The sequence below is a fragment of the Melanotaenia boesemani genome, chromosome 19 (genome assembly GCF_017639745.1).
Source record: "Melanotaenia boesemani isolate fMelBoe1 chromosome 19, fMelBoe1.pri, whole genome shotgun sequence".
Lineage (NCBI taxonomy): Eukaryota > Metazoa > Chordata > Actinopteri > Atheriniformes > Melanotaeniidae > Melanotaenia > Melanotaenia boesemani.
The window spans coordinates 4,232,339-4,359,431 of NC_055700.1; the positions used below are offsets into that span (position 1 = coordinate 4,232,339).

Here is a 127,093-nt window from a genome sequence, read left to right on the forward strand (position 1 = left end):
ATGAACATATTCCTGCAGTGAAGCTTACATGTAAAGTCAGCTGCTTTCCATTCATTAGCTGGAAACCTGCAGCATGAAGCCGGTGTCATAGATTCCTCCAAGAACCACTAAACCTCAGAGAAAAATATAATGTTGCCCATGAAGCAACTAAAATGTTGCTGGACCTGAAAGAGGACCCCAAAACAAAGTTCAAGTTCTACTGTAATGGTTGTTGCAAAGGATGCAATAAGCTGAGTCCAGTGAAAAATCTGGTGGCATTTGAAGAGGGCAGCTGCTACGCAAAAAAAAGAATATCGGAGAGAAGTGAGGAGAGCACTACTGACCATCATGTTTGCAGCAGGTCATTTCTATAAAGAGCAGGTCTACAATGTATTAGAGAAGCTACACATGAAAGGGCTGAATAGCTCTTTTCCAGAAGAAACCAACATTAACCATCATTTTTAGATAAAAAAAAGCAATATCTGATTTATTGAATAATTTGCACTACAATTTTTCTATTATTATTATTATTATTATTATTATTATTATTATTATTATTATTATTATCAATAAAATAGAAGTGGGCAGAAGTAGGCATGAACATCTTGTATTGTTTGATGTGCTGGTGTCTCTAAGTTCTGTTTCTATAAACTTCAGTCAAACTCATTTTCCACTGTCCTTCAGGTTTTAGACGTTTCTCTGCTTAAGGTCACTGTACAGAACTGGACAACAAGCTATTGGAGCTATTTAATTTGAATCAGATCTGTTGGAGCAGGGAAACATAAAACCTGCAGTACAGTGATCCTTAAGTATATGTCTGCTTCTTCGTTGTTCCTCTCGCTGTTTGTACTTAAACTATACTGCTCAACACTGCCCTTAAGCTTTACAGTGATACTTTTACATTTTACACATGATAACATTTACTGTGTTGGAGGACACAAGAACCATGGAAATGGCACAAATTACCCACCAAAAGGATGAAGGAGACATTTCCATCTTTCTTCGGCCTGGCAACATCTGGATAATATAAAGAGATCTTAATTTTTGCTTGATTTCTTCTTCTTTCCATAAAAGGACCTTGATCTGATTGACAGCAATGGGATGAGCAGGAATTCTTCACAAACAAGGAGGAGAAGCTTTTGTTGCATACCAGTTTGTAATTCTAATATCCTTCCACAACATAATTTGGCATCCAGAAGCTGATCTAAGTAAGATATTTTTGTGAGACAGGGCTGCTTCTTTACGTACTCTTGGTATGTTTTTAACAGGTGTCTGACTGCTTGATTATGTGGAGAGTGCAGCTCTCAGTGCTTTTTATTTTATATATATGCTTCTGTGTTTTGCTTCTGTCTACATATAACATTCCAGACAGTAATGCCGCCCATAGGCAAAGCATAGTACATATGTTAAACTTTTGAAAATGCAAGCAGAGGTTAAAGTGAAACTTTTGGGAAAAATAAAAGATTAAACTACTGGATGGAAGAATGCTACTTGAACATAACCAAATACATCTATTAGTGAAACATCACAAGAAGTTAAATGTTTTTTGTTTTCTTTTAGTGAAAGACAGTACTATTCAAGCCTTAAATGCTTATATTTGAGTAAAACTTCACATATGTTGCTTCAGTGTAACACACCAGTTATATCCATTTCAGGAAGGTATTTCTGGTGCTCTCTCGTGGGCTGAATGCATGGCAGCTCATGTAATTCAATGGAAACCTACAGCACACATCCTTATGGGAGCTGCCTCCCATTATAGTCTGTCATACAGTCCAGCTCCAGCTGAAATTGGCTTTCTGAGACTGTTTTTCTGGGTTTTTGTGTTCAGAGACACACTGAGCTGCCTTCCTCCTCTAAACGATCAATTTATAGAGAGTAAAGTGTCTCTCATAAAAATCCACAGTGAGTTGCTTCCATTCGCAGGGGAGGATGAGGATGTCATTAAAGACAGAAAGTGGTGGTTGAAATGTGCTTTCTTATAGCATGCTGCTGCAACCGTGTAATATTAATCAAAGTGTGAACACTGAGAAGCCACTTGAGATCCTCTCTTTCATGAAGGATAAGGACATGGAAAATCTGACTGATTTGAAACTTGATTCAATTACTGATGGAGCTATCAAGCTTCTTTATTCACTCATTTTTGACCATTTGAATAAAGCAGGTTTTAATTTGACAAAATATTAAAATTTGTTTTCCCTGTTAGTGTTTAGCTTAAATGTTTTCCTACATCTTAGTAAGGCATATCTGTTGTTACATAGTGAGCAGTCCGTTGTGTTTCAGTACCATCTCAAAATCATGGAATGCTCATCATTGACATAAATCAGTTTTGGATTTAAATTAGCTGATTTTTAATCCTAAAGAGAAGATTACTTTAATCAGTCAAATGTTTTTGCAGGATGTGGTGGTAAGCTGTATATGATAGTGCCCTTGTTAAAGAAAATTATTGCTTGTTTTTAACCATGAGTCTAACTTAACCCTCAAAGTAAGTGTTCTGATTGTTTGTCTCATCTGGCTGTGCTGGTCCTGTGATGGATTAACAACCGGTCTTCTTGACTAGTGGCAAGAAAAAAAGAAAGGTTTTCTTTTTTTCTGAATGATAAATTAATCTGTGGAAGCTGGAGCTTATCTCAGCAATTAGCAGGCAAGAGGCAGGGCCACCACAGAGAGACAAACCTTACATTCATTCCTTGGGAGAATTTAGAGTTAACAATTGACCTAACATGTGTGTTACCTCAGTCCTGCGATGTATAAGGTTAAGTAAAGCCAGGTACTGCTTTGTGCTGGATTTTATGTCTTTCAATAATTCTTGTGGATAAAGGGTATTGCATAGTTTGATCTTAACCAGTTTCTGGAAAGTGACGTTTTTGGTCTGCTGGAACGATGCGTCCACTTCTAAATCTCTAACAGTAAGCAACTTGTAAAAAGGGAGCTTAAAGAGCAAGAGTTTAAGGAGTTTCACTGTACGCACTGTTACACTCTCACACTCCAACGAGCAGTTATCAACACACTGGCAGTTTTAAATCAAAGTGGCTGATTCAGTAATGAAATGTAAGATGACATTATTGGAGGAAGAGAGGAAAAGAAAGAGAGAGACAAAGCAAGAGATAAGAACAGAGTCAACACAGGGCTGACTTTTACTGGCTGGAGAAAGCTCACACTCCAGGTCAGATGCAAGATGGATGCTGAATTAGCCGCCGTTAGGGGGTTCATCACTGAGAAAACAGGTCCACAGTTGTAGATGTAGCAAAGATCCAGCGCTGAATGAAGGTCAGCCTGGGGTTTCTAAGCAGGCACGGTGCGATGAGCCTGATTCCTCTCAGCTTTGCCGGCCAACCACAGGACATGCCTCCTGTACACACCAGGGGAAGACAGCATAATCCACACAAGAGAAAGGGGAAGGAGGAACACAAGGGAAGAAAACACACCAGATATTGAGGATAAAGGCAGTTTCCAAAAGAACAAAAGCAAGACCCACAGTTAAAATAGCTTGTATGATCCAAAAACAGTATGTAGGCACTGATACTTACAAAGAGCTGTCTGTTTAGGTCAACAGTTGATAAAAGCTCTGCAATTACTTCCCCCATCATCCCCCACTCTCAGTCTTATTATCACCTATCTCACAGGACGCCTTTTACCTGCGACATCTATGACATTATCAGAGATGGACCTTTTCAAATTGTCTGACATTATCAAAAATGGCCCCTTTTTGGGGCCATTTTTATGTCTTTTTGATCTCAGAGTTTCAATTTGCCATCAGTCTGAGGTTGAGGAAAGAGCAAAGCTTTGTTATTGTGACTGCTGGCAATGTGAAAGTGACTGCGAGTCATTCATCAGTGTGGAGACACGCCACGGCGATCTGTGTGAGAGTGTAAAGTACTTAGGGCTCTTCAGTGGAACACCAAAGGCTGCCATTGATTGGCCGTGACATTTTCTGTAATGGTGATGACATTCTGTTTGTCTCAGCGCGTATGTAGCCGCAGGTGGCTGTCACTGAGTGGAGGTGTGTGAAAGTAAAGCCACAAGGAAAAGAAAGAAAAAAAGTAATCCACTTCCTGATCGTTGACATGTCTAACTTGGTGTCTCCAGTCACAGCAGAGTCAAAAATATGAAACAGGAGTCCATGATGCTTTCCGTATGATTGTCTATAAAACAAAAATATGAGCTGTGGTTTAACTTTATGAAAAAATAGTCTATGTTTGTTTTGTTTTTCTGCTTTGTGTTTTTTTCCCCCTCTCACATATTCTGGTAGCTTTTTTTTTATCTCATCTGTGGTTTCTCCTCATGTCCTTATCTAACCTCCTTTCTCTTCTTCCCATCTCAGACAGCACTGAATTTTGTTGCTCCCTTTGAAAAGCAACTTTGTTTTCAGCTCCACTTGAAAGTTTTCTGTCCTCATTACCCTTCCTTGTGTTCTTTCTTCTGTTTCTTTTGAAATTCGAAAGTCTAAATTTCTCCTCTGTCTCCTCCTTTCTACCACAAAGCTTCTTCAATCTGTCCACCTTAATGATTGAGGATCAAGTGAGTGATTGTCTGGCTCCTGCTGGAGGATAGATGGGTCAGGACGGGCTGAGTTGAATTGGCTACACAGAAAACCATTAGAGGTCAGAGTGAGGATTGATCTGCTAAGAGTTGTCATTCTGTTGCTTGCACAGGTAACCTTGTAACCTGGTTGTTTGTACAGAAAGGCTTGGTGCATGCTTGTGGAAGAAAAACAGCCCAGCACTCTAGGGTCACATTGGGTGAAGATACACATTAAATATCAATACAAAACATAACAAACTTTCATGTATCAACAGCTGTCTAGGTACCAGACTTCTTAACGTAGCTCTCTGCATCTCTTCATATGCTGCTGTCATGGCAACCAGGGAGACAGTCAGGAGAGGTTAACTGAGGTGGAAGAAGTAAAGATTGGCCTGTAATTATGTATTGAAACAGTTTCCAAGATGAAAAGGTTGGGGATATTTTGTTTACTTATTCATAACACATCCCATCTCTGAATCCTCCATCCTCCTTGAAAATTCTTGTGCCTCCTTGACCTGAACTTGGGACTCCATCTTGTCTCGACTTGGGACTTGCTAGTAAGACTTGGCCAGACTTGGTTTTGAAACTCCAAGAGTTTGGACATCCCCATTTGGACTTGGGACTGAGCTTCGACTAGTAGAACTCAGGTCTCTCAGCTGGGGACTTGGCCATCAGCTGGGACTCAGCTTTGACAAGGAGTTCATGGTCTAAAGCAGGGATCACCAACTCCGGACCTCTTGAGCCAGTGTCCTGCAGGTTTTCAATATCTCCATACTGCAGCACACCTGACTCAAATAATGGGTCGTTAAGAGGCTGGTGTAGACCTTGACTATTGACTATTTAATTTGAACCAGGTGTGTTGCAGCAGGGATGCAGTGAAAACCTGCAGGACACTGACTCAAGAGGTCCAGAGTTGGTGATCCCTGGTCTAAAGTATGAACTGTCCTTTATTGACTCAGGTGCTGGTCTTGACCTGAACTCAGCCGGTCAGTTGGAACATCTTTGTTGCGGCTTGAGACTTGATTTCATTGTTGTTTTTGGTCTGACTTTGAATAACCACACCTGAGGTCTAGTTGAATTTTCATGCTTTTTTTTTTTGCTAAGGAAGGTTCCAAACTGAACAAAATGACCCCTCAATCCCCCTACACCCCTGAACAGAATGAATCAGATGTTAAAGATGGGTGGATGAATAAATAGGTGGATGGACATAGCCGGACAGTGTCTTTACTTCTGGGGCAGCAGTGGCTCAGGTTATAGAGCAGGTGGTTGTCCAATGAAATGGTTTGAATCCTGTTGCTCCAATCAGTCTGTGGGTGTGTCCTTGGGCAAGTCTTCCTTGGCTCCAGTGTCGATATTGCTGGTGTTTGAATGTGTATGAATGTTTGGTGGTGGTCAAAGAGCCCATTGGTGGGGAAGAGCTGCCATGTTTCTGTCAGTCTGCCCAGGCTAGCTGTAGCTATACATGTAGCTTACTATCACCAAGTATGAATGTGGAGTGAATGAATAATGGATTCACTGTTGAGCACTTTGGGTGTCGTGAAAAGCACAATGTAATCCATTGTTATTATTAATTTACTTTGATAAGTCTTTAAACTTACTGATAAATTACTGATTAACATCCAATTAAATTATGGAAGCACCTTAAAAGCTAGCAAAATGCCAAAGAGTTTTGCCTTAAAACCTTTGAAAAGACATGCTGCGTTTGTGTCATGATCCTTAATTATCACAAATGTGCTCACAGTGTTTCAGGGTATGTGATACACTGGTATGCTGTCTTAAATAATCCCTTAAAAGCTTTAGTTATCCACACCTGAAACTAGTCCAAGAAATATGCTACTTACTTCTAGTTCTTTGATTAAAAGTTTCCTTGGTAGAAACCACTGAGATTAGAGCCACAGAGCAGTTGACTGTTTAGGAAGAAGTGGTTTTGGAAAATGATGAAATTAAGACACAAAAAAAACAAACAACCAAAAAAAAAAAAAAAAAAAAACAAACAAAGAAAACACAATGCACACAATAAAATGAGACCACCTTTACATTAGAAGCTCACAAACAACACATCAGAAGAGTTTCATACAAACTCTCTTAATTCAATGAGCACCTGTTATATGCATCAGTATTAATGCAGATCACCTGAAACTGCAACACAAAAGGCTGTTTAGAGATGTAGTTACAGACCTAAATGTAAAGAGCTGAGTGGATTTGATGAGTGCTTTCTGCAACCCCTTCATCTGTACTTGTTTTATTCTGATGAAACTATACATATATATATATATATATATATATATATATATATATATATATATATATATATATATAAGATATTCAAACAATGTGACTTCAATGTCAAAAAGTGGTTTTACTACAGTAATAGAATCATACCCAATGCCACAAGATCAACTAGGCAAGCAAATTCTGTCCAGTTCCAGGAATAGTTGTGCAAACTCAGCAGGGTAAACAGGCAGAGTGGCCTAGAACACATTGGAGGAGAGGCTTGTGTCAATGTTTATGTTGATGGGGGCTCACAGAAAGGGATTCGCAGTAGTGCTGTTGACTGTGTATAAGAGGGTGGAGGGATTTGAAGGATCAGCAGGGGGGAGGTTGTGTCTGTTGCCTTGTTTTTAAAAGGAACCAACAGCCTGGTGTGTTTGGTTCCCTCCAGTGCTGCTGGCTCGTATTTTCAGTTGACTGGCACATACAGTTGGCATGTCAGCTTTTGTAACTCTCGGTGCTGTTCCCACTGGGCCATTGTAGGGTGACCCTAATTACCAAAAAGTGGGATATTTGTACAGTGTAATTAAAAAAAAACAAACAACAAAAAAAAGAATCATTCTCAAATCTTATAAACTAAGATTTAATTAACATTAAAACATTGAAAACAGATGTTGAAAATGAGACATTTTAACTATCAGATGAAAGATATTAGTTTATCTTTTTTCTGTTTTTTGATTGTCTCACAGTTGGGACAGATGAAAGAAAAGGGTGAAAAAGGAACTAACTACTAAGTGGTGCAACTAAACAGGTTAATTAGAAACAGGTCAGAAACATGTCTGGATATGAAAAGAACGCTTTAGAGACTCTTAGAAGTCAAAATTGGACAGAGGTTCAATGATCAACATTAAACTGTATGTTCATATTCTGGATAAATGTCTAAAAAATGTTCCTCAACATAAAACTCTGAGACTTTACATGAGCCATCATCTACAGCAGTGGTTCCCAACCTGGGGTCTGGAACCTCCAAGGAGGTCCCCCAAAGAGCACAGGGGGTCCCCGAGGCTTTGAAAATTAGAACCATTGTGATTAATGTCCACAAATTGTCCCTATTTTAAGGAAAAAAAGTAAGGGTGTATGTTGTTTATTTAACTTTGGCTTTATCAAAGGACAGGACTCAACCAGAATGCATTATTTATGGTGAGAATCTCACTTTTGAAAGCCTAAAACCAGCATGGTTTCATCCCCGGGTTGAGCAGGGGGTCCACAGCATTTTAGTATGCATGAAGGGGGCCCCCGAGGAAAAAAGGTTGGGAACCGCTGATCTACAAAACATAACCCAATTAAAAGATTTAGAATCTGTAAAGAAATCTCTGTGCACATGGGACACATATTACAATAAGTATTGGATCATAATGACCTCATGGTTTTCAGGTGGCACTGCAGTTAAAACAGGGATGATTCTGTCATAGACATCAGTGCAGGGGCTCAGAAACATGTACATGCCACCTAAAAATGCAGGTTAAAGCTCTATAATACAAAGGTGATGATTTATGTGAAGATCCAGTAACTCTTCAAAGCTCAATTAAAATTGGATGGAGGGAAAGTGAAAACAGACTAATAAGAATTTAGAGTAATTTTTGAAAATCATGGACAGCATCCTGTGGATTTAATAAACGAGCAGTCATCCAGCATATTGTCAACCCTCAGTTCAAAAGCCTGCATCTCTGATGACTTGGGGGTGTGTTAGTACCTATGGAGCTGGTAAATGTGCAAGCTCAGTGATGAAAGATATACAGATTTTCGAGCAACTTGTGCTCCTATCCTGATTATATTTATCAGGGTCTTCTATATTTCAACAAGACAATGCTAAACCACATACTCCATCTATCACAGTAACAATGATAATCACGGTGCGCTGTTATGAATAAAACATTGGTTTATAAGAGTTTTAAATCACTGCATTCTGTTTGTATTCATGTTGTCTGCTGTTGTGTGTAGCTGAAGTACTTGACACCTGCACAGTAAGAGAGGAAACTTTGTGTTGCTGCAGAATAAATTTATAATGGCTGCAGTAAAGCAACACACAACCACTGAAGATCATTTGTAATTTAGACTCACACCATTAAATTTTCACATTTTCATACTTCTTTCCTTGTTCTTCGTTTGATGGATCAGATTTCCGTCTGAAGACCACCACTCCCTGCTGGGTGCAGCTGTGATGGTTTCAATTAACAGACTGAATCTAAATACACAACAGTGCATTTAATTCAAGCATGCAAATCTTTATTACAAGTTAGAATTAAACCCTCAGACGCAGGCAAAGAGGCAAACAATGTAGATCAACATCATGAGACTGTGAAAAGATAGGCAAACAAGGAACAGGTGAGTATTAAACACCAAATGCTGCAATGTCTGGAAAACGAGACTGTAGACATAACTGAGACAATCTGGGGACAGTAAGCTGCACCATGTTGTGTAAATGTATTTATGTTAGACGTGGCTGATTGAAGGCAGATGTGTGGGGAAGTGGTGAGAAAAAACAGACAAAGGGTTGAAGGAAGGCTTACACTGTAGGTATGTTGTAAACTGAGAATCATTTTGATGTTATTACTTTAGGATGAGCTGTTTATATTCAAAGATACAGTAAAATGCTTTCAATCATGTTGCTAGTGTAGACCAGAGAAGGCAAACCAAACACTGGCTTCAAAGCAGGAATTTTATGTGGGTGGGATGACATCAAGAAATATTAGATGTCACCAAAGTTATATTTCAACAGTGGACTGCATATTTAAGTCTGCATGTCATGTGTGACGGTTGTGTTAAAAAGTATTATGTCTCAAGAAATAAGCTTTCTTAAAATGAGTAAGTACTATCTAGCTAACTAAACTAGCTAGCATTACACTCTGTACTGAGTTTGTTCTTGTCTTTGCTGACTATTGTGTGAACGACAATGAGTTTATCATTTATCATCAAATTTCCCTATTTTATATGCATGTGTGCATTTATAGCTACACATTGATCAGTAGGTTTGCTTGTCATTCAAAGCATTCTCTTCTGTTTCCTCGGTCAAGGTGTCCTGACTGCTAGATACACATCAAATCAATAGGGTGCAAACATTTAATTTATCAATTTAATTCATATTGTTGGACCAATAGGAAGGTGTGTGGTTACAAAAGCCATAACTCAGTCACAAGAAAGAAGCTGACAACCAAGGAAAAGGGTGTCAACTCTGTCGAGGTGACAAAGATGCTAAAGTCAACAGTGTGTGTGCACGCACAGACATACATGCACGCAAGCACACACACAAAGAAGGGATGTTGTTCTCTTGTAATTGTGTTATTTTTGTTTAGAAATTACAAAATGTTTCAAAACAATTAAAAATGTTACATGCAAACATGTACACTCATAAAAAAATGGATGCTTACATTATTCTATTGCTATTGCATTTTCTTTTCCAGTTTTTGAAAATGTGTTAATTTTTTTCTAAAAAGTGAAAAAAAGAAGTATTTGAATTGTTAAATCATTTTTGTGAGGACCAAAATAGAATACAGAATATAAGACAAATGATTAATCTCAATAAAAAGGAGTGAAATGGCATGAAAACACATTGATTCTAACATGGGTCATTTTTGACCCACTTATGAAAGAGAGTTGGGTCATGTCACTTGTTCATCTAAGGGAAACAGAACTACCACTTTCACTTTTAATTGTACTAATTTAAAGTAAAATTAAATTATTTTATAACTCAGCGTTGTGGCAGATGGCAACAATTCAGTATAAATTATGATTAAAAAAGAAAATTTCTTAGATTCAGATGCTGACATACAAAGTTTAATGACGTCTCTATAATGTCTTTGTGTAAATCTAAATGAAAACTGAGCAAAACTTGAAATTATATTGAGATGTAAACTCTCTTTATCCCTTAAAGAAAAAGCCTGAATTGCAACACTGAGCAGTGGACAGATGGAAGTAAATCTCCACAGCAGGTTGCATTACAGGATAATTGGCACCGGTTGGAGTGAGATGGGAATTTTTTCAGTTGGTGTATTTTAACATGAAGCCTGCCTTGCCAAACATCTGCCAGTTTTAATGAATATCCACAGTGAAATTGTGTGCATGCAGCTTGTAATAATGAGAGCAGCTACAGCTCAATGCCAGTCCATGACTGTCTGATAATAACTTTGGCCTTCCACTGATGGGAAGCAAGCAGAGCAAGCGGCTATGACAATCCTAATTATCTGCATCTGTAAGGTGCACTGCAGTGATTCTTCCTTTCCACCTGGAGCCAGCTCACTTTAAAGTGTGTTGCTTTCTTATGGGCAGCAGACAAACAGATCCATCCAGCTGATGTCTAATGAAATCATGATATTTGAGGAATATATTGTTTATTACTTTAGATACGTTAGACATGAAATGAATGTTTTTATCCCTGCAACTGGGAATCTGGATGTGAGCTGTGTCTTAAACCTTAACCACCAGTTCTACCAATAAATACAGTGATTTCATTCACTCTGACAAAAGTTCAGCTCTGATTACAAGATTTAAATGATCAGATTGTGTGGTTGTGTTTGCATTAATTCATTAAATGTTTCTTCACTTGTTCTTGTTACATAATTTAAACGCAAACAAACAAAAGATTAAGCATTAAAACAAGAGGAGTTAATAATAGGGCTGAAGATTTAATGGGAAGTAGTGGAGTTAGGTGTCTCCTCTGGTGCTACTGTGGTAAATTATTGCTTCCAAAGGTTTCTCATCTTGCAATATTTAATGGTCACAAAGTGGTAGTGGACACCATGTACTTGTGTTTAGGTAAGGAAAATAACATGATAGGAGTACTGTTAACTCAAAATGAACAAATGTATTCATAAAGAAAATTTATCATGTACAAGAAGATGAGGACATTTTGCTCTAATACTTCATAAGCTGTTTGTTAACTGTATCATCTCTCGCTACATGTTGTGTTTATAACCCTGTAACTGGAAACACACAGCAGTTGTGCTTAAATTAAACTCCAGTTTCTGCTGTAATTTCACAAAAACTTTTATACAAATGACTTTTTTTAATATACAAATTAAAACTTGCCTGCATTAACATGCGCAATACGTTCTCCTCCCTTCAGACAACAAAAAGCCCAAATACATTTCTTTACAAATGACTTCTGTAAGATTTTTTTGTGCATATATTATAAATTCAAGGGCACCAGCTTGTTTTTTTTTTTTTTTTTTCTATTACGCCTGCTGTTATTTACAGCCAGTGAAATTTCAGCATTATAGGATCAAACAGGAAGAAAACATTCACATAAATCTGTGTCATTGATTTTTGTCGTACTTCCCCAGGAGGATGATATAAAGACATATGGACAACTATATTAAAAAAAAATGTCCATTTATATAATCTCTTTTTTTCTATTTGAGTCACATACCCTTCTCTCTAGATCCTCTCTAGCTAAATATGTGTTTTGCATCGCAGCAGGATTGCTGAATTGTTCCACCAAGAAATAACTACAAGGACACTTAAAAGGAAAAGGCAATAAGATAGAAAACATTCAGACACAGACAGAAATCACTTATAAGAGGCTCAAAATATACTTTAAATAATCACTGCATACCAGTGCAAGGCCAAGGTATAACTACATGAAGACTGTTCCTGCCAAGACTGGTAAACAACTGCGAGGAGACTTACAATGATGGGAAGTTTGCAAAAGCAAGAAAAAGATACGGAGAAAAACCCTGTAACTAGATAGCAGAGACAAAAACACTGACAATAATTAATTAAATTTCAAAACTGCTTATCCTCATCACTGTTCCTGTTGTTTTAGAAATTATAACAGAACCGGTTCTGCATTGATGGAACAGCTCCCTTTGAGGGGTGGAGGTGGTGCAGTGGTGGTTTGACAGAAACGTGGGTTTTATTTGACCTAATGATGGGATGTACTGCGCAGTCTTTAGGGCTCAGATCTCACTGCGAGCCTCATTTGTGTCATGCATATCTTCAAAGATTGGAGAAGTTGTTTCCAAATAAAAGAAACTAACCCCTAACACAGTTAAAAATTGTAGTTGTGTAGCTGTAGGTGTAGCCATCACACCCCAAAAAAATGACTTTGAAGGAAAATGAATAAAGCATTTTCTTTGGTGCAGTACTGGATTGGTTTTGGCTCAATAGATATGCACAGTGACAAAGAAGGTATTTAAAACTTATTTACTATTCCTTCCTGTCTCTTTTGGGTGAAGCTGAAAAATCTGCACCCATAGTCTGATGCAGAGCCTGCATACTTCATGCTTTTTAATTTAGCGATATGACGGCATAGCGTTGTCGTGTTTTAGCGACGTACACTTTTGAGTTTGCTTTTGTGCTGACAACTTTATCTTGATAGCTGATGACTTTTGTCCTGACATCTGACACTTGACTCTGAAAACGAGGATGTCCTAAAATAAACTCCATGCATTTAGCTAAAATAAATGTTTTAATTCTCTTAACATGAGCCATTTATATCTATTTATTTTAAATTACAGTACAGTGTTTGTTTGATAGGTGCTAGAGCATTAGTCAGCACTAAAGGCATTGGGACAACTAACGCCTTAGAAGGCACATAGAAGAAGACAGTATATATGTACATATTTGTTGTAGTTATCTGTAGTGCAGTCATTGCTGCACCTGAAGCCACTAGATTAACTTGCAGATGAAAACCAGTTTATGTCTGGAAGGAGTTTGGCCACTGACAGCCACCGTCCATTCACAACTGTGCTTAGTATTTGAAATAATTTCTATACCGTCTCTAGTACTACATATCAGTAATTTTCACACATTGTACTATTAAGCTGATGTCCATATGACCTCAGATAAGTATTGGTGGAAGGATGGATGGAAGGACGGATGGATGGATGGATGGACGGATGGACGGATGGATGGATGGATGGAAGGACGGATGGATGGATGGACGGATGGACGGAGGGATGGACGGATGGACGGATGGATGGATAATCCAAACTACAAAGGTATTTGTGAAAACTTTATTTTGTTTTGCTAAACTCTTGTTTGATGGGGAGTGATAGTGTTGTGGAGCACCACTCTTTAAGGCCTATCTGTAATGTGCTGTTTTATGGTTGCGACCTTCCACACTGATGGCAAATAACACTAATAAGCTCTTAGAACCTTTTCAGAATTCTTCTATAAAACCATTTTAAGACTTTTGTACCAAAACAATGTTTCCATAAAAAGACAATTATGATCAAGAGGGCTAAACAACATCCATTCCTTCAGGCCACCTGCAAATTGTTGATACTTGGTTTGAAAAATAATCCACCTGGAATAACACCTGCTTCACTACTGGGAAATACCAGGTCCCTCTTTGCAGAATGGGCCATTACATAAAAGTCACACAGCGTCACTCAACATTTAAAGAGCAATACTTTGGAGGATTGTTGCAATATGCCACTGTCAAGATAAACTGCTTCAGTGTAAATGTCATTCTTATTTGTGCTGATCCACCATGCACTACTTGAAAAAGGACAGTTTAAACGTGGAGCCATTTTAAGATGAAATGCTCAACAACCAAATACATGTGCAAAGGTATGGAGATGTCACGGTTTCGAATGGACCGCAGGGTCAGAGCTGTTTTTTTATTTTTTTTTATAAAGACCAATACAAAATATAACCTTTCTTCTTATTTATCTACAGTTTATAAGATACACATCAATTATTGTTTCCTGAACATCCATAGAGCTGTCAGGTCTCATCTTGCCTTTGGGGGCATGAAGCAATTCCCCTGAGGTAAATCGTTAAATGTTACTTTGAGTTAAGATTGGGGTAAGTCTCCTGGAAATGAATATGTCTCATTGAAAAACGGTTGTGTGTTTAAGAAATGTAGGTTATAGAGGTGGGGTGACGACATGTGCTGTGCCAGAGGGTGCCTCGCTGATGCACCTTCCAAAGGGCAGCGGGTTCAACTGTCAGCTGTACAGATGCAAAGACCTGTGGAGAGCTTCTTTTCATACTTCCCTCTTTCTTTTGGCTTTATGTGAAAAAACACCTCTCAGAATTTTACGTGTTTATCACAATCTGTAAGGGTAAACTTAAGCTCTTAGTACTCATGAGCCAAGCTCTCTTTTTTACCATGTACTCACTTGTATTCAGTTTCCCTCTCCTTTCCTCTCTACTGTCTTGTGCTTCTGAAAGAAACCAGAGAGAATCATGTTTGTTTAAAGTACTTTACTCTAGATTTAAAAACAGAACCAGCACTGGAGAAAATAACTAATGGTCTTCTCATGGCCTCAAATAAAGACTTGTGTCTTTACTTGTCTTGTTGGATCTCAGTATTACATTTGGTACTATTGATTACCACATTCTGTACAGAGGTTTAAACATGTTATTGGGTTTTAAAGAATCACATAAGGCTGGGTTAAGATAAACAATGAGTTTTTCTCCCACAACAAAGTGAGTCACAGGGTTCCTCAGGGGTCTGTGCTTGGACCACTTCCAAAAGGTAGGATTGTTAGGCAGCATAACATCAATGGCATTAAGACATTTTTATAGGAAACTATATCAAACCAATCAAGCTACTTGTACATTTCAAACTGGATTAATTTTCTTTTTTTTTTTTTTTTTTTTGCTTTAACTTATCACAAAGCATTTAGTGACCAAGCTCGGTTATTTCTTAAAGATCTCATAGTTTACTTGTGGTGCCTAGAGTTTCTAATGGGACAAAACCCTTGAGCTATCAGGCCCCTCTATGTGGAACAATCCTTCATTTTGAGTTTGGGAAACAAACACCCTCTCTACCTTTAAGATTTACAATACTTTAGACTAACAACTTTTTTACTTGATGTCTGCAAAAGTCACATGTTCTTGTGCTCAATAATGAGATGCTTCAAGACTCCTGTGATGGAGCCTCTCAATTATACTTGAGAGACTTTTTTTTTAATCCCTTTTGAGGCTGCTGCAGATGGTTTCTGGGACTGCAGAATTATTACTGATTACCCTGGGGGGATGGATGTGTGGGTTATGGTCAAATTAAATCTATTTCTCCATAATTTTCTTGGCTGAACAATGCTTTTGCCAAGCCAGCAGACTTACCACATCGCAGCAGAAGAACTCATCTTTCTGATGTCATTTGTCAATGTGAGCAGCTCTAAAGTAGTGACAAAATATTTATTATGATGTCGGAGTTACTGGTGATTATTTGACTTTTTATGAAGCCCTGATCCTCTAATGGCTCCAGTGTTTTGTTATTTGTGAAGCCACACTCTCACTTTTTACAGCACAGCAACAAAGAAACTATATTTTTGGAAGTTGAGTCCTTGTATGTGTGGCCTTCAAAGGATTCAACTAAATAAAGTAGCTGATTAAATGACTTAAAAGCTGCTTGTGGCCTCAATAATATCATCCATACATAAAGACCTGAGGAGTGGGAGAGTGTGTTAGCGAGGGTATGAATGTGAATGAAGTGGCTGAGGGTAGATTGATTTTATTCCTTTTTTTCTAGAGGTCACTGTGGTGAATCAGTTTTAAAGGGCACAGGGAGGAAGAAACCACAGCAGAAAAGGAAGAGCTAATATTGGATAAGACAGCCAATGAGAAGTGTTCTCCTCTTTTCAGGATTTTATCTCATCCCTCTCAGAATGAAATCATTCTCACTGAGTCTTTTAAACATCACCTCCTCCTATTTCAATCTTCAGGTAATAACACTGCAGCACCTTACATTTGGTCATATTGTAAGGTGCTGCACTGCAGGTTGTGTTTGCCTTTATGTGTGATTTAGATGCAGGAATTTGTGTCCTTTCACAGAAATGCAGCTCATGCAATTTTTTTTAGGGTTTTAGTTGCAAACCCCAAACATAAACGGTAGTGATGGCTAATGCAGCACAGCGTCTTACTCTATAAAATTAAAAGTAAAATATTTAATGTTTCTCTATTTATCAATTTCTTAAGACTACTTTTAAATAAAAGTATTAACTGTTTTCCAGTAACGGTGAAATAAACTGTTCTGACATCTTTCTTGCTGGACGTTACAACTGTTAATCACATAAAATGGATTTATCTGGCCACTGGGTAGATTTAGGACTCACTGCCAAATCTTAAAGGTCCCATAATATGCAAAAGTCACTTCCTAAAGGTTTTCTAACAGTCATATGTGTCCTCACAGCCTGTGTATGAGGCCCACAAATTACACAAAGGGAATAAACCACTGCCCCCGGTAGTGGATACTACCATTGACCCACCCTCCGGTAAACTGAGCCTGCCCTTTAAAATCACCGAGCGACGCGAGCGAAAACCAGATCCTGTCCCAGAGAGGGGCATGCACAGGCACCACTCATGAACATTTAAAGGTTCAGACACAGAAACAGCTCGTTCTCCGTAGAGCACACTAGAGCTACTTTTGTAATGGCTGAAATTAATTACCAAGGCTGAATTTGGGGTAATACACTTTGAAAACAATGTTGTTGGACCTCTGAAACCCATATGAAATTGTTGAAAAATGTATAATATGGGATCTTTAAACAAAATGCTTGTCCTTGAAGATGAACTAGATGGAAAAACAGCATTTGTTAGCAGATTTTAAACTACAACAACAGATTAATTTTGGTGGTGAGCAGGTGATGAGGACAGTAGTTAATGGGCAGAAACATCGAAGAGGAGGGAGCAGGAAGCTGCTGCTTTGTCAGCTGCCGACATGCTTGCGCTGTGACCTTATTAAACTGTTCTGAAAAACAAAATGCTCTTGTACACTTGAGGGTTTTAATGCAGAAGCCCCACTGCAGACTTGAACATTTAATTTAATAACTGGAATCCAACAGAAGCCAGTGCAGACATGACTTAATGGCCTTAAAAAGCCAGTCAAAGTCTGTTCTTTGTCAAGGCAACAATTAGAGCTACAAGTGTCTCACATATAGCCACTGGGAATTTTGTCAATTCTTTACAGTAAAGCCTCCCCATCTTCAGATCAGATGGGTTCTGCTGGTGTACGGCGCACTTTAAGTCATGTCACAGATTTTCAGATGGATGGAGGATGGATGGATGCTTAACCCATTCCATCATATTTTAATATTTTTTAGAATAAAGCAGACTGAATACAAAATGAAAATTTTAGTTGATGAACTTACATTTATAATTTATTAAAATGTGTATTTCATGATTATCATGAATTTTACATGTATGTTGTTTTTGCTTTCACTCCCTTACCCACTGGAGTGTCTCTATACCCCACGCCATATGTGCTTTTGAGTAACAGTGCACTAGATTTCAGTAAATCTTATCTACTGTACCTTTAACTCATTCGCTCATATTCTGCTACAATTCTGAGGTACTTGAGTATATAATGTCATTTTTTCACCAAACCTCCAGTAGCCTGTCCACACACGATATTTTAAAACATGGATATGTCCTCTGAAACAGGCTGATTAAATCCTGTCTTACCCTCTGTACTCTGGGGGCTGCAGAGTAGCCAGAACCGGTCCAGTAACTACAACAATCTGATGGTGATGAGCCATGAACTAAGTCATTTCACTTTCTTCTTCAGGCTATGTTGAACAGTTTCTGAAAGTCACAACTTTCTGAGATAATTTGACCAGGTATTTTTTTTTATTTTTGCGTGGACTGACAGCAGAATACAGCAGGACTGAGAGTGAGCTACTAGCTGTCTTATACACAACTGTGAATTTAGGAAATGTTGGAGGCTGCTGAGTTTTTCTTTTTTTTTAATGATGCAAAAATGTTCATTTTACCTTTCCCATTTCTATTTATGGATTTTGAGACAGTTCTGTTGACTTCACATCTTCATTTTCACAACCATCAGCTCTCAAACCTCATTGTGTTTGCTGTATTGATCATGTCAGGTGAATTCAGTTAAGCACAGGTGGACCACTGATAAATCCACCAGAGCTCAGAGGTGGCATAACAAAGAGTCTGAATTCTTATGTTAATGTGGTATTTCAGTGAAAAGACAAACAAAACACACAAAAAAACCCCTTTTGCTCCTGTATGACAGAGATATTCATGTAGACATAGGAGAGAAAAATAAAATGTGAAGGTTAGCGGATAACTTGAAAGGGGTGGAAAATGATCTGTCAGCACTGCAGATTTTTATAAAAGCAAGAAATAAACTAAGTTTGTTGTTATTAATAATTAACTGACGTAAATCCCTTCGCTATGCCTTACCTCAGACCTATTCACATATGCTTGACCCTATGACCAGAAGAATGTAGAGGAAAAAAAGATCTCTTAGTCCCTCAGAATCACTTGAAAGAAGAAAACAGCCAGTGTGCTTTGTGATCTGTTCTTTCAAAGGCTACTCACTAAGCTGCTTCACGTCTCAGTACAGGCAGCAGTAAATGATATAAGTCAGTAAAAGTCCCTTTTTCTTCTGAAAAACCTAAATCTAAACCTTCATTACATCAAATAACTATTTAAAGAAGTCAAATCCAACTCACCTTTGTGCCTGGTGATGCAGAAATGTCCCATTTAAAATCTAAACTTAGTCAAATGTTATGTTTAGTCTAGACACTACATGAAATTGATTATTCTTCATCAGGTCTCAAGCAGATACAGACATGAAGAATTCAACAGCTACAAGCTTTAAAATCATGAGGAGCTGGAAAGAGTTTACTGGCTAAGGCCAAAATAAACTAAAGAGAACTACAAGAAAAAGAGAAAACCTACGTCAAACAAAAGAAAATACAATTAGCTTACCTCCCTGGAGTTGTTACTAGATGAGAGGGACAGATCACCAGTCCATCACTGAGAGAGATAAACAATAACTCATGCACACACTCCCTCCTAGAGGGAATTTAGAAACACCAATCAACCTACATGTGTGTTCTTGAACTGAGGAAAGAAGTCAGAGTACCAATGCATAAGGCCGTAGCTGTGGTTTAAAATAGGAACCTTCTTGCTGTAAGGCCATGGTGTTAACCACCACACCACAGTGCAGATGCAGATTGTATTTTTAGATGTTTCCCTCCTGCAACACATCTGATTCAAATGTAATGCTTTTCCAACAGCTTTTTGTCAAGTTCTGCATAAGCTACAGAATAATTCCATTGATCTGAGTTAGGTGTGTTGCTGCAAGGAACCATCTAAAATCAGAAGGATGGCAGCCCTTGAGGACGAGAGTTGGTCGCCCCTGGTATAGAAGGATCATCAGCCATTTTCGTGTTGCACCATCTTGCAGAGCTGCCATTACTCCAGAGACGACAACTGTCAGACAACTCTCAAGCTGATGGATGGTGTCTGACTGACAACTGTTCACCCAAATTTACTGTCTGTTGTTGTTGGGAATAAAATCCAGTGTATTCCTGTTTGGGTGGCGTTCCACCCTGATGTGCACATTGTGCCACCAGTGGAAGAGAGCATCAACTATCAACCCTCATCGATGTTGAAAAAGGGCAACCTTAATGAAGTCTTTGTTCTTTGCATTCAGTTTTTTCCTCAGTTAAAGTTTTCTACTACTGTTCAAACACCAAAAGCTGCACAAGTCCTTCCAGATTTCCTTGACATTGTTAAAATAGTATGATTCTCTTCTTCTCTGATGTGCACATAGATGTCCATCATCCATTACAGTAGTGGTGGAGGGTCTGCTTCCAGATTTTTCTACAACGACAGAATAATGAAACCATGCAAATAATTTTTTTTTTCTTTTTTAAGAAACAACCTCAATGCAAGACTTAGAGCTAAGAGGCTCCAGTTTAACTGAACAGTAAAACCATTGCATCATTTTCTCTTTTTCTAATCTTTAAAGCCTAACCCAAGAAATAATTGGCAGCAGAAAAGTCTAATCTTTTTAATTAGAAGTTTTTATTTGGGCCTTTAACAAAATTACAAAAAAGAAAAAAAAAAAAAAAATTGGCATTTTTGTTAACGTGCATGTCCTGCATCCTAGTGAAGAACTGCATCACTTTGTAGAATGAAGATTATGTACCTTTGGTAGATTTTTTTTAGCAAGATCAACAATGATTTTACTTATTTTAAATATAAATGGTAAAGCTTGACCGATACAGTATTACAAGACTGTATCATTAAATCGCTGGTTGTGCTTGGAACAAAGTCCAGAACTGTTTTTGGTCCAAATTACATGCTTCCATAATGCACACTAAGAATTCATAATTTTATATTTTAGTTTGAGACAAGGCTGACTCAACACCTGCCTGTTTGACTGTAAGAAGAAGCTTCAGCTGTCTGTGTTGCGTAAAAGCAATTACTGTGTGCAGACTGAACTATGTCTCACTCATCTGTCCTTGTGTTTGGCTCAAGGCTTAGACACATATTGATGTTTTGCTCCTGAGAGTCAGATCTCTAAAAACATTTCATTACGGTACAGATGAGAAGCCGAGGACAACTCAGCGTGCAATCTTTCTGTCCTATAATTCAGCCTGGCCAATTGTCTCAGCCGTGTATTACTTGTTTTCCTCCTCCGACTCTTTCCCTCCGTTCCTACACAGTCAGTCTCAGAGATTTGGAAACTCATTATCACAGCAAATTGCTCCGAGTCAGTCACAAGTAACACGGCTTTGCAATCTTACGTCGTTTTATGTTGCAAACAGTTGAGCCTCTGATGCAGTTATTTCATCTAATTTGTGGAGCTGATTGGAAACACAGAATGGCTGCTTTACATTAAACTGGGACAACTGGCGTTTTCCAGATGGAAAGCAGCTTCACAGAAGAGCATTAAGAGTAAACACACACAGCCCCTGCAGAGACTGAGGGGTGAACAGAGTAATCAAGCATGGACTAAAAATCCACTCAGAGCTGCCTCAATGATGATGAGAAAAACCTGCATTTTAATTGTATGTAATGAGCTCTAAAGCTGGGTAGCTGAAGGTCGATCCTTCATTCAACAGGTGCCAACAGAGGGAGGGCAAAAGAAAAGGAAGAAAGATGAGGAGGAAATAAAGGAAATGAAAATGAGAGATAGAAAGGAGATAAAAAAAATGTTGAAAAAGGAAAAAGATGCATAAATCGAGAGAAAATGAACAAATGTGCACTGAAACTGCAATTAAAAGACATGGATTATACATGCATATGGTAGAAAAAAAAAAAAAAAAAGAGAAAATAAGAAAAGAAAAAAACAGAAAAAATGAGAGAAGGATGTACAGGAGAAAAACTACACAAATCAATGAAAAACAGGGATAAAAGAAGAAAGGCATATACAGTAACAGAGGAAAATTAAAGAAGAGGAGAAGTAAAGAAAAATAGAGAGAGAACTAAAAAGATAAAAATCAAATCAGACAAGATTAAAAATTAAACAAAGAGAAAAAACATTAGCTGAAATGAAAACAAGAAGAAAAGGGAAATAAAACAGGAAGGGAAGTAGGTAAAAGAGAAAGAGAGGAGAAGAGAAAAAGGAAATTAAAATAGCAGGAAGGAAAAAAAGGGTTCAGGATGGAGATGAATGGAAGGAGGAAAAATGAAAAAGATGACTCAACAGCAGAGCAAAGCATAACAAAAAGAGACATAAAAGAAGGGAAGGGGAGGAAGGAGGGGCAGGGAAGAGAGGAAAATATGGAACAAAATGACAAGAATCCTCCTTCTGTATTCAGGTTTAGATTAATGAAGAAGAGAAACGAGAGGAAACAATGGAGCAGGAACAGAGAAGAAAACAGGAGCCTAAAAAAGACTAAAAAAACATAGAAAAAAAGCTAAGAGAAAAAAGGAAAAATATGATCAGATGCACCTGGATACAGGTGTGCCTCATGTTGTGTCAGGATGCAGAGCACCTGTAGCCTGCAGACAGCTCATGACAAAAGCTAAAGGGCAGCTCATCTGTCAGACAGCAGTTTACAGGCTGACTGGGTAGGGAAGAGGCAGGTGGCTGTTCAGCAGGGACCCGACCCTCATCAACAACTTGGGACCAGAAAAAAATGGCCGAGAAGAACAAAGAGGATCACTGACAGCTTTAAAGTGCAGGAAGCCAAAGAAAATGGAAGAAAATATTCCAGTTATATCCAAATAACTTCTATAATCTGAAATATATTTGATACACAGACAATTAAATTTGCTAAAGTCCTGTTTGCTATTTGCTGGCATGATTCGACCCTTTCTGGGTTCAACATGATCAAATGATAAAAGTCAACCCCTACCTGCTCTCATTTCTGAATTTTAGCATTCTTTGAGCTTTTTTAATATCTTGTCATCAAGTAACAGCCATACAGCATCCAATGTGTACATGACACCAATGATTTGATGGCATTTCCTGAAACAACCTGGTTCAGTCATCCCTGACCTTCGTTTGACCATCAGTGTCGTCACAAGCAGCCATCTGTCAGCGACACAGCAGACGTGGGTCATGTTCGGCCTCTGGTTCAGAAAGTCAAAGCACCATTAATGAAATATTATGTGACTCACAGCACTTCAGGGCTTGTAGAAGACTTTTATGGTTTCCTTACTTAACTTCAGGTGAAAAACTGAAAAAAGGAGAATTTATTCAATTTTTGATCAAAGGCAAAGCTCCCTGTGGATATAGAGTCTGAATAAAATGTGTTGATGCTGCAGGAACAGCAAGAAATTTCAGTTAGTCTACAGTTTTATGACTGTGGCACTTGATTTTCCGCTCCTTGAGGGACATTTTCCTGCAGGTTTTAGATGCTTCCCTATTGCAACACACCTGGTTCAAATTAATGGACCATTGTGCAGAAACAAGGTGTTTAATTTGAATCAGGCATGTTGTAGCAGAGAAACATCTAAAAGCTGCAAGATAATGGCTTTCAAAGACCAGAGTTTCATATCCCTGATGCAACATGATACAAAAAGTATGATTTAACTCAGGTTCAAGAGCTAGACCACACCTCAGACCCTCATATTTCTAAACACCCACTAGGCCTGCACACCTGTTTTTTCTCCTACCATCATCCTTTTTCTCTTCTTCTCATATTTGGTCTGGGAGCCTGGGAGCTTATCCCAAACAAATCTTCCTGCACTTTACTTTTCTTCTCATCAGCATGTTCACCTATGTCTGGTTGTGTTATTTTCCCTTTAGTTCTGTAGAGATTTGAATGAAAAGACACTAAAATCATTTGGCCGGGAAGATTGAGTCACCTGACAGTTCTGCCGACACTCTTGGCCCTTTTACTCCATGTTGACATGATTCTGCTGTGTAGTGTCTGCGAGGGACTCCCCCCCCCCCACAGCTCTTTTAAGCTGGATAAGCAAATAAATGCAGTTTTCAAACTGTGCTTCTTCCAACTTTATGTGATTGCTGAGGTGAAGTCTTATCTATCCCTCAAAGACCTGCAAAATTTTACTCATGCTTTGCTCACTTTTTAACCATATTTATTTATTTATTTCAAACAAAAAACAAAATTTATAAAAGAAAAACAAAATTAAATGTTATATAAACCATGAATATAATAATACCAAAAGAACAAAATGTAAGATTGTCACTCACGATTGTTTGAAAATGAGTACGATGAAGCTAAAGCTTTAAAAGTCTGATCCCTTATTGCTATATTTCAGGGATTAATAATACACTTGATTCAAATGAAATGGTCCCCTAGTTCTGCACAAGCCCCTTAATGACTCATTGATTTAAGACAGGTATGTTGCAGCAGAAAAACATCTGAAACCTGTAGGACTCTGGTCTAAGAGGTCCTGAGTTGGTGATCCCTGCTCCTGCATTGCATAGTATGTCGGCCCAGATAAGAAGTCCAAGCATCGTCCACATTGTCCTTTTTTTTTCTTTTTTTCTTTTTAAGATTTTACTGCTGACATTTAAAGTTTTTAATAAAGTGGTTTCATCTTATTTAACAGATCTTATCAGCATCCCGATCCCCTGAAGGTCGCTGTGGTCACCAGCCTTTGAATAAACCAGATTTTGTCTTATGCATGGACATAGAAGAGCAGGGATGGCAGAGACGTGTCTCAAATATCCAACATCTACAAAAGGTCATTACATACTCCATGAAAAACAAGAACTTTGTTCTTGTTCTTTAAAGAAGGTTGGGACATCTTGCAGGTTGTTCTCGATGCATCAGCAGAGAAGACTTTCTTCTCGTGTGGCTCCATTAAATATGGCGTGATTGGTCGGACATTTGAGGTGGCCGTTGTTAACGCGGAAAAGAATGAAGCGGAAAGTTGTTGTGGCTCCCACATTTCCCCTGATGTGAGGTTCAACAGATAGTTTTAATGGACAGCTGATTGAGGTGGTAAGAAAGTAGGAAAATGTATACAAAACATGAGGCATTTGAAGACCTGGACACGCTGCATGCTCAACCCCGCCCTGTCACAGACGAAGTTTCTCATTAAATATGAAATAACCTGGTCAGTTGTTCATTGCACATTAAAACACAGACTATATTACTGACAACCCAAAAAACTGAGCAATATAGGCACACAAACATTGCCTGTATTAGTTCTACAATATCTTTCATTCTAAACATCTGCATTTCATATGTCCAATTCACTCAATTAGTCTTCATGATACTAAAAATAAATGTCTGTCATGAGTGCAACAAAACACTGTCTTCCAGGAGCCACTAAGGGCCAGTTTTTTTGTGAAAAAATCAAACCTACACCCTTGGTCTCATGTGTATCCTTCTATACAGTGTCATATTTTTGGAGGGGGGGGGGGGCACTTTCTCTTGTCACCTCGATATTTCTAAAATCCTGGTACCGTCTCTGTAACCTGCACGAGCGCGTGTGTTGCCTCTGAGGTGCGCAGACCCTCTCCTGCACTATTTAACCTTTCTGAGTGATGGACGATTAACTCCTCTGCTTCCTCCAGAGCGCATTTGTCCCTCCGTGACTCCAATCCGTACGGTCCTCCGGCGCTGCGCTGGTGACTGTGCACAGTTGCTTTTCTCACACTCACGCACGCAGTATATGCTTCCTCGTGCAGAGCGGTGAACATTATCAGCAGACATAAGCACGGTCTCCGGACGCAGGCTGACACACGGCGGACTGACAGCTCGGACCGGTGAGTGCAGGTCCTTCTTTTTATCTCAGATGAGCTGCATATTGGTGGATTTTTTTTCACGGCTGTTTGCAGACATGACATGTACCAGATGCGCCACTATTTAGACCCAGCAATCTAACGGGTGACAGCTGACTGCTGACGATGCTCGCAGCTAGTTAGTGAAGGAAGGGGAAGTTCTGACCCAGAATGAGCAGAATTAAAACTTAAAGATTCACATTGAGGCAAACTTCAGATGCAGCTCTGAGACCAGAGGATTTGATAGTTTATTGTAACTGATCGTATTTACTGTAGGTGCATTTTATTTATTTATTTATTTACAGAAAACTGGGTTTTAATGGACATTCTCTTTTTCTTAATTTGATCCTAAGAGTTATCTTTCATGTCTTCAGTATTCAGGCTTTAGAACACAGACGTTGGTCAGTGCATAGATCATAAAAGTTATTGCAACTACTCATGATCCACTCACAAAAGAAAACTGATTAGATTATCAACTCTTATAAGAATAGTTTTTTGGTTGATTGGTTGGTTATTAAATAAAAGACAAACCTTCAATGTCCTTCTGTGCCTTTTTACATTCCTCAAGTGGAGGCTCATTTGTGAGGCATCATCAGTATGGTGGAGCATTTATGTGCTGCAAAAAAACAAACAAAAAAAAAAAACATAAAAAACAAACAAACAAACAAAAAAAACATAAAAAACAAACAAACAAACAAAAAAACAGACATCTGAGATTTGAATGTGCACAAGTGGAAGACAAATTCCCTTCAGACGAAACATACATGAACAAAATATACAGCATGGTGCAGAAGTCTTAGGCCAGCCCTAATGTCTCTATAATTCCATATTTCCAAGAAAATAAGAAATATTTACAGTGAATCACTAAAAGATGTCCAAGTTAGTGGAAAAGGGGCATGTAAGGCAAAAACAAGTTATTTTAAATCTTTATTTAACTCCTTAGACAAGCTTTCTTGTAGCAGGGGATAGTTCTCCAGGCTTTCCTGGAGACATTACAAAGCTCTTCTTTGGATGTTTCTGCCTTTTGTTCTGCTTTCTGTCAAGATGAGTTCCGTGCTCTAGGGAGGATTTATTACTCCATTAGACCTGTTCCCACTGATGTTCAGTCCAGTTCTTATGTCATTTTCTTCCTGTTTTCCTTCCTTAATAATGGTTTCCTGACAGTTATCCTCCCGTGAGAACCACTGATGGTCCTGGGGCATTTCTCATGTCTTTCTTGGATTTGTTCCTATTTCTTAAGGACATCACTTTCAGATACTGTTCATCTAATCTGGAGTTTTTAGGCCTGATACATGTTTTCGGCTAATAGCTTTTTTGGAATCACCTTGCTGCTGCAAAAATTATATATTTTTTTATGTCAAATATTGTTATATTATATGTTATATTAATATCATGGATATTTTTGACAGGTGCCACAACAAAAAGTAACAAAGAATGTGTCTTTATGACAGGCTGCAATTAATAAAGAGACTAAAGATCCAATTTAAAAAAGATTTTTTGCTAAGTTTTCTGTTATGTGTCAACACAACACTGGTACATCCTTTGTGTTCAGACCATTCTCATTTTAATCATACTGATGCCTAGATGTGTCAGTTTTCACTGCAGTGTACAACGAAAATATGAGCCTTCATTGCATCATTTCATGCTGCAGATAACTGACAATCTGCAGCTATAGGGCAGTCCCTGTGTGTTGGAAAGTGGCAGTACAAGCAGCAGTGTGTGATGAGATGGGACTTAGAAAAAGCATATTCCTCTGAAAATGGGAGCGTACAAAGATTGAACTGAAAATGAATAAAAAAAAGGGAGCTAATATCCAAAGAAAAACTCTGAAAGAGCTTCACAAAGTATGGAGAACGACTGCAAAGAAAGAAAGAAAGAAAGAAAGAAAGGAAGGAAGAAAGAAAGAAAGAAAGAAAGAAAGGAAGAAAAGAAAGAAGTAGTCTTCTGTAATTTAGTATCATTACATTAACATATAGGTCTTGTTGTGCTGATGGACATAAATTGCACATTTTTCTCATTCTTCTCATTCTGGCTTTCCAATCATATATTTCAGTGGATTTTTTTTCTTTCTTTTTACGTCTGCAGCACATTTTGTGTCTTTGGCGAACTGACTTTACCAGAAGCCAGAAAATAGATTTTGCAGCAGGTGGTGCCCAATGTTCGAGGGTCTATTTCACAGCAATTCATGCTGCTTTTTGGTTTGTTTTTAAACTAACTGAACAGTCATTGAAAAATGAAGTGAAATTTGAACAAAGTGTTAAAGGCGCAGACCTCAATTTTCTGCCTGCTGAAATGGATCAACAGTCTTGTTTATGGTCATTTTGTCTATGAAAGATGTGCCGCAGGACAGAAAGCATGCATTATGTTTCTTCTTTGTAATATTCAAGACTTATTCCACGTTGAACCAAAATAGAAAAAGTATTTCACAACTTTTATGTCGTGCCTCACATTAAAGAAGAAATACACAGATTCATCAATAATCCCACATTAGAAGAATGTTTGAACAGTTTATTTGTAGCACTAAAATAATAAAGTCCAAGTTCAATTTTTCAGTTCATGACACCAAAACCAACTTAATTATCTTATCTATTCAGTGTGCAGCAGGGATTAAATGTTTTGAATCTGATAGCTGGAGAAACAAGAATTCAGATTTATTTTATTCAGTTTTCAGTAACCAGCTGATAAAACAGTTTTAATTTCACGCCTGTTTTCCTTCCTTTAATGTTTTACATCTCTGATTTAATGGGTGCACTTTAGTTTAGTTGATTTCAACTTGACCCAATAATAATTAGTCTGTTTTGACACGTTTAACTTGCACACAGGCAAGTTATCCGTCCTAAAATGAGCTTTGCTGAATCATGTAACCATGTAACAGGTAACCTCCCCACCACTGTGTGAATATGACATGTGATGATTAAATCATTTAAATATCATGTGACACGCTAAACTCAGCTGTGAAGTCACGTTGCATTTCCAGAATTACATCACAGATCAATTTTACATAAATGAGCAAAAAAAAAGAAAAAAAAGAAAGACTTTTTAAATTTCTTGATGAATCTTGTTTAACTGAATGCTAAACTGCTCTAAATAGTTTTAAAGTCCAGATCCCAGATAACGTGTTGACGTCAATAAAACCTGCAAAGAATATTGGATGCATGTTAAGCTGTAATACGACTCAGAAATGACTACAGTGATGGTAGACTCAGCTTGTTCAGCCTCGCGTTCCCATGATGGACATGAAGTTCTCGGCCAAAGATCGGAGCAGGAGAAAAATACTCCAGTTTCTCCTCACTGGAGCACAAATGTTTCCATGTACAACTCCCTGGAAGACTTTAAAGACTCTCATATTTTTGTCCTATTTTCAGCTGGTTGACGAGTTTTCAGACATGCACACAGCAGTGTGCTCACCTGTGTGTGTGTGTGTGTGTGTGGCATCAGAGCGGAAGTCTGACATGAGAGAGAGCAGCTATGACATGCTGTCATGTAAATCAGATAAATAACATCAGACTGTTTAGCTTTTAATAAAAGAACTCAGTGTAAACGTGTTCTAGAGGAAATTGGACTTCTGCTATGTCTTGGCTCTGTATAGAAAATCTGATCAAAATAAATTAAGGTGACCTTCTAGTGGGGGTGGTGGGTGTCTTTGGTGCCCCGAAACACTGGAAAGGATGCATCATTCCCTTCAGTTGCTATTTACACACACACTGATGACTTAGATGTATGTGTATCTGGTAAAAAGCAAGACTGATGCTGACTGACAGAAAAATGCAGATATTTCTTTTCTAGCTTAAATGAGCTTCAGTGTTTTATCAAACTGAATATTTTTCTGGCAGCTTCTGTGAACAGATCAATAACAGACAGCTTGTGTGAGTGTTAACACTGGTGTGTGAATAAGCACTTGTCTTATGCATGTTGTGGGGACATAAGTCTGTGCAGTTGCAGTGTGTGGAACTACCCTCCAGGTAGGGGAAAAAAAATCCCCATGAGGTAAAAGATAAATATCAAGGTCGCATTTTTTTCAGTGTCAGGCTAAGGCTATGTCCACATGGCACCAAAGCCGGTTCAGGTATGAAAATGGTGTTGAAAACTAGGAGAAAGGCTTCACCATCCCCATGAAACCGCTGTAGTACATACTACAAGCCCCTGTGGGGGGGCGCTATGATGATTAAAGAGCAACACTCCAAAGCTAGAACAAGACTTAGTGTGTGCGCAGATAAAGGCGCTCTGCATGTTGCATGAAGTTTACATTGGAAGAAGAGAAGATGGCTGAGGATTCAGTGCGGAAGAGAAACATTTGTTTGGACTGATGAAGGAGTCGAGCCAGGACTGTCTGGAGCAGCACCAAAACACAGTGGGTCACCAGTGCCATTAATGTTGTTGTGTTTGTGTTCGTCCCATTGACATCATATCCTCCAGTTGTGCGGCTATGCTGTCCTGATGGAACACAGACGGTAGAGGTCTCAAACCTATCCACCTAGGTACCTGGTCTCAGACATGATTGGTTTCATGGGGGCTAATCCCTGGTTTCGTGTGGATAAAAAGAGGAATTGCTAAAATACTTTTGTGGTTTTACTGCAATTCGGCACCGTGGGAATGGCCCCAAAGACTTTAGGTCTTGTATGTAAAATTTTAATTGGTGTAAAATTGTTAGGGGGGGTGGACATAAAGCAGTTTTAGTCTTGGTCTTGGTCCAGTATGACTTAACTTGTTTAGTGCAGTGAGACTGCAAAGTCTTGATGAGTTGGTTTGTTTGAGTCCAATTTGGCCACTTATTTTTTATTGTCTAGGCCCGTTATTCAAAAGGTCCAGTTCATATGTGTAGCTGCAGTGTGAAAACAAACTGTAACCAGAAGAATGTTTCAACCCCCAACTGAAATGAGTCCCCAATCAGACGGAATCTAATGGACTATTAGGTGCACCCTTTGGGTCATATTTTTTTCAAACAAAATGCATTGTGGGTTCAGTGCATGGCATTGCAAGTAAATGCAACTTAAACTTACAAGGGTATGGGGTGTTAGGCGGCTTTGAATGGGAGAAACAGCTCACAGTCAGATGTGGAAGAATTCTGTAAAAGTTTTGATAGAAATCTAATCATGTCAAGACCGTTAAGATCTGATGCAGCTTCACATTTAGCTGTTATGGAAATCGAAGTTGTTATGCATTAAGCAATAGATGAACGAGTTTTCTTCTTCATTGTGTGTTTTCTCTTCCCCCTTGAGTAAATCTTGATGCAGGGTCACCTCTAGCGGAGAGTGAAACACGTTATTTAAAAGGTTCGCTTTTTTTTCTTTAGAAGTGTAGCATTAATGGGATCTTGGTCCGGACGGCTGTTGTCCCCCCAACTGAACCGAGTCCCCAATCAAACTGAGTCTAGTGGACTATCCTGGTGTGAATGCACTCTGTGTTTGTTCCTGTGTTGGTCAGTTGGCATGGTACCATCTGGAACCAGTTTTAGTCTACTTCCTGGGTTTGGCGTGACTGTCATGTACCATCATGGTCTGTATCTACACCAAGTTGGCTGGTCTATTCCAGGGTAAGACCAGTCTTGGCCAGTTGATTCAGTTCAGGTTGAGTTAGCTAGTCTACTTCAGTGTTATTCCAATCAGGGATGATTTGGTCTAAGTCCAATCTAGATTATCTGGTCTACTGCAGTCTGGATCCAGTTGTGCTCATTATGTCTAGGTTCAGTGTGATGCATGGAGTTTCAGTAGGGATATGGATCCAGTCTCAATCAGCTGTTTTGTTTCAGTCTGATATATGTATCTGAACTATTCCCTTTATTTTTCTGTTCTGAAGGTGCTGCATGAACAACATTAGGTACTTGCTGGTGTCCCTGTTTGTTCCAGTGGAAGAACATGTGGGTGATTGCAAGATCAGTACCTTCCAGAAGTCCAGTGGCCACTTAGCAGCAGTTGTAAAGGTTAATGCTCAGACATCCAGTCTTTTTACCTGTCCAAGTCTTTCAAACTCTTTGTAAAAAATGACAAGCAGGTAACTCCATGGGTTTCATAAGACAGAGCTCTTTCTGTTTCAAAGCATTGCATGTTTATGATTAATCAGTTTCACTTCTTGAAGAGCAAGAGTTCAGTATTTTTCTTTGTGTTTTGCAGAACCCATTTTGGTCTGAAGTCCAGTTTTGAGTGGTCTGATAGCAAATCAATTGGATTCTTGAGCTGTCAAGACTGAATGCAGCCGGGCACTAGCTAATTCATCATTATGTCAACCCATGATGCAGGTTACTGCCTTGTTTTTTTTTTTTGTTTCTATGGAAACCCAATGGAGAAAACAAACATTTAACCTCTAATGCCAATTTTGACTTCACAAGTTGTACAAACTACTTGTGTTTGACTTGATATTAGATTTTTATATGCTTATTTTATAACTACTGGAAGAGTACATTCACTAATTCATTCTGTTTCCTTTTCTCCATAACACACCCCCAACTATTGCTGGAAAAGACATCAGTGAGCATTGACCAGCAGGAAGTGCTAAACGCATCATTACCCAAAAGCCATTTGTTTAACTAGTCAGTGGATCTTCAATATTGAAGTCAGTTTGTTATTAACAATATGAGTTATATCAACATGCTTTTGATTATTTTCAGCTGCTGCATCTTAAAATTTATCTACATTTTCAGAAAATTATTAAAATAAAATGTAACTACTCCTGGTGTAATGCCATTAATTTTGAGAAAAGTGAGAGTCTCGCTAACTAAATCTGTGTTTATTGTCAGTATTGTTGTATGTAGAATGAGTGTCAATTATATTTACACGCAGACTCCAAAGTTTTTGTATGTCATATCCAGTGTGTGTATAAATATATATATATATATGTGTGTGTGTGTGTGTGTGTGTGTGTGTGTTTTCTACTGTTGTCCTCTCTGTTCTGACGATTTTCTTTTTTTTTGTACTGTGTCCACAATGTATAGATGAATTAAACTCAATGGACTCAGTATGAAAGGTCTCTGGGTCTATCAGCTATTAACATATTCTACATCTTATTGAACTTAATGCTTTTTAATCTCCTGATAAGACTATAGGAAAACTGGATTCAATGAAAAAAGCACCAGTCAGACCAAATAAATGAACATGAGACCTTTGAAGAACAGTTTTACAATGCCTTGCTGAGGGAGGAGATCTGCATACACCTATAAGTCAGATGATTTCTGCATTTCTTCAGAAATCCAGCTACTTCACGAGATAATTAGTAAACTGAATCAGATAATTGGATCAGCCCCTTATACTGTATATTGTTTATATTTAACTCTACAGAGCCAAGCCAAGCCAACTTTATTTTTAAAGCACTTGACAACAACAGCTGCTGAAACAAAGTGCTGAACTAAAGATAACTAATACATACAGAGACATGAAGAGGCCTCAAATCAGATGTATCATAGCAGTAAAACATCTAAACACCAGAGTGGGGATGCTGGTAATTAATTTAAAACTTAATTAATTTTCTTGGGCTTTCTCTCAATTTGTGCTATGATTTATCATCAGGAACCATTAATCAGGAGGCTGAATATGCATCAACATTCATGTGCTGCTGTAGATTGACCATCTATGGTTAAATATGCAGAGGATGGGAAATAAGGCTTAACCACACATTAACACATGTCCAGATGGACTGAGATCTATAATTTACAACTTAAAAATCTGATTTTTTTTCAGCTGCTACAGAAATGAGGCACCAGAATTGTGAAAAACTGCCCTCAAAGTGTTCACACCATGAGGGAGATTTATAATTAATGTATGTTTTGCCCCTTTTTACGAAACATGTATCTAAAAAAATTCTATTTATGTTTAATATTATAAGGGTACTTTAATAACACATTGGTTTGATTATGTGTGTGATTACAAAAACATTATTTAAGTGTAAAAAGCCTCAGTTTTCTGTTCTTAGCTGACAGAAGTGACACCAGGTGTGACTTCTACACGGACATATTCTGTATACTTTGGTTGCAGAGGTATAGGTTTGGTTTTGACACTGGTAAGGACATAAAAGTAGCCCACATTGGTTTTTTTCTTCTTATGATAGTTATTTATATGCAATATCATATCAAAAGTTTATAATCCAAAATATTAATTTAATAGATTGACACCAAGTATTTGTGTCCATACTGAACACAAGATTATTTATAATTAATGATTTTTGTAATGGTATGGGTTAAAGACCAAACAAACTGAGACGTCTACTCTGAAGCTTCGCCTGTGACCCTACATTACCACTTTCCTCAGCTCCTCTCTCTGCACTGCCTTGTAGCTTCACTTTTATCACCAGACAAAATAACATATTGATGCCTCTTTGGCCAAAATATGCTCATTAAAAGAAATAATTGCAGCATCAGTGACAAACCACTCTCACAAATTGCACTGTTGTCTTTATAGATGTAATAATTTGGAAAGAAAACAAAAAAACAAGCAAACAATAAACACTATGTGATCATTTTGGCTCATTGCATTCATGTGCAGTCTGTGATATTAGAGGGAATTACAATTTTTACATACTTTCTATTGTAATTTTAATTGAAAAACTTGCATTTCCCCAATTCTGTTTCACATTTTGGCTCAAAAGTCTGAACCAATTTTACAGATTAATTCCAACAATTGAACAGTTTCAGAAGCGCATGTTCTTTTTTCAGTTCCTCCACTTCTTTTCTCAGTGAGAGAAATAAGCTGCAACTCATCCTGCCAGCATTTTAAACCTGGACTTTTGGATTCAGGACTGTTCTCATACACAGCGCCTCATTAGTGAAACTGGAACCATATTCATTTTTTTGTTTTCCCTCCAGTAGCGTTTCGGCTGCTGTTCTCATGCTTTCTTTGACAACTCCTCCATCAGTAAATCATTTTGTGTTGAGCCAACATCACATTGCTGGGCAGTGAATGTGTTGCTCAGGACGCTGGCGGACTGGTTATACTCAGCTCTGAGACTATTTATATTTTCTGATCTCACTTCATTTTCCAGTATGTTTGCTTTCGTATCAGATCTTGTGTGTTTTGTTTTATTAAGATGTTTCACATTTTAATAAGTGCCACAGTTTCTGAACATACGTGACACACTGCAGAGCTCCCGGGTGAAAGTATGAAGACAAATGAGTCTGTCTGTTAATCTATTTATGACTTTACTGCTGCTGAAAAAATCATTTCTTTGCTATGTAAATATTGATGTTGACTCCCTTTAAAACAACTCCTGATGTCCACCTTTTTTTTTCTGTGATTCTTACATTTTGACTGAAGATACAACCACCATTAGAGCCCTTTTCAGGTACTAGCTAGCGCCACCAGCTCATGTTTGCAAGAAGCACAAGAGCAGAGCCAATCATATACTGTATGTAAGTTGAATTGGGTTATAAGGTGGGAGCTCTAGCAGCGATCACTTGTTAACAGGGTACAGAGAAGACTGATGGACTTGTTGGACATAGATAGATCTATGTCCTTATTGTCTCTAACCAATTCTGTACCCATGTTAGGTTGTAACCAGTAGTTTATTGAGTTACTGTTTCATTCTCAAACTTGCCATCTAGTTAATACTACTACTACTACTACTACTACTACTACTACTACTGCTTCTTTTTCTTCTTCTTCTTCTTTTCCCCTTGGCGGTGGGCACACAGGAGTGTCAGGTAGTTTTTGGTAGATCCTGTTTACCGCTGTGACAGGGTATCTACATGTCCAAAATCAGCTTCTCCTACCAAGATAATGGCAAGTTTGAATTTCTTAATATGCTGTGAGTAATAAAATTTGGTTTAAAACCTTGTTGTACACAATGTGATGGTAATACAATAGAGCACTAGAATGATTTCGACATATCCCACAGTAATAAAAGTTAAATATACAAAAATAATTTTTGTTCTTAAATTATTTTTGTATTTTTTGTTAAAGGGCCAAATAAAGACTTCAAATGGAAAATAATAGACCTAAAGGGTTAATATAGCATGAGTAACAATATTAAAAATGTTATTAAAAAACATTAACAGATTGATGCTTTTGTGTTAACACCTTGATTTTGGTAGTCCTAAATCATCATCATCATCATCATCATCATCATCATCATCATACAGCCTAGCTCTGTAGAGAATAAAAAGGGCTACACGGGTTAATCTGGAAACATTGAGCAGTGCAGCTTTAAACTAATACCGAAGTCTTGTATCTAACTGGACTTTAATTTGCTGAAGCTGAATGTGGTTTCCTGCACGTCTTTCATTCGGTAGAATAAGCTCCTCTTATTGGAGTATCTGTTTCAGACTGAGATTATGAGATTACATAACCATAGGTGTGTTTAGTGTTGGGTGGTAGGGGTGATGCAATTAGGTTTGTGTAAATGCTGGAGGGATTATACATAATAATGAGGATAAAGATGTTTATTAAAATCATTGGCAGCAACTGGAGTCTCATATGTGAACAGCTCAGTCGACGACCCACTGAGATGTGCTGTTTGCCTTAATAACTGTGTTATTTTCTCAGATCACACTCAATTTCTAACTAAAACCACAATCAGAAAGGTTGAACCTGAGCTCATCTCATGCAGCTGATTTTGGCCTGTCTGGCTTAAGATATCAATTTAATTTAATTTTTAAAGCAGTCTTTGGAGCTGCATCCAGTGAAACAACAGGGGGAAACAGTACATTTGTTATAAACAATTTTCAGAGGCAGATTAATCCACATGTGATGCTGTAGTGTTTATTTCAAGCAGCTGGATGGTGTATGTGGGACTGAGTCAAAATAACCTCCAGCATTTGTGTTCATGGCGATTAAGGAACGCACCATTCAGCGCTACAGTCTGGCTTACTCATGTGTTTTCATAGATTTTTGAGGACCCCCCCCCCTCCAAAAAAAGAAGCTTTGAGCTCTTTCAATCAAAATCTTGCTAATTAAACACAAACCAACAAACAACAGCTGCCTTTTTAATGATATTCATGGTGTCCCCCAGCTTCATGCCTCAGTAACTGACTTCAGATGTTTGAGGGTCAACCGATAGAGGTTTTATTGACACTGAAACTAATTCTGTTATCGTGTTGAGTCAAAATTCAGTGTTTACAGTTATTGATGTCCAGATGCCGCATATGACCATCCCAACAATCTGCCTGGCAACAAACTGTCTGTCTCTTTGGACTCTTTGAAGAGGAAATGGAGACCAGATGGTAGGTAATACATGACAGGCTGTCAGGGCTCAGTCTCCATCTGCTTGTCATCAGTTCACCTGCGAGAAGCACTCTAGTTAGGATTACGAAAAGAAAACCTCTGCAGTTTTTATTATGATGTATATAAATCATTTTTTACTTTGACATGTCTTTGATTTGATACTTAAGTTTGGTTTTATGATGCAGTAAGACAGACTAAAGTAGGACCACTGAGAAATCCAGTGGGGGCTACAACCCTGCTAAAGGCAGCTGCTGATCAGACCAGTAAGGTGGTGCTGGTACCTGATAAGCTGGCTGCAGAAAATTTAGGTGAGACTGAGGTGACTGATTTGGCTGATCAAGAAATGCACTGTATGGACTGAGAAATCAGCTGATGTTTGCTTATATCTAGATCAGGTGGAAGATGAAAGACAGTAACACCCTACATGCACGTCCTCTAAAGATTGCAGTTTCTTTGTCACCCAACTTGTTTTTTTTCACATGCTTTTAATGTGTTGCTCCATCCAATCTCTTACTTGCATGAGAAGGAAATCTCAAAGGGTATTATTTAAGTTATTTTATAATAATTTATATTATGTTAGCTATGACATCCTTTGTCCCCTCTCTTAGCTTTAAATCCAAGTGTTTATATTCAAGTCTGATCCTCATTTATCTTTATGAAGTGCATGATTGGATACAAGTCCACACAGCGTGGACCTCTGATTTACATCAGTGTTTTTATTGACATCGTATTATTCCTGCTGATCATCACAGGGATAAGTGGTGAATTAAAGCAGTATAATAAATTTCACCTTGGGAATGCCTGTAATTGTTTCCAGCTAGGTTAAATTTCACTGAAAGAGATAATGAAGCAGCATTTAATTTAGATGAGAGCGAGACATGGAATCAGCTGCAGTGTTTGGATTTGTTTAATAAAGATGTTCCACTCAAAGGACTTTATGGAATGGATGTGAAGCAGAATACTTTTCATTAAGTCATTATATTTAACTTTGCAAAGGTTCAACACTGCAGACTGCTCCAGTTTAGAAGCACAGGAAGTTAAACCACAGCGTGCACACAAGCGTCACACTGATTCAGGTGTGTGTTTTTGACTTAGAGTCAATGTGTGTAGGGCCGTGTAAAAAAGCTTTCAGGATAAATGCTCACAAAAGGATAAGACAGCATCATTTGAGTGTTTTATGAGGAACTTGTCTGACACTGGGTCAGCAAAGCTGTTTAAATTTGCATTATTTCATTTTATGGAGGTGTTTCAAGCATGTTCCATCAAGCAGAGGCCTCGGGGCATACTGAAGATAATTAATGTGTCAGCTGGCTTCAGTGCCACTCTGGAGTAGCTGGAGTAAGTGAGTCTGGGGAAAGGAAAGTTTGGGAATCTCTGTTCACAATGCTACACCCATGACTTGGTTTCAGAGAAGCTGCAGAAAATGAGTGGGTGGGTAGAAAGGCTTTGCATCTTCACTGGCCTCACAGTTTGATCCAGTTTGGTTTGATTCTGTGATGCATCACTGTGTTGCATCCTCAATTTTCTTTATTACTGCACATTGTTACTTTTTTTTTAATGAAAATAAGCAGTCAGATGAACTCCCTTTTAACTTTTAACTATTTTAGAAATCAATCTGAATGTCCTGAATATGACAAACATCATAAACATGTAAACGAAAAAGTTAAAACTTTATTGTTCCTCTCCAGGAAAATTAAGAAACATTACTATAAATTACATTACTTATAATGGATTATGTTTTGTTGCTGCATCGGTGCTGAATCGTCCACATCTCCGAAACGATTACATTCAACACCCCTACTGGGCAGATATTGTACTCACTATACAATAAAGTTAAGTGTGTGTAGCCACAGCAGTTTGTAAACTGCCATGAGGATTTCTTGAGTTTGACATTCATCTATCTTGTTCTTTCTGGCTTAAAGGGTCGTATTTGGCAAAGTAAGACAGATTTAGTCATATAATGCATTTCATACAAAGTGCAATCCAACATGATCAAAAGAAACAGACAAAAGAATACATCATCAACCACAAAAAAAGAAAAAGATCTTATCTAAATTAAAAGTTGTAGCAAACAGAAGAGATTTAAGGCCTGATTTGAAAGAACCAAGGTTTGGAACAGACTTCAGGTTTTCTGGTAGTTCTTTCCAGAAATTAGGAGTATAAGTAAATGCAGATTCTACTTATCTAGTTTTAACTTATGTGAAGGAAAGCAAACCTGATCCAGAAGATCTTAGAAGTTTCTATGGCTCATAAGGCTTTAGCAGATCTAATATACTGACGTAGGACCAGAACCCCTCAGTGCTAGGTGTGGGAGGGGGAGTTGTTTTTTAGATGCCTTGCAATGCAGACATCGACGATTCTGAATCAATCTACACATGTTAAATAAGTAGATTCTTTAACTGCTCATTAAGAGCACAATGTTGAGGATCGCAAAAAGGCATTGTGGGTAAACACAACCAAAACAAATGCGTGTCAGGTGGTAGGTGGCACTGGCCTGGAAAAATATCTCCTAGTCAGACATAGCAGAACGCAGAAAAAGTTCTTACAGAAATTTGATCAACCCAACACAGCTATGACAGAAGTTGTCCTGCATTAACCAATAGATGAAGGAGTTTTCTCTCATGATATGTTTGTCTCAACAAATATAAGAAACCATGTTACATGTTTCAACTCAGAAAATAGTTGTAGTCAAATAGTTGCACAGGGAAAAAGATGCATCAATAACCAACTATTTTGCCTTAAGGAGCCTTATATCAACAAAGCTCATTAGCCATATCATCTTTCTGCTGTCATGATGTTGGACAGGAGAAGGTTAAAAAAAAGGTAAAGAATGTGGTCCAAACCATCAGGATATAGATCCAGAAACCCATCTGCATTTCACAGAAATGTCCATCTGCATCAGATGTATTGATACACAACTGTCAGATCAGATGAAATTCTCAAGTATCAGAATGCATTTGTTGAAATTATCTAACACAAACAGCTCTGTGTGAGGGAGAAAACAGCATCATGAGTCATTTGTCAGGCGCTTGTGCACGTGATTTTAAAATGAATAATTTCAGCTGCTCTCATTCCAGCTTCCCCATTACCAGTGTTTTCATTCCACACTGTTCCTCTCACCCACTAATTTGTTCTCATTTCTGTCCACCAGAGTTTGGATATGAATAGTGAAACTCCTGACTCCTCAGTTTGCTGTGTTTTTGTATTTCCATCGGACTTTTTCTGCCTCTAAGCTTAATTTAATGTTTAATTGTAAACCTGTTTATACACTATGTGAATATTTTTCTTCATTTTTGTCATTTCTTCAGTCTTGTGCAAGTTCATGCTCATCATGAACTAGTTAAAAGTTCAGTTCTGACAGGTTAAAATGAATAGTTCACATTCACAGTTCACCATTTAAATTTAGAACTGGTTCAAAGTTTATTTGAATTTTGTTTAGGTTAGATCTGAGACTTAAAGACTGGACTGAGAAACAAAATAAACTAAAATGTGTCTTGCAATGAAAAACATTATACTAAATGCTATCATACAAAATAGATATGTATGTGGGACTGATGTGTGGACAAAGGACAAGAATAACAGCTATTTTCAGTTCACCTCTTTCCTAAAGTTATACAAAAAAAGCTGCATTGTAGAAATGTTTTAAGATGTCTTCTCACTCTTGTGTGGAAGAAATTTTGCTTACTATGTTTCATATACTCACTTTGTTATAAGTTAATTAATCATGCCAGTCATTATTTCTTTTATTATAAACATTTATTCATTCATTGACTGTTCCTATATTACAATTTTATTTTGCACAAGTATTTTAAAGTAAACAAACAATGCAAAAAGGAAATTGTAAATTCTTTTTTTAAGTGCATGGAGACTCAATTTGCACGGAAATGTTGTATTTTCAGACAGTTCGTAATATTCCCATAAATAATCATAAGCAGACGAAGCATCTGCATCTGAAAATATGTTCCGTTCAGTTCAACGTTCACAGAAAAAAGAAAAAAAAAAACGTGCTCAAGGAACGCATTCTTTCCAATTAGGAAAAAACACAACACAGAACATCAACAGTGTGAAAACACTCAACACTCCTCTGTTAACGAGAACTGGAAATAGCTTTAAAAATGCTCTGATTTTCCAACAAACACCGTGGCTCAGTGGGTAGAGCGGTCGTCTTGTAACCCAAGGTTTGCCAGTTCGATCCTCGGCCAAGTCGAGTTCATGTTGAGGTGTCATTGGGCAAGACACCGAACCCCTACTTGCTCCTGATGGGTCGTGGTTAGCGCCTTGCATGGCAGCTTCCGCCATCAGTGTGTGAATGTGTGTGTGACTGGGTGTATGTGATGTGTGATGTAAAGGGCTTTGGGTATCATCCCAGGTACAGTAAAGCACTATATAAATATGAACCATTTACACTAGTGTTTTGTTGGACCACCTTTATTTTTTATTATGGCAGAATTTGCTGTGTCATGCTGTGATGAGCTTCTGCAATGTCACAACATAAAATTTTTCCCAAGATCTTGTATTGGTGATGGGAGAGTCAGACCACTCTGCAGTCTTTTCCAGCACATCCCAAATATTCTCAATGGGGTTCAGGTCTGGACCCCTAGTGGCCAATCCATGTGTAGAAATGATGTTTCATTCTCTATGAACCACTCCTTCACAATCTGAGCCCGATGAATCCTGGTATTGTCATCTTGGAATATAGCCGTCCCACCAGGGAAGAAAACATCACTTGCTGGTCTCCACACTAAACCCGGAACTTTCAGTACTGATCCATGAGCTTTATGCTCAACACTTCAGTCTGTTTGGCTCTCCTGCCATTTCACATTTAGCTCAGGAGAGTTTGAAATCTACTTACAGAGATCCCAGCAGCTGCTATGTCAGTGTCAGCAAACAAGCCTCTGATGTAGAGTGAAGCTCTGATACACTTGTGGGTAATCTGGCTCATATTGTTTCAGATGTCTTCTTATGGTGGCCTCCAGTAAGAACGCAGGCACCAAACACCACTGGAGTCTCCTCCTTCTCTTCAGCTGGAGGTGCCTGTGAACCACAGAAATCTTGCAGCATCTCTGTCTCTTTCTTTGAAAGATATCTGTAGAAATTCTTTAAAGATGTCCATGCAGTTTTGTAGAGTTTGGATCTTATCAAAACACTCAGCAGATCTGGATTCAGATTGGGTCATTAGGTGAGGGACATTAAATACAACACACTTTATCTTTATTTATCCTCTCTCAGTACAGCATGATGAGTCAAGTAATATATGTGGCTATCTGGTGATGCTGTATGGTCTCCTGGGACATCTTTAGCCATTCCTTCTTCTAAGTAGCCCTGCACCATATTGTTATATCTGCTGTAGAGTGTTACCTTCCAACCTTTTCCTTGCTATGTGGTAAATGTCCTGAAGAGGAGGATGGTCTTGTTGCCATGGCAGCTCTATTTGATAATCCCTGTCTTTGTAGATGGAAGTTTCCTCAAACTGCTGTAGAGTTTCTTCAGAAATGAAATTCCTAAATCTGTCAGAAACCACATGTTCTATATGTTTAGGAGAAGTTGGTATGGAACATTGCTGTTCTGGGGAAAATGAAGCACATCTTAATCAGAAAGTACTATATACTTTATGTTGTATGTTAATTTTACCCTAAATGCGTTGCTGTGTAGAGATGTGGGAAAACTAGTATACAAAGTTGTCAGAGGATGCCACAGTCTGTGGCCTTGTCTGCTCCAGGATGTCTGCAATGAGCATCTTGTTATGCCACCATACATACCTACCCTGGGTAAGGGCTTTGTAGTACCCAGACATGATGCAGGTGAGTGTACCATTCCTCCCGCACATCCTCTAAGGGTTTTCAGAACCCACCTTGGTTATTAGAGTCAGGTCATCCATGAATCCTCTTACTGGGAGTTGCCTGCATCCTGCTGCTGTTACTGGCTGTTGCTGCTGTAATAAGTTTGTCCCAGTTTTTAACAAGATGGTTAAAAACATGTGCACCCATTGCTATTCTTATTCTTATTCTTGAGGTTTTGATGTTATTGTTGTCATTATGGTTGCTATTGTTATTACTAATCTCAATTATATTGCTCTTTCTTTGGCTGTCATGTTTATTTGTTAAATCTGTTTGTGATTCATCTTGTCTGCTATGGAGCAAAGAGGATGGTGATAATATTTATAACTGATTGATCCTGTTTTAAGATTAAAAATGCATGAAATGTGAGGAAGCAGGATAACTGAAAGGAAAAGATATTGATGCAGGGAGAAGGGGAGCGATTCAATAAGTTTAGACTTCTTCCCACTCCTTTTTGAATATTGATGTATTTAATTTGATGTTGAAAATCTTTGTTTTGTACTGTTCAAAATGAAGCTCATCATTATATCATCTGCCTGATTTTAAATGGGATGTGGTAGAGTTTCGATGTGGTTATAGGGCATTGACGCAAGTGTTGGCTAAGTCTAGCCAGAAAACTGTTTATTTATTCTTCTTAGCCTCTTGTATCAGGTGGGTAAGTAAGGTTGTATGTTCCTGGTACCCAGAGAACCCTGGAATCCCTCCCTACTGGATTGAGATGTTGAAGTAGCCTTTCTCCGTCATGTATGTTATCATCCGCTTTGTCAAGCCTGAGAAGACAATCTTGATAGTCCGAAATAGTATTCACGGTCAATCCTTTCTCCTTTGGCACAAAGTATCCCTCTGCCACCTTCCAGCTTGATGGTATACAATCGTTAGAGGAAATTTTCTGTAGGAGCTTCCACAGTCTGCGCAGCAATTTTGGGAATTTCTTATACACTTTGTAGGAGATGCCGCTTGGTCTGGGGGCTGATGCTGTTTAGACCATCTTCACTTTTCCACTTCCTTCCAAGATGGTTATCTAGTTTCCATCTTCTTCAAAGGAAATACTACACTGCTGATCTTTGAGTAGTTGCCCAGATCTGAGGCTCTGCGGGGTCACAGTGGGTTGTCTTGAGAAATTCTTCAATTTTGTCTCTGTAGCAGTCAGTATGTGTGATCTAGTTTCACCCAGCAAGGCCATGATGAACCTGTAGGGGACCCTGATAAACTGGGCTCTTGTAAAATATAAAAGTTCCTAAATAATATGAAAATAGAATTGTGTGATAAAATGCATGATATGGAGATCACACAAACGAACTCTTCTTAAAAATACAAGCTCCAAAATGTCCATATTTGATCCAGTTTAAAACAGCACAGATAATATTCAGAGCAAGCAATAGTTTAGATTGTTTTCAGAAAGAGAAAGGGGCATGATTTAAGAGGGAAACTGAATTTAAAACGCAGCATTCAGGACAGCTTTAAAAAGGATGTGTGTGTTGTTTTTGTGTATACCTGCTATTGTGGAAGAAAGGGAAATGAGTGGTGTTTTATAGAAATGGGGTAGGGGCATGCACATTTATATTTCTGCCTACATGTTTGTCTTTTGGTTCATTTCACCCCAAACAAAGAGACTTCTTAATCCCCAGACTGACTGGTGGAGAGTTCTTTATTTCAACCTCTTGAAACCTCTTGAAATCTGTTACGTGTGTCAGTGACCTACCTAACCAGATGTTAATAACCCCCAGCTGTGAGTCTTCACATGATACAAGCTGTAAATGGTGGCCAAGGCTGCATTGCAGGGTGTCTGATAGAGCTGGTCGGCCAGTTACAAAAAGATAGTTGTATGTTGTTATATCTTCTCTTTTCATCTCTGTTACAGTTGCCGTGTTTTTATAAATCTCCCCACTGATATGATGGAGTTGTGCACACCCAGTATCCAAAGTTTTTAAGAGCTGCCTTGCAGGAGCACCATGCATATAGATGAATAACTTTGACAAGCACCAAAGTAATCCCTCTCAGTAATTTCTTTCGACTCACTACAAGATTTCTCTGCAGAGAAGCAGTCTGCCTATTTTTCTTTTGTTTCCTCTTGCTTTGCTGTGCAGATCTTAAATATGCTGCAGCCACTGGGCAGAGTGTCTTTGGACACTAGCCACATGGGTGTGATCACAAAGAAAAGAGGGAAAAAGATTAAATTTCTGCCATATAAACAGGTAAATATGCTGCAGGACAGGGGATCATTACCAGCTTCCAACAGGTCTATGTGGAGATGTGAGCATAACCACTGCGAAACAATATGTGATTTATGTTTTATTTCTCAGATTTACCGCTGTTTTTTGTGGCTGACTCTTTGCCTCACCTCCTGCTGTTGTTATGTTCCTTTTAATGGCACCTGGGAACTCTGATTTTCTAGTCTTCAGCTTGGATAGCTTACAGAAAATGCCTCAAGAAATCAGATGTCCTAGTTGTTAACTTGGGTAAAGCTTCCTCAAAAGGCAGCTTATAAAGTAAACACAAAAATGTTTTGTTCATATCCATCCATAAAGTTCTACTTGTGAGGTAAAAAAATAAAATAAAAACTCCAGAATTACTTCAGCGCAGAAGTGGAAGAGGTCTTAGTTTCAAGTGCTTTATAGTCACTAACCGTTAATACTCTGCTTTACATGCATTTAATGTGAGTGGGTTTTTCTTTTCTCATCTCACTTGGGTCGTTCCAACACCCTCAGGTCACATCAGTGTTTTTAACCATATCGGTTTCCTTTTTACGGCTGGTTTCATCTCTCTTTCATAATCTTTTTCTTTGAAAGAGATCTGTGGCTGCTCACTTATATGATGTGTGTATTTTTATTGAATGCCTCATCAGGAACTGCTTTGATAATGGATTGTTTCGCTCCTTTTTCTGCCAAACATTTGCTGGCTCCGGCTGCTCCATGTGAGGGTTTGCTGCTGCTGCTTGTTGTAATTTCATCTTGTTTTTTGGACTGCTGGTGAGACAAAATAATGACAGTACTTTGCACTCTGCAGGGAAACTAACAGTAAGATAATTTATTTTCAGACATTTGTCTATTTATTTCATTTTCAGGATGGAAACTGGAAAACAAACCACACAACAACAAGCGTCAACACCAGCTTGGTTCCACCCTGCGTGTGAATACAGGAAGATGAAAATGAAAATACAGCCAGTCTTTCTTCTTCGTCCGAGAGTGTTCTGCTTGAGAGTTTATTTGGATTTCCAGGTGTGTCTTTAGCCTCCTGATAACATTTATGAGGGTGATGCATCACTTTCCATCTGAGAGGAATCGATACTAGCAAACAGCACACAGATGGAGACGACTGCAGCTTGGTTAAAGATGATCTTTCTGGGGTCCACGTGAATATGGCTGTCAATAGGTTTTGATCAATAACTGTGCTTCATACAACTGAAGGCATATTAAAGCCCCAGACTCTGTGCCTTTCTCATTTTCTTGAGTAATTGTTTAGTCTATAAAACATCAGGAAACAGACCAAAGGGATCAAATGGTGATTCCTCCAAAATCCAAAGACAAAGCTGTTATTACTGCTTCAAGCTTCATTTTCCTGTTTACTTTCTTGTCTTTTACTGATGTCCAACCGTAGATCATCAGATAATCTTTAAGGGAAGATGATCATACTCTTTTATTGCCAATATCAGTTTCTATAATTGTTATAATTTTAACAGATTTCCTAACTTATAATACACAGTGCAACCGTTTTGTCTTACATGCAACCCTTAAATTGTCGAGTGTAACATGTTTTTTCTTGGTTGCACCATTTGAATGCCTGTTTGTGTTTTCAGTGTTACAGCCAATTAAAGGCAGAGAAGGGGTTGGTCTTCTCTGATTGGCTCTGATCTGCAGCTGTACACTGTGACAGCTGTGACTAAGAGACCGACAGAGACACAGAAGTTGTCCAAAAATGATCGATGGATGGATCAATCCATCCATCGATCTATCTATCTATCTATCTATCTATCTATCTATCTATCTATCTATCTATCTATCTATCTATCTATCTATCTATCTATCTATCTATCTATCTATCTGCCTCTCACCTTTATTATTATTACTGTCATGAATAGTAATATCATCAGTAATATTACTGCAAGCAGGAGTTAGGAATGACCTTATTGCACATGTAATCCTGTAGCAAATAACTCCAGATTATGTTTTGAACAGATTTTTTTCTTTTTGTTCTAATTTTTTTCCTGTTTTTTTAGTTTCCTGTCTGCTATAGATGTTTTAGACTTTGTCAGACAGTTACACTGTAGATACTGTCACAACTTTCATAAAAAAAAACACAAGCACAAACTATTTCGGGTTGTTTTATTACAGTTTTTCTCAGTTGCTTTGGTTCATTTCTCACATCAGAATTAACATTTGCGCAGCAGTTAGTGTGTTTCTCACAACAATTAGTACAAACTGCAGAACATGTGTATATCCTGCAAAAGTGTGTCACTTGCTAAAAAAATAGATATTTCATGCCTCAAAAGCAAGAATTTATGTCAATGAAACTGTCAGAGTCATCAAAATGAAAAGTCCAGTCACCACTGAGTACGAACCATGTACGTGTTTTTATTATGACAGTCTAATCTGTAAGTGTTTTTGAATACAAAAAAGTCAGATCTCAGAGACACTAGCTGAAAATGCCCAAGACAGCACTACACACTAGATGTACAGCCATTTGAAAACTATGGTAAAGTTACATGTTTCTGTTGTTACATGACACAGAATACATTTTTTTTACATTTTCACTTCATACAATGTTTGTCGTCTTACAGTAATTTGGTTACAGCATTATGCATTGTATGCTATAATGTATGTATGTTACTGAACATACTAAATCTCCTGTGCATCAAGGCGTTCCTGTCTGCCTGGTCACATATTTTCATCGACATCAGACATCATCCCTTGCGATGCAGCAAGGAAATTATCTCCTCATGTGGCGGATCTCTGCAGGACTCTGCTGTGATCTCATTGCATCCTGCATCCGTGGCTACTTGGACAGTCATTTGTATGTGGATGCTGGTCATACACCTTCCACCTCCATGCAGAGAAAAACTCCTTTATTGGATTTAGTGAAACCTGGGGGTCAGTTGAGAGCAGTTGTTCAATTTAGGAGACATTCCAGGAAAATACTAGAAAGAAATGTTTCTGCTTGACAGATTTTGACAACTGCTTCAACAAGCCATGAAATGAGGACTATTAATTTTATGGGGATTGACTATTCTGCAGTTGTAAGTGTAGTTCATTTTGACTGATGACCAAAGCAAATGATAATGTCATGAAAAAATAGGATTGTATGAAAGCAAATACTTCATGTCCAAAAGCATTTGCAATGTGATCAATGCAATGAGAAATGCTACTGTGATGTGCACAAATAACTAATTGTTGTGGAGTTTGAACTAATAGTTTTGAGAATGTGAGAAATGCACCAAAGCGACTGAGAAAAACTGTAAATAAAATGAGTGTTTTAGCTGATCTGAGGCTTTCTGGGAAATTGTTCCAGAAAGCCTCAGATGCAGCTTCTCCATGTCTGGTTCTGACTCTGGGAACTGATAAGAAACTGGAACCAGATGACCTGGGGGTTCTGGTAGGTTCATACTGGGTCAAGAGGTCACTGATGTAATTCGGTCCTAAACCATTCAGAGCTTTTCTTGGTCTTAATGAGGACTCAAGCAGCAGAGTTCTAAATAAGCTGAACAAGCTGCAGGGCTCTAAGGTAGAACCTGTAAAAGCACTGTTACAATATTAAAGCGGACTCAAGATGAAAGCATGGACTAGTTTTTCCAGGTCTTGTGAGACATCAGATCAGTAAATCACTGTCATCCGAGTCTTTCTACAGATTGGGTCCTGTGCACCCAGGAAGTATTTTTTTCTACATACTCATAGAAAGATCTTCACATTGTTAAACTGTGTTATGAAGTCAGCCTAATAACATTGTTTCCTTCAACCCTTTTAGGCCTCTGCTTGAAAATTGCTTACTCTTAATGCAATGACTCTGCAACTACAAGATCTTTTTAATTACTTTTAGAATCACAGTAAGGGAAACACTTGTGAGATTGGTAAGGATGAGAAATAGCAGAATATGTTTTACTGGAGAATAAATAAACATGAAGAATAGCTCAAATAAAAAAGGTTTCAGGCTTGTCTAAAATAAAGAAATACTTTCTGGGTGAATATGAATATCTCTTGGAATGATGCAGCTGTAGCTCTAAACTTCTATCAAATCATAGTATAATATGGGAACATTTTTGTCTGCAAAGGCCAACTCAGTCATGCAAAGAGTAAATTTAGAGAGGCTTTAGTACAGACAGTTCAGGCGAGGTCATCATCTGTTTTCGTTGTTCTCTAATTGGGAAAACTTAAATTTTCAAACCATTATCATAAAAACATAATAGTTAAAACTAATATTCATTCTTTGGACTAAAGCACCGTCTCCTTAGTAGATGCTATTTTTAAACGCCATATGTGGTTGCTCTCACAGCCAATAAGGCTTACACATTCTTTGAAAGCTACTGCAAACCTTCAACAATATTGAATCGAACACTTGGAGGTCAGAAACAACGCTACCTTTCTACTTTTGATCTTCAGCTGAATGTAAAAAATTTATCCTGCCAAATCATCATCATTTCTGGGGTTTGCGTTAATGCATGTGTGTTTAAATATTTTTGTAAATGTTTAGTCCATTTTCATTTTGAATTTGCAGACTCCCAAGGTTGATTCAGAAGACAATGTTATCTTGAAATGGAAGCAGAGAATAATTCTCCTTTTTTTTTTTTTTTTTGCATCAAAATTCTTCCAGAATCCAGAAAATGTATTTTCTGACCATATTCAAATAAAAGTTTTATCCACTTATGACTCAACAAAATAACTAATTACAGGTTAATTTGCATTATTTAGAGCACTAGCCTGCTACAGAGATACAGATCCTTTTGTTCTGATGGTTTGTGCCATGATGTAGTTGGTCAGCATCCAAAATAGCATCACATTAGGTTTGTGTTAAAGCTCGGACTATTGTGATGGAGACTGACAGGTGCCTAAAGGGATGGGCATGAACAAATATTGTCTGTGCTTGTGTGAGAGAATAATTTGTTTATCAGCAATCTAGATTTTCTAAATTAAATTAGCAACCTTTAAAGAAATTAAGTTATAACATCATAATGGTGATGAGAAAATGTGGTGAATAGAAGGCAGGACTCCATGTCCTTCAGGCAGTAATGTTGTGATATAAAGAATCTGCTATGAAGTCTAAATGTCAACATTTATACAACAGGTCTACACCATGAGAAAGATTTATACCAACCTTGAGTGGTGCTGAAGCAGATAAATCTAGTCTGTCAGAAAACATTCATTTCTGTTCTGCTACACTCCGGTGGCTTGGTGTTTTACATAGGATGCTGGTTCACGGCTGCTCGTTCAGTGACAAAGAAGGAAACAAGCATGTAATTTGTTAAAAGCCACAATAAACCTGATGATGAGCAGCATTTAAAAACACCCATCATTTTAAAGGTCAGCATGTTTCCTTCCTCACTCCAAATACACGTCTGCTGACTTCCTGTCACTGCCTGCCAGATCCCGTCCTTTTCCAAGAAGGACGTGTGCTGCTTATTTTTCACAAACCTAAAGCTGCATCTGTAACGATTCTGCCGGCATGGACTGAACCAAAATTTCTTTACTGAAAGAAACACACAAAATTATTGACAGCAAGTCCACTGATTTTGTGCTTTTCTGCTATCTAGGCCTGCTTTCATTTTCTTTGCAGTTTGTTGACTTCATTGTTGCTGTTAAAGCCAGTTAAGTTCCAGAACTGGTGCCAAACTGGGACCCAGTTTGGTTTTTGACCAAGATTTGTGTGTGGAGCTGCTTTGCAGAGATATTCTCTTGGGAATGAAAGCAACATCTTTAATTTAGTTTTAATTTAATCCAGACTGATGACAGAGATGTTGCTTCTAAAGCATTTTTTTTAGTTTAGTATGATTCAGGAGTTTATCTTCTTTGAAACATTTGCAAATGAGTCATAGAGCCATTCCATAGCAATGCTTGTTTTTATTTGGAAGCAGAAGACATCACAAAACAGTTAGTGCCAGCTCTGCCTTTTGTTAAAGGTATTTCATTTCAGTCTGACAAATGCTTTAGGCCCCTGTTATACTATTCTATCATCCAGTGATTTAGTGATTGACAACCTATTATTTAAAGACAATGTAAAATCACAGACTAAGCAGATGGTTGCAGCAGATGCATGTCATTGTTTCCATTTTGGGAAACTAAAAATAGAACAAAATCTCTTGCAGTCAAAATGACGCCTGTGGTTCAAACAGGTAGAAATGTTCATATTTACTGTGTCGTGCTAAATATAAAAACTACTTTAATGAAAACTTGCACAGATTTAGGAAAAATCAGGATCCAGCAAGGCTTCATGATATGAAGTTATTGAACGAATAAATTTGAAAATGGTCAAAATGACCACCCTGGCTGTTAATGTTGCTGTAAAGCTTTTTAAAGACGTGTACATGGTCAGCCTTTTTGTTTAATGCAAAAAAAATATTGCTCAAAACTTTGCTGTGCTTATATAACTGCAGAGAAGAGCATGGATGTGTTAAGCTCAACGTTGGTTATTTCATTGGTTGGACTGAAACATCAAAATTAGTCCTCTGCTTTTTAACTCACCACTACTTTCGACTAGGAGCGGTGGGCTGCCATTTTTCCAGTGCTGTGGGAGCAGTTGGGATGAAGGCCCTTGCTCAGGGGCCTACAGTGATTCATCTCTGTTGCTAGCCCAAGTACTTGAATATGTCCTCCAGACCCAAGCCCACCTCTGTAACCATTAAGCTACCACTCCCCCGTGTGTAGTCCAGTGCCCTCAAATGGGTCCCACAAGGGCTGCTGTCCTTCAGATTTTCAATGTTTTCCTGCTCCAACATACCTGACTCAAATCAAATGGTTCCATCAGCCTATAAGTTCAGCACAATGACATCAAAAACCTGCAGAACCGCAGCCTTCGTGGGACTGAATTCAGTAGCCCTGGTGTAGACACCTTTTTCAACAAGTTAAACATGTGCATGCACTTTCGGGGAGATGGGTTTCTCTACATATGATCTCCAGCTGAATGTAAAAGCCCCACCACGACCCAAATAATTCTGTCGTAGCTGGGCCAAGCATTAAAACTTTTGAAAATACATAGAACATGGTAAATGACAAATGTTGAGTTTGGTGGATTAATTTCCAGTGAGAAGTGATCAACCATAACGCTCACCCTCCCTTCTACCATGTAGGTTACATATCATCTAAACTTTAGTCTCAATACTTTAAGACAATTTCTTTTCTTTCCTTTTGAATTTTCTTTCTTTTATTGTGAACAGGCTGGTAGCGGTTTTCTTTACATTCTTAAGGGTGGTGCAGATCACAAGCCTGTTCATCTGTTTTGACGTTCAGTCAGTTTAGTAATGAATACAAGGTCTTGGGGGTGCTTCTCACAGCAGGGGTGTTTAATTCAGCACAACATCCACTGTCGTATTTTAAAAAGATTGACAAAGTGGGGTATTTTAAACGCTGTTCCAAATTTTTAGCGCATGCTTTTAATAAATGAGTAAAATTAAATGTCTTTATTTTCCTCTCAGACTACACCTGAATGCTTAGTTTACATGTTAAAATCACTTTTTTTTCTGGAAGGTGCCCCCAGACCCCCCTAATCTGAGTGATGACTGAGCAGACAGTGATGGCTGTGGAGTTTGACTGTGACCTGTCAAACTGTGATGTAGCCCTCCTGAGAAGAGCTCCTATTACCACCTAAAGGCCCTGCAAGTTTGATTTATTAATCGATGGGTTTCTGTTTGATCGCATGCGTCTTTGCCAGAGCTGTGATGATTTCATTTGAGATATTTCCATATTTTTTCCCAGTATAGATATGGATAACAAACATGCTGTGCAAAGAAGTGGATGAAGTGATAGAGCTCCTGTCAAAGTGATGACTGAACAGTGAGATTCTGGCTGCGATCACGCATGAATTATAAAAGTGACTCAGCTCCTGTAGCGTATGCATTTTGCAGATTGATCTCTGACAGAGATGTAGGGACTGTCAGGCGTGCCTGTTCAAAGGCTGGTTGTGCTTTTTTTTTTAGATAATCAGAGTGTAGGGAGGATTGTTCTAGTCACTCATCTGTTCATTTCCACTCCATTAGATGGAGAAGGAAGCCTGTTGGAGTGAATGACACTGCTAAAAGTGCCAAAGCTGAGCATCAGACTGGGTCTTAGAAGCTGCTGGATGGTGTGTGAAAAAACAGTAAATAAATGCAGCTTCACAGGGTTTGTCACACTTCTGGCCCCTCTGCGCCGATTAGGCAGATCACTCATTAATAAACATTATAGGACGTGTCTCACAGAGTTGTGCACGTATGCATGTCCATAGTGTTTTAATCTCTCTCACTTTTATTCAAACATTGTTTACCAACAGCTGTGACTTAATACCTTGTGCATTAACTGTGGAGACCGGGGCAGAAGTATCAACGAATGAAAGTGGATTTCTTCACTTTTATCTCTTTTCTCTGTAACAATTCTCCTCAGTCTTCCCTTATGTTCTGAGATAGTGTGCATATTAGAATAGGATTACAACAAGGAGCAAACGGCACAAGATGGACCTGAGGCAGCTTGGCTGCAGTCAGATCTGCCATCAGCAGACTCCCGGCTCTGCTTTAGACTTTGGAGAATCTGTCATGTGCAAGTTTATGCCTTGAGGGCAAAACCTGCTGTGACGATCAAGGCTATTACCTCACCGTGAGATCTCTGTGTGCGAGGTGATAACATGATGTGAGTTGGTGGAACTTGGCATCATGTTTGATGGAAACACCATAAATCATCCTGCCACCCTCTCCGTCCCTACGTTACCAGAAGGAAACTGGCCCTCATTTATCACAAAGTCACGACAACTAACAGGAAATGAAAAGCAAAGAAGGAAAAAATAAGTAAATTCAAGAGTCAATTTCTTTTTAAATGTAATTTTCACAAAGTAAATTTTGACCAGCAACTTTAGTTTTTAGTCTTGTTTCATGTCTCAGTGAGCAATTTCATCTTATTTAGCTTCTAATTCAATTTAAATTCTAATCAAATTTTAATTAATCTATTTTTCAGCTCCCCCAGGTAATAAAACAGTCTAGTGCATGTTTTAATTTCAGTTGATTTGTTTCTTATTAAATTTTAAGCAAAAGTAAAACAATTTGTAAGCTGCATTAACATGATTTTTTTTTGCATGAAATTGGCAAGTTCCATATTTGTGTTGCTAATTTTAAGATTAAAGAATTTCAGTCTTATCTCAAAGTTAAAACTTCTTTGCAGTTTTGCTGCTGTAGTGACCAGGTGTTATTTATCCCCCCAAATGAGATTATCCCCAGGTCAAACTCATTGCTGACAATGTGGACCAAGCGCTGACACCATTGGTATGGGGACAGAACAGCCCTTAAAGAGGGTCTAGTACCCCGTGCTCTCGAAGCAGTTCCCACCGGACTCCTCGACGGATCCAACTGAACGCTTCCTCCTAGCCCACAAAGCACATGTAGACTGGTTGGACCAACTGTTTGGGTGCTCCCTTCAGAACCCTCCTGAGATTTAGAGCCAGTCCACAGTTCCATGATCAGGATGAAAACCACACTCCACCTCCTGAATCCAAGGTTCAGATTAGCCCTAATTTCCAAAAGTTAACCCAGCAGGATGGTGTCTGTTTGGCTAGAGTACCTGTGAGTCTCAGGAAAAATATTTGGTTCAAAAAACTTACAGCAGTTTACTCAAAAGGGGCTTTGTTAATGTTTGCACAGCATGTTATAAGCATTTAATTTCCAAATCACAAGCCCACTCAAACAAGAGTATTTTTTTAAAAAGGATTTTTCCTTTTTCTCCTATAAGAAAATATCATCAGACACAATGTGCATGCGGCTTCTTTTTGACAGAATTGACAGGTGATTTCATACCAGACGCAAGGCTTTTTGCTGCAGTTAAAATGAGCCCACAGAGAGTAAAAAGCTCCTCGGGGTCCAGAAAGTGATATGATTCGCGAAGCTCTGCAGAAACTAAACACACTCCATCCTGAAAGGTGCTTTCAGAGAAAGCACAAAATATGAAAAAACTCCCGTTGCCTCACAAAAACAACTCCTGCACATCCCTCTGCACGCTAATTATCTGGTGATGGGATTGAGCACAGATTAGCACACTGCAGCTGTTGCATGTAAAAGGCACTCTGAAAAATGTCTTTCACCCAAAAACAAAGCACAATTTTACTGAGTGAATATTACAGCAGCATCTTTTATTTTTGTTATTTGTTTTGTTTAATTTGCAGACTCGTCAGATTGGATTGATTCATAATAGAAACCGAAAAGTAATTGGATTGAGAGGTATCAGTGTTTGTAATTATTCTGTCTTCAAAGCAGAAATCTGGATGCAGCTCTCAGGCTGGGAGTGCTTTTATCAGCTGTGAGATCGAGATTTGAGAAATAAAAACTTGTCTTTGCCTTGATTAAAATCACAGACTCATTTACAAACCAGATTAGGCACACTTCTTATAGATGAGACTGAGACTTCGTAGACTTTGAAGTCACATCAGAGAAGGTGAGGATAACTCGAGAGGCTGAGGAGTGGCTTGTTTGATTTTTCTTCTTCCCGTTGTCTTCTGTGTGGGACCGAGGAAAGCAGATCATTTGTGTTTATGCAGCCCCTGTGTTGTGCAGTGTTTTGTTGAGGAGATCAGGCTCTGTATACTCCCACGGTTTTCACATGGCGTGCAGGCTGCTGTCACCAATGACTGACAGAAATGTTAAAGAGTTGCAGCATTTCACAGGTTGTACTTCCACCTTCAATTTAATAAACCCTCAAACTTCAAACCATTTTATGCTAATTTGTTCTGCCTGTTTTTTAATTAATGATTATTATTTTTTTATCTTATGTAAAAATGCATAGTGAACTCTAACCCTTTTAAACACAATCAACATGCAGACAATATTTTTTTAGAACAGCCTCAGTTGTCAAATTATGAGGCTAAAATGGATTTATTAGTACCCTGTAATAAACAGCACACAGTGACCAAGCCTTTTCTCATCTGCATATCATTTCCTCACATCTTGGCTTTCAGGAGAATTTTTTTTTCTTCTTCTTTTCATTTCATACATTCTGCCCTGTAAATACTGTTTATGTTTTGTTTGTTTTTCTTATTTTTCTTCTGTTTTTCTTGTTTTTGCACCACCACACCAAGACAAATTCCCTGTATGAGCAAACTTACTTGGCAATAAAGTCCCATTCTGATTCTTACTTAGATTGGAAATTGGACATAACTGTCAATTTAACTAATCATCTAAAAGCCTGATAGGAAGTAGGTTCATTATAATATCTAGGTCAAAATTAAGGTTGCACAGCAACATAGAAGTGATAGTCTGGGGGAGGGGGTGATCTAGTTTAGTTTTGAGGGTAATTGTCAAGATTTTTTTATATATCAAGAGTGAATGAAGTTTTAAATCCCTTCAGTAATTCAGGAAAAGTTTCAGATCTGTTCTTATCGTGTGTTTCAGGAACACAACACTTCGTCCAGCATGACAGACAGTCAAATTCAATCAGGGAAGAAGTGTGAATATGCCATCTGCGTCCATGTGACAAGCACACAAGCAGAGCTTTTCTTCGTCTGTGTGGCGTTTCGTCCTTGAGTTTGTCCCCTCCTTCTATTTTTTGCTCTCTCGCTCCTCCTGGCTCTGCATTGGCCGTGTGAACCATCTTTCCCTTGAGCCGAGAGGATGCTTCAAATTCTAACACACTATGAACCTGAAGGATGCTTTCACCCACTCCGATTATTTGTACAATCAGTGTCTTGCGATGGCAAAAGGAGACGAGGCGAAGCTGCAGCCGGTGGGCCCCCAACATGTGCAAAAGTTGATGACGCAAAGTCAAACGGATCAGATCAACCTGAAGTCATCTGCAATGTCAAGCTCTGATCAAATCATCAGAGCATGACCTCAGCAGGTCTTCTATGATGAAGCTCTTCTTTGTCTTAGTGTAAAGTAAATCATGATGTCACTTAATCCAAACCGGATTAAATAGCTCTACTATCAGGCTGTCCCAGTTCCACACTCAGAAAACACTGAGGTTATTTTTATCTCTTCAGCCACACTCACACAAGAAGCAGAAAACAGCATTACAGCACAGTCGTTGCAAGCTCTTCATTGCCTATAAATGCATAATGTGATCACAATGTCAGACACACAAAGCATTAAACTTTTGTTGCTGGCACAAATGCCTCAAGGCAAAACCTCCAGTGTATTCAGAGGTTTCACTCAAATGAAATAATCTAATCTTTTCCGGCGTGCTGTAAAAGATAATTCTGGTTCATTTCAGCTGGATGTATTTTCCATGCAGCTGCAGCATGTAACAGCACTTACATGTGACAAAGTGCATATAAGCAATAGGCAGACAAAACAAAAGCTTTGCTCCCTCAGAAATGAAAAAAAAAAAAGACTAGACAAGCTGGCCAGCACATCAGGCAGCTTAGAAAAAAAGATGAACAAATCAAGGTAATTATAGGGAAACAGGTTATTGTAGCAAGATGATCTGTCAATGAGAAGTACCGAAATTGAGGAATAAATCAAAACTAAAGTGTTCCTTCAATTTCTCTGATTCAGTAAGTTTACATGCAGTTATGTTGAGCTGCAGTTTTGGCTCAGCTTAGTTAGAACTCCCGTCCTAGCATATCCCCTCTAGAATAAATAAAGCTTTTTTTTTTTATTATTTTCATAAAAACACAGGAGAGGAACAAATTTATATCCCATGTCTACCAGAAAATGTTCAAGACAATCTGAAGCTTCTAACTTTCTCTGTTGGAAGTCATCATACTTGTAAGTACAGCTGAGTCCACTGCAAGTGTCTTTCAGTCAGCTAAGTCTTGATTTTGTAAGATAATGCCATGTAATAAAATCAGCATTCTACTAGAGCAGAGTCTAGAGTTGACAAGTGGCCTTAAAGCAGCACAACATAAGTTTCCAACCCATTGGTGTTTTTAAATGTGTTTATGACACACGGACATTCATTGAACACATTCATGGAGCAATTGTTGCTCTGCAGGGTTCTGAGGCCTAGAAACTGCACTTCACATGACACTGCATCACACACTAGCAACTGGATATCAACTAGAGATAGGCATTTCAAGTGATTTTTTATGTCAACTAGTCCAGTTAAAATAAATTAGTCGATTAGTCATGACACATTGTGACATCATCAATAATGAAAAGAATGCTTTGTAAAATGGGTGTTTTATAATGTGTGTGCCACACAACCATTTTTATTTTGTTTTTGTAACATTCTGTGGGTTCTTGCGTACTTGTACAATAGGTAGATAAGAAAAGGGGGTCGGGGAGATGCCAGGATTGAACCTGGCTGGCTGCATCAAGAGACTATAGCCTCTCTATAGTAGGTGAGGAGGACTTGCCAGGTGAACTAAACACAAAGGAGCAACAAAATCAATTATCTCCTCGTCTTTCCATCTGGTCTGTTTGCTCCTAAAGTGCAACATTGCTGTAATGGTTTAGCAACCGTGCTTCTCTGTTGCTTCCACTATCAGTGAAAAGTCTGGCAGAAACATCTGTTAAACTTACTCTGCCTCCAAATCAATGTCCAGAGGCAGAGACGAGATGATATCTTCTGTGCTGAAGCTACAGTTAACTTCAGGGTGTACTTCCTTCACTTCATCCAGCGATAGGGTTTCTCACAGCTAAATTTCTCTGCGTCAACGCCCCCAACTCTGACTCAGACCTGTGTTGTGTGTTAGACCATCTGATGTGCTGTCATCACTCTCTCACTCTCTCTCTCTTTCTTTCTTGCTCTCTCTCGCCCTGAAAGGAGCCACATCGTTCGTTTAACACAGGGCGGTAAACAAATCTGCATCTTTCTACAATGAGACACAACTCTCCTCCAAACAAAACCAGTCGAATTTTAAAATAGCATAGCAACTTGTGCACTGTTTCGGCTACTGGACTAGTCGATTAGTCAATAACATCTTTAATATCAACAAGCCGGTCATTTTAAAAGCGCACTATGACTGATTCAGCAAAAAAAAACCACGAGAACATTATCAGAGAAAACAGGAAAAAGAAAGAGAGAACATGTCAGAGCAGAGACAGGGTGGAACGGGGATGCTGAACTAGTGTTCGTTAGGGAGTACCAAGGTATGAAAAACTGGCAAAGTTCAGTAGTGAAACTTTAATAGGCAGCTGTTCAGTCACGATTTCTGATCTATTTGGCAATCTGAAAAAAAAACAAGCAACTTTATTGGAGTGCCAGATGTATTAATATTACACTTAAAATGTATCACATATCTTGGAGCTGTTCGTTATCATAAAAAGCTTCCTTCTCTGTGTACTAGACAGTAGCTGGTGAACATGTGCAGAGTGCCAACACCAGTTTTACTATTTCAACATTCAGTTGCATCATTTGGTTGCCTTAGTTTAGTTTTGAGAAGTTTGATTTCATACAATCTCTGTCTAACATGTTTACGAGCATTTTAAAAGTCTGGTTTTAGTTTTTTTTTTCTAGTGTCATGTAAATATGCTTAATGAGCTCAACTTTTACCCCAGTTTGTTCCCTACTGTGTTCCAGCCGCTTCCTTTTAATGAGACTTTTTAATGGCTTGGAAACTGAACATGCTAATTGTTGTTGTTTTTCCAAAGGAATCAGTGTTTATTCTGGTTGAATCCAAGATTTCAGCTGCTCAGCAGTGCTTGGTTGTTGTCTGATTCTCCTCTTCATTATTCTCTATATATTTACAGTTGCAGACTGATGTCGACTGCCTGCAGGCAGGCCAGTCAAGCACACAAACTCTTGTATGAACATAGTGGACTGTGTTGAGTGATAATAATTGAATTAACTGTAAAACTGGAATATTTTTACTTGTTTGGCTTCTTTTCACAAATCAGACTTTAAAATCTGATTTTAATCCTTGTGATGAACCAACCATTGTTGTCACAGGTTTTAATGCAGCTTAAGAGCCCACAGAAGTCTGCACAGATGCTGCAAGAGTACAGTTCACAATGCTTGACAATACTTTTTTCATCTTCACATCACATTAATCAAAATCATATGAAACACGTTAGTTCTGATTTAAAGTTTGCCTTCTGTAAAATTCATCACTGTTTCTGAAAAAAATCCGGGGTGTGATATATCATTACTAAAATGTGATTAAAGAAGGATTAAGCCAAAGAATCTGGTTTTATAACAAATTAAGAGTATGAGACAGCATGCATGGGGAAGATCAACTTCATTAGTATTAAGTGGCACCTGGCAAGAATGAATTATTTAATTATGTTTGCATTGAGGACTGAATTTAAAATGGTTGATTTTTTTGCTGGTGCTTGTTATGATAACATTGAAAACTTTATTTATTTATTTATTTATGCATTCACTTATTATTCATTTATTCATTAATTCATTTTTTATGTATTTGAAAAAGGAGCTCAAGACAATAAGAAAAATGTTGTTAATGATGGCGTGTATCAAGATATGTTATTTTATTAATCTTCTTGTACATGTTTTGAAAGTATTCTGCAGAGTTGAGCACAGTTAGTGTAACAGCTGCCGTTTGTTTGGTCAGAAAAAGTAATGTAGAGAAACTAAAAGAAAAACCGGCATGTAGCAGAGCCCAAGCCACTCCTTCCCCACCTTTATACGCGGCCATGCAAATTCATATCATACTTTTGATCCTCACTAATAAAAAGGAAAAAAAGATCAACCCACTGAATTGTAGGAAATTGACTTCAGTATCTCACCACAGTATAACAGAGCTCTGCATTCAAATGTGTTGTCTGTCTTAATATGAAGTTTCATCAGCTGTATTTGTCTTCATTGTGCAGTGAATGATCAAACCTCATCTGGATTTCAGCAGATTTAACATCATACTTTTTAAAGTGATATTTTAATTATTTTTATTAAGTTAACTGGGGAATCCAGACATTAACAACTGGTTCTGCTTATAGAGAACAAAACTAAACATGCTCACTTGTTGGATTTCCCTTCACTAGTGAAGCAAATTTGAAGGGATCTTTTGAAAATAAGCAGAAAAGAAAAAGGAATCATAAACATTTCCATTAACTGGTTTGAAGTGGATTTGTATTTTTTTTTTTAACCCTGTCCTGTCCAGCATCCTAACATACAGAACGGTGGTCTGTGTGCCATATTTTGCTTGACAGATTTGCTCTACCAAGGGAGACATGTTATATACATGCTGCCCTTGATATTTTTATTATTTTTTATTTTCTTTAGTCTTTATATGTCAGTGCCGAACCTGACAGGGAGATAGAGGAAGAGAAAAAAAGAAAGGGAGAAAAGGACAGGATTTAAATGTGGAAATAACAGTTGTCTATGCTGCCCAGAACATATCACAAAAAAAAACAAAAAAAACAACAACATAAACTACCACAGTACTACATGATACCAAAAGAAAAATAGGATGATGATATAAAAAATTACAATAGAAATCAAACGTACCTGCAGACAAACGTACCAACACACAAACATCAGCAAGTTTGTGAGCATGCACGTGTTAATATGCATGTGTGGCCATGCAACAAGGAGGAAATGTGTACCCGCAAGGGGGCCGCGATCACGCCACACCCTGAAGCATCAGCGGGGGACGGGGGGGGGGGGCCCGAGGCCCCAAAGGCCAAGCAGATCCACAGAGTACCAAGCCCGGGACAGCCAAAGCAGACAGAGCAGCGGCCCACCCGGACCAGAGCAGAGGGGCCCCCAGACCGGAACCCCCGGCGCAACGGGGCAGGGGCATCGGGCAGCCCAGGGTGATGGCGAGCAGGCCCAGCGGGTGCCGGGCGCTGCGGTGTGGGCCGCACAGAGGGCAGGCACCCCACAGGCCCAAGGGCTACCCATTCCCCCCAGCAGAGCCCCACCCAGGAACCCGGCGGGGCCCGACCGCCCCAGGCAAAACCACCGTGGGCCACGCCAACCCAACACCAAGGCTAGGCACCCCAGGGACAAAAACATGTCCGCAGTGCCTCCCCCTCCCAAAAAAACCCCTCTTTACCCCAACCCTTACCCATTCACCCCCCACCCCTCCCCACCCCCTCCCACCCCCACCAGGGGCAGCCCAGGGAGTCCAGGGCCTGGTGGGCCCCGGACCCGACCCTCTCCACATACACACACCCACACAACCACATACATTCTCCCTGAGGTCTCACCAGCCCCCGGATGCGGCACCGAGGGCAGCCCCCAGGGCAAACGGCGCCCAGTAGCACCCCGCACAGGACTCCAGGCAGGCACCGAACCTCCACCCCCCGGAGCCCCGAGTGCATCCCGGGACATGAGGGCGTAGGAAGACCCCCGCCCCCCTGCCCCCCAGCCTGAGTTGTGTGTGCATGAGTATGGGCTATTGATAATGCAATTAAAAACTGGAAGAAGCCATGAGATGGTGGTGGGTCCCACTGCTGCCAGGCAGCAGGACCCCCTCAGGACTCCCTCAGTGTGTGTGAGTGTGTGTTATGTGTGTAGTGCAGTACTGTTAAATGAGGTAGTGTCTAACGTGTAAATAAAATCGGGGGGAGAGAGGTCACAAAGGGAGGGGATGGAGGAAGGGCCACCTCGGTGGCTCCTGTCTGCCCACCCTCAGCCCATGTGCCCATCCCCCCGAGGCTGGATTTGTATTTTTAACAAGTGTAGGCAGTATAGGCTGCAATGCATGCAGTTATAATTTAATAGGAGTTGAAAACAGCAACTGTTGTGGACATCCACAAGAGGAACATAGAGTGAGGAGGATGAGTAAGCTCACAACCAGTCAGTCACTCTTTTTAAATAAGAATTCATTTGACACAATTTCCTGAGGTCAGAATGAAATGTCTATGACATGTTTTTGGTCACAAAAACAAGAGGCACTACAGCAGCTCCTTTTATATTGCTTTAATTTACACTTTTGGTCAAGATGGCCGATTAATAACACCACTGAGAATTCACGTCGTAAATCCTCCATCACATACTGGCCTATAAACTCTGGACTTCCTGTTGGGCCAATAATAATAATAATAATAATAATAATAATAATAATAATAATAATAATAATAAACTAGACAAAGTGTAATTCATTCAATTTTCTCTTTGTCTATTTGTATGGTGTCAGAATGTACCTAAAATGCACCAAACCTTGACAGGTGAACTTGATTTAACTTTCTCTAAACTTTTGGATGTACACGTACAATTCTTTAATGTTTAATTACTTATTGCATAACATACCAAACTCTAATAAGATGATTACACACATATGCACAGACACACACACAAAAAAATAAATAATAAAGAAGGGTATGAACTAACTGAATCAGCCACTAACTGTTTTAATGACATCTTCAACAGTCCTCTTCATCATGCTGTTCATATTTTGACATCATCAGACTAAAACAACACCAAATACATGACAAGTTATTGAGATATTGACATTATGTTGTGTTATACCAACCACAGTTGTTTGTTTTTGTTTAAAAAATCTGTTTGAGATGAAGGACTTACCATTACACGATTCAACTTAACTCTTTAGGCACCCGAGTTTTTAAAATATTATTTAAAATATTATTATTATTATTCCCATTTATTGCTGAATATTTTTTGCAGGTTAATGCAAAACTATCCCATAAAATAAAAAAGAAGCAGAACAATAACATTATAACGTATCTATACTAATAATTTACTATTAATATTATTATCATCAAGTGTAATTTTCAAAACTCATCAGTAGATCTGCTATTCATGCCATTCATCAGGGTTTTTTGCTGGCTTATCTCACAGGTGTCTTGCAAAACCTTAACCTGTTATAAAATCAGTTCAAAAGCAATTTTTATAAGAAAATGTATGCTGGAAAATGGGCTGTTGGAAACCTGATAGGAAACTTTAGGAGGTGGATGTTCTGTCACGGGTGATTTGGTAATGGAAAGGTGATTGCTATAGACTGAAGTTTCATTGTTGGTAATTTGACTTCAGTGTGTGAGATTGATGTTTTATTGCTGCGAATCTGCTCAATTCTACTCTTTCAAGTAAACAAACACCTTGAAAAAAGTGTGATTTTGTGTGCATGCTTTTGCAGATGAGACAGGGCAGATAGAGAGATTTCTGATGAGCGTTTTTAAAGGCATGTGGATGGTGCAAGTGAGTCAGCACAGTAGTGCAGAAACCTGTGAGCGTGTCTCATTCTTTGGCAGCTCTGTCTCTCGGGGCCCATAACAACTGTCAGGAGAAAAAGAAATTCAGAGATGAAGAGACAGGTGGAGATCTGCAGACACAGAGGCTGGCACCGCGAATGGTAGCTGTCAGCTGACTGCATTTGTGTGCACTGTGTTTTATGATGGATGTTGTACTCAACAGATATGCTTTACGCCATCAGGAGATACTGTGATGTGCTGGTGGCTAATAAGCTGCATCTTAAATAGTTCACTCAGACTCAGAAGTGTCTTTGCTTTGGAGAAAAATGTTACAGATAAAGGTTAGAAAAGAAAGTAAGAAGCGACATTTTGTTTTAATGTCAATCACTGAAACTAGAGAACCATATACAGCCTATTTTTTTACATTTTCAGTCTCAAACTATAGTCTTTGAGAAAAACAAAAAAAATTAAAAACTATTTTAATACATACAGTAGATTATTCATATTTTAAAAACATACACAAGAAAACTACTATATTACTCTGATAAAAGGCATGAACTTAAATGTTAAATGTTCAAAATTATGTGTGCAAACCATTTAGCCCATTTGCCTTTGATGAAAAGGCAATATGGGCATCCCTGCCAGAAAGTGTAAAATTTTGGGAAAAGTAGATGCAAATAAATCAACATAGCACATAGATTAGAATAGAAATACTTTATTAATCCCTTCAGAGAGCCCTCAGGGAAATTTGGGATGCAATGCGATTTACCAAACATAAAACTGATTGGACTGATTGATTGATTTAGTTGCCATTTTGTTGTAAAAGGTCATCGATCATTGGGTCAGGCCTAAAAGGACTCAAACTTCCGATTGACTATTTTTGTAAAGTTTTAACAGGTTTCATCCATAGAAATGGGAAATGAAAGAAAAAACAAATCTTTTTTCACTTTAATTTAAAGCAGGTGGTCAAAAAAGTTGTCATTATGTTAACGTATAGTCCCAATGTAAAATAAACATCTCACACTGTCAAAAAACAGAGGATATGGATGAAGTTCAAGAATCTTAAAATTCATTTAACAACACACGTCCTTCACAAACTTCATGGCTAGAGAGCAATCATATAAAAAAATGTCTTACTGAATGCGCCTCACATCTACACAAATGTCCTGAACAGGGCATAAGTGTTATTGTGATGTGTGAAAAGTAGTAAGTGTGGAACACATTTTTAGAAGATACTTTGGCTGTGTGTGTACTTCAAAGCACAGAGTTCTGATATTCTATTTTAGTTTCTTACATGTGCAAATCATTATGGAGTGAAAACGTTGTGTACCTCTGGTGTTTGTTGGAAACCACAGAGCTAAATGGAATCTTAACACATATGTAATTTGGATTTTGGGTTTGGCTAATGCAGTGACCTTTTGGTGGTGTTATTGGAAACAAACTAATGTGAAAGCAAGTGTCGTTCATATTCTTCTCAATGAGCAGTAATGCTGATGTGGGCCCCTCCCCCACTCCACAGGAGGCCCGGTGTTGTGCAGAAATAAGCACCCCTGCCTTGAAAAGCGCAGTGCCTGTCATGACAGGGGTGCTTGTTTTGGCACACCTGTCCTCACTCGCAGTCCCTCCCAGCTACAGTCAGTGCAGGAGGCGTTCCATGCATTCTTTTCCTACACTTTAGCTGGTTCAGTGGAGACCAGCCTGTGTATCTCAGTCAGGTGGTGTAGGCTCGGAGTCTTTGGCTTGGAGGTATGGTCATCTGATTGGACCTCTTGGGTACCTTGGTTGCACCTTTCTAGAGTTCTGTCTGTGTTGCCTTGCTGCCATGTGTTTGTAATAGAAATGACACTTTAGGGGTTTAATAAAGCTCACTTGTGATTTCTTTGTGCAAGAAACAAACCATTTTCATGAATATTTATCAGTAGTGCACTATCACTTGGTTCGGTTCATAAATTTTACATTCCCAGACTTTTGTGCTTCAGCTACAGAATCCTCCAGAGGTTTGCACAGGTTTGGTATAATGTTCCAACTCAATCTTCTCTTGAATAAATGTATATTTGTATTCAATATGGTGTGTGGTTTTGATGCAGTCAACCATACACATCCAGCTCTGTGGTGGAGTCTCTTTCCACCAATGGAACTGTGTAAAAACTGGCATTGTTAAAAAACTAAATGGATTATGAATGAGGTTTTTCATCCTTTAGGAACAAAGTTTGGGCCTCAGAGTTTCTTTTTTTACCCATTCATTGTGGTTTTTCTCTTGTCTTCTTTTCTCGTGTTGTGTGTCCACCAGTTGACATGAATGTTCAGCAGCTTTGAAGTGAGCAGTCTCTGAGGAGTGCTTTTAGATTTTCCGTTTAACCAAAAATATTTAAAAAAATAAAAGCAACTAGTAACATTGCATAAAGTAATATTATAGCAGCTGTTTACAGATGCATAGATGAGTCCTTCCCTGGCGACCAGGACTGCATAATGTGCCATTAAACCTACAATGTTGTATGTTAATGAGTATCTGTGGGTGGTAGGTGCGGTTCTGCAGATGAAAACGAGCAGAAACACAGCATGAGCTAATATATTCAGTCATTCTCCTACACAGCCCCACCTCACCTTTCTTCACCTCTAACTGCCTCACTGTCTGTTGAGCGCTTTCCTCATTATTCTGCTTTCTCTCCTTTGCAGGGAAACACTGACACTGAGCTGTTCCACCAGGATGCCAACAGAGACGGAAAAACAGAACAATTTCTATATTTGAATCGCTCCTCTTCTCAGGAATAACCCTGCAGCTTTTACATGAAGCTTATCACGCCACATTGTTAAATCCTGCTCATCACCTGTTCTCCTCCACCTCCCTCATCCTGTCATCACTGCTGCACACTTTCATTTTTCTGGAAGAAGTTCGGCGGCAGCCTTAGGGCTCGAGCTGTCACATCAATCCCCTGCCTCCCCCCTGCCATGACCAACGACAGCAGTGTCCTCAGTGTCTGGGAGGCCTCAGACTGGGCAGACACATCTCAGTGCCCGCCCTCGGTAGGCGGGGCCACTTTTCTGATTGTGGCATACAGCGCTGTCATAGCGATTGGGTTGCTGGGCAATGCAGGCCTGGTATTCATTATCGCCAGGCAACAGGAGTTGCGCAACGTCACCAACATCCTGATCGCTAACCTGTCTTGCTCGGACATCCTCATGTGTGTTGTGTGTCTACCAGTTACTGTTATCTACACGCTGATGGACCGCTGGGTGCTGGGAGAGGCCCTCTGTAAGGTCAGTAGACCACACATACCATACACATACTTCCTTTGGAAGTCAGATGGCCACGAGGTGCTGTTAATTACAAATACTCCTGGATACAGTCTTAATGCTTTAAAATGGTATGTGTGTATATATATATATATATATATATATATATATATATATATACACACCATTACATTCTTTAACAAAATGTAACAAAAAAATTAAAATATTTCTGCTTTTTTTTCTTTTTTCTCTTTAACCACATGATGTATAAAGATAATATAGTTTAAACTTCTGTTATCTTCCTGGTACCTATTATGGGGCAGAAGACAAGTATCAGATTGTGTTAACCAGTATTTAGAGCAGTGTTTTTTACCATACATTTTATGGTGAGACATTTTGCATTATTTTATGGCATAAAGTGATGCAAAATGTCTCAGAAACCATATGTACCAAATATGCAACATTGGGTTCTATAATGTTGAGAAGGGGTTGAAGGGGTTAACATCTGGTTTTACAGGGTGTATCATCACATCTATTATGGAAATATAGACGTTTGGTATCCACTAAAAGTACGGAATCTCAGTTGAAAGCTAATAAAACTGTAATTTTCTGTCTGTGTGTTAAACCAGTGCATTAACACATTAAACAGCAAACCAAACTCGTGTCTCACAAGCCAGACATCCGAGCATCTTGTTCCTTTATTTTCTTTTCTTTACTGGGTTGAAAACAAACATCAGGAAAGGAACTTAATGTCTGGTCAGCAAATACCACTCAGATTAGCTGGCTAACAGGAAGCTACATTTAGCCAACAATTTCTAACTGTTAGCACACATTTAGAACCAAATAAGAAAATAAATTTAAGCATTTATGTATGCAGCAAACCTATGTGTTAGCTAAAGTGAGACAAAGCAATATACTTTCAGACATTGCTGTCATCGGAAAAAAGCAAAAGGGAACAAACTTTGAAGTCCTTCTCATATAACTTCTCATATAACACATAGCTAGTGTTATGGGATACCATAAACTCTCATGTGGTTGCCACGAAGTCTCGCGGGGTTTCCATGAAGTCTCACGCGGTTAAAGCAGTATCAAATTAAGCATAGCTGTTTAAGAAACAAGTCTTTCCTTCCATTAACAAACATTCTATAACACGTATGAGCCATATTCCAAAAACATCACAAAAATATAACATTTAAATAACATATATGCATTTTAGTTAATTTAATCAGCTTGAGGGTATAACACTCCCCACCTGACATGACTAATGCTACTAAGCTTCTCTTGTCCTGATCTTTTTAGTCCTTTTCAGTCTTTCTTAACAGCAGGACGACATCAAAGATGGGCCTCAGGTAAGTTTTTGTGGTCCCTTGAAATCCTCCACTCTGCGGACTATTCATCACGGCTGGGAGAGATAGATCTGACCCCAGCCATAAGTCACTCATTCCTTGGTGCTTGACTTTGTCTCAGCAGCACAATGTCCCCAGGTTGCAGGACCGTGTTCAATGCTGGTTGTTTCTTTGAGAGTGCTGGCCTCTCAGAAGGTCTTTTCCAGTGAAGTTTCCTGGTGGTGCATGTAAGCCCAGTTCTTTGGTCAAAAGCATTGCTGGCGACAGCAGAATTGGTCAGGAGGGGGCTGATGAAATGGGGATCAGTGGCCTCATGTTGAAGATTGCTGATGTCTCTGCCATCAAGGTACACAGAACCTCATGTGTCAGGTGAGTATATCTACAGTATTTTCCAAAGCATAGAGTCTAATATTTTGCATGTGACCCTGATCATACGCTCCCACACTCCTCCCATGTGGGAAGCATTGGCAGATAAAGTTGGTTCCCATGTCTGACCTGACCATCTTTGAAGGGCCCCTGACTGTAAAGAGTCTGTAATGCATTGATATAGCTTGTGGCATCCATCGACTCTATAACTTCAAAGTGTACCCCCCTGGTGTTCATACATGTGAACAGAATGTCCCACCTTTTGATTTGTGCTACATCTCCTCAGGTGCATCAGGTTACCATTGTCTAGGGCCAAAAAACATCCAGCCCCACATAAGTGAAGGGTGGGGAAGTGTCAAGCCGGTCAGGAGGGAGGTCAGCCATTTTCTGCACTTCCCTCTGAGCTTCCGAGATGTCACACAATGATGGAGGACACAATTCACCAGTCTCTTACCACCAGCAACCCATGATCCAACTGCTCTGATGGCTCCTTCTGTGAAATGTCACCTTCACATGATGATGTTTCATAAGGGATTTGGTGACATGGCTGAGAGGATGACTGGGTGTTTTACCTTTGAATCTAGAGGGGCATGTCTGAGGTGCCCGCTGACCCTCAGCACTCATAAATGGGTCAAGCATCAAGATTGAACTTGAATTGCAAACTTCTCTGTTTGCTTGAAGAGCAGCATATTCATCTGGATATGTATCCCATTGAGCGATTTCCGGTATAAGCTTATTGGCTGCTGAAAGTTCTTAAGGAATGCAAGATCTACTGCACTGATGCCAGCCTTTACATGTGCATTGTGGTGTGTCTTTCCTGTAGAAAGGCACTTGATGTATCAAGAAGGAAACGGGTCTCAGCAGTTAGCGCCATGTAAAAAAAACCTAACAGAGGTGAGTCTCTTAGTTTCCAGGTAAGTAGCTAGGGCAGTTACTTGTGGCCTGACTTCCATGTCCATTTCAGGATCTATCAGTTCAAAGTTCTCATACATCTCCAGCTTTTGGAGGTTTGTAGAAGAAATTTAACCATCCTGGAACCACATGATGTCCATGAGCTGTGATGCAGCTACAGATCTGGTGGCTAAGTCAGCTGAGTTCTGTTCAGAGGAGATGTAATGCCACTGATCAGGGGATGTTGTCTGACGGATACAATGCACATAATTGTGCACATACAAATAAAAACACCTTGAGTTGTTGCAGATGTATCTGAGGACGACCTTGCTATCATAGTAGAATTTAACTGCATCTGATTTGTGGTCCAGTCATCCAAGATAAACTCTGCCATCTCAACTGCCAGAATGGCTCCACAGAGTTCAAGACGTGGGGTTGTGGGGGCTGGCTGTGGTGACAGTTTAGCCTTCCCCAGCACAAATCCAACCTTACAATGGCCCTCTTCAGTCTTCAATCCAACCACTAGTCCTATGGCCCATCGTGAAGCGTCAGAAGTTCTGTGTAAAAGGACCTTACAAGTGACATCTAAACATAGCAGCTAGGGACATGGAGACTACTTAGTTTCTCAAGTGATTCTTTCCATTCCTCCCACTTGCTTGCCTTTTCCTTAGGTAGAGGTGTGGCCCAGTCTTGAACACCAGTGGACAGTTCTCGCAGTAACTGCCAGCCTTGGCTGGTAACAGGTGCTGCCAAACCCAATGGGTCAAAGATGCTGTTGACAACTGATAACACTCTATGATGAGTATAAGACTTGTGTCTGTGCTGATGTCCCAGCACAGACCTAAGCTTCTTTGTGCAGGCAGAGTCTCATCATCTAAGTCTTGGATTCCTAAAGCCAAATCTTTGGGTTTGAAGGCTTTCATTAAGGCAATGCTGTTTGATGCAATTTTGTGGAGCTTCAAGTTGGAATCTGCAAGTGATGAACAAGTACATTTTAGCAAGTCTATGGCTGCAGCCTCTGTAGAAAGAGATATGAGCCCATTGTCTACATAAAAATGTCTTTCAGCAAACCTCCTTGTGTCATCTCCATACTGTGGCTTACTTTTCTGAGCAGCTCGTCAAAGATCATAAATGGCAACCCCTGGGAACAGGCTATTGCCAAAGACATGCACTCACATGCAAAACTCGTCTATCTGCTTTGAAAGAAACAAGTCTTTCCTTCTATTAATAAACATTCCATGATATGAATAAGAAATATTCCAAACACATCACAAGAATATAACATTTACATAACAAATGTGGCATTTGAATTAATTAAACACACTAAACACACTTAAAAATAACATACATCTAAGAAAGCAGGTACACAAATTCTGAAAAATTATTAATACACCTATTCACCCCATGGACAAATAATATCTGTCCTAAAAACCACAAATCATGGTACTTCCTTGTAACTATCTGTGTAACTATCTACGTTGATACGTAGATACGTAGATACGTAGATACGTTGCACATGCTGCGTAAGTATAAATCCACCTTAAAAAAAACATCTAAGCAAGGCTACAGGTTAAAGAAAAAAAAGAAAAAGAAAGAAAGAAAACATTTCCGAAAAGAATGTATGAAAGTGTGTTAGGATCTGATAAGACCAACGTTTTAGCTCTGAGAGGTATGTTTGGCACAAAGGAGAAAATCTCAGAAATCCCCGTTCCAGAAAAAAAGTCAGTCCAATGTTAGATGGTGCAAAGCTCAGACAAACTGCAAAAATCTCAAGATCTACATCCCAGACTCCCCAGGGCTCAGTTAGCATGTTAAATGTTAGAGTTCATGACAGTACAATCAGGAAAAGACTGAATAAGTTTGGCTTGTTTTGAAGGGTTGAAGTAGAAAGCCTCTTTTTCTATCAGATCTCTTTCTTCTTTAAGTGTTTAAAGTAAGGGACAATGAAACTGCAAAGGCAGTCTTTGTTTAAGAGCATTTTGTGCAGCTGAGAACAGTAAAAATATTATTATGTGTATTATCGACATATTTTATTTTTTATTTTTTGTATGGGAATGTAAAAGATTCACTTTATCCCTTTTGTCAATCTTATTAAAATCTGATTTGGCTGAATTCATACAGAACCAGACGTACAAAGCCAACTTCAGTGGCAACCGGTATCACATACTTGTCCGCTGTTGATCCTTTTGCTTTCTGTATAATGTGTACATAACCAACCATATCCAAATACTAATTAAGTCATTTAGCCTAGAGCTATTTTCTTGGAATTTCTTCCTGGAAACAAATTTAATAACTCTGCGAGTGCGATGCTTAAAGAAACAGCCTTGGGCTCTTTGAAGACACTTGTGAGATTTTGGAAATGTAATAATTTTCTGTGTCCATATCAACTTGCAGAGATTCCTCATCAAACTTTTATACTTATACAAGTTCTTAAAGCTTCTCAGCTCTTACTTTTCCACCCCTGCTGCAAGGTAAAATAAGTCACATTTGTGGACAAAAGGCTTATTACTTTAATTCCCTATGAAATAATTAGAAGTGTTGTTTGCTTTTACATTTATTCATGCTTAATGTAATAACAGAATAAAGATGTTGCTTCACCACAAGAGGACAGGCAAAACTTTAACAGGGGGACCATACTAAGAAAAGAAATAATTGTGTTCCTCTTGTTAACATGTGTAAGGTTTCAAGGTTAAATAACTGAATGTTAAAAACTCTCAGGTTAACATTTGGTTAATGACCCTGCATAATGTTAGTACTTGCACAATGTCTTTTAGATATGTGTAGCCAAATGTCCAACTATTTGAAGGATGACAAATTAGGAAAACACTAAAAATAAACTGGTATCATTACACCGGGTGTACATGCAGGTCTGGGAAGACATTTCTGTCTTCTTCTACCAGTGATCTGTCAACCACTCAAGGTGAAACCTGGGGGAGCCAGTCAGATTTATCAAGGAGGCCAGTGGCACCCTAGCTGCCCCTTTAGCTCTGCCCCTGCTCAGATGTGGCTTGTGGTGCATTCTGCCTGCTTTACATCTGGGTAGGGTGTAAATTGGGTGTACACATGCAAATCGCATCCAAGATTGGTGCCACTAGCAAGGGAAGTAGCTACTTTATCCAGCTGCAGACTTCGATGCAGGATGTATCTGTCAGTAACTAAGTATACCAAGGAGGAGGAGACGAGCGGCAGCTGAAGGCTTTATAATAGGCTATTCTCATGGCAAGACAGGAGTGTGCTTCAGTCTGAGTGGGGAATAATTTTACAGCCTGTTGTAATAATTGTAATTAAAAACTATGGTGTAGAACACAATTCATCCATTTATTTTCTATACCGCTTATTCCACATCAGGGTCATGGGGGTAGAATACCTGCACATAGATCTACCATTTATTGGACAGATAGTGACATGCAAGTCACATTATCATGTAGCAGACAACACGTAAAATTTTATGTCAAAGGGACATTAAGCCTTTAAGAGAGCTGAATATGAGCTGAAGTGTGTCTTTTTTTTTTTTTTTTTTTGTCTTTGTCTAATCATCTATTCAGAGCTCGTATTACACCAGCCTTTTGGAGGAACCCCATTTTCATGCATGCGCCACAACTTCGCAAGTCACACACAAGCACAAATATATTAGTGCACGTAGCGCGGTCAAAAATAAAGCAACTAGCAAAAGAAAATGCTCCGCTACAAATGTATGCAGCTTGTTTAATCAGAAACAGAGACACAGAGATCTTCTAACAATCACAAAAGAAAGCACATCAACTGGTTGTTGTATGGAGGCTCACGACACAACAAACAAACAAAGCTGCTGTCCATGGTGCTGAAGGACACAGAACATCTCGCCTGCATCTTTTGGACGATTTAATTAGTTAAATGTATGAATAAACACACAAAGCCCACAAACTAATGCTATTATTTTCAAGAAACACTAGGGACCTTATTAAAAATTAAATGTAACCTTAGAGTGGACTATTTTAGGGCTCCCCCTTAAAATATCAGCTGAATGTCTTTACAGGAGCTCCTCCTTTCAGGGGAGCCAAGCTCTCTTAGCTCCCCTGTAATTCAAACGCTGGATCTGTTACAGGTTACACTTCACTATTGCCCAGTCTTTCACTCAGAGGCCCCTGATTGACCCTATAATACCAAACGCATCATATTTAACACAAACAGTTTCTGAGACATTTTGCATTTTGTTCAAAACCCTGTTGTATCTGATGTTTGTCTTCTACTCCTAATGGACACCAGGAAGCAGAAGACTGCACAACAATAATTTTGACACATGGTAATAAATGGTAAATAAACAAACTTTTTTTTTTTACATTTTGTTAAAGGGACAAATAAAGATTACTGATAAAGACTTAGGTCAGGCTTTAAAGAGTTATGGCTTGCAATATATATATATATATATATATATATATATATATATATATATATATATATATTTAACAGTACTTTGCAAAGGTCTTCAGCCAGCTCTCATTTCTTTATGTACTTCTGGGAAAAGAAGAAATTAGTTACAGAGATTTATTGACAAACATTATTGTTAGATAATAAAAGCCACAATTCTACCAAGCCTTAGAGTAAATATTGTACCCTCTTAGACAAGCTTCTTTTTGTAATTTCCTTAAGTAGATTTCAAGAAAACATGATCCCTCACTGCATCAGTAATGTGGAAGTCTGGGCTCTGGCGAGGATTCATCACTCTAAAATCTGTTGCTAATGGTTTTCAGTCCAGTTCTTATTTCATGTGACATATTTCAGCCTTTTCTTCCTGTTTCCATTCCTTAAGAATGGCTTCTTGACAGGCATCCTACCATGGAGACCATTTCAGATGAGGGTACAGCCAGCGGTAGATGGATTGACTGAAGGTTCAGATTTTTTGTTTTTGATATTTGATATCAAAAGTTGAGATGTAAAACTAGCTCTTTGCTAAGTTGTCTATTAGTTTTAGATACAACATCTTTTCATCTCTTGGGTTAGGAGCCCTTTTTTATGGTTGAATAGGCCAGTGTTGAGTGGCTTTAACAAAAATGCACTCAGGTATGGAAACTGGACTGAAAATGAGTTATAAAAAAAAAAACGTTTAAAGAAAAACTCTGAAAGACCTTCAGCAGAACTATTGCTCAAGAACATGTTAAGATATCACGCGACAGCCTGGCTTCTAGGATGCTAAATATAAAGAAATGAGAACTGGATTAACAGTTTTGAACAGTACTGTAGGCTTAAGTAAAAGTATATTTCAAATCTTTATTATAAAGAAATTAGAAAAAAAAGTACCTGATATTAAACAGAATTGTCAGCTCATTTAATTGAACTTTTCTAACTTATCAAAGATTAATATTTCTGCCAGAATTCAACGTAATTTTAGGTCAACACAGATGAGTTTCCATGACAACATAAAATGTTTCAGCATGATTTTCTTCTCCTCAGCAGCCTTTCTTAATGAGGAGTGAACAAAAGCATTGCCTAATGAAAATATCCAACTGGTGGTGCACAGTTTGACAACACTCAACATTGGGTGATTTATTCCATGGCTTCTATTGGCCAGTCTTGCTGTCGTGATTCTTGGAACTTTTTATTTTTTCCCTAACCAGTGTCAAATGAAATTGTCAACCTGGGCAATCATCTTACTGCTTAATTCTGGTTTTTGACCCGGGGCCTGTCCAACACATGGAGCTAAAGGATGAGATAATGAAGCAAGACTTGTCATTGTGCTGTAGTGGGAGATATTCCCAGATTTCTAACAACCAGTTTCCAATTAAGTAAACTGATGGAAACCCGATGACGAGCTGTGGATCGGGGGTTCCTGATTCCAGTTCAGAAATGTCAGCTTGTACCACAAATTGGCCCCTTGGAGAATTTCAGTAATGTTGTAGTTGTAAAGTTACAGCAAATTATTTTAGTCATTACACACCAAGCAAAGGAAAACCCAACGTAAAGCAGATAGTTCTTAAATGTTAATTACAGCGTGACTGTAAAAAGCATCAAACTGAGCTGAGTTTGTTTGTTTTATACCTGTCCAGGTGACTCCCTTTGTTCAGTGCATGTCAGTGACCGTGTCTATCTTCTCCTTGGTGCTCATCGCTCTGGAGCGTCACCAGCTGATCCTCCATCCCACCGGCTGGTCCCCTGCCGCCGGCCACTCCTATCTGGCCGTAGGGCTCACATGGCTGGTCGCCTGCTTCATCTCCCTGCCCTTCCTCTCCTTCAACATCCTCACCAATGACCCCTTCCAGAACATCAGCCTGCCTGCCAACCCGTTCAGGTGAGACCAAACATCTGGGATGCTGGAATGTTTGCAGATCCAATGAAAAACCAGGCTGATGCCTGAAACAGGAGCACAGAAGAGAAATTAAACTCCAGCTCACAGATTCAGGTAGAATAAATACAGGAGAGAGAGAGGTGGCTGAAGTCAGTCAAGAGGAAAATGTAGACAGTAAGCCTATTTCAAGGCTCATAAGTTCTGTCAGCTCTTCCCTCTCTGTTGTAAAATCCTTTATTTAAATCATTATTAATGCAAATAATGATTTTAAGATCATTTAAATGCTCCATTTAACATATCGCATTCAATTTAAGACTAATTGCTCTTGTTTTCAAAGTAGAATTATGAAGATTTAAGCTGCTTAACAAATTTATCTTCATTTTTTTATTTCATAAGCTTCAAATGATTTTAGTTGGTTTCAGGTCTGGACTGGAAGCAGGTCAGTTGTTTTATAGCTGTGCTTTTCTAATACATGCATGTACAATATGTTTATTTGCTGCTGAAATAGTCAAAACTTCTCCTGAAAAAGACTTCATATTGACAGCAACATGTTTATTGCTCTGTATGAGCCAAAGAAAATATCATGGAATCTTTAGAGGTAGATATAAATATGAGATAAAGTGCAACAAATATAAAATCCAAAGTATATTTTGAACATGAAGGTCCAAATTCTATGAACAAATGTTTTAAATATTGGAAACAGGACACGTTCAAGAGACACAAGGCCATGTATTAGTTACAGTTGACATCAAAATGTTAGCAGATCTTAGCAGACCAATTTTCCCAAAGTGACTTAAAGGATCTAAACTCAATGATCCATTAATTTAATTTCAGTTGAGTTTGATTCAGTTCAACTTTATTTCTGTCTCACTGATTTCCAACAAAGTCATCTCAAGGCATTTTACAGACAGTCCAATTCAATCCAATTTATTGTAGTCTAATTACTACAAATCTATTACACGATGCACATTAATCCAGATTATGATAGCTGTGTTCATATAAGTCAATTCATTTTAAAAAATTAAGTTAAACAAAAGAAATAAACAGCTACAATCTAATGTGTTCTTTGATTCAATCAAATAATTTGAATTAAAATATGATCTCTGCTGCTAATTCTCATTACAACCATCACAGCAGCATTTTGGATCATCTGGAGGCTTTTCAGGGCATTTTTGGGGCAGAACAATACTATGGTGTCTTGAAATAAAAAATGCAAAGACTAGTTCAGTGGATTCCAGTCTATTTTCTCTGAGGACCCCCCTTCAAGCTACTACCAAAAAGCAGTGGCCCCCCGCCTGTCCGGTGTTGAAACCATGCTTGTTTTTATGCTTTCATTAGCTGCTTCTCATCATGAATGATGCATCCTGGCTCACTCCTTTTCCTTTGATAAAACCAGATAAATAAGGATGAATCATCTGCACTGTGGAACTTTTCAGACATGTATCATTAATGAATCGGTGCAAATTCTGTTTTTTTGGGCTTCCAAAACTCTTTTTCCATGTGAATAAAACATACAAATGATAAAAAAAAAAAAAACTTAAGCGAACACACTTCAACCTGTCTCTGGGTGGACATGGCCACACTGGCTCTGAACAGTCAAAGCCTCTGGGACCCCTTCTGCTCTTTGGGAGACCCCAGGTTGGGAACCACTGGACTAGTTTTTCGACATCACCCTGAAACAGGATGCTCCTCATTTCTGCAATATTGCGAGTGAAAAAAAGTGATCCTAGAAGTGCATTCATAACTGAGTATGTTTGGATTTTGACTGAAAGCATTATTATGTACAGCAGGGTAAACCTGGAAGGAAGTAACTTTTGTTAGTTGAGAGTTAATTTGAGATAGTTTCTTTAGGCTGTAAAGGGTATTACACTTTACAGTCCATTAGTGTCAAAATTTCACAGTTGGGGTCGAAGAGAACTGCCCGAAGGCACTTCGGTAAACACAGGCCTCCAGTTTCTTGCTAGCAGTTGCAAATCTCTGTCCTCAGCAGTTTCCCTGAGGTGGTAGTCATTACCCAGCTCCAAATGAATACGTTGACACTGAGGTGGAAGGAAAAGGGCCCTGCTGAGATCATTTTTATGCTGATTAGATGCTGCAATGCAATGTTAGCGCTCATTTTGCCATGAAATTACACTTCCTCCTGCTGCTGTTGCAAACTCAGAACAAGTTTAAAAGCCTTTAGCAGGGGCGCACAGATACACTCATATACACACTCATGCAAAAAACAGAGGTGGTGTTTTCAAAATGCTGGATTCAATCAAAAAACGTACAAGTGGAAGTCAAAAATTACTGTTGGGAAAAACAGAAAGGCCTGGAGGACTATTTCCCAGAGTGTCTTGCAGTCTTACTAAAGATTACAAGTTACTTGTCACCTTGTAAACACAATATAGACATTAGAGTTGGATCCACACTTTTTGCACAGGATTGTACAAACACCAGTGATGCTTTGAAATTTAGAAGGATTTACTTAATGCTGGAAAGCTTAATCAGCATGCGTGTGTGAACTCCTCTGGGAAGCGCTTGGATGTAACAGATGCTGATCTATATATGAAGTCTTGCATTCCAGCTTTAATGAAGAGAAGGTAAAGTGGGGACATCCATCTCATTAAAAAGCTAAAACCAACAAAGACAACAGCAACAAGAAAATGAGTAAGTTAATTTAAAAAGTATTTGTCAGGCCTGGATGCTGAGTTATCACCAGTGGGAAGGTGTGGGAACAGCACGATGAGCTCATTGAAACAGATTCTCCCCGAAGTGCTTCAGAGCACTGAAGAGCTTTAAATTCACCACATCATCTCTGTCATTTCTCCATCACTTAAGTGTCACCCCACTGTTTTCACATATCGCTGCACCTGATTGGAGACACTTGACGCTGTCTGACCTTCGACTGCGTTGCTGCATTTTTCAGTCTGTGTCATGACTGTCAAAGTGGAGACACTGAGAAGTGATGAATGATACCATCAAAGACGAGTGGCTGCGTCACGGGTGGAAATTTACAGTCATTTTGACTGAGACATTAATAAATGAACGCTCACTTCTGTTTCTCACACTTTGTGACTAATAAGTTTCCATCACTTTCCTCATTATTCTGTCGCTACTCTTATCATTGCACATTTATTGAAGGTCATTAACAGAGTCGTGATTATCTACAGCAGGGTCTTTGAAGTGGTTGAAGAGGGATCTGAAAATTAAGTTAACAGATAATCACGAAGCAGAAGAAAGATTTTTCAGGATCAGATAGTTCCTGACATAAACAGCTTTCAGAATTAGTAAGTATGCCTTTTTTTTTAAGTATTTTTGGACTCTAGTGGCCTTTATTTAACAGTAGCTTGACAGGAAAGAGAGGAGTCAGAGAGAGTTGGGAATGACATGCAGCAAAGGGCCCCAGGCCAGGACTTGAACCTGGACTAGCTGTACTGAGGACCTGTGGCTCTACATGAATCAGTAAATTTTTTTAATCAGTAGTCTGTGTATAAGTTTAGTTTTGTCACTAAACATCCTCAGTTACCAAAATACTGTCCATCTTCACATTACAAGCTATACTCTAAATTTCAGTAACAGTGTTTAAAAATCTTATGCATATTTATTTTTTGTTCATTTTCCTAAATAATCAATGCAAATATCAGTGAATATGATTTTTCAATAGTCAGAAATGACATTTGGTTATATAATAACCTGTATCTGTTGGAACAAAACTACCTTTTTTAAGAATTACTCAAAATAAAATGTTGATTCTGCATCACAGTTTAAAAACAGTAAACAGATTGTAAAGAACCGAAAATGTACACCGTTCATAATGTATTCAGCATTTTACCAGAATTGGAAATCAGAATTGCCTCCTAAAGTTGCTGTTTGGGGGTGTATGTTTGTTTCTGATTATTCTGCTGCCCACCCTCATAGATCTTCCGTTTAAGTTTGCCTCACAGGTTCTCAATAAGGTTGTCAGGGGAAGGTGGAAGAATGTGGCCACACCATGAGTTTTTCTACCTTTGTATCCATAGCAGCCAAAGACTCACTGGTATTTTTTGCAGCATGGGATGGTACATTGTTTTAACTGCAGAAGGCACAATTCTTTCTTTTAATCCATGGCAGGAAATGGTCAGTTGGAAACTGTATGTACACCCTCAGCCACCCTAAAGAAGCCTACCATCCCACTCCCATTATTCTAGCCCAAAACATCACTCCACCACCACCTTGCTGACGTTGCAGCCTTGTTGGGCCACGCTAGCCATCCATCTGACATCCAGAATAACATCCAGTGTATCACGATATTCATCAGTGCATATACTGTTTGAAAGTGAGTCTTGATGTATTTCTGAGCCCACTGCAAATGCTTCTTTTTGTGAACACCGGCTAAGGGTGGCTGAAATACAGCTTTATGTACAACTGCATGGAGAGGTTCTTGGGATTCCTGCAGCTTCAGTTACCTACTTGCTGCTCATCAGTGGCTTTTTAACAGCTGCTCTCTTAATACGATGCTTTTGCCTTATGAAGACTTTCTCAGATATATCTTTATCTGTTTTTACAAATCACATGTGCACATTTTTAACAGTAAAAAATTTTCACTTGGATTTCTAATGAAATGACCGATGTTTTAATTCCTTTCACAAGGCATTTCATGCTCTTCATTTGTAGAAAGATCATTCTTTTTGCCCATACTGCTTGGAAACTCTGACTTGCTTAACAGCCAAAATCTTCCACAGAAATACTAAAACCTAAATATTTGACTGAAAGGCTGCATGCAGAATAATTGGGAACACAGTGAGAATTTTGATCCAACGCAGATCAAATTAAAACTAAAATTCGCTTCCATCTGACTGAAATTTGAACATGGCTGCTTGAGGAAACATGCAGGTGCTTTAAATACCTCATTCTCTCCATTGCTTGTTTGAAATTAAATCATATTTGTGAGACCACTTGGAGATTAGTGTGAAATGCAGAAATAATTCAGAAATAGAAGCCAGTGCAGTAGATTAGTGGATGATGTTTAGTTTTAGCAGGTGGCAACTATTTGTCCTGCTGTACAGGAAAGGACTAAAAAAAGACACATACAGCTAAACAGCCATTTTTTTTAGTTTTAGTTCATCAGTTTGTTGCATGCAGTGTGGTCATAGTGCCACAATTTTACAATAACTATCAATGCATGTATATAAGCACAAAGCTGCATGACTTCCTTTACTTCACTACTATTTCTATCTTATTCCCTCTGACCAGATGTAAGTCAAAGAAGAAGATGAGATGAACACTTATCAAAATGAGACGTCCTTTCATAAGAGTGTCTCTTTAAACCAGTTACATATGCTGGTCTAATCACTGTTTCGTTGCAGCACAGCTGTATTTATTTAGTAAGATGAACGTTAAATATGAAGTATGCATTTCCTTTTAATTGAATTGAGTGTAGTGCCATGAATTAATGTGCCACACACCCTGCACATATCACAGGTGCTGAAAAAACTTCCACCAAGAATCTTGTTGTGTATCCTCGCTTACAGCTCCTTTGACACGCCTCCTCTCTCGCCCAGGTGCATTTTATGAATAGAGTCATCCCTTAAAATATTTGGCTGTCAAAGATTTCTGGGTCACAAGCTCGAGGGTGGAGGAAATTGCATGCAAGAAGGCTGAAATTAGATAAATGAAATGAGCCTTGAGTGAATTGATCACCAAGTCATCGCCTCTTCTTTGTTACTCACCTGCACTCACTCATCTAATCAACCTTCCTAGTATATATACTCCTTATTTTCTGTTCCTGTTTTGCCATCCATGTCAACACAATCTTGTCTGTTTGGGCTGCTGGTTCTGAATTTCCTGCAGCACTTTTTGGTTTATTAAAACAAGTTTTTTAGTTTGATGCCTGCTATCTACCTGTTTAGTCCTGTGTTTGGGTTCTTGTCCAACTTCTTATCACCACCTATACAACTTTAAGTCAAACAGATTTTTTTAAATGCTTCACCCAAGTGTTGGCAGTCAGAGGGAAAAATAAACATTTCAGCCCACATACACATCAAAAGGCTTTTACCATTTTCTTTGGGGAAAAAAAAAAGTCTTTCACTTTTCTGTCTGTTATTATCCAAAACATTATTTGTGCCATGCCTCAAAGCGGTTCAGTGAAATTCCATTTCCAGTTTTGCATTTTAGTATTTATGGTCATAAATATTTATGCATTTATGTGACATCACTGCAGCATACTTGCAGATAGTGCTGGCTGTGCTGGAAACCGAAATATAACTTGATTGTTCTGAACTGGGCTGAGAATATAATGGCTGCATTAGATTTGATGCCTTTCTTCTGACGTCACTTCAGGTGCATTTCCAGAAAAGAAACCAAAGAAAGTGAAAACAGAGCTTCAACTGAAGGAATAAATAATAGGAAGATGCTTTGAATAAAAGTAACTATGTAGTGACCAGATTTGCAAAAAATGGGCAAATTATGCAGCAGTTCATCAAAAATGTAGATGGGAGGGTTCGTTGCTGCAGTTACCAGAACACCACACTGGTCCATGAACACAGACATTATCAGCTCAGTTTCATAAAAAAACAGATTACCCCTGCATGAATCAACACCATACCGTGGAGGTTTGAGTACCTTATGAACCTGATGGCTCTGTTGTCTGGGACATCAGCCCCATTTCATTTGGAGTATTGTGCATTAGTCATTTTAATTTGAATCAAAGAAGTGCACTCAGTCCGCTTACAAATACAGAAAGTGGACTACAAAACAAAGTGCATTGTGGATTCAGTGAACGGCATCGTGGGTAAATACAGCCAAAACATAAGCATGTGTGGGACGAAAGGCACAAGAAGTTCTGATGGGTTGATTATCAGTTCAAGACTGCTAGGATCTGATCTAGCTCCATATTTAGCTGTTATATACAAGACACCAAAGTTTTCCTGCATTAACCAACAGATAAATTTTCTTCTATGTTGTGTCTCGTCATCTTCAGTAATTCTTGGTGTGGTGCCCCCTCTGGCAGAGAGTAGAACACGTTAATTAATCTCGGTCCTGAACGTTTTGAACCCTACCCTAACTGAGTCCCTAGTTGTACTAAGTCTAGCAGACTATCCTGGTGTGAATGCACCTTAAGAGCAATTCAAACGCCTTGATGGATCGGCAACAGGATGGACAAGTAACCTCACCCACAACACAGAAGCCAGTCGACGAATACAGTCAACTGAAATAAGTTTCCTCCGCAGAGTGTTTGGACTCTCCCTTACAGATGGGGTGAGGAGCTTGGTTATATGGAAGGGGCTCAAAGTAGAGCTGCTCCGTAATAAAAGGAGTTGTCTGGTTAGAATGCCTCCTGCACATCTCCCTGGTCAGGTTTTCTGGGCACTGGAAGGAGGCCCCATGTAAGACCCAGAGAACGCTTGAGGTATTGCATTTCTCAACTAGCTGTGAAACACCTCAGGATCTCCCCAGATGAGCTGGAAGAAATACCAAGAATAAGGGAAGTCCGGTCTGTTCTGCTCAAACTGCTGCGTCTGGGACCCGACCTTGGATCAGCAGTAGAAAATAGATGGAATAATGGTCTACCAGGAATGACGCAAATTAGACTCACAATCAGACCTTTTGAAAATCCAGATCCAGAAATAAGCTTCCCTTCACAGCAGAGGTAGGGAAAAAATTGTTTAAGAAAACGACATCCATATTTCTTTGTTTGTTCTCTGGAGTTGGAGTTTCAGCTTAATTGAATGAAACTCTAGAACATCCAGTTGTTTCTTTCTTTAGAAGAATTTAGCAAGTGATTTAAAGGATTATATTCCACTGATGTGAATACAAACAAAATATAATTTTGCTGCTTTGCATGATGTGGGCAACAAGGAGCCATTAGATGAAGAGGCTCCAGACTGGAACCCTGTGGCACTCCACGGGCTTTAAACCATTCTAGCACTGTGGTAGAAAGTCCCTCTAATGCAAATTATGGACAGATGAGCAAACCAGGTTTAAAAAATCCCATTTACACCCAATTTGAAGCAAATTTATACAAAATGCTCAACAGCCTTAAATTGACGAGCTGGTTTGTGGTGAATAAATCTGTGTGACATGTGGTCTGCAGGTGGCACTTTAGGTTGCATTCTTATAATTATGGCTATAATTAACACAGTAGCAGTCATCAAAAAGAAATTAAACTGCAAGGAAGGAGACAAACAAAACCAGTGGTTGCTATAGGTCCTTATGAATCCTTTTCAACTGTTGTGATTATTCTTTTGTTAGTGAGTGTTGGCCATATTTATTCACTGAAAGTAGAAGTGTTTGATCGATCAAGTGAGAAAGAAGCTTTTTAAATTAGACAAAAAGATGATTCTCTTTCCACGTTAAGCAAGACTGAAGTGCTTTATTTTTCAACTGAGGAGGTATTTGACCTTTTTGTTAATGCACAAACTAAGCTTTCCAGGAAACATGACTAATCCCGTTCATTTCTCAGTTTGACTATATTCCTACTGTTTCTATCTTAACCTTGGTAGAAGTTTATTTTTTCTTCTTTTTTAATTATTATTATTTTTACTTAAAGTTCTTCATAGTTTTACAGCCTAAATGCAAAAAATATAATAAGAAACCCAGGTGAAAGTAACACAGATGTGTCTTTATTTAAAGTTTCATCCCAACAGAACCACATCGACATTTATCTTACATAACTCTACTTTCACTCCTGCAGTGTTTCTACTGTCTGATATGGAAGGTTGTCTGTTTTTTGTCTGTTTTGTTTTTGTTTTTTGTGACACTGTTTCTCTTGCATTTTGTTTCATAACTTAATGTAACAACATCGATGTTGTTCATTTCAGTTTTTATTTATCTCATCAAAAGACTTAAGAAGTGTATTTTCTATTTTCCCATAGCTGTAAATAGTAAACCTATGAAATAACTCTTCAGAAAGAGATGATATTGTTCCAGGCTGACTCAGCACTGAAGGACTTTATCCCCCCAGATGCCACATTTTCTGTATTTGTCTTGTAAAATTATGTATTGTGTCTTTCTTATCTAAGGGACCATTTGATCTGTATGGAGCTGTGGCCGTCAGACAAACATCGCCTCGCCTACACAACCTCGTTGCTGATCTTCCAGTACTGCCTGCCACTCCTGTTGGTGCTGCTCTGCTATCTGAGGATCTTCCTCCGGCTGAGACGACGCAGGTCACCCAGCTCTGCTTTCTCTCATACACTTCAAAGCCTTTTCATTACAAAATTCACTGTGTGACAGGATGCTTGCATTTTTTTGTGCTCTATTTATATTTATGTATGTTACATAACTCTGCCTAAGGTTTGGTGTGATCTTTCAAAGAGGATTGTCTGACAATAGATGTCACGCTGTGTTGTGTAGGGACATGCTGGAGCGCAGCAGGTGGACCCGTGGAGCCCAGAGGATTAACGTCATGCTGTTAGCCATCGTTGTCGCCTTTGCTCTGTGCTGGCTCCCGTTGAATGTCTTCAACACTTTGTTTGACTGGCATCACCAGGCCCTTCCTGACTGCCAGCATGACACAGTCTTCTCTGCCTGTCACCTAACAGCCATGGCCTCCACCTGCATTAACCCTGTGGTGTATGGGTTCCTCAACAGCAACTTCCAGAGGGAGCTGAAGACGACACTGCAGCGCTGCCAGTGTGGCACCCGGGCGGGAGAGAGTTACGAAAGCTTTCCACTTTCCACTGTGGGCAGCGAGGGCCTGACAAAAGCCACGTCCCTTAACAGGATGGGATCAGTATGCGTTCCCTCACCCAGACCTGAGGTCAGCTCGGCAATACTATCTAAAACATTACCAACTAACACCTAATGAGTTCTACCAAACTCTCCCAACTCATCAGTAGGCGAGTGCTGGAAACTGTCTGTTGCAGAAAGATCACAAATAGCTGAAAAAGTCTAATTCTGCTTCAGCTTAACATCAACTCCATAACTTTCCAGCCAGCGTTCAACAGCTTCTCTCATTTGGACTGACTGTTCAAGGACAGGAACAGATGGAGAAGTTTGCCGACATAGCTTTGAGTCCAGAATGCAATAAAGTATTGGAAATGGATCCCACTGCAAGGATGTAAAAGAGCTGGTGGAACACTTTCACTAAATCCAATCACTTTCAGGAGTCGTCACTAAGGCTGCCAATTTCTTACACAAGAAAATGTTGAGATTCTAGCATGGCAGCAACATTCCAATGACAATCCAAATTTCTGAACTATTTCTCGGGCTGGATGGTGGTGTGGTGTGTGGTCAGCACCGCGGCCTGACAGCAAGGAGGTCACAGGTTTGAGCCTCGGCTGGAGGGAGGTTCGAACAGTGGTCTTTCTCTGTGGAGTTTGCATGTTCTCCCCGTGTATGCGTGGGTTCTCTCCACCTTCCTCCCACTGTCCAAAGACATGCATGTTAGGTTAATTGTCACTCTAAGTTCCCCCTGGCGGTGAGTGTGAGTGGTTGTTTGTCTGTGTTGGCTCTGCGATGGACTGGCGACCTGTCCAGGGCATACCTGCCTCTCACCAGCTAAATGCTGGGATAGGCTCCAGATTCCCTGACCCTGAATTGGACTAAGCGGGATAGAAAATGGATGGATGAATGGATTTCTTGGAATAATGCTAGTTCTTGGATGCAACGGAGTTATGTGCTTGGAGCTGTTTCAGATGTCCCCATGGTTAAAGAACCATATTTGGTCTCATCCATATTTGGACATCCACAGCTAATTGCATCAGTCATCAATGTAAAAAAGAAAAAAAAAAAAAAAAAAAAAAAAATATATATATATATATATATATATATATATATATATATATATATATATAGAGAGAGAAATATTTCAATTTTAAAAAACGTCACAGGAACAAGCTTTTGTTTTTGCACGTCCCACATCAGTTTATGACATTTCCAATAACGATACTGGTCCTTTGTGAAAGTTTACAACAGCTCGACAGAGTTCTTCTGGACAATGCAATAGATAAGTGACCATGACAGGATCTAAGAAATACTTCTTACCAGAAACATAAAACTGTTCACTTGCTCCACCTCACCTCCACCAATGCCTCATTTCTTCCCAAAATGTACACCCAGCTGCAGAACTGTTCTGACCATTGATGGTTTCACAGGCTAATTAAATTAAATCTCCTACCCACTCCATCAAAACCGAAGAAGCTCTCCAGGATGAGAGTGAAATGTCTTAAAGAAACTATACGTAGTCCAGCTGACTTGATTCAACCTAAGTAGGATACTATGACCTGGATGGATGAATCTTCACAAACATTACTGGTGGTTTTATTGTCAAACTTCAAAGCAGAGTCTTCTTCACATACAGCAGGGGTGTACAGAGTAAACAGGAGGATGCTGAGCAGATGACCCTGGAGATTTCTTGTACTGGGAACCAGTATGGAGGAATTGTACCTGCTAACCAGAACTGGTCAGTAAAGCATCATAGTCAAACCAAGAGAGATCAATTTGCCAACTGGTTTCATAGGAAGATTGTAAGGAATATTCAACTGGAAACAACAAAGAGCAGGAGTCTCTTTTGAAGACAACTCTGTTTTGGAAGCATTCAGCTGATTTTACGCTCCATTTTTTTAAACACACTCAGAACCAGCTGCACATTGTGTTTTTAAAGTTTAAAAATAAGCGAATAAAGTGAAAGATTCTTGCAGTTCTGATTCACAACCTGTAGAAACCTTTAGAGCTACACAAAAGCCCTGTGGCTACACTAGCTACATAGCTCTAGCAGACAGTTCATGGAGTGAATAAACTGCAGAATAAATCTCTTAGTAGCAACACCTGCTGTGTATGTACAGCATAGTGTTGGCAAAACAAAATGAATCTTCCATGTTGGATTGTTTGAAGTTTTTGGACAAAGCATAGTTCACATAATCTTTTGAAAGGTTTGTGTACTACAGGCAGTTTATCATCTATAGACAAGAGCAGACTTAAGGGGGGAAGTATCTTCTACTAGTGAAGATAACGCTGTCAGGGTGATAAAGACCTGGAAGTAGAAGAAGTAGAAGTGGAAGAATTCTTTGCTCAAAATCTGTTTGGTTAGTTAAATTAATACAGGACACACACAAAACATTTTTTTAATACAAGAAGGTGTTAAACATGTTAAATATAAACAGACTGCTTTATTATGTTCAGTGGGGATGCATCAATTGTGTATATAAAAGATGGACTGGTGACTATAATAAACTAAGCTGATCTGCATTAAAGTTTTATACCGTTAACTATCACTTGGTGAAAAACATCTGTGACTTTCTTTAAAAGGGACATTGTGTAAGAATTACGTGCATGTAACGTTAAATAGTGTATTGCGTTCTAATGTATAGCACCTCACTTTCTCAAACACGTATTGCAACAATGGTAGTCGTCGTGTCTCAAAAAGCCTCGAGAACACAGGTGAAAGCATGTCATCCGATTCATGGAATCTCCATTCAAGTGAAAAGGTTTGTGAGTTCTGCATCCCATCAAACTGTCAGTTATCGTTCCTCTGTGTTTAGAAGGAAGAACGGATTTTAATTAGTCCATTCCAGTGAGAATGGAAGGGGAAACAGATCGACGGGGAAACTGGCCTCGACACAACACCAGCTTTTTGTCACAGTTAAAGCCAGCTTATAAAGCCTTTCCACCGGCTTTTAGTCCAGCTTTACCACAACTGAAAGCCTATGTTTACAGTGACTATAAAAGCGACTGAAACCATGTAAAGATACACTTCTGTACCAACGAGGCTTGTGTGTTATAGCAGAAACTCTTGTTTTGCTAACCATGGTAACAAGAAATGCTTTACAAAAAAAAAACTAATGAAAAAAGTTAGCTTTAGACTAATTTAGGCAGTACCGTTGATTTATTTGTTGAAAAGAAAGCTGGCAACTTCAGCATCCCCTTTAAAAATGTTCTCCTTCTTGAGCTCCTTCGACCTGGGGAAGGCTAGCCTGATGTTGATCCTCTCTTTTTGTATCTTCTGACCACGCTGCTTTTTAAATGTCCTTTTTCGGTTTCTTAGCGATGGTGAAAACAGCTCCTGTGCTGCTACCGCTGCATATTCATTGTCACGGAGCAGCACCCCCGCTCCGTCTGTGATCAGCGCATGCACACATGAGTGCCACACATACGTGCGCACACATACATACATACTCTGCTGCCGGCCCACACGTCATTTACTCTCGCTCCCTCTGTTGCTGCTAGTAATGGACCTCAGTATTCCTTTTGTATTTTTATCACCACTTTTCTGTTTGAGTAGGATAGCCAAGGGTGCACACTCTCACCTGGTTTAGGCATAGGCCTACATTTCACGCACACACTCACCAGTTGTCACGGGGTGTGGTATGCTGGCCGCATCCTGCATTGGTTGGCAAAACCGAGTAGAAGGATTTTGCTGTCCTTAAATATGAAGTACTTGATCATGTGACTTGGGTTTCAAGGTGTTTTGTGTTGGTAATAATTAGGGGGAATTAAATGTTGGTAAAGGTGTATTTCTTTAGGAAAATGATTTAATCATGTGAAAGTTAATTTTAGAATTACACCTTTGCAAAGAGATGTGGGGTTTTTGGTTTTTCAGTTGTTTTTTAGTACATTTATTTTCATTTGGATATTGAGCCTAGTGGGAGGGGCTTATGGTATAAAAAGAGGGATCCTCACTGTGATGAGGGCAGTGCTGGGAATGACACAAAGAAGGTCACAACCACTCTGGATCTGTTCAAAGTGGAATCTGTGAACTGTTTTAACTTCTTATTTTCACAGGTGAGCAAATAAATGTCACAAGCATTTTACTTCTTTTGCTTGCCTGAGTTTTTGTGTTACACTCTGAGTAGGAAATGGATGGAACCCCGCGGCATGCATGGTCCGGTACTTTTGTGAATAACAATTTTAACAGATTTTCTAAGTTGACGGGGTAGTAACCCGCTCTCGTTTATCTTCTCCTCTGGTGTCTCAATCACTGTGCGCTAGCTCATAGGGAAAATGTGTAGTTGGTGCTTTTTGTCCCTTGCCGGTGGCTGTAGTTTCGAGGTGGCAGACCATTATGGTGCATTCCTACTGACTTACCCATCATATATAAAAACAAATGTAAAATTCTTTGCTCACAAGAATGTGTCAGACCATTAGTGGAGGTCATAATACACCAATGATTTAGGTCAGTAAACAACGTTACACAATGTCCCTTGAAAGAAACAACAACTTCTCCCATACAATGGATTAAGAAGAAATTTGCATACAAAAAGCCAAAATTGCTTCCATTGGTTTTACTGGCAAAAAAAAAAAAAAAGAAATGTCTCAATTGGAATGTCAAATTTTTCCATTTGTCTTTGCAGTTTTAGTCATTTTTGTCACTTAAAATTGATTAAACAGAATAAAATATAAAGGGAACACTGAGAAAACAAGTTGTTCTCATATGTGAACACCAGAACTTTTCTGGATGAACTCAGCTTAACAGTTCAGTGTGAAGTTAAGCAAACAAACTATATAAAGTCATAGTAAATCAACTGATATATTTTGTTTCATGACTGAAGAATTGCTTTGAGGTTGCAGCTGTTTTATGGACATAAGTTGGATTGCCAAAGTTGTAGTTTCTTTATGCAAGCTCTACTTGTTGTTGTGTTTAAACTGCAGAGCTTTCAGTGTTTCATGCACACCACTGCCATGATCATTTCTACTTCTTAGAATATGGAAAACAATGCTTTAAATTAACAATAAACAGAAGCATTAAATTACTTAGTGGTACAGATACCTTGGCTTTAACTATTTTACCTGTTACCTACAGCCACTAAATTTTATTGAACTTTGAGCATGGATGACAGAAAAAGCATCACTTCTGGATCATCTGTTTTATTTCAGAGGAAAATCTATGACTGCCCTTTTAGTTGTTATTATATTCAGTGTCACTTTCATTTAATTTGCTTCCACATAGCTGTGTATGTATTTAAATCATCCTGTTTTTCTGGTCTGGAATTTGCCAGATGTGCGTTAAACATTTAGAACTTGTGCAACAAATTTTATTACACTGATAGTTTTGAAGCTGGAATAAAAATAGCTTGGTATGAAGGTGTAAAAACATATTTTGCCACTGATGGGGCATGCATAGCCTGTGACCCAACATCATCTTGAGACTAAGATGCTGACAAAGCACAGCAGACGTCTTCCAGCATGGCTGCTCTCGGCTCCCATAATTGGGTCCTCGTTGCTTCAGTTTGGCTGCCATGCGGGTTTTTTATAGGTTCTCACATTTCACTTCATGATTTTTGCAGGATTGATAAATATTAGTACCCCAACTTCTAGTGAGCTGTTAATGTCCGTGTAAGCTACACTCTTTGCAGCTTACAATTACATAGATGAACACACAGCTTCTCTGCATTAAAATGTTTGACAGTTTAAATTAAATCATTCTGAAAGTGAATTCAGTTGATGGACTTAATGTGCATTTTAAATACATAGTGGAGATAATTAGCGCTTTTTCCAATAGAATAATAACAAGTAACACAAATTAATGTATAATTTAACTCTCAAACTTAAGACTGTGTCATTTGTCATTTTCTCCTGAATCATACATTTGATATTTGGAGCAGTTACATGCTTAAATGGCTTTCTTGTCTTCAGTATTGGAGTTTAAAATGAAGTCAGTGGTAGATGTTGTTTTTTGATACCTTTGCCTTATTTAGACCTGAACAAAATAAAACTTAGCTGGAAAGTTTCAAACACTGCAGACTGGGCACACTTTGTAGCATCTGTCAGTCATCACCTGGTTATTAATTATAAAGCCATTTTACAATCTCTGAAATCTTTGTTTTGAAGCACACTGGTGCACAAATCTCCACAAGCCACTGTCATATCTTAAGGTATATTAAAGTCATTTTTCTGCTGTTGCTGTCAATATGATGTATATTTGAGCCTTCCCACGTTTAAGGTTTATTTGTTTTCAAATGAACCAGTTTCTGTTTTCAGTTTGGTTTTGTGTGTGTTTTTTTGGTTTTTTGTTTTTGTTGTTTGTTTTGAAAATCTGATTGTATTTCATTTTGATTGTAGTGAAGCAGACTAATTAAATTTTTAAAATTCATCCTCTAACTTAAATATTTGGTTGAATTTATGTATTTTCTACTATTTTATCTTGGTTAATGACATATTTATATGTATAAATTGTAGTTTGTGTTTGACCAGTAATGTGGTAAACAATATGTCAACATAAACATTATAAAGAAAAATAATATATTTTAATGTGCAGAGGCCTAGTTCAACAAAAATGAAAATATCTGAGGTGTTATTAGCCCAGTTCCCAAAGGGATGCTGTGTAAAATGTAAATGCAGACATAAAGCAATAATATGTAGATCTTTGGGAACTTTTAAATTTTTTATTAAGAAATTTTGGCTCTCCATGAATTTGATGGCAGCAAAATGTCTCAAAGAGCCATGTTTATGGTAAATGAGGCCTTTTATGAAATCATTGCATATATCTTGCAGCTTTGATGGAGTCTTTGCAGACGTGCAAGTTGCCAGTTTTTTGTAGCACTAATGCCCCAGTATTACCACTCTGTTACCATCAGAGATGCATCATATAAATTTAAAATAACCTAAAAAAATATTTTGTTTTGAAGAGTCTACCAGTCAAAACCATATTTAAGAAAACCTTGGAAGCCTTGGTGTATCTAAAGTTAGTAGTATTACACTTGTATGTAGTACAATGTATGCACCATGTGTCTTTTTGTTTACATGTATTTTTCAACAAGGCAAGTTGTGCACTTACCAGAACAATAGCTGGCTCATGAGCATTGGCACCACCACTGGTGCTACGTATCTCCCGCCACTGGCTAAAAATGTGCTGTTTGTGTTGTGTCTGGTGTGCAGCATTAAATTCAGTTTCTTGTCTGAACCTCACTGGTCCCCCCACCTGCCAATATGAAGCATCTGATGCAGAAGTGCCTTGAGCCTGGATTTTATGACTAATGATCATAAAAAGACGAAATGTGGTTGTAAAAATAAATCAGTTTAAAGCCTAAAGAAATGACATCTTATTAATGAGTATATATTGTCTTTAAGTAGCTTCATGTCTTATAGAGGACATGGCCTATTTAGTGAATACTGAGTCCCTTTTTCATAAAAATAAATAAATAAATAATAAAATAAATTTTAATAAAAAAGGATAAAGTAGGGTTCATCCAAAAGGAGTTGGTAGTTTCTGGTTCTGTCAGATCCACCATTCACTTTCAAAAAACCAAGGTTACAATGGCCAAAAGAACTCGAGCCCTCAGTCAACAGACAAATGGGTGTAAACAGTCCATCTGCTGTCAGCATGTAGCTTGATATGTTAGCATGAATGCTAACGTAGTCAAGTTAGCCAGTCTGAATCCAAAAATATGGAATTTGATGCATTGTGTAGTTTTTTTTTTTTTTTTTTTTTAATCTGATTGAATTGTTAATGCTTTCTTAATTTCATTTCAAGATTTGTATAGAGAGGTATGGTTATTTTTAAATAAGATGCGCTAACTGGATAAAATCAGGTTTTTTTTTTTGTTTTTTGTTTTTTTGTGGTGTTTGAATTCCTTCAAACCAACAAACCTTTCTTTCACAAATAAATCTTACTTTGGTTTAACAGGCTGTTTAACATCAGTAATGTTCTTATTGCAGTGTAGTGCCAATTAACAACCCTATCGAGTTTAGCACAACTGAAAATATTAAGCAATGACAGCTTAAAAATACAGTTAGGAGCAGAACAACACATTAAACTAAGTTCTGAAAAGCTTTGTAAAATTAAATATCAGATGAAATCTGTAGCAGGTCGAAGAAATGAATGTAAGTATAGAATATAGTCTTAATTTGTGGGAAGTGTCTTAATTTGTTCCTTTGCAGGTACTTAAAATGGACAACATTCTTATTTAATTTGCTGTGCAATTTTCTCATTGTAAAGTAGTAAATATTTTGTATGCTTGTTATAGATGCTGTATTATTTCATGAGCTTCTCATGTATGATTTTATCTGTTCAAAAGAATGTCCAAATAAACTATTTCTCTGAGTCAGATATGTCTCCTTAAATTTTACCAGGTTTTGGTCTCATTTGATTTGGCTGTATGTCTGATAGCAAACAAACATACTCTGATTATTTTATGCCTGAAACAAAAACTGTTCTCACTACAGACATGGATTTATTTTTTTTTTTTCATTAGCACACAGTACTTTTGCATTCCCTCATGATACTTTACATTAACAAAGGGACTATGTTGTTGTAACGTAGTGCTTTAACATATTACTTACAAGTGCAGACAAAGGGTTTGTTGTAATCAGAAACAGTATCAAGCATCTTGCTGCTTTATTGTTTTGGCAGATTGTGTTTAGACTGTAAAGTAAGATTGATAGGATTTATTGGTAATTAAATAAACTTAAATTTCCATTCATTTTCATGACTGAATTATTAACTGCTACAGCTTATTATTAAGAAGACGTTTTATTGGCTTCTCTTCAGGATCTTCTGGTTCAAAAAGGATAATTTAATCTTCTGTCTTTAATATATTTCATCAGCACTCAAAAGTTTTGGAAGTGTCCTCTGATTGCTGTAATGTATTATTCATCAGTTGTTATGCATAGACACGGCCACCCTGACGGACCTGACATCCACCAGGTTGCCCTCGCTGCCCGATGGTCTGTGTGTGAGAGCAAAAACGCTTCCTCACCACTGTTGACTGTGTTTTGGGCCCGTTTTTTATTTTTATTGTCTCCTTAATTTATCTTTTGTATTTCTGATTGTACATACTTCGTACCTGGACATGCTTTTAATGTGGATGTAAAGTCATTGTCAGGTGTGTTTATGTTGACTAGATGCTGAGATGGACAGATGCAGACTAGAAACACCTAAAGAAAATGAGCAAAATGACTTTAACAGGCTGTGCACTCTCTCCGATCATCCCAAAGTATTTTGTGTTAGCTCGCAATACTTTTGCGTTCCCTAACGTGTTTTTTTCCCTCTTCCTCTATCTCCCTGACAGGTTTGGCACTGACATATAAAGACTAAAGAAAATAAGATTACAATAAAAATAATAAAAATATCAAGGGCAGCCATGTATATAACATGTCTCCCTTGGTAGAGCAAATCTGTGAAGCAAAATATGGCACACAGACCACTGTTCTGTATGTTAGGATGTTGGATTTTAGCATAAACCGTGATCCTTTCCAAGTCATGTATTCACTTAAACCCAACCAAAAAGTGACAAAAGGGTTTTAATAAAGTTTTGTTGATTTATTGACTAAGTGCAACTCAAAAGATAGAAAAGTATTTATACACAATCAATGAAAGTGCTGCATCAAATAACATTACCCTCTCACAAAAAGGATGCACTAGAGGATGATATTTTCTTTAACTGTTGGTGAGTCACATTTCCTTTTCCTGTCTGTGGGGGTGGGAGTTGAAAAGCGACCCTCATGATTTGATTGGAGGACTTGATATAGTCACCATCCAGCAACACTTGCATGTAAGGCCAGTGAGGGTAGTAAATAGACTGAAAAATAGGCCCTATGCTGTTTGTCTGTGGATTACACGCTGGACTTATAAATTACCCATGAGAGCTTGATTCAGGATTAGACTGGATGTCAGAGCAGCTTCCCATTTGTAGCATGATGTGTGCATTGGATGTGCTCTGCAGAACTGCTGCATCGTGGCTGTATGTGTGTCTTCACATCTTTGACCTTTCTGTTGTGGTGCGGCCATTGCCTGCACAATCCTTTTGATGCAATGCCTCTGGTAATGGCCACAAACAGTTTTATGTAATCCATGGTTGATATGAGTGAAAGTGAAGACTGCTCAGCTGTCACTTGAAATCAATCCATTCAGTTTCTGAAATTAAAAGAAAAGTATTTACTTTATTAATTATAGGTAAGCTGGCTCATTTTTCAACAGGATTACAAAATGTTTTAGCTGTGGGGCTTTGTTGACAACCATTTCCCTGACACTTAGAGCACCTCTTGAATTAAAACTGGACACCACAATGAAACTGTAGATGAACTTTCATGCAACCAGTATTGATAATATAACCTGTTAAAATGGGAGCCAAACTTGTTCTGTATACATGATGTACACACTGCATTGTCTGGGTGGAATCAGCCTTTGGTGGGCTCCACCTGTGTTAAAGTAAAATGGAGAAAACAGGATGGCGGGACACATGCAGGTAACATCAAAAAGGTGGGACAACTTATGGTGGAAAATCTCTATGTTCATGACTGCTGTGTTTTAATAGTATCTAAGACTTGGCTTCACCTGTTAATCCCCACAGCAGCCGTGCATTTATGTGCATAGCAATTGCTGTAAACGGTCTGTTTTTATATAGGGCTTTACTATACCTGAAACAATACCCAAAGCGCTTTATATTATACATACCATTCACCCATTCACACACATTTACACACTGATGGCGGAAGCTGCCATGTGAGGCTCTAACCACGATCCATCAGGAGGAATTTGGGGTTCGGTGTCCTGCTCAGGGACACCATGAACCTTTATTTAACCAGGTAAAAAAAAATGTTTGAGAACTAGTTCTCATTTACAAACATGACCTGGCCAAGAGGCCCCAGCAGGAATAAATAACGTACATACATACAAACATACAACTGTGCATACACAGGACCACAATGCAACAATACAATACAAATTAAAAAAGCGCAGAGCAAGTACAAATATATAAAAATGAAAGGGGGAAAGGGAGTAGAACACAGTATATAAGACAGATCTATGTGAAAGAAAAAGTAGTGGAGAAATGTTTGTATCTAAGGGAGAGTCAGCATCGTCAGCAGGAACAAGTATCTACAATAATCTGTTGAAGTCTCTGTCTAAACAGAGAAAAAGATATCAGAGATGGAAGTTTGAGAGTGTTCTGCAGTGTATTCCAGTCATTTGCAGCGGCAAAGTGGAAGGCCTTATGGCCGAAAACAGTAGCGGTTTTGGGAATGATGAGCTTAATAAATTCGGTTGACCTGGTGTGATAAGTGCTGCGAGCGAGGTGGAGAAGAGATGAGAGATAGAAAGGTGTCTTGTGTAAGATTGACTTGTAAATAAAAAGAAACCAATGATGGAGTCGCCGAGTGTGAAGGGAGGGCCAGCCCACCAATTTATAGAGATCACAGTGGTGGGTGTGGAAAGGGGCGTTTGTGGCAAAGTGTATGGCTGAGTGGTAGAGAGTGTCTAATTTTTTAAGGGCTGCGCTTGATGCCATTTTATAAATGATGTTGCCATAGTCAAAAATTGGGAGTAAAGTCAATTTGACTAAAGTGCATTTGGTTGCGTGAGTGAAAGAGGCTTTATTACGGAAAAGAAACGCTAATCTGGCTTTTATTTTGGCTTGGAGATTATTGATGTGGGTGACGAATGACAGAGATGAATCCAGCCAGATGCCCAGGTACTTATAGGAGTTGACATAATCCAAAGCCGTGCCGTCTAGGCAGGTGAGTATTGGTAGGGTGTCAGCCCAGTTTTCCGACTAAAAAGGATGCACTTTGTTTTACTGGAGTTGAGGCGAAGGTGAAGGTTGTGGAAGGACTGCTCTACTGAAGTGAGGTTGAGTTGGTGAACAGCTGCAGCAGCTTGTGGGGAGGGGCCGACTGAATACAGAATGGCGTCATCGGCGTACAGGTGGATCCGAGAGCTGCCAGCAGCTTTATCTTTGTCATTGATGTAAATGGAGAAAAGGGTGGGGCCCAAAATAGACCCTTGAGGCACACCTTTGGAAATAATGAGTGGTTCTGACATGATGTTTTCTGCTTTCACTAACTGGGCACGGTCAGAAAGGAAGCTGGAGAACCAGTCACAGCAGGAGATGGACAGACCAATACTGGAGAGCCTTTGTAGAAGGATCTTATGGTCAACTGAATCAAATGCCTTGGCAAGGTCAATAAAGGTGGCTAAGCAGACCTGAAGTATGGAGATGGGTCGGTAGCAGTTTGGATCCGTGCCACAGCCACCTTTAAAGAGTGGAGAAACCATGGCTGATTTCCAGTCGGAGGGGAGGATGGAGTACTGTAATGACCTATTAAACAGACTTGAGACAGGTGCTGCAATAATGTGAGCAGCTGCTTTCAAGAACCTGGGATGAAGACCATCAAGGCCAGCAGATTTGTTTGGATCCAGCTTAGTGAGCTCATCCTGCACTCTAAGATGGAGAAAGGTGAGAAGGAAAAAGGTGTGTTGTTCAGTGGAGAAGGCTGAAAATCTAATGAGGCTGAGTCGACCTCACTTGCTGAAGCCAAATCTGGACCTGAGACAGGGGAAACTTGGGTCGCATTGACAAAGTGATGGTTGAGAAGTGAAGCCATGCGAGCCTTATCAGTAATAACAATGTCATTGAATATCATAGAGATTGGTAGCTGAGGGGAGGCAAGCTTATTCTCCATGATCTTGACGGTTTTCCAGAACTTCCTCGCATCAGAGCCACAGGTGGAAAATTTCTCCTTAAAATGGGAGATTTTAGCATTCCTGATGGCCTGTGTTGTTTTGTTCCTGAATTGCCGAAAGGCAAGCCAGTCCGCCGGGGATTGTGTGGAGCGGGCTTTCCTCCAGAGGGTGTTCTTATGATGGATAAGTTCAGCCAGATCATGGGAAAACCAGGGGCTATAACGATTCTTGATTCTGCATTTTCTCAAAGGAGCATGTTTATTGACAATTAGACTGAATGTATTTTTGAAAAAACACCATGCCTCATCCAGGGAGGGAGCAGAGCCAACTCTATCCCAGGTCACCGCCTCAACATCCTGAAGAAAGGCTTGCATGTTAAGATTCTTGAGAGAGCGCTTGGTTACAATGACTGGGGGTCTTTTGACTGAACAGCCAATGCGTACACAGGCAATAGCACAGGGATCGCTTATTTGGCTGAAAACACCAGACTGATAGTTAGATGGGGTGTTGGTGAGAATGAGGTCAATCAGCGTGGAAGATGAGGGAGATTTTAGATTTGGTCTGGTGGGCTCAGATATTAATTGAGTAAGATTTAGAGCATCAAATTGCTGCAAAACTGTGTCAGGAGGGTTAACCATATCCCAGTTTAGATCACCCAAAAGAACAAACTCAGAAGTTGTGAATGGTACAAGGAGCTGACTAATGGCTGAGAGTGAAGCTGGTGCAGAAGGTGCTCTGTAGCAGACAGCAACAGTGAGAACAAAACTGGCTGAAAGTCTAAGCTTTAATATCAGCAACTCAAACTGTTTGGGGACAGACTTACACAGAACAACAGCACATTGCAAATGATCTTTAACATACATGGCTACACCACCGCCCCTAGTGGCTCTGTCTTTACGAAATACATTATAACCTGGTATAAATATGTCCTGATCAGTGACACTTTTTTTTAACCAGGACTCGGAAACAGCTAAAACATCAGGATTAGCAGTATGTAACAATGTTTTTAAATGATCAAAATGCTTTGGATTTAGCAGGCTGCAGATATTTACATGTAAAAACCCCAAGGATTTGCTGTTATAGAAGTCTCTGAATAACAGTTGTGAAGTAGTAGTAGGATTATCTATACCAGGACCAGGATTTGGGTGAACATTCCCAGAGATAAAAAGCATGAGAATAATTAACAAGCACCAGAGGGCAGCACAGAGGGAAAGTCTTTGTTTAACCTTTACTGAAGGCATAACCGCGAACAGAGAATTAGAGTCAGAGAGCTGCTGCAGCAACATAGATGAAAAGGTCGGAATAAGATAAAATACCTGAGTGGTAGGAAGTCCGAGAGATATCGTAGTCCAGAAGGATGAGACATCTGTAGGCTGTAGGGTAAAGTCCATTGTACTCCCATAGCGCAGCACTATAGCAGGTACAGGTGGGGGCTTGCAGGCAGGTCTGACAGCCTCTGGCTGAGTGTGCAGGACAAATCCGAGTAGCATAGTCCAGAAGGACAATGTAGTTAGTACGGAGAAACGCATGTTACAACGAGTAAAAGCACACAGACTCGAGACAGAACGTGCACAACCAGGAAACTCTGGCGCCGCAGCCAGTCCGAGCTGTTGAGGTCTTTAAGCCGCCGATTGTGTTTGTAAACACACAGCGACACGACCAGATCGACAGAGATCCACAGAGGGAAAAAAAAATTGTCCGACTGGATGGTCAGCCAGCGACTAACCATAAAAGCCACCAAAATGTCAAACAATAATCCAGTTGGACAGATGGACGCAGCCAGCGCCACAAAACCTCGTCCGCCGAAGCCAGTAGGAAGCTCAGCATGGCTGGCCGCACAACAAGCCGGACCGCATACCACGATGCTAACCACAGAAGCAGCCAATCACCGGGCTCGGAAAAGCCATGCTGTACAGGTAGCCAAGGGATCCAACGCTGAACCAGCCACGACAAGCTGTGAGACAACGACAACCATGATATGACATCCAGGCCAGGATTGAATTGGCAACCCTCGGGCTAGAAGACAACCACTCTACTCACTGAGCCATGCCGCCTCATGCTGTAACTGATAGTCTAGCTCAGGGCTACTCAATTCGGTCCTACGAGGGCCGCAATCCAGCAGGTTTTCCATGTATCCCTGCACCAACACACCTGAGTCAAATTAATGAGTCATTGTGTAGAACCTGATTGGCTGTTAGAGCCATCTAATTTGACTCAGGTGTGTTGGTGCAGGGATACATGGAAAACCTGCTGGATTGCGGCCCTCGTAGGACCGAATTGAGTAGCCCTGGTCTAGCTAAACATACATACTGCTCACTGGACAGAGAGCTAATTTCTGTTAAATGCCGTCTGATAGAGAGCTCACAGTTGTGCTAATCATAGCTGTTTATATACAAGTGGTAATGCCAGCATAGCTCTCTCGCTGCCATCAGACACCATAAACTAGCTTCAGTGAGCTCACCCCAATGGAGTATGCATTATAGCTAATCAGACAAACTTAGTCGGTTGTACATAAACTCTATCAGCATGTAAAGTGCCCAACAAGACAACAATACTCATTTGATCATGTCTACACTAATATTAAATATGCATACAAAGCCATACAGCTTTCCTTAGGGCAGTCAGACCACCTCTTTCTGGTCCTTCCCCAACCTCTCAGAAGAAGAACCACGCCTCTGGTTAGGTTTCTGGCAATAAGATGCAAAGTTTTAACTCTAAGATTGCTTCAGTCATACAGGAAAGCCCAATATGGCCACAAAAGGAATATAGAAAACTACCCATACAGGGAGGAAGATTATTGCACTTTTTAAGTTTTTTCCTTTAATGTAATTTTTTTTTTTTTTTTTTTTTTTTTTTTTTTTATTATTTAATGTAATTTTGACTTCTGTTCAAATATTTCAAAATCTGTGAATATGTATGACCAAATGCATTCAGTTGCACTTGTTCTCTTGCTTAGTTTTTGCAATCTTTTCACTGAATTTCATTCTTTCATTTGCATAAAAACCATAAGAAATGTTGATGACTTATCCTGCGCTGTGAGGCATTTACAAATTTTTTTAACCAATGAAATGCTTGATTGAATTTTTTTGCTATTGTTTAAATTTTAGCAGAGCTGATGTTGACAAGTGGGTGGAGCCTGATCAGATTGATGGAGCTGATCAACCGGAGCAAGGTATGCTTGATGCTTGTTAAAAGGGATTTTCTGTGGATTTTTTTTTTTTTTTTTGTTTCGTTTTGTTTTTTGTTTTTGTTTTTAACATCTGTTTTAAAAAAAAAATAAAATAAAACGGAAAACTATAAATATGTGTAATTCAAAAACAGTGAAGACTGAATTTCGAGGTATTGCAGGCAGCAACACAAAACAGCACAATTCCATCTGATGAGCTTTTCTGTATCAGTTTATTTTCTGTGCCTGATGAGAGTGGAGAAACCAGCACTCAGACAGAAATCAGACTGGATGCCTGCAGATCCAGTTCACTATGGCCAGGGAATATAAATTGGCAGCACTGACTTGTGTCGACACTGATGTGGACATGGGAGGGTCACTGAAGAGAACTTGTTTCCCAGTGGCTTACCCAGACAGCTGCCACCACGCAGAGAGGCTTAGCTGGAGGCGAAGACAAGGAAAGACCTCGCAGTGGGATTTCTCCTCCTGCCAATCAAACCTTTGACTGTATGACAAGATGAGATCCAAACGGGAGATGTAGCTGTCATGTTTATGTTTCACAGACCTATGAGATTGTAAAAAGTGCATTCATTAATATTAACTACCAAGCTTTTATTTTTTTATCAACTTTTTGCAAAGCTTTTCGCCTCACCCCCTAAAAATCTCACTGCTCCTTCTCACATTTCACTGCTTCAAATAAATATGCTCTACATTCTTTATCAGTTATCAATCACTTTGGATTATTTAAATATTTTTAGTTGTACAACAATGATATATTCCCACCAAAATTATACCTAAAAACACATACGCAAACGCACAAGCAAAACAAATCTGTGTTGCGTTTGTTGCACAGCCACTGTTCTTTATGCTGGATCCACTCAGTCCAATCAGGAATATTTGTTTCCTCACATTTGCCCTGATTGGACTTTTCATCCTGCTTCGACACATCTGTTTCCCAACACCATGAAACTCCTAATTCTTAATTCTGTCTGTAAATATTCTTCCATTTTTTCAGTCAAAATCTTCTTGTAAGTTGGAAGTGTTGAAAGGTTACAAAACCTGGACACTGCTCAGGAGTAGTATTTGTAATTTAATCAATAAAAGGCCAAACAAGTTACAAGAATACATGTTCATTTTTTATGTAAGACATTGTTATTCACAATCACAAGCTGGACTGGACAAATATCCATGCCATCTACTGGAACGGCCAAAGTCGCCTTCCATTGTCTGAGGCTGATGTGGTTTTCCAACATCTGTCTGATGCTCAGGATGTTTTTTGAATCTGTGGTGGTCAGCTCTGTTGCATCCTGCGGCAACACACTAAAAAAAGCCAACTCCAATGGGCATGATTAACTGATCTGCAAGGCCAATATTATGGGAAAGGAACTGGACTTTGCCATGGCGGTGTCAGAGAGAAGGATGTTATCCAAGTTACTGGGCAACCACTCAAACTCACTCCAGGTTTTACTGGCCAATCACAGGAGCTCGTAGAGCACCAGACTTACTCCACCAAACAATATAGGAAATCCGGCCTACCTGTGGACATCAAGTTATATAAATTCACCCTCAGGGACTAACATTTCTTAAGTTTTTATGTACATACAAATGCTCATGTGGCATAAACACTTGCACATAAAAAAAGACAAAAGAGAAAAAAGAAATCACCACCTGGATTTAACTAAGCAAACAGGTAAGAGCCTCAATGTGGGTCATTACTGCCGGGATGATTATGTTTCAATAGGCAACAAGTTTTTAACCCTCACTGATGCAGTCAGAAGCTTCTCATTTCTTAAACAACCATGTCAGAAGACACATCCTGTGGTCGTAGAAAAGATGTTAATCTGTTTCAGAAGGATCACATTATTGTCAGGCATAAAGCTGGGGGTTGAACCAAATCTTTGTGTGTGGAGTTTGCATGTTATGTGTATAAGTGGATTCCTCTCTGAGTACTCCCACAGCCCAAAGACATGCATGTCTGGCTAACTGGAATTTCTAAATTCTCTCCAGGAGTCAGTGTGATCATTAGTTGTTGTTTGCCCCTCAGTAGTGGACCTGTCTAGGGTGTACCCAGCATTTCATCTAGTAGTTGGGATAGACTGCAGCGCCCTGCAAGCCTGCTTTGGAATAAGGGGGCATATAAAGGGGATGGATGATTTTTTTATTTCTCTCTAAAATTATGTGATTTTAGCACATTACCTTGTACATTGCAACATTGCCCCCTCTATAAAACTGCACCTGAACACCCATCCATAGTTTCAGTGTTTTGGTTTTTTTTTTTTTGGTTTTTTTTTGGTGCATTGCTTCCAAAATTTGGCAGATCTTTGTAATTTTGCACATTTAAATGAAAGTTAATGCAGCATCCATCTTGCATTCTATCTAATTTCTGAGCTCTCTCCAACCAGTAAAGACCAGACTCTTTCTATTCCTCTCTTACTTCCATAATGTTTTCTTGGGTTTCTTTGCTGAATCAGCCAGTACATGTTACTGCTTACTACATGGTACTGCTGCCATGTGACATGGTGCCACAAAGCAAAATTCAGCTGTTACTTGATGCTCCAGGCTGGAAAAACATGCTTCAAAACCAAAACACTGCAGGATAATGGTGGCTCCAGGAATCTATACAATGAATTTAAGTGCACCATCAAAAGGAGTCAAAAACAGAGTATTACTGACCATCTGAATGCTGCAAAGAAGCACCAGTGGTTGGGAAAACACTGCTCAGTTTCTTGTGTTCTTCATGTGGGTTTGATAAATACAAGGTGACCTGGCACATGCAGTCACAAATCTGGATCCAGTTCAACATTTTGAACTCATGCACACAAAAATCAGTTCAGTGTTTGTTCACTCTGCAAGTGTGATAAAGTGGATTCAGATTTATAGGTCAGCGTAGCGAAGACAGCATAAAAGCTTCAGCAAAACAAACACCATGCTGTTAAATAACACTTAATGACCACACAATTGAGTGATGTCTCATTAGATAAACTGCCTGGTGTGAGTGTTTGCAGTGGAGTGTGTAGGGTAAGTGCAAGCAATCCATTAATCCATATGGTGATTGTTCAACTTAAATTAGCTAAATGGAATGTCTGTTCATCATTTGATACTAATGGATGCTTAATGTAAGTGCAAACAGTACAAATAGTGTATTATCTCATCTTTTCAATGTGAATTTTTATCCTTTTTTATTTTTTTAGGAGTGCTACTTGGTTCCATTTTAATAAAGCTTATTAGCAGTGGCAGAGCTAGATTATTATACATGGGGGCCAAAAGGTGGAAAAGATTATCAGGGGGAGTCATATACTAAAAAGGAAATTATTGTCTCTAACACAGATTCACATACACTGCTGTGATAACTGTGGTCACATTAGAGAGACACAAGAACCATATTTACATTAATAATCTGCTCAAGTCTGCTAACTCATTGATTAGAGTCAGGTGTGTTGCAGAAGGTAAACTTCTTATACCTGCAGGACACCAGTCCTCGAAGACCAGGATTGTGGATCCCTGCACTGGGATCAATGGCTTCTCTCCATAGGAATTCTGGTTTACTGTCTGGTGGTGGTGGTAGATTGGAACCTTGTGTCTGACCACAATTACTGGCTTGGCTAACTCCATGTTGGGAGCTGCTGACACTGAGGCTGGGGTCAGTCTGGACCTGATCTGTGTCTTTCCTCTTTACAAAGAAGTCGTAAACCTCTCCCTTTCTCTTCATTCTTTTATTCTCCTATTGAAAATATGACTCTTTACAGGTATGTATTTCTTTACATTTTCATACTGTACCTTACTTTGAAATCAACTAGCAGCCTAGCTAACCTCCTGTTTAAATCAAACTGGATCATGTAGCCCTAGCTTAGTCAGTGCTGAGCAACTTGGATATTTAGGTACTCTTTGAGCATCATTATAATTTATTTCCAGCTCCAATGTGAAAATCTTGTTTTGATAGTGAGTGAGGGAATCAAAGGGAGGGAGTCAAAAGAGTCCCTGACGAAGGCCAGTGGGATAAAACGTGTTGGTGTTTTTAAAGGGCATGACTATGCCATGGAAATAAAGGTGACTTAATTCCTTTTAAAGGAGAGTGCCTTGGAGTTTTGTGATAACAAGTCTTCCCTTCTCCATCCAAAGAGCACCTCAAACAAGAAGCAGGAAGTGCTGCTTCAAAAACAACTTTTTGAAGGTGAAAAACGTTATTAACTGAGTTGATGTCTAGTCCCTAAATACACTCACTGAACACTAATGACATGGTTTCCCCACATTATCTGAAAACTAATCTAGTGCTACCATATAACTAGATTAGCACTGCTACAAAACTGGGGTAGAGTCTCAGGTGATTGACCAGTGGCACCCTGAGCACCCCTCTAGCTCTGCCCCTGCTCATTAGTTTTACACTCTGTTGTAAGCTCTATGGCCTATGCTGCCAGTATTTTATTTTACTACAACCAAAGATAGGTTGGTTCTGATCCTAGAATTGTGAATTTTAGAGAATCAGAAACCATTTGGGGCAGGAGGCAGCAAACCTTTTTATGAAAACAATTAATAAGAAATATCTAGTCCTACACTCAGGGAAATAAAATGTGTGACCATTATAAATGTGTTTTGTTGTTTTTTATAGGAGAGTTGACCTGCTGTCCAGTTCTGTTGGTGGGTTTTAACAGGAATGTAAGACAGTGTTTGTTTTGTTTTGTGATGATTTTGTGATGATTTTGTGATGATTTTGTGATGACACTGATGACACTGATTTTTTGTTATGAAGATCTTTAAGATGCAGCATGCTCGAACAGTGGTGGCAAAGTAAAGTGATTTGATCATAATAAGATTATCCTGGTCCTGTTCTGGTTAAGCTGATGGATTCTCAAATGCCTTTCATTTTCTAAGGGGAGAGAAAGGAAATAATTTAATTTACAGAATGCTTTGAATAATTTTATTATCACCTGGTCCTCATTCTCTGAATTCTGCATCCATAAATAAAAGGAGGTACACTACCGTTCTAAAGTTTGGGGTCACTTCCCTATTGAATCCCATGGCAAAGTGACCCCAAACTTTTGAACGGTAGTGTATTACATGTTAAAATGCACCAGTTGTCATCATATGGCATGATGATAGAGGAATGTTATATGTTTGAGATGCTTCTTGAGTGCGGATTCAATTTTGTTATCTAAACATTGGCCAGAAATTTTGAGAATTGCTTCCCTATTGTTATGACCATGAATTTTCTACCCGTTGATCAAACAAATGACACGTATATTTACATGGTACAATAGTTATTTGTGTCTGTATTTTTCCAGGTTTTTTTTTATGGCTTCTATTCCCATCAGGGCGTCAGTGTTGGTGTGTAGGCATCTATTAAGGGAAGGATACAGGGTCTGGATCGTGACAGGGATTTTTTTTTTTGTCTTTTTTTAAAAGTCACTGCTGTCCTTGACACAGGCAGGAGGCTGATCAGAGAAGGAGGGGCTGAGGAAATAATTTAATACCTCTGAGCCACAAGACTCGCTATCACTAACAAGACCTGAAAAATGTTTGAGATATGCATTTTGGTTACTGCATGTTCTTCCCTTATAAATACAGCCTGTTTGTGAGGAATAGACTCACTGATTTTGTTGGGTGCTTGTTAGAAAATTCTCATATAAAGCATGTCTTTCAGGCCCTGAACTTATCCATAGAAGCTTAATTGCTAAAATTTCTCTGGAGCTTCAACCCTGGCCTGTTGTGCTTGACCCCCACCAAGACAATTTACCCCCTGACAACATAGCCCTGACAAATCCCAAGAGCATACAAGCCCCTCTGCCATTACAAGGCCAGAGAACATTGTAAACCAGCTGTTTGATATCCCCACCCTCACCTAAATGTAATGACTCAAAGACAAACACTGCTTCAAAAACTGACTGAATTGTTTTTACTTTCTCTAGATTGTAAATTTAGATGAGCCTCTTGGCTTAACATAGATCAGCTGCTCCACTACATTTAAAAGAGTGAGTTCAGGTGACTCGGGCACCTTATAAGGACTCCAAGCTCAATCCCCCTTGTGCTTGGTTGGCTTGGTGAAGACCTTGGAGATGGATTATGCCACTCAAAACCGGAAGGTTGGGCTGTATTGGAGGGTGGCTGGATTGATAATTGGTCTATGATGGAAATAATAGGATCACTTATGTGAGGATAAAGAGACATTTACCAGGTGATAACCTGAAGTTATTAGGCTTAAAAAAATATTTTGATTTAGTTTTGTCCTGGACCAGTACATTTTGGGTCCCCTATATATAAAACTGTTATGAGAACGAAGACCGTTTCTATTATCTCTTTTTAACCATTGTCCCAGTATAACGTATTATTTTTAAACTTTAAAATTATACAAAAAAGTGGAAAAAGCGATTAGGAAGATTAGTTTCTAATGATCAGAACAGGTCCTTGGGTTTGAGTAAAAGTTATGGAGTTTCTCTCCTCTGTGTTGGTGTAAATACTGTAAATCAGTCTTGTAGAACCTTCAATAATTCCTCACTGTGTTTGGTGTAGCAGAAACATCTGGAGGATGTTTTTGTATGTAGATCTGTGTGATTTGTGCAGTTCTGCTGTGGTAAATTATCTAGATTTCAGACTTTACTGGAGCAGAAAAGGGCAATGGATCTTTTTCCAAGGTCTTTTGGGATAGGACCACAAGCCATCCTTCAATGGATCTTTTGACCACGAGAATCTGGTCACGACATCTTCTAAGTGAACATTTTTCCAGCCTCTTGCTCTGTGACAGCTGGGGAGAGCTCAAGACGTCACCATCTGAAATTTTAACTTGCATACTCTCAGTTGTGTCTGACATCCTTTCATTCATTAAATTTTGAAGTGAATTTTTGAAGCCTTTGGCTTTCCCCCAGCTTGGCCTTTTAAGAGCCAGAAGGGGCCACATTTGGCTAAGAAAATGGAGCTCATGAAAACTCAATTAGACAAAAATATTTGAGGCATAATTTCTGTTTATGTGTTTTCAAAGGCTCACCTGCACACTAATCTGAAGAGGTGATACCATCAGCATTTCTTGCTCTTCAGAGATGTTGGCACTTTTTAAATGTCACTCTTTTGGAACAAGAGATGTTTTTGAGCCTGCCATCTGCTATCAACCTAAGAGCAAGTGTTGGGTTAGATTTAGGTTAAGTAAATGTTTAATCTCAAATGAATCAATGTAAGTCAGTGTACTGTCTTTGGAGGTGAAACACGACATGATTGTGTGTGTTCTGATCAAACTGCGACAGAGGGACAGTTGCATAACAATTTGTCCATGCTGCCTTGAAACACTTAATCGCTTAATGTGCTTGCATGTGTCCAAGTTTCACAAATGGATAATGTGTGCATGTTTGTCAGTTCAGGTAACCAAGGAAACAGGAGATGTAGGGAGACTGCATCGCTTCCTGTTGTACTGTTTGGCCACAAGCAGAGACAGAAAACGGAGGAAAACCTCTCAAGTCTGGCTCTCCTTAAATAAAATCCTAAAGCTGTGCCAGTTAAATTCCCCCCGGTCCTCTCTCTGTTTATTCTTTTTATAAGGCAAACCAATGCTAATGTATGCAATGTGAGTCACCCATGCACAAGCTCTGCAAATCCCTGTGCAGTTCAGGGCTGCTGTGTTTTCCAGGCCTGGCTTATTGTTGTGTGCAGAGTCAAATTTTCTAACCTACCTTCCCTCTAGCAGCTCTGCTCTAAAAGACTCTAACAGCTGTTGGAGAAAAGCTTATCTGAGTGTACTTGACATGTTTCATCAACAGGAAGAACTGTAGCTTCTTCTACACACAAGCTGCACTTAAAATAAGACATGTGGCTCAAAGAGGAACAATCACATTCTCTGGGATTTTTTTGGGAAGATGGCCAGTCTGCTGTGTTTCTGCAGAAAGCCTCTGGATTAGTACGCCCCTATATTCGAGCTTTTAAGGGATACAGGTGGGTAGGATAAGCTGTTGGGCCAAATACATGAGGACCCACCCACCCATTCTTCTTCTTTTATGTGAAAATAGACTTAGTTTAAAAAATTTGTCTCTCAAATTAGAGTAGACTCCTGCCAGCTGATCTGCTGCCTCTATACAGCTTGTTTTCTTCCTATCTCACAGCAGCTTTTTCATAAATTTTTTATGGAGTCATTTCTGTATCATAAGCTGCTGAGCTACAGTAACTAAATGTTGTTTTTTTATGCAAAGAGACAGAATGAGGAGAATGAAAGGTGCTGTGAAGTCATCCGTGGTGAGGCATTGATTGTATCCATGTCTGCATTTTGCTGTCACCTGTTTCCATCTGACTGGATAAATCTAAATGCTCAATGCTTCATGTACAGATCTGTAAGCTTAAAAACCAGCCATAGCGCATTCCTTCTGTGTCTGCCGTGTCACATGATCATGGTAGCCTATCCGATGTCAAGATGATGCTGTTATAGGGTTACTTATGATGATGTTGTGCTTTAACAGTTTAATGGTTTAATGCAGGTTCTTCAGCATTATGTTTTATTCATCTTTTTACTTTTATTTGGAAAATTCCATTTTATTATATTCAATATACAACATTTAAATAATATATCAATTAGCTGTCTTATTATTTAATCATTTCTAAAAGATATCTTATTTTTTACACTCAGTTTATTTTATTAGAATATTAAAAGCATTTATTTCAAGTATTAAGGATGAATTTAATTCATCTTTCTCATCTTTGTCCTTGCAATAAAGATATTAATGTACACTGTACAATTGGATGATTTTTCTTTAACTCAACTCAACTCAACTTTATTTATGTAGTCCTTTAAAACAACCACAGCTGAAACAAAGTGCTGAACATAAATGGACAACACAACACATAAAAATACAAAAATCAACCGGGAAATAAATAATATGATAACATATAATAAAATAATTGTTCAATAAGCAATTTTAAAAACAAACTAATTATAAACAAACATAACCAATAAATAAAACAAACCACAGCACACTATAGAGGAACAGTCTCATACTGGGCTGAAAGCCAAAGAATAAAAATGGGTTTTAAGATGAGTTTTAAAAATAGACAATGAAGAAGCTTGTCTAAGGTGGAGAGGGAGCTCATTCCACAGTTTTGGACCAGCAACTGAAAAAGCTCGTGCCCCTCTGAGCTTCCATTTGGACCTCGGTACGTCCAGGAGCAGCAGGTCAGCTGACCTGAGGCACCGAGCAGGAGCGTAGGGGTGGAGTAGCTCAGAGAGGTATGGAGGCACCAGACCATTTAAAGATTTAAAAACAAATAAAAGAATCTTAAAATGAACTCTGTAGTGCACTGGCAGCCAGTGAAGTGAGGCCAGGATGGGGGTTATGTGCTCCCTCTTACGTACTCCAGCTAGGAGGTGTGCAGCTGCATTTTGCACCAATTGGAGACGTGTAAGGGAGGACTGGCTAACCCCAAAATAAAGAGCATTACAGTAATCCAGCCGAGATGTAATGAAGGCATGGATTGCTGTTTCAAAGCGTTGTTTTTCAAGAAAAGGTTTGACCTTAGCAAACTGCCTGATGTGGAAAAAGCTGGACTTTACTACAGAGCTGATTTGCCTATCCAGTTTAAAATCGCTGTCCATCTTAAAACCCAAGTTTGAGACTGTTGGCTTTAAAAAACCTGCGAAAGGACCCAAAACAATGGAGCAGGGTTCACAAAAGCCACTGGGACCAAACACCATCACTTCACTTTTTTCCTCACTACGGTATAAAAAGTTTAGGGCCAACCAGGCTTTTATGTCTTTGAGACATGCCAGGAGACGTGCAAGGGAGAAAGCATTTTTCTTTTTAAGGGGCACATATGACTGTCGTCAGCATAAAAGTGATAAGAGATGCCATGCCTTCTCAGGATTGAGCCCAAGGGCAGTAAATACAAAGAGAAAAGCAGAGGCCCTAAAATCGACCCCTGGGGAATCCCATAAGGAAGTAGAGCAGAGCTGGATTAAAAATTTCCAAAGGTCACACTCGTGCGTTTGTCAGAGAGATAAGACTTGAACCACTCCAATGCAGTACCACCAATGCCCACTAGGTAGCATAACCGAGCCACTAAAGTGTTGTGGTCCACGATGTCAAAAGCTGCTGTTAAGTCTAATAAAATAAGAACAATATGTTCACCAGTCATTTGCTAAGAGGATGTCATTAAACACTCTTAACAAAGCTGATTCGGTGCTGTGCAGAGTTTTAAAACCAGACTGGAACACCTCCAGGACATCATGCAGCTTTAAAAAGAAAAAAATCACTGTAAAAGTATCATAAACTAATATTATTATATCAACAGGAACTATTTTGGTATTTCTCATCCCTAGCAAAAAGTACTTAGACAAACCATCAACAATAGATGTTCATTAGCAACTTTATTTCTACTGTCAGACTAAAATACCAACATTAGGTGGTAGAGGGTTTCATTCCCTGTACTGCCCTTCACACTCATTGTACCAACATCTACTCCATCCTCATCTCTTTCCTTCTGCCTCCTTTTCACCAAGAGTGAAATATACAAACCAGAGAATTTATAATCTGATCTAAACAGAATACCAGTTTGTAGGTAAATGCAGTCAGGTCATTTTGATCTCTCTCACACACACACACACATCTGAATTTGGCCATTCACTTTGAAATACCAGCATAAAAAAAGTCAAAAGGCCAGATTTCACTCATCTTTTTATTTGCAGGAAAAAAGATCATTATCTGTCATTTGTAAATGTTTTTGAACACATATTTTAAAAAGTGGGGCTGGAATTTCATTCTCCGGTAAATGTCCACTGAGTCATGTTTTTCTGTTGTACCTCCTGACTTACTGTGAGCTAATTCTACTCTGTATGTTAAAACATGCAGGCTGGACACCTTGAGATGAAGCTGCAGGTGTGTGCAGGCTCCAAGATGAACTAGTCTTCCCAGTGGAGTCTGTGTTTTTAATTTCCTTTGCTTATTGTCAGTCTTAAATAATTATTCAAAATTATTATCCACTCCATTTTGAAAATGAGGAGAGGGATTGTATAATTACAGGCAGGTTAGCATTTTTTGGAAAAAGTTTCACCTCTGGAGATGTCTATGGGGGGGAGCGCCCACTCCACTAAAATGACATAGGAATGAGTGATATTTTGTAAAATGATAGCCTGAAAATGGTAGTTTTGTTTCTGTCCTTCAGCTCATGCACCCATACACAGATTGCCCACAGCAAAAACCACCTCTGCTTGGACCCCACAGGTGTAAACTATGAGACAGGTTAACCTGCAATGTAATCCCATGTTTCTTAATAGAGAGAATATGGCGCCCGCATACCACTTCATTCAGCCAGAAGGAACAAGCTGTTATAAAGGAGTGAAAGTCTGATTCTGTTTTGTGGGATTTCATCAGGAACAGAATTGGGGGAAGTTTGGAATTTAAAAGATGATTTAAATCTTAAACCCCTCCGGATTATGTGCTCAGCATCAGTTACCATGGTAAGTAATACTAACACATTAATCTCTCTTGTCGTACATCCCTCAGCTCATATCCAGTAGGCGTGCTCTGTGATTCACCTCTGTGCTCAACATCTCTGAAAAGTGGACTAAACTTCAAACTCAGTTCCAGAAGTAGAGAAAACTTATTTCCTAAAATGTTTTATACTTCCTCTGCACAAGTTAAGTATCAGCTCACTGTTCAGGATATGTGTATCCGTTCGCTGCATGAAGAGTTGGACTGCTGTAAATGTCTGTTAAGCTCAGTGATACAAAGCGAGATGGGAGTTTGAACTCAACGCTTTCCTCATGGATACACTGTCGTACCCGAGGCACAACATGATGCAGCAACTACCTTCAACTGACAGGTAATTCAGTCTGCCAGTGATGACAAAGCAGGAAGCTGGTCGTTAGCCAGAGGCGCCGAGTCAATCAGGAGCACAGCCTGAAGCCACTTCAGCAGACAGAGCTGGAGGATTTCTTCCTCTTATGCAAAAAGAGCTGAGCGTGCTCTCACACAAAGTTCTGCTGGCATAAGAAGCTACTTTACACACAGGCAGGAAAACTATGTGAACCAGTGACGTGATTTGTAATGTTTTTCCAAAACTACACAAGTCTGCATAAGAACACTTTCTTCAGATGATAGAAAAGAAATTATGCACATTTATAAAAAAAAATTAAATAAAAATAATAAAAAAAAAAAAATTACAGTTTTTTACTTGGGACCCACCAATATTGAGCTTTTCAGAAACCAAACCTAATGGTAATTATAGCTGAAGTGTATTTGTCTCATTTTATGAGTTTGAACGTGGCTCAAAACAGTGAGGAAATGTGATCAGCGAGTATTTATCCATTGCCAGGCAACACCACTTCTTAAACACCCACACTAATTGGTAAAGAACACTTGCAGGGCCCTTGACAGTTGGTTACGCTCAGGAGTGAAAGTATTTTAAAATTCTTGCCAATACCATTGCAAAAACCTTAATCTCTATCTCGCTTCATGCATTTTACATTTTTTTCTGGGAGTCCTGCAGCTGCTTCTTTTCCCTGACATAGTGCCTCCTCACCCCGACTTTCTGCTTGCTCCAAATCTTCATATTCATGTAGTGTTTCTCTCCATTTTTATTTAAAATGTATATAGATAATAACTGATATTTATTTAAATCATTTCGTTTCAGCCAACCACAAAAATGTGTGGAATTTTGTTGGTGTAATTTATTGTTTGTCCTGTTCTAGTGTACCAGATGTGTTCAGGTAATCAGATCTGCTCGGGGTCCTACGCCTGCTGACAACATCATACTTTTTTTTTTTTTTTTTAACCTGTCCTGTCCAGCATCATAGCAAGCAAAATGATAATCTGGATGCTGTATCATGCTGAACAAATTTGCTCTGCCAAGAGGAGGCTTGTGGGTATAAGGCTCCTCTTGATAATCTGATTCATTTATTTACTTTGAATCATGGATTCTATGTAATCTTGCTGGACCAGACCGGAGGGGACAGAAAAAAAGGAAGACAGCAAAAAGAAGCAAAAGGGAAAGAAGAAAGGAGACAAAAACCATAGACAGAAAGCAACAACCCTTCAATCCACACCATCACCAGACAACAAACTGTTACACCTGTACATAAGCATCATACTTTATGATTGGTTGAACGTTGGTGTCACATTATATGATTGACTAAATATTGGCATGATTACGTTGAAGATTGTGGTTGGTTAAATTACAGAAGTATTTTTTGCAGGATTGTATTCTTCTACGTAGGAAATATGGACGACTTTTACAAAGAAATTCATCATTACTGATCGAAAAGGACTTACCACAGCCTGACCATCACCTCTAAAAGTTCAGAGAGCAGAAAGGTCACCATGTGGAGGCATAAAAAAATAAAAATAAAAAATGATTAAATGGATTAAAACAAAATATGTTCTTGACAAAATTAAGGTGAATCTATGACTCTGGCTAGAATATGTGAATCTTGTGATTGTATGGATGTGTAATGTACCCATTTTCTCTTCTTACGGGTTTACTATTTTTTACTATACTGACCCTACATATAAGTAGCATTGCTTCCCCTTATTATTTTATTTTGCCCATGTTTTAGTGGTAAGTGAACACCAAGCATCCTTAATGGCTAGAATTTTCTTTCTTCAAGATGGTGTGTTAATGCAAAGTTGATGTCCAGTTGTCATCCCAGATGCTGACTGGAATGTGACAACACAAGTAGTGGTTCCGATGCCCTTTCCCCACCATGTGCTATACTTAGCTCATGACAGTGAATGGTCAGGACCTCTAGGCATTACTTAAACATACCAACGTATCGTAAAGCATATTTGCTGGCCTGGATTAAAATCTGATGTAGTTAAATACACACGAAGTTGCTAAGTCTGTCAGGTGGTGGGAAAACCCAATCATTCCGTTGCATCCTGTACCCGTGATGACTGAACCGTTTGAATGATTTATTTTAGACTGCGTTGGACCTTTACCGCATACTAAGTCAGGAAACGTGTCTCTATTAACATTAATGTGCACCGCAACTCGATATTCAGAAGCCACTCCCTTACGGCGAATTACGGCTAGATCATGTGGACTTCCTCAAGTTATAGAAAACCGATCAAGGAACAAACTTTATGTCAAGAGTATTTAATTAAGTCCTTCATGAGTTATCAGTTCATCATGTATCTTCAAGCCCGTACCACCCAGAAAGCCAAGGTGCGTTAGAGAGATGGCACCAGACACTGAAATTAATGCTCCGGAAGTATTGTCACAATGAAGGGAAAAATTGGCATGATGGAATCCCATTTCTGCTGTTTGCAGCTTGTGAAGCTTCACAAGAGTCCTTAGACTTTTGTCCAAATGAGCTTATCTTCGGACATAAACTTCAGGACCCCTTCAGATTCTGAAGGACAAGTTGTTCGCCGCCTGAGAAAAATGTGCTAGATTATGTATCTACTTTCCATAAGCAGTTGCTCCGATTTCGGGCTTTCGCATTAGAAGCACTTCAGACGGCTCAGCACTCAATGAAAAAGCATCATGACAAGACGGCTGTATCACGCATGTTCAAAGAGGGCGATAAAGTATTAGCTTTACTTCCTGTACAAGGAAAAGCTTTAGAAGCTTGATTTGCGTTACCATATATGATCCAGAATAAATTGAGCGCTACTGATTACGTCACCGTCACTCCTGATGGAAGGAGTAAGGCCTGTCTGCCATATAAACATGTTAAAGGTGAATATGTCTCAGAAATGATAAAGTCCCTACCGTCCACTCTTCAACATTTATCTGATCTCCTAAAGAATGACATAGAGGCTTTGGTTTTCACACATTGGCTTTTGTTTAGCGACGTTCCAACTCGCACTCATATAATAACCCATGACACTGATGTAGGAAACGCCAAACCAATAAAGCAGCACCCATACGGCTGTAACCTGGCTAAGAGAGCACAGATGAAAGAAAAGACTGACTATATGCTACAGAACAGATTTGCAAAACTGAGTAACAGACCTCGGAGTTCCCCGTCTTGTTGAATCAAAGCTCGATGGGACTCCCCGATTTATTATGGATTACAGTAAAGTAAATGCTGTAACAATTCCTAATGCCTGCCCTTTACCTCGAATAGAGGACTGTGTAGATCCAATTGGAATGGCTCAATATGTCAGTAAACTGGACCTACTAAAAGGGTTACTGGCAGGTCCCCCTTATGCTGGGCTCACACCAAACAATTTTCACAGTCACAGACTAAAAATGGAAGTCTTTAGGAAATCTTAGGAGTCTTAGTGGAGTCATAGCGCACTCTCGTCATCTTGATCGTTAGGTTGAAGCTGGTAATCTGCACTGTTTAGCGTCAGTCTTTCCCTAGTCTTGGGTCTGCAACAATATCAAACGTGTTTGATAGTGAGTGCAACATGAATAGTTCTTTGTTTTTTGTGTTGGCCCTATGATCAGTCCAAGATGTACCTGACCTATCTCCTGATAGCAGTTCAGCTAGGATCCAGCACATCCAGACAAGCCCTTTTTTGGCTTCAACTATACCGCCCTGGGTGCTATTTCAATTAGTTTGGGCAGCAACATAAGTCTGCAGTCTTTTTTTACAGGAGAACCTCAAGGGTCAGTGCTGAAAACCTTTGTCTTTGCAATGAACACCACCTTCTTGGGCCTGGTCATCCACTCACATGGCTTCTCGTGGGACTTCTGTGCAGATGATACCCAAATATACCTGTTAGATGACTTTATTAATAAAGTAAATTGTAAGAACAAATTATATAAGTTCCACATGAAGAAAATCTAGTAACTCCAGCCAGGCAGGTTTAAATAAAAAAGCTTGGGATTTAAAAAGTAAAGAAGAAAGACAATAATTACATTACAGAGCATGAACATGTAGTACATATGATACATATATATATATCCTGATATGGTAAATGGTAAATGGTCTGTACTTATATAACCCTTTTACCCAAAGCGCTTTACATGTGCATCACATTCACCCATTCAAGCACATATTCACACACTGATGGCGGAAGCTGCCATTTAGGGGCTCTGTGTCTTGCTCAGAGACACCTCAACATAAGCTCTCCGGGCTGGGATCAGACCAGAAACCCTTATAAATACCGAAGAAAGCCGATATAAACATGAAGCTACACTGAAGCTCATCACACCCCAGATGCAAGTGAAAAAAAACAGAAATATAGAAGTGATCATGTACAACACGTTCACTTATAGCAGCTGGAATGACTTAATGAGACACAAACTGAGTAGCTCAAACAGTTTATTTGTAGTAGCTATGAACAATTTTCATGGGTGAGGCAACCATGTGGAATTTTGAAGTTGAAGTTGCTGAGGGTCCTCTGATTTATGGGTACATTCCTTCCTTCCATATCTTCCAACATGGATCACAGAAAATCTGACTAAGAGTTTAAATTAAACACGCCATCAATAACCAACAAAGAATCTGTTGCCATTGGCACTGGGTTTTGGACATGACACAGTCAAATCTGTAGTTGGTGGGACAGCTTTGCCCATAATGCATTGAGGGGGTGACACATGTAGAGACATCACCTGAAACTGCACATACACTGAAGTAATAAGCTGAACTATAACTTCTACCCTGCTTGTTGTGGTGAACTTTAACATTTCCAGTTGAAGAAAGGAAGGAAAAAACTCAATTTATACAGAAAACTTTGTGCGTCCTTAAACTTTAAGGGAAGTAGTTTCTGTAGCTGTCATGATTATCAGACTGGAAGTGAATGTAGGAAATGATGACAGCTCCATCCAATCAGAGCCTGTTTTATAGTTAAAAAGATCTTTTTGTTTTTTCAATGCAGGATTGTCCTTTATAATTTCAAAATTGTCAAAATACAGTTAACTAAACTGAGGTTAAAGCAGCCGGTTATCAACTTTCCTTGTGGATCAAATGGCTGCGTGACGCTGACGTTCAGTAAAGAGAATTAATAGTCTGCTCTCTTGTTGCTTTGATCGACATGTGCCTGAAATCCTCTTGTTCTTCACTTTTCCGCTCACTATTAAAAGTCCTGAGGAGAAACTCTGAGGTTTATGTGGCTCTTTTATCTGCATGGCACACTGTCTCTATAGTGCTGCTGGATTTCAAGGCTCCGCCTCAAGAGAAAAGATAAGAGAGCATAGCTGATGGGTGTCAATGTGCCAAAGCACATCTCCAGGACAGTGTCAGCAGACAGCTAAAAATCTTTGTTGCATTTTTTACAGGCAGGCAGCAGAGGAGGCTGATTAAATGGCATCCAGCTCTCACATCTTTGTTCATCTGGTTTGTTGCCGGTTGTAACCAAAACTCAGCGATGCAGATATTTATCTAATAAATAATCCATAAATCATGAGGTGTGTTAAGGTGTTGTTTAGCTGGAAAAAATTTAAAATAAAACTTCAGGGTAACTTTTGCTATATTGGATTAGTGACTGCTGACAATCAGTCTGTCAAACTCCAGAAGTTTGCGAACAACACCACCCTCACTGGCCTCACCTCTGGTGGGAGTGAGTCAACCTACCTAGGGAGATTGATCATCTGGTGACCTGGTGCAGCAGTAACACTTGGAGCTTAATGCTGCAAGGACAGTGGGACAGATTCGATCCAATATTATCAGGCTCAGATATCAACTTCATTCATGGATCAGACATCAGGCCAATGATCTTCTGGGCTGTTTTTCTCACTTTCTGAAGAGCAGCTCTGTCAGCTGCAGAACAGTTTCCATACCAAGAGGTGATGGCATAGGTTAAAACACTTTCCACCGAGTAGTGATAGAAAGACTGTAGCAGGTTTGGAGGAAGATGGACTTTCTTTAGTGTTCTGAGGAAATAGAGCTTTTTTTTTTACAACAGCAGCTGTGTTCCCAGACCATTTAAAATCCTGATATTCTGATATTAACCCCCAAAAATTTAAAATGGGGCACCCTCTCCACCACCATGCCCTCCATCTCCAATGGCCAGAGGTTCCCCCTTTTCTGCCTGTAATCAATAACCAGTTCTTTGGTCTTTTTATGTTTAGGTCGGGGTTGTTAGAGGCTGTAGAGGAGGGGACTGAGTGCACACCCCTGTGGTGCTCCCATTTCAGGGTTGTGGAGGTGTGGGGACCAAGTCTCACAGTCTGTGTCCAATCACTGAGAAAATCCACCCTCAAATACACTTGCTCAGGCTAAGGTCCAGCATTTTTGTGATCAGCTTGCTGGGTTAAATTAAATTTAAAGCTGACCTCCAGTCCACAAAAAGCGTCCTAACATACGACCCTTTCTCCTCCAGGTGTGACAGTGCAGCATGCAGGGCAGTGTAAATTGCATCTTCTGTCAATCTGTTAGCATGTATGCATATTGGTGGGGGTCAAGAGAGAGGGGCATGGATTTTTCAAGGATCACCATGATGAGTCTTTCAAACCATTTGGAGTATACACGCATGTGTTTGGCTGTGCACACTGACTTTAAGTCTGCCATGACATTTCACTCTTCATCAGTCAATCATCACTTAGGCTATGAGGTTTTTCTCTCTGTAAAACCTGGGTCAGATGAACACAGCTTCAGTGTGCTGAATCATAGTAACACCATTACTACCGTCATTAATGGTAACAGTGTTGTATCTCTAGAAAGAGTAATGGTTTGATTACCCACTACTGGAAAAAGTAACAGTGCTTATTTTAACACCATTATTCCCATCACTGATAAACACACAAACATTGCCTGGCACGGGTACTAACGGTGCTGGTTACCTGACACGTCACATCCAGTAATCAATAGCTAGGTGCACAAGTCGGATAAGTAAGAAAAACACAGATAAGTAAGAAAAACACTGATATTATAAGTTTTGTCCTCATTTAGGCTCTTCCTTTGTCTTGCAAAATACATTAAACAACGTATACTTAATTTATTTAACTCACTGACCAATTCTTCGACTTCACTAACTTATTTGGCTATTTTGAAATTTAGACTGACAACAACCTCTGACCAGCTCTGTGGTCTCTGGTCAACTCTGCTGCAGCTTGGCAGCTTGCCTTGTGCAGCTTGTTCTTCTTTTATATCATTTTTTCTTCTTCTTCTTCTCTTTCTCTTGATTAAAAGTGGGTTGCAAGCCAGTGTAAATATATACTGCCTCCACTGTACCACACTGTGTTATATCAGGCCCTATAGCATTAATACAACTCACCAGCTTTGCATGTCACAATAAAATTTTTAGGTGAAAGGTGACATATGATGGATTGGCTGATGGCAGGTCATTTATTATAAATTACCAATAATGATTGCTCTTGTGAAAGGCCACTGGAAACCTGCCCACAAAAAAAAGCATAAAGAAAAGGGTACTTTTGGATCAAGAAGCAAAAGGGGCAGGAGCGCCAGCTACTTTGTTGGAGTGGAGTGCCTCAAAGCTGGAATATACCTTAAGATCACCTGGGATACAGGTAGAATCTTTTTTGTATAACTGCAATCACTCCCCCCTTCCTGAAAGTCTAGGTGAGTTTAAAAAAATCATATTGTGGAGGGCAAACTTCTAGGATGTGGCTGATTCATGAGGTTTCAACCAATTTTCAGGCAGAAATTAAAAAAAATCCATTAAAGCAGCAGATATATAATCATTTTAGAGATTTGTGAGATGGACCTCACATTTAACAGGGCCAGATTACACAAAGTGGCTGTTGGAGTTGGGGAACATCTATCCACAGGGGAACACTTCAAAATAATATGATTAGGAATACTCCTATTTCTACTAGTGAATTTAAGAGTTCTCTGACAATTACCAATAACTATCTCAAGCAGTGAGTAGCAAGGAGAAGGTGTAGATGTAGAGGGCGGACAGCAAGGTGCACAGGAGCTTTGTGGCAGGGATTGAGTCTTAGGATTTAAAACACCTACATGACAAGTACCTCATTGTCACTTCTGACAGACGGAGCTTCTTAGGTTTTGTTTTGGTCTCATATGTGAGACATTCCACCAGATGCTTTCTTTACACTTTCAAGTCTTTAACATTTTTTCCCTTAATATGTTGCTGCCATCAAACTTTTTATGTAGTCTTAACTCAAAATTTTTATGTAGTCTTAACTCAAAATTTTTATTTAGTCTTTGTGGCATATATATATATATATATATATATATATATACACACACACTTACATACATATATATATATGTGTGAAATATATGTGAAAACACAAAAGCTCCTGACCATGCATGGAGGGTTCCACCCCAAATCCAGCACCCTGATACTGGCGCAAGGAAGGAGACAGAGGACTAGTGAGTGTCAGAACCACTATCCAGGATGAAACATCCAACATCCTTGAATACATCAGGAAGACGTCCTCAATGGACGAAGTGCTCGGTGAATGTCTCAGGCAGTGGAAAACAGATCATGAGGTGATGGAGGTCCTGTGGGACTTCCAGATCCAGACCGACAAAATGGTAATGGCAAACTAGCCGGTCATTGTGGTGATGGATAAACAGCAGAGGAAAGCCGTTGTGGTTGACATCACAATACCAAGCGACTGCAACATCAGGAAAAAGGAACATGAGAAACTGGAGAAATACCAAGACCTGAAAGAAGAACTTGAGAAGGCCTGGAAAGTGAAGGCAATAGTGGTGCCCGTAGTCATCGGATCACTCGGGGCAGTAACACCCAATCTGGAAGAGTGCACAGCAGATCCCAGGACAAACCTCAGACATCTCAGTCCAGAAGAGTGCAGTCCTAGGAACAGCAAAGATACTGCACAGAACCCTCAAGCTCCCAGGCCTCTGGTAGAGGACCCAGCTTGGATGGATGAGAGACCGCCCACGGAGGGCATGGGGACAATTTATATATATATATACATATGTAAACTCATGCATTTATTCCTAAAAAAAGTAATGGTTATCTTTTTGAATTCTCCACAGAAATCCCAACTTGAAGGATGGCAGGATTTATGCTGCAGCTTCTTCTTACTGTCGCACTGATCCTGGATTAGTTCTGTAAAGCATCAAACTAAAAAGACAGAAAAAGGAGCTCACATGACATGAATCCACTTAGATTGTATTTTGTTCTGTCATAACTTGTCACATTCCTAAAGTATTAAAACCTTTTTTTTAATAAATAGATGTAGATGTATCTTGTTTATCTTGAAAGAAATCTTATACGCCTGATCGTTGAACTGTGAAGCCCCAAACCCAAGCAGAGCGGATTAAACAGTAACCAACAAATATGATCTGTAAATAGAAAGTTTGTAATGAAGGGAGAAACTGTCTAAACATCTTCAAGGGGAGGACAGATATAAATAACAATCAAATCATCTCACAGGATGTGTGAAGGATGCTGCAGGAACAATGTTACTGATGATAATTGCTGCTGCTGCATAGAAGCTGGCTGCTCCTAAATCACCACCTGCACCATCAGACTGACATCTGCTGGCCATCAACACAATGCACGACTCTGTACAACATGAGAATGGGTTAATGCATGTTGTTTTATATTATGGTTGATATTACTGGACATACAGTCTAGATATTTCTCTCTTCTCTTTTTTTTTTTTTTTTTTTATTTATTTCAATAGTTCATAGGCCCACACAAGACAGATTGAGCATAGACAAAATATTCTTAGTTACAAAACAGCCTCTGACCAACCTCAGCGCCACCCCCAAGACCTCAGGACATTATCAAAAGTAATCACCTGGTCCTGAAGAATACTATCTTACATGGAAAACATGATATATGACACTGTATCATTGTTTTTTGAACAAGAAATAAGCTAAAAATGCAGAAGTAGTGAATAAAATACATCATCATCTGGGGCCCCTGCTGTTCATCATTTACCTTTTCTCTCTTGTTTATATTTTTAAAAAACACCACATACATTTTCTTTGCTATGTGGAAGACACCAGCTCTATCTCTCTACCAAACCGAACTCCACCCTCCCACCATCCTCCCTCACAGATTGTCTTCAAGAGATTAAGTCCTGGTTCACCTCAAACTTTCTTAAATTAAACAACAGTAAAACAGAAATGTTATTAGTAGGCACCAAATCCACTCTCTCCAAATCTGACAGTTTCTGCATTCCCATTGATGATTCTTCCATTTCCCCCTCCCCTCAGGTAAAGAGTCTGAGTGTCATCCTCGACAGCACTCTGTCTTTCACATCACATATCAATAACATAACCCGGTCGGCATATTTTCACCTTCGCAATATCAACTGCCTCCACCCCTCCCTCACCCCTCACACCTCCACCATACTTGTCTACAGCCTTGTCACCTCCAATCTTGATTACTGTAACTCGATTCTGTTTGATCTTCCCCAAAAAAACACTTCATAAACTTCAACTGGTTCAGAATGCAGCTGCCCGGGTCATTACAAGAACCCCATCCACCCATCACATCACCCCTGTCTTGCAGCAGCTCCACTGGCTCCCCGTCACCTACCGCATCCACTACAAAATCCTGCTGTTCACCTACAAGGCCATCCATAACCGTGCTCTTCCCTACCTTTCTGATCTCCTCCATGTCTCTTACCCCCCCACCCGCCTTCTTACCATAGGGAGCAGAGCTTTCAGCTGCTCTGCTGCTCATCTCTGGAACTCCCTCCCCCCAGACCTCCGTAACTCTGATTCAATACAGCTGTTCAAATCCAAACTCAAAACACATCTGTTTAAACTGGCATACTCGCTGTAATATTTGAAGCTGCATTTTATTATTGTTTTATGTATCCTTTTATTTATGTGTGTATTTATTGATTTGTTGTTATGCTTGTGTTTTATCTTGTAAGGTGACCTTGATTATCTAGAAAGACGCCCACAAATAAAATGTATTTTTATTATTAAAAAATTAGGTTTATTCCATAATTCAGTTGCTTGTAGAAGCACCTTTAGTAGAAATAACTTGGTAATTTTCTGCATGACATTATCAGTTTGACGTGGCTGTGGAGGAATTTTGGTCCATTCTTCTTTATAATGTTGCTAAAGTTGCTGCACAACTTTTTGGAGGACCCAGCACAGCATTTCCATCAGGTTGAGGTCTGGACTTTGACTGGATCATGTCAACACCGTGATTATTTTCTTTTTCAGGCATTCTGTTGTAGATTTGATGCTGTGATTGGGATCATTGTCATGCTGCATGATCCAGTTTCAGCTGGGCTTTAGCTGTCTGACAGACAGTCTCACATTTGAATACCTTGTTATTCTTTTGGCATACATGATCCATTCAGTGACTGCAAGGTGTACAGGTCCTGTGGCTGCAGGACAAGCCCCAATTATCATCCCTCTGCCACCGTGCTTGACAGGTGGTATGAGCTGTTAGTGTTGATATGGTACAGGCCCAGATTGGCCCACAGGAGGAGCGGGACAATTCCCATTGGCCTGGACCCAAAAGAGGCTGGACTGGCCTCCTCATTAAATAAATAAATAATAGTAATAATGTTACATCACCTTGAACATAAAAGCTGGTTATTCCAACCTTGGATATGCAACAGGTCCTCTATGGGATTTCCTAGGATCATAGATAAAATATTTGGTAATTTTATCCTCAAAACAAGAACAGGACTGACTGTTTACACCACATGTGCCCTCTGTGGCTTCCCATCCTATGTTTTCTACTCAGATAACTGCATATTGCACAGCCTATGACGCTGCTCCCTGTCGCCCACAGGTCAAGCTTCCCATTGACACTGTTGTCTGGCCCAGAAGTCCCCCAGGGCCAGTGTGTGGTCCTGCAACATCAACCAAAAATAAAATTTCTAGGCTAATAACAAAAACGTTAAGACAAAGCCACATAGATTAGACAGGAGAGGGCCAGTCAGATTATCAGATCGGAGAAATTTAATCCATATCGCTTGTAGAAGGATTGTGTTTAGTCAGCTTCAAGTAAATTTTAAACATGTTGTGCTTAATGTCAGACCATTGAGCAACAAGTCATTTTTAATTAATAATGTTATTTCATCATGTTTTAACTGAGACATGGTTAGAAAAAAACAGTGTCCTTACTGAATTGGCTCAACTTCACTACAAGTCTAAACCACGACAAAACCAAAGAAGTGGGGGTTTCTGTGCAATACTGAGGGACAATAAAGTCACCCACAAATCCTCATTTGGGTTTTTTTCATCATTTGAGTATGTGTCATTACAACTGGAGCTAAAACAAGCTTCCATACTACCTGTCACGCTTAACAAACCACCACAGAATTGTTTTATTAGTGATTTTACTGAATTACTTTCAGTTGTGTGCACTGAATTTGTCTTCTAGTCGTCTTAGGAGACTTGAATGTGCATGTGGATGTAGACAATGACAAGAACGCAAAAGAATTCAGTGCTGTCCTCCAAACTTTTGGCCTAATTTAACATGTGAGTGAGCCTACTCATAACAAAGGCCAATTACAAAAGGTGTTATTACTTGTAAATGTAAATGTCGTGGATGTTGTCCTATCTGATCTTTTTTCTGTGTGCTTTAACTTGTCTGTTGCACCCAAACCAGGAGTTGAGCCAGCAGTTATTTGAGGAAGACTCATAAATGACACAAGAAGGAAACAGTTTAGGGATTACATTTGAAAATATACCTCATGCTTTAATGTTAATAAATTGGTACACATCACATCAAGTGAATGTCTTGGACACTTGCCCCGATTAAGGTTAAAATGGCTAAAATTAGGCAAAAGGCGCCATGTGGAAATGAGACTCAGTCAAGGCACAAAAAGGGAATGCTGGAGAGCCGAATGAAAACGGCACAAGTAAAGCTCCAGGTCCATTATGAGATTTACAAAGAAAAGTCACACATGTTCAACCAGACACTGCGTAGAACAAAGGAGAAGTACTTTTCTGAAGTTATCGCAAACTGTGGAAACAATTCTCATATCTTGTTTGCTATCGTAAATAGATTAACAAACTCCCCAGTCTCACAGCCCTTAGAATTCATTTCAACATCTAAGTCTATTGAGTTTGCAATATTTTTGTGACAAAGTCCTGGGCATTAAAAATGCAATAACTTTCACAACAGAAATGGCACATCTGCTGTCAGTTAGACACCTAGAGCTGACACATTTTACACTCGTCACTGAAAAGACTGCTGAAGATGTTATTTCCAGTCTGAGTTCCTCTGCGTGCTGCCTTGATGAGTTACCCTCTAGATTCTAAAGCCGGTGCTGAGCAGTTTGTTATCTTGCTCATTTGGTTAACATCTCCTTTCAGACTGGAACATTTCCAAAGGCCCTAAAATGCTGTGATTAAGCCTCTTCTAAAGAAGGATAGTCTTGATATCACAGTACTGAACAAATACCAGCCCATTTCAAATTTGCCATTCTTAGGTAAAATCCTAGAAAAAGTCATTTACCAACAGCTTACAGACTTCCTTCGGGCAAATAATGTTTTTGATATCTTGCAGTCAGACTTTAGGCCCTATCACAGTACTGAGACAGCACTGATCAAGGTGACCGAAGATATCCACCTAAACACAGATTTAGTTTTAGTTCTGCTGGACCTGCGCGCTGCATGTGACACAGTGGACCATGAGATTCTTTTACAGAGGTTGGAAAACTCGGTTGAAATCTCTAGCATGGCTCCCAAATGGTTCAGGTCTTACCTTGAGGACAAGAAATATTTTGTTGAAATTGGTAACTGAGTCTCAGACCAGATGGTTTTGACTTGTGGGGTTCCCCAAGGGTCGATCCTGGGGTCACTCTTGTTCAGTTTACACATGTTCCCTCTAGATCAACAAATATGCAGCAAAATTGTGTCTTACTATAACTATGCAGCTGACACTCAGATCTGTGTGTCACTGCACTGAATAAATCAGTGTGTGGATGAAAAACAACTTCCTCCAGCTAAACTCAGACAAAACTAAAATCAGCATCTTTGGCCCACAGAAAAAAAAAGAACGTGTTATAAGTCATCCTGACTGGCCTCTCTA

The 127,093-nt window shown here is 39.1% G+C and overlaps 1 protein-coding gene and 1 long non-coding RNA gene across 2 annotated transcripts; both read left to right on the forward strand.

The window, feature by feature from the left end:
• Positions 1–25,004: 25,004 nt before the first annotated feature.
• npy8ar (neuropeptide Y receptor Y8a) lies at positions 25,005–86,140 on the forward strand. The gene is made up of 5 exons (XM_041970997.1): positions 25,005–25,615; positions 66,433–67,014; positions 75,617–75,858; positions 84,837–84,983; positions 85,171–86,140. The coding sequence occupies exons 2-5, from the start codon at positions 66,706–66,708 to the stop codon at positions 85,619–85,621; spliced, it is 1,149 nt and encodes a 382-aa protein (XP_041826931.1). The 5' UTR covers positions 25,005–25,615; positions 66,433–66,705; the 3' UTR covers positions 85,622–86,140.
• Positions 86,141–89,309: 3,169 nt separating this feature from the next.
• On the forward strand, positions 89,310–116,226 carry LOC121630525. Its single transcript, XR_006008544.1, has 3 exons — positions 89,310–90,727; positions 109,061–109,068; positions 116,215–116,226. It is a non-coding gene; the product is annotated as an uncharacterized LOC121630525 (long non-coding RNA).
• The last annotated feature ends 10,867 nt before the right edge of the window (positions 116,227–127,093 follow it).

Excerpts from the sequence above, each read along its gene's own strand:
- npy8ar (XM_041970997.1), top strand. The coding sequence starts at position 66,706 with ATGACCAACGACAGCAGTGTCCTCAGTGTCTGGGAGGCCTCAGACTGG. Across the intron at positions 67,015-75,616 it reads TGGGAGAGGCCCTCTGTAAG|GTGACTCCCTTTGTTCAGTG; the intron begins GTCAGTAGACCA and ends ATACCTGTCCAG. Across the intron at positions 84,984-85,170 it reads CTCCGGCTGAGACGACGCAG|GGACATGCTGGAGCGCAGCA; the intron begins GTCACCCAGCTC and ends TGTGTTGTGTAG.